Source organism: Gopherus flavomarginatus, chromosome 5, assembly GCF_025201925.1.
Source record: "Gopherus flavomarginatus isolate rGopFla2 chromosome 5, rGopFla2.mat.asm, whole genome shotgun sequence".
NCBI lineage: Eukaryota > Metazoa > Chordata > Testudines > Testudinidae > Gopherus > Gopherus flavomarginatus.
The window spans coordinates 2,108,391-2,243,047 of record NC_066621.1 but is presented as its reverse complement, the minus strand read 5'-3'; the positions used below and the strand labels follow the sequence as shown (position 1 = coordinate 2,243,047).

At 53.5% G+C, this 134,657-nt stretch overlaps 6 protein-coding genes across 6 annotated transcripts; 1 reads left to right on the top strand and 5 right to left on the bottom strand.

The window, feature by feature from the left end:
- Positions 1 to 17,120: 17,120 nt before the first annotated feature.
- MFAP4 (microfibril associated protein 4) lies at positions 17,121 to 23,239 on the bottom strand. The gene is made up of 6 exons (XM_050956983.1): positions 23,011 to 23,239; positions 20,267 to 20,351; positions 19,894 to 20,054; positions 19,454 to 19,550; positions 18,532 to 18,714; positions 17,121 to 17,632 (listed from the first exon to the last, which is right to left on the bottom strand). Exons 1-6 carry the CDS (start codon positions 23,014 to 23,016, stop codon positions 17,385 to 17,387), a joined length of 780 nt encoding a protein of 259 aa, XP_050812940.1. The 5' UTR covers positions 23,017 to 23,239; the 3' UTR covers positions 17,121 to 17,384.
- A 3,483-nt stretch (positions 23,240 to 26,722) lies between these two features.
- On the bottom strand, positions 26,723 to 35,443 carry LOC127052833 (serine protease 27-like). Its single transcript, XM_050956951.1, has 6 exons — positions 35,362 to 35,443; positions 31,159 to 31,185; positions 29,956 to 30,121; positions 28,839 to 29,110; positions 27,940 to 28,109; positions 26,723 to 27,031 (listed from the first exon to the last, which is right to left on the bottom strand). Exons 1-6 carry the CDS (start codon positions 35,441 to 35,443, stop codon positions 26,723 to 26,725), a joined length of 1,026 nt encoding a protein of 341 aa, XP_050812908.1.
- Positions 35,444 to 35,527: 84 nt separating this feature from the next.
- LOC127051190 (transmembrane protease serine 9-like) lies at positions 35,528 to 129,548 on the top strand. Its single transcript, XM_050953159.1, has 13 exons — positions 35,528 to 35,547; positions 35,671 to 35,767; positions 65,227 to 65,263; positions 92,300 to 92,462; positions 92,999 to 93,270; positions 94,070 to 94,224; positions 94,549 to 94,859; positions 121,616 to 121,719; positions 122,035 to 122,197; positions 122,553 to 122,818; positions 127,636 to 127,811; positions 128,104 to 128,271; positions 129,516 to 129,548. The coding sequence occupies exons 1-13, from the start codon at positions 35,528 to 35,530 to the stop codon at positions 129,546 to 129,548; spliced, it is 1,965 nt and encodes a 654-aa protein (XP_050809116.1).
- On the bottom strand, positions 65,421 to 69,130 carry LOC127052906 (serine protease 27-like). Its single transcript, XM_050957054.1, has 4 exons — positions 68,976 to 69,130; positions 68,549 to 68,820; positions 66,049 to 66,218; positions 65,421 to 65,702 (listed from the first exon to the last, which is right to left on the bottom strand). The coding sequence occupies exons 1-4, from the start codon at positions 69,086 to 69,088 to the stop codon at positions 65,421 to 65,423; spliced, it is 837 nt and encodes a 278-aa protein (XP_050813011.1). The 5' UTR covers positions 69,089 to 69,130.
- On the bottom strand, positions 95,275 to 97,232 carry LOC127052883 (prostasin-like). The gene is made up of 3 exons (XM_050957022.1): positions 97,120 to 97,232; positions 96,339 to 96,496; positions 95,275 to 95,902 (listed from the first exon to the last, which is right to left on the bottom strand). Exons 1-3 carry the CDS (start codon positions 97,193 to 97,195, stop codon positions 95,636 to 95,638), a joined length of 501 nt encoding a protein of 166 aa, XP_050812979.1. The 5' UTR covers positions 97,196 to 97,232; the 3' UTR covers positions 95,275 to 95,635.
- LOC127052849 (serine protease 33-like) lies at positions 106,950 to 111,356 on the bottom strand. Its single transcript, XM_050956970.1, has 6 exons — positions 111,290 to 111,356; positions 110,131 to 110,151; positions 109,625 to 109,787; positions 108,191 to 108,462; positions 107,422 to 107,591; positions 106,950 to 107,243 (listed from the first exon to the last, which is right to left on the bottom strand). The coding sequence occupies exons 1-6, from the start codon at positions 111,354 to 111,356 to the stop codon at positions 106,950 to 106,952; spliced, it is 987 nt and encodes a 328-aa protein (XP_050812927.1).
- Positions 129,549 to 134,657: the final 5,109 nt, after the last annotated feature.

The following is a 134,657-nucleotide window of genomic DNA, read 5'->3' as shown; positions in this document are numbered from 1 at the left end:
GGGGAATCCACATTTTAAGTGTAGATCTGGCTTGTGTGTCTGTGCAGAGCCTGGCACGAACTCGATCAGGGTCTGTGCAGGGCCTGGCACGAACTCGGTCAGGGTCTGTGCAGAGCCTGACATGTGCCCCACTCCACCTGCCCCCCCCTCCCCAGACTGGTCCCTGGCTCCCCACTTCAGCCAGCCTCTCACCCCCTTCCCGCTGGGCCCCTCGTCCCACCCAGCAATTCCTCCCCCCACTTCACCCTCCCCCTCCCAGCCAGGCCCCATGCTCCCCCACCTCCACTCTGCCCCGTCTCCTCCAGCCAGGCCCCCTCTCCCGGACCGCCCCCCCCATTCGCACTTGAATGCCAAGACAACACACTGATCTCAGCTAACGTGAGGGACCCTCTGTTGCAGGAGTGGGCAAAGTTTTTGGCTGAGGGCCACAGCGGGGTGTGCAGCTGTCTGGAGGGCCGGGTAGGAAGATGGTGTCTCCCCAAACAGCCTGGCCCTCACCCCCTATCCACCCCCTCCCATGTCCTGCCCCGCTCAGAACCTCCAACCCATCCAACCTGCCCTGCCTCTTGTCCCTGGACTGCCCCCTCCTGGGACCCCCCGCCCCTAACCACCCCCCAGGACTGCACCCCCTATCCAACCCCCCTGCTCCCTGTCCCCTGACTGCCCTGCCCCCATCCACACCCCTGCCCCCTGACAGCCCCCCTAGGACTCCCACCCCCATCCAACTGCCCTCTGCTCCTCATCCCCTGACTGCCCCCTCTCTGGATTCCCTGCCCCAACCACCCCCCCAGGACTCCACCCCCTATCCAACGCCCCTGCTCCCTGTCCCCTGACTGCCTCGCCCCCTTTCCACACCCCTGCCCCCTGTCAGCCCCCCGGGACTTCCACCCCTATCCAACCACCCTCTGTTCCTCGTTCCCTGACCACCCCCTCCCGGGACCCATGCCCCCTATCCAGCCCCCCTGCTCCCCTGACTCCCCATCCCCTGAGAGCCCCCCAGGACCCACCGCTCCCTGCCCCCTTACCAGCAGCAGGAGCTCACAGCTGAAACACCTGGCCAGAGCCAGCTGCTCTCCCCACACTGCCCAGCAGGAGCGGTGGGGCAGAGCGTGGCCCACGCAGCAGCGTGGCTGTGGGGAAGGGGGGACAGGCTGGGAACTAGGCTCCCTGACTGGGAGCTCAGGGGCCGGGCAGGACAGTCCCACAGGCCGTAGTTTGCCCACGTCTGCTCTAGTGGTTACCTATTTCTCATAGATTGCTGGAAAATGAGGTATAGGGTGTGCCACTGGAATAGAACCCAGGAGTCCTGGCTCCCAGCCCCCACTCCCGTCCCAGAGCTGGGGAGAGAACCAGGAGTCCTGGCTCCCAGATTCCCTCCCCACAAACCACTAGACGCCATAGCCTGACATTTTCCTTGCAGAAAAGCTTCCCCTGTTCTTCAGGATGTGGGTGAGGGATGGATGAGATGCAGCCACCTCTGGGGCGGGGCAGTTGGGAAACAGCTGCAAAGCGTCACTGCATGGGAACGGCTCGCTCGGCGCAGAAATGCAGCCACCTCTGGGGTGGGGCAGGGATATTGTATTGAAGCCACTTACCCCTGAGGTTCCAGCAGGCAGCGCCCAAGCCGCAGTGAAAAGCAGGAGGGCGACTTTCTCGGGGGACATCCTGGCATCCGAGCCCCGAATAATTCACTGAGGGGCTTCAGCTGAAAAAACTAGAATGACCAGGAGTCAGAATAGCCAGAAATGTAGGAACGTTCCCCTCTAGGGGCTGCCGGCTCCCATACAGCTCCTGGGGTCAAGATGGCTCAGAGGTGAGATGGGGAATGGGATATGGGGCTTTTTAAAGGGCGCCAGCTCCAATCCTCCCCGAGGGCAGGGGACTGGCTGGCTTAGGGGGCTGGGGAATGGGACATGGGACCTTTCCCCTCTAGGGGGCGCCGGCTCCCATCCTGTCCCAGGGCAGGGACTGGCTGGCTCTGGGGTATGGGGCATGGGGCTCTATCGGAGGGTTACAGCTTGGCCAACTCTCATGATTTTGTCATGAGTCTAATTCTTGTTTTCCTTAAAGCACCAGCTCCTGGAGTCAGGGGGATACGTGATGACACCAGCCTTCGTTCATAAAGGGAAAGTCCGTTTCCAGCCCTTGTGGCTGCAGAGAAAGTTTCCAAATGTGGCCCCCGTGAACCCTAGAGGCTCTGAAAGCAGAATGCAAATCAGAAGAACCCCAAATCTTCTTGTTTTCACAGAATCCCACGGTTTGAAAGCTAAACTCGTGAGTTCTGCTGAGCCGGACACCTGGTTTGGGGTTGGCAATTCTGGGGTGATCTCTTACCTGCCACACTCTGTCTGTGTCCTCCCAATGTCATTGGGCTGCAGGGTTTTAATGGCAGCTCTTGGGCTGGGGGAATGAGACACATGTTATCAAGATCTCCGTTATTGGCAAGAAACGTGGCCGTTACTGAAATACTCAAATTTGGCAACTTTGTGGTTAACGGGCTGATTTTATCCGACACCCCTTTACATCATTCTCCCGCCTCGGCTCTCAGGCTAAGCTCATTGCTCAGATGTGCAGATCTTGCAGGAGTTTGGGGTTGAAATAGCTCCCCCTCCAAAGGAGTCCCAGGAATCCTGGCTCCCAGCCCCCTCTGTCCTAATCTACTATATCCCACTCCCCTCCCAGAGCTGAGGAGAGAACCCAGGAGTCCTGGTTCCCAGCCTCCCCCTGCTCTAACCCACTAGACCCCGCTCCTCTCCCGGAGCTGGAGAGAGAACCCAGGAGTCCTGGTGTCCACATCTGACAAAGAGGCCCCTGTGCTGGGCAAGGTGCAGGGAGCTGCTGGGGCACCGGAGCATCGGCCTCACAAGAGGAGACTCAGGGAGCTGAGCTCCATTACCCTGACCCACGGGCTGGGGGGTGGCAGCTCGTTCTGAGCACACTGCGGTGGTGGGGGAGCCCTGGAGGTGGAAGGACAGCGCTGGCACAGAGGGGGCTGGCATTGAGGACAAGTTTCCAGAGGAGGCAAAGTCTGGAAGAGCCTCTCCATGGGAACCAACACCCTGACGAGGCCAAAGACGGACCGCAGCAGGTTTCTGAAGGGTGGATAGGACAGGGTGGCCGGTGATAGCAGAGGACTTGGTGACACAATCCAGGAGATCCCTTCCAGTCCTATGTAGCTGTGACTCCCAGCCCCTCTGCTCTGACCCACCAGTCCCCATTCCCCTCCCAGGGCCAGGGATAGAACCCAGGAGTCCTGGCTCCCAGCCCCCCCCTGCTCCAACCCACTAGAGCCCACTCCCCTCCCAGAGCCTGGAAGAGAACCCAGGAGTCCTGGCTCCCAGCCCCCCCCTGCTCTAACCACTAGACCCCACTGCCCTCCCAGAGCTGGGGATCAGAACCAGGTGGAGTCCTGCAACTACTAATTGTCTCCAGCCTCAAGCACGTCTCTGTTTCCCCCTGCGTGCCACACACTGTTCCTGACAATGCAGCCCCATGTCTCCGAGCCAGGAAGGCTTCCAGCCGCCTTTCCCCAGCTCCATCCAAAGCTTGTGCTGTGCTCCGCAAGTCGATATAGTGTGAGGGGGATCTTCTTCCAGCCCGAGCACCAGCTCCCTCCATCCACCCTTCAGTCGCCCCAGCCCGCACGGCACCACCCGCGCTCCGAGCAGAACTGAAAAGCTCCTTCCCGCTGCCCAGGTGTCCCGTGAACAGCTCCACCAGCCGGAGGAGCTGCCGGAGAAGCTGGTCTCCAGCTGGGCTTGGGAGCAAAAGGCCCTTTCCTTCCTGGGCTGTTTCGGAAGGTGTCCACATCACGGACCTTTGTTGACCACCTCAATATTGGGGAACCTACCATGGTGGTCAGCCAGGCCTCAGAGCGTCACGGGGATATACCCTCTTCTCTTGACAGCCCCTGAGGCCTGTTTGGGGGTGGGTGGATGGGTGGGGGCAGAGACTGGGTCCCATCATTGGCCCCAGTATAACAGGAGGACAGAAGATGTTCAGATCCATCAGTAACCTCCTGGGCTGTGCCACATTTCATGGTCCAGGCCATCAGCCCCCTCGCCACAGCAGAGCAGGCCTCTCACAGCAGACCTGGTGGTTGAGCCTCAGCACCCAGCTGGTTGGCTGACCGGTGACAATTGATGGGTAGCGCCACTCGCTTTTCCATGCTGAGGGCATCTGCCATGGAGGTGTTCGGCCGCTGCCGATCCCAGCTGGGTGCTGAACTGATCTAAGAGGAATCGTGGGGTGATTCGGTTTGACCCAAACCCCGCTACAATTCCCCTCCCGCAATGCGCAGCCCGAGAGAGCCCAGAATACAGACGGCTCCACAATACCCACCACAAGTGGCAAGGGTGGCCGTTGCCCTAAGAGAAGACTCACTTCTCATCATTTCCAACATCAGGTGAGTTCTAAAATAGACGCTCGTTGCTAACCCCTCGCTGGGCAAATCGCTCTACTGACATTAATCACAGGACTCTAGGCACCTCAGGCTGGAAGGGACCTCGGGAGGCCATCCAGTCCATCCCCTGTGTGGAGGCCGGACAAGTAACCTTAGACCATCCCTGACAGGTGTTTCTCTGTTCTTAAAAACCTCCAGTGATGGAGATTCTGCAACCTGCCTCAGTCGCCAGTTCCAGGGCTAAAGTAGCCACGAAGTTAGGAGTTTTCCCTAATATCTGAATCTCTCTTGCTGCCCTCTCCATGGACAACATTTGATCTCCATTCTCTTTGTACAACCTTTGACATCTTTGAAGCCTGTTCTCAGGTCCCCGCTCCGCCTTCTCTTCTCAATACGAAAACACGTCCAATCTTCGCAAACTTTCCTCACAGGTCAGGTTTCCTAAACCTCTGATCATTTTTGTTGCTCTCTCCAGACTCTCTCCAATTTGTCCTCATCTTTCTGAAAGGGCAGTGCCTAGACTTGGACACAGGATGTCAGCTGAGGCCTCACCAGTGACAAGAAGAGTTGTCTCCAGCACATGTCAAGAACGTATTGGCTATTTTGCGTTACATTTCCAGTGGCTGGCAGGGTGGCTCAAGGTCCTCATTACTATGGAGTCTTGTGTCTGGGATCTTTCGTGAGTTGTTCTAGAAATGCCTCTGATTCGGTGGTATACAGTAGACTCCTACCATGACCTTGTCACCTATTTCCACACTCCTCCACACCCAGAGGCTTTCAACAGGGATCCGTCTGGACCTCAGAACAAGTGTATACATTTCTGATATATAAGGCAACGCACTCTCCCTTTTTCTCTTGCCCATTCTTCCTCAACAAGATGTCCACTCTAGACCAATATTCTGACAATCTCCGTAGTCTTTTAAAAAAGAAATTCTCTGCTTAAAAGGATCTTTCTTCTAATGGCAAAACCTCCTGCTAAATGTACATCTCAAATGGACTTTGAGTGTAAAGATAAATAACTACATCCTAAGCATCACAAAGATTTCCTCTTGGAATTTCCTTTTATCTGCAGAAAGGCAGGGTCTTCTAACCAGAGACCTCTTCCTATCTATCAGTAGTGTCTTCAAGGATAAGCATGGGTAAAGGGAGTTCTCCTTTAGGGTATATGGCATTTACCCACATCTCAATTGGGGAATATTAAATCTACAGTGCCTTCTTCTTTTTTTTAACCCCTGCACCACGTCTGTAGATAAAGAATGATTGTATTCTTCAGTGGAAACCAAATGAGATGAAATAAAATCAGACCTCAGGGATTCAAAGTCTCTGGTTAACAATTTATTGACTTTATTTACCGTAACAAAGTTTTTTGGCTGAGAATTTCCTTAGTTTTTTTAAAAAAAAGTATAGTGTAAATCCCTCTGTCCAGGAGTAAAGCTGGACTTTGATTCTGCAGAGCAAGTAAAGCTAAGGGAAAAGCAAAGCAGACACCTGTTCTCGGACGTTGGCTGTTAAACGTTTACCGGATGTTTTATCTACTTCAGTGGCATAAAAACGTTTAAAACATTCACTCTTGGAAACAAATAGTGGAGCCGCAGGCGCTGACTCCGTGGGTGCTCTGGGGCTGGAGCACCCATGGAGGAAAATTGGTGCTCTGCACCCACCGGCAGCTCTCCGCCCTGCCTTGGCCCTCTGCTCCAGTTCACCTCCGCTCTGCCTCTGCCTCTTCCCCACGCACGCTGTGTGCCCACTTCCCCCCTCCCAGCACTTGCGCCGCAAAACAGCTGTTTCCTGCAGCAGGGATGGAGGGGGGAGGAGGGGGAACGCGGTGCACTCGGGGAAGAGACAGGGCCAGGGCGGGGATTTGGGGAAGGGCTCCAATAGGGGCAGGGAGGGGGCAGAGATGGGGCAGGGACTTTGGGGAAGGGGTGGAATGGACGTGGGGCAGGGGTGGGGAAAGGGTGGAGTCAGGGCAGGCCAGGGGCAGGGGGGCCCTGCAAACACCCACCAGAGCCGGGGAAAGTTGGTGCCTATGCGTGTAGCTGGGATGGAGGTTGGTCAGTGGGGACAGCTTGGGACTGGCATGAATGGTGGTTGCAGAGGGTCTGTAATGCTAGAGGGAAATTTTAAAGCCGGCTGAGTGTGACTCAGTTTCCCTCTTCACATTCTGTTGCTACCCGCCGGGTGTGAAGGGTTTAAGTTGTTCTTGGGGATGAGGGCGGGATGGCCAGCCTAGGTAGACCCCAGAGATTGATCCCAAAGCCCTGAGATGCAAGATCTGTAAGTCAGGGAATGAGCTGGCCAGCTGGCCAGTGAAGGTCTAACCCGGGGTGTGTTTGTGTATGACTGTCTCCCCCCCACCCCCCAGTTAGGGTGCCTGTATCAAAGACACACTTGAAATGGGGGTGCCAAGGAGGGGCCCAAAAAGGTCAGGTTGCATGATGGGAAATAATCTGGACACCAGCACCTGCCCCACGGGCCCAGTCCATCAAGCTGCTGCCTCTGGCTTGGCGGGGAGAAGTGCTCCCAGGGCAGACTTGAGTGGAGCTAGGGAAGAGGTGGCTTCCAAAAAAGGGAAAACTGAGGCACAGCTACTTGAGCTGGAGGCCCCAAAGCTGGGACTCCTGGCTTCAAATGCCTGCCCGCCCCCAGGGTGAGTGCCATGCTCAGCATGGGCTGTGTGTGTCTTAATTCTGAGCCACACACAGGTTGTGAACCATTTTTCACACAAACACACACACACACACAGACACACACACGATTCCCTCCAGCAGGGGGCAGCACCACACACGTGCAGAGCCCCCTCCCCGCGCACGCGTGCGCGCACACACACAAACACACACACACACACACACACACACACACACACTATAGAGCATGTCTTAGTTCCTTTCTGCCTTGGAAACAGTCACGACTGCAAAGCGTCGGCCTCCCCTGCCCGCAGCAAAGCAGGCGCGTGTTGTTGTTCCACAAGGGCTGGGGGGCTGATTAGCAACAACCCTCGTGTCTCCAGGTCCCACCTTTTCTCTCCTCCCCGCACGGCTCCATTTCCATTTGCCATGTGCCCGTAACTACACGCAGGGGGTCGCCAGGCCGCGGGGTGTTAGAAAGCATCAAACCCACCCAGGAGTGTGAAATAATTATATGAATTAGTAAATAACAGTTATTAAAAAACAACAAAAGAAGATGGAAGAGATTGTCCTTATTCCCTCCCCCGCAGCTCTGCCGGTGCCCCTCACTCCCAAACCGCAGCCCCTGTCCCCCAAGCTCTGCCGGTGCCCCTCATTCCCGATCCGCAGCCCAGCCCTGCCATGCCCACCAGCTCTGCCGCTGCCCCTCACTCCCGACCTGCAGGCCCTGCTAGCCCCCCCAGCTCCCCCTAGCTCTGCTGCTGCCCCTCACTCCCGACCCGCAACCCCTGCTAGCCCAGCCCTGCCCTGCCCCCCAGCTCTGCCGCTGCCCCTCACTCTCGACCCGCAGCCCCTGCTAGCCCAGCCCTGCCTTGCCCCCCAGCTCTGCTGGTGCCCCTCACTCCCAACCCGCAGCCCCTGTCCACCAAGCTCTGCTGCTGCCCCTCACTCCCAACCTGCAGCCCCTGCTAGTCCCCCCCGCTCCCCCAGCTCTGCCAGTGCCCCTCACTCCCAACCCGCAGCCCATGCTAGCCCCCCCACTCCCCCCAGCTCTGCCGCTGCCCCTTACTCCCGACCCACAGCCCCTGCTAGCCCCCCCCACTCCTCCCAGCTCTGCCGCTGCCCCTTACTCCCGACCCACAGCCCCCTGCTAGCCCAGCCCTGGGGTAACCCTGCAGCAGGGTGTCCCCCACTGGGCTTTCCACCTCATTCCCCACAGCCGGCAGCTGGCAGCAGCCAGAAGGGGCAGGGTGCTCGGGTTCGCCCTGCAGGGGGCTCTGGAGTCTCCGATCCCCAAGGCACCACTGGGCGCACATGGGATGTGCTCCCATACCCAGTGGCTGCAGGTGCTGACCCGGCTGTAGACTCCTGGGTGGTTGGGGGGGCCATGCATGTCTCCCCCCAGCTCACGACCCCTGCCAGGAGCCAGGCTTCCTGCCATGGAGAGACCAGAGGCCCCTGGAGTCACCCTGAAACAGAAAGGGGGGAGTTAGTTACCCAGAGAGGGATGTCACCCCTTTTCCTTCCCCCACCCAACTGGGGCCTCCCTTCTCCAATCATCTGGGAACCCCTTACCCTCAACCAGTCAGGGGGTTGTCACCCTTCCCCCCATCCAGCTGGGGTCCCCTCTGCCCCTCCCCCACCCAGCCAGGGGGCCTCCAATCACACTGATGCCACCCCTACCGGGGCATCCCTTCCCTCTGGGGTGCCCCATCCTCTGCTCAGCCATGGGTCTTCCATCACAGCCCCCACAGCTGGCAAGGGCTACTGGGCAATTTCTTCTGGTCCCGAGGAAATGCATTGTGGCTACAATGCCCAGGAAGGGCAGATGGCAGTCACAGCTATCGCCCCAGTGCATTATGGGAAGGCGGAGGCACTGCAGTAATGTCCCTGGAGCTGTGCAATGCATTGCGTGAAGGCTGAGGTTGCCATGCAGCAAGGGCTGTGGGGTAATTTCCCCCCAGAGACAGTGCAACGAATTGAACATGTGATACCTGTCAGCACTCCATACTCTGGCCTTCAGCCCTGGAACTAAAGGGTTCACTCCTGGGGCGGTGGGAGGGGATAGGGGGCGGGAAGTGAGCTGGGAGCAGGATGAGGCTGCAGTTACAGGGAGCAGCCACTAGAGGGTATGTGGGGGGGTCAGGAGCAGGAGGCTGCAGTTACAGGGAGCAGCCACTAGGCGGAGGGGTCAGGAGCAGGAGGCTGCAGTTACAGGGAGCAGCCACTAGAGGGAGGGGATAGGAGCAGGAGGCTGCAGTTACAGAGAGCAGCCACTAGAGGGAGGGAGTAGGAGCAGGAGGCTGCAGTTACAGAGAGCAGCCACTAGGGGGAGGGAGTAGGAGCAGGATGCTGCAGTTACAGGGAGCAGCCACTACGGGGAGGGGTCAGGAGCAGGAGGCTGCAGTTACAGGGAGCAGCCACTAGAGGGAGGGGGTCAGGAGCAGGAGGCTGCAGTTACAGGGAGCAGCCACTGGGGGAGGGGTCAGGAGCAGGAGGCTGCAGTTACAGGGAGCAGCCACTAGGGGGAGGGGTCAGGAGCAGGAGGCTGCAGTTACAGGGAGCAGCCACTAGAGGGAGGGGGCAGGCACAGGAGGCTGCAGTTACAGGGAGCAGCCACTGGGGAGGGGGTAGGAGCAAGAGGCTGCAGTTACAGGGAGCAGCCACTAGGGGGAGGGGTCAGGAGCAGGAGGCTGCAGTTACAGGGAGCAGCCACTAGAGGGAGGGAGTAGGAGCAGGAGGCTGCAGTTACAGGGAGCAGCCACTACGGGGAGGGGTCAGGAGCAGGAGGCTGCAGTTACAGGGAGCAGCCACTAGAGGGAGGGGGTAGGAGCAGGAGGCTGCAGTTACAGGGAGCAGCCACTAGGGGGAGGGGGTAGGAGCAGGAGGCTGCAGTTACAGGGAGCAGCCACTAGAGGGAGGGAGTAGGAGCAGGAGGCTGCAGTTACAGGGAGCAGCCACTAGGGGGAGGGGGTAGGAGCAGGAGGCTGCAGTTACAGAGAGCAGCCACTAGAGGGAGGGGGCAGGCACAGGAGGCTGCAGTTACAGGGAGCAGCCACTGGGGAGGGGGTAGGAGCAAGAGGCTGCAGTTACAGGGAGCAGCCACTAGGGGGAGGGGTCAGGAGCAGGAGGCTGCAGTTACAGGGAGCAGCCACTAGGGGGAGGGGGTAGGAGCAGGAGGCTGCAGTTACAGGGAGCAGCCACTAGAGGGAGGGAGTAGGAGCAGGAGGCTGCAGTTACAGGGAGCAGCCACTAGGGGGAGGGGGTAGGAGCAGGAGGCTGCAGTTACAGGGAGCAGCCACTAGAGGGAGGGAGTAGGAGCAGGAGGCTGCAGTTACAGGGAGCAGCCACTAGAGGGAGGGGATAGGAGCAGGAGGCTGCAGTTACAGAGAGCAGCCACTAGAGGGAGGGAGTAGGAGCAGGAGGCTGCAGTTACAGAGAGCAGCCACTAGGGGGAGGGAGTAGGAGCAGGATGCTGCAGTTACAGGGAGCAGCCACTACGGGGAGGGGTCAGGAGCAGGAGGCTGCAGTTACAGGGAGCAGCCACTAGAGGGAGGGGGTCAGGAGCAGGAGGCTGCAGTTACAGGGAGCAGCCACTGGGGGAGGGGTCAGGAGCAGGAGGCTGCAGTTACAGGGAGCAGCCACTAGGGGGAGGGGTCAGGAGCAGGAGGCTGCAGTTACAGGGAGCAGCCACTAGAGGGAGGGGGCAGGCACAGGAGGCTGCAGTTACAGGGAGCAGCCACTGGGGAGGGGGTAGGAGCAAGAGGCTGCAGTTACAGGGAGCAGCCACTAGGGGGAGGGGTCAGGAGCAGGAGGCTGCAGTTACAGGGAGCAGCCACTAGGGGGAGGGGGTAGGAGCAGGAGGCTGCAGTTACAGGGAGCAGCCACTAGGGGGAGGGGTCAGGAGCAGGAGGCTGCAGTTACAGGGAGCAGCCACTAGAGGGAGGGGTCAGGAGCAGGAGGCTGCAGTTACAGGGAGCAGCCACTAGGGGGAGGGGTCAGGAGCAGGAGGCTGCAGTTACAGGGAGCAGCCACTAGAGGGAGTGGTCAGGAGCAGGAGGCTGCAGTTGCAGGGAGCAGCCACTGGGGGGGGTGTTACCTGGCAGGCATCTTTCTGCCCCTCGGGGTACCAGCGCAGAGCATGTTGTCCTGGATCTACTGGGTCCTGGCGGGTCTGGAGGAGCCCAGGAGGCTGAGGGCCTCGCAGGTCGGGGTGTCCACCAGCGGGATGGACACCTCCTGCGCGGGCTCTGGGGTGGAAGAGGAGGATTGGAGTCAGGACATCTGGGTTCTATTCCTGGCTCTAACCACTAGACCCCCACACCGCTCGCAGAGCCAGAGATGGAACCCAGGAGCCCTGGCTCCCAGCCCCCCCACCCCAGCTCTAACCCTGAGACTCCACTGGCTTCCCAGAGAACCCAGGCGTCCGGGCTCACCTCCTTGGCAGATGTCCCCTCATCTGGTGACACAGCACCCGGTGCCCAGGGGGAATCGGACCCCGGCATCCAGGAGGCAGACGGGCCTGACATTGGGGGTGAGGTTGGCGGGGGTCTGGAGCTGCAGCAGCGCGTTGTCCCTGCTGGCTTGGATGACAGCGTGGCAGGGGTGGAGGATGAGCTGGCTCATGAGGATGGAGACGGCGCCAGGACAGGGGCTGACAGCATGCGGGCCCCCAGGAGGACCGTGTACAGGGCAGGGTCATAGAGGCTGCAGGGGGCGAGACCGGGATGAGGAATAGAACCCAGGCATCCGGGAGCGGGACCCACAGAGCTCCCAGAGTCCAGGGCAGTGAACGGGACCCAGAGATCCAGGATGTCATCACTCCAAGCCCCGCTGCCCCGGGTGTGATTGGATGAGACCATGGTGTCTGGGTCAGCAGTGCCCCCAGCTCTATGAGGAGAGGTTGGATGGGACCCAGGCATCCGGGACGCCTTGCTCCCCTAGCTGTATTTTAAAGAATCCTTATTGAGGTTGCAGGAACAAACCATCCTGATGTGTAGAAAGAACAGTAAATATGGCAGGTGACCAGCTTGGCTTAACAGTGAAATCCTTGCTGATCTTAAATGCAAAAAAGCAGCTTACAAGACGTGGAAGATTGGATTGGACAAATGACCAGGGCGGAGTATAAAAATATCGCCCAGGCATGCAGGAGTGAAATCAGGAAGGCCAAATCACACTTGGAGTTGCAGCTAGCAAGGGATGTTAAGGGTAACAAGAAGGGTTTCTTCAGGTGTGTTAGCAACAAGCTGAAGGTCAGGGGAAGTGTGGGCCCCTTGCTGAATGGGGGAGACAACCTAGTGACAGAGGATGTGGAAAAAGCTAATGGACTCAGTGATTTTTTCACCTCTGTCTTCACGAACAAGGGCAGCTCCCAGAGGGCTGCACTGGGCAGCACGGCATGGGGAGGAGGTGACCAGCCCTCTGTGGAGAAGGAAGTGGTTCAGGACTATTTAGAAAAGCTGGACGAGCACAAGTCCATGGGGCCGGATGTGCTGCATCCGAGGGTGCTAAAGGAGTTGGCGGATGTGATTGCAGAGCCATTGGCCATTATCTTTGAAAACTCATGGTGATCGGAGGAGGTCCCAGATGACTGGAAAAAGGCTACTGTAGTGCCCATCTTTAAAAAAGGGAAGAAGGAGGATCCAGGGAACTACAGGCCAGTCAGCCTCACCTCCGTCCCTGGAAAAAATCATGGAGCAGGTCCTCAAGGAATCAATTCTGAAGCACTTAGAGGAGAGGAAAGTGATCAGGACCAGTCAGCATGGATTCACCAAGGGCAAGTCATGCCTGACTAACCTAATTGCCTTCTATGAGGAGATAACTGGCTCTGTGGATGAGGGGAAAGCAGTGGACGTGTTATTCCTTGACTTTAGCAAAGCTTTTGACATGGTCTCCCACAGTATCTTGCCAGCAAGTTAAAGGAGTATGGGCTGGATGAATGGACTATGAGGTGGATAGGAAGCTGGCTAGATCGTCAGGCTCAACGGGTAGTGATGATCAATGGTTCCATGTCTAGTTGGCAGCTGGTATCAAGTGGAGTGCCCCAAGGGTCGGTCCTGGGGCCGGTTTTGTTCAATATCTTCATTAATGATCTGGAGGATGGCGTGGACTGCACTCTCAGCAAGTTCACAGATGACACTAAACTGAGAGGCATGGTAGATACGCTGGAGGGTAGGGATAGGATACACAGGGTCCTAGACAAATTAGAGGATTGGGCCAAAAGAAACCTGATGAGGTTCAACAAGGTTAAGTGCAGAGTCCTGCACTTAGGACGGAAGAATCCCATGCACTGTTACAGACTAGGGACCGAGTGGCTAAGCAGCAGTTCTGCAGAGAGGGACCTAGGGGTTACAGTGGACGAGAAGCTGGATATGAGTCAGCAGTGTGCCCTTGTTGCCAAGAAGGCTAACGGCATTTTGGGCTGTATAAGTAGGGGCACTGCCAGCAGATCGAGGGATGTGATCATTTCCCCTCTATTCGGCATTGGTGAGGCCTCATCTGGAGTACTGTGTCCAGTTTTGGGCCCCCCACTACAAGAAGGATGTGGAAAAATTGGAAAGAGTCCAGCGGAGGGCAACAAAAATGATTAGGGGGCTGGAGCACATGACTTATGAGGAGAGGCTGAGGGAACTGGGATTGTTTAGTCTGCAGAAGAGGAGTGAGGGGGGATTTGATAGCTGCTTTCAACTACCTGAAAGGGGGTTCCAAAGAGGATGGAGCTCGGCTGTTCTCAGTGGTGGCAGATGACAGAACAAGGAGCAATAGTCTCAAGTTGCAGTGGAGGAGGCCTAGGGTGGCTATTAGGAAAGACTATTTCACTAGAAGGGTGGTGAAGCACTGGAATGGGTTCCCTAGGGAGGTGGTGGAATCTCCTTCCTTAGAGGTTTTTAAGGCCCGGCTTGACAAAGCCCTGGCTGGGATGAGTTAGTTGGGGTTGGTCCTGCTTTGAGCAGGGGGTTGGACTAGATACCTCCTGAGGTCCCTTCCAACCCTATGATTCTATGGGACCCAGGCATCCGGGATGTCCCCCTCCCCCCATCACCTCTGGAAGCAGTGCCTGGCTGGCAGCACTCACTGGCGGGCGATGAGTGATCTCCTCCCCCTCCCTGTGCACATGGGAGTCCAGGAGGCGCAGGTTGACCTGCCACGGCCACGCTTCCTCCATGGCCACCCTGCCCCCCATGATCCGGCCTGAGGGGGAGGGGTGGGCACAGGCTGCGGGGAGACCAGAGACCGAGATGAGGGGCAGCCAGCCAGGGAGGTGAGAAAAGCCAGGTGTGTGTGTGTGTGTGTGTGTGTGTGTGTATGTGTGTGTGTATCGGGGGAGGGGTCAGATACTCACCTGGGACAGGCAACGGGAGCAGGAAACCCAGATTAAATAGAACAGGATTAGCAGGGACGCAGGTTGCCGGGCTAGATGGGCCCATTGCTGCTGTCCAGCCCCCGGCTCTGCCGGTGCCTCTCAGTCCCGACCCGCAGCCCACTGCTAGCCCAGCCCTGCCCCCCCAGTCTACTGGTGGCCCTCACTCCCGACCCATAGCCCCTGCCAGCCCAGCCCTGCCCCCCCAGCTCTGCCGGTGCCCCTCAGTCCCGACCCGCAGCCCCCCGCTGGCCCAGTCCTGCTTCCCCAGCTCTGCCGGTGCCCCTCAGTCCCGACCCACAGCCCCTGCCAGACCAGCCCTGCCCCCCCAGCTCTGCCGGTGCCCCTCAGTCCCGACCCGCAGCCCCTGCTAGCCCAGTCCTGCACCCCCCAGCTCTGCTGGTGCCCCTCATTCCTGACCCGCAGCCCGTGCCAGCTCAGCCCTGCCCCCCAGCTCTGCTGGTGCCCCTCACTCCCGACCCGCAGCCCCCTGGGGGACATAGGCCGGGCTCCCAGCTGAGGCTCGGCGGAGCTTGGCCGAGGCTCTGGGTCTCAAGGACCCGTGTGCAGTGAGCTCATCCCTCAAACGGTCGCTTTGGCTGCCTTGCCTGGGCGGGAGCCAAGTATACAGCGAGCCAGGGAACTGCAGCTGTCTAGACAGGTCTGGTGGGTCAGACCGGAGCGAGGGGAGGGGGAGTGGGCTAGGAGCCAGGACTCCTGGGTTCTCTCCTGGTTCTGGGACAGGCGTGGGGGCTGGTGGGTTAGAGCCAGGGTTCGGGGAGGTGGTGGGGCTGGGAGCCAGGACTCCTGGGTTCTCTCCTGGTTCTGGGAGGGGAGTGGGGTGTAGTGGATTAGAGCAGGGGGCTGGGAGCCAGGACTCCTGGGTTCTCTCCACAGCTCTGGGGCAGGAGTGGGGGCTGGTGGGTTAGCGCGGGGGCTGGAAGGGACTCTCTTACCAAGAAGAATAACAAAGAGGGGCTGGGCTCCCGTCCCAGGACCACGAAGCATCTTGCGGTCGGTCTCTCAGATTCCTGGCCCTGGGGCAGCAGCAGGTGTCGAGGCCAAAGGATCCGACACGACTAGCTGTTCTGAGCCCTGCCCAGCCCGAGCCCTGCCCAGCCCTGCTCTCCTGGGATTGTGCCTGGGGCCCCCACCCCTGCCTCGCCCTCCCCCCTGCAGTGAGGCTGGGAGCCAGGACGCCTGGGTTCTCTGCCCCTATGGACTCCTTCCCCCTCCTGTCACTCCTAGCACAGTGGCCGATATTCGGAGACCCTCTCGTGCGTGGCTGTTTCCCACCGGGACTCTGGGTCCGGTCAGGCCCGGTGGGGGGGGACGGGGGGCTGGTACATACGGTGGGATTAGCTGGGGCTTCTGGGGTCTAGAGTGTAAAGTCAGTGCCCAGGCGCCAAGCAAGGAACCTGGGATATGGCTCATGGGAGGGGGGGGAATCTAGCCCTGGTCTGGGGGGACTGGCTGGCTCTGGGGGGTGGGGAATGGGAGATGGGGGTTTTCCCCTCTAGGAGGCGCCGGCTCCAATCCAGCCCCAGGGCGGGGACTGGCTGGCTCCGGAGGGCAGGGTATGGGGCAGGGGCCTGTCCCCTCTAGCGGGCGCCGGCTCTGAGGGTCTCTCCTCTGTTTGTTTACTGTTGCTATTTGCATTTTGCGGGAGTAATTTCTACCCAGCTCCAGCCGGGCCCTTTCCCCTGCTCCGTCGGTGGCTCTTTGGTGCACAGGGAAATTGTGGGGTGTCCGATGGGTCAGCGAGCGTGTGTGCGGAGCAGTTCACGCTGCCCAGTCTCTGCCTGGGAAGCTGAGCCCCGTGCCGGTGCGAGGGACTTTCTCGTTCTTTTCTCTCTCCGCTCTAGCTTTGCCTGCTTTAGGGACGACCAGACGGGTGTTTGTGCAGCACCTAGCGCTGTGAGCTGGTGCCCCCTAGAGGGGAGAGGCCCCATGTCCCATTCCCTGCCCCCCTGGGCAGGTCAGTCACCTTCCCCCAGTTGGGGTGAGATTTTTTGCCTGGGGGCTGGCGGGAGGATGGCATGGGGGCGGGCAGGGCTCTGAGCCCCAGGACACCACTGGAGGTAGGGAAGAGAGCGGCGCCATGCAGTGCATTGTGGGACAAAGTCTATCCCAGGCCCCTCTGGGAACAAGGGGTTGGGATCCAGGCATCTGGGATGGCAGGGCCCCCAGGCTCCCCCACCCCAATGCAGGGCCTTTTGGTGCAAACTGAGCTGAGACCTGGTGTCACTCCAAGACCTGTTGGAGGAGGGGAGAGTGTCAGGGGATGAAATAAGGACTGGGGGACCCCACGTGTGCTGACAGGGATCGGGGTTGGGTCCCCCAGTATCCTCCCCCCACCCTCACCCTGCAAAGAGCCAGTGAGGAGCCTCAAGGAACCGAGTTTTATTAGGGGACAGAGAGTGGGGCACAAGGGGGAAGCAGCCAGCCTCTCGGGTGGGTGCCCCTCACTCCCGACCTGCAGCCCCTACCAGCCTAGCCTTGCGCTCCCCCCTTCCCACAGCTGGTGCCCCTCAGTACCGACCCGCAGCCCCCTGCCAGCCTAGCCCTGGGCTCCCCCCTTCCCGCAGCTGGTGCCCCTCAGTCCCGACCCGCAGCCCCCTGCCAGCCTAGTCCTGGGCTCCCCCCTTCCCGCAGCTGGTGCCCCTCAGTCCCGACCCGCAGCCCCCTGCCAGCCTAGCCCTGGGCTCCCCCCTTCCCACAGCTGGTGCCTCTCAGTCCCGACCCGCAGCCCCCTGCTGCCCCTCCTCCGAATCCTGAGTCCGGCCCGGTCTCGCGGCGCCAGGTCACCCAGGCCAGGATTAAAACTCACGTCCCCAGTCCGATATAATAAAAGCCCGTTGAGCCACAGGACTCTGCTCCTCAGGGCTCTATCTTGATGCCCCCCTGCCCCTTTTCTCCCCCCCCCCGATCCCTTCCCCCGAACTCCCCCGAGCTCTGGCCCCGATCCCGGGGGGAGGAGAGGGGCGCTCGCCGCTCAGATGCGCCGGATCTTCATCTCGCTCTTGCGGAGCGAGTAGTAGAAGCCTTTCCACTGGGCCCAGTTGAGGCCGTTGGCGTAGGAGAGGTGGGCCCCGCCCAGGTAGAAGCCGTTGAGGTTGGAGAAGTGGCAGCTTTTGAACCACCAGGCGCCGGAGGAGAGGGCGGCGCAGTTCTGCACGTACAGGTCTTGGTCGCGGTCGAAGGTGGAGAACTTCTGCCCAGTGTGGTAGGACAAGGAGTCGCCTGGAGAGGGTGGGGGGAGAGGGGATCGGTTAGATGAGGCGTCTCCGTCTTGGCCGGGGGACCACCCTGCCCCGGCCGGGGATGGGTCCCTTTGATTTCCACGGTGGCTTTTGGCTGGTGAGAGGGTAATTAAGGAGGGCCCCGGGGATGCCCCTGGAGCTCAGGGTTGCCGAGCAATCGAGCTCACAAGGTAGCAGAGATGGGGGTGGGTTGGAGCTGGGGGGGGGGCCTCAGGGCTCCGAGTGTCAGGATGACAAGCCCCAGCACTAAGATGCAGCCACCTCTGGGGCGGCGCAGCTGGGGAACAGTCGCACAGAGATGCTGCCCGGGGATGGCTCACTCGAGACTGAGATGCAGCCACCTCTGGGGCAGGGCAGGTGGGGGTTTGACTCAGAGGAGACTAACATTGACTCCCTCATCAGTGTCAGGACTCCTGGGTTCTCTCCCCAGCTCGGGGAGGGGAGGGGAGGGGAGTGGGTCAGAGCAAGAGGGGTCTGGGAACCAGGACTCCTGGTTTCTCTCCCCAGCTCTGGGAGGGGAGGGGAGGGGGGTCGAGTGGGTCAGAGCAGGGAGGGTAGGGGAACCAGGACTCCTGGGTTCTCTCCTGGCTCGGGGGGGGGGGGAGTGGGGGCTGGTGGGTGAGAGCAGGGGGGCTGGGAGCCAGGACTCCTGGGTTCTCTCCCCAGCTCGGGGAGGGGAGGGGAGGGGAGGGGGGGGTCGAGTGGGTCAGAGCAGGGTGGCTTTGGGAATCAGGACTCCTGGGTTCTCTCCTCAGCTCTGGGAGGGGAGGGAGGTCTGGGGGGTTAGACCAGGGAGGTGGGAATCAGGAACCCTGGCTCCAATCATTGCCTGCAGAAGGGGCATGGGGTTTGGTGGGCTGGATGCCTGGGTTCTCTCACCTGCCCCTCCATCGGTGAAGCCCCCCACGTGCAGGGTGTAGCCATCCTCCTCGGCGCTGATGGCGTGGGGTGACAGGGAGAAATCCGCATACTTGGCCCAGGCCGTGTTGTTCTCAAAGTCCTCCAGGTCCACCCGCAGCTCGTACTTCCGCTTCAGGGTCAGCAGGTGGATGTTCTGCAGGCCTGTGGGCAAGGGGGGAGCACGTGTGTGAGGATCCAGCAGGGAAAGAGTTAACTCGGAGGGTGGGGGTGGGGGAAGAGGGATGTGTGTGTGTTGGGGGGCTGCTATCCAGCAGAACATCTACCGGAGAGAAAGGGAATGGGGGTGAATAGATGGAGGGGTATGTGGGGGTGCAGGGATGGATGAAGGGGTGTGTAGGTGGGGATGGATGAATAGGGGGGATATGGGGGTTGGTGGATGGATAAGGGTGTGTAAGGATGGCTGGGTGGATGGTGTGTGTGGGGCGGATGGATGAGTGAGTAGGTGGAGATGGATGGATAGGGGACATGTGGGGGTGGATGGAGGATGAGTGTGTAGGTAGGGGTGGATGGATGGATAGAGGGGTGTGTGGGGGTGGATGTTTGGATGGGTGTGTGTGGGGGGCTGGCTGGAGGGATGGGTAGGTGGGAGTAGGTGGATGGATGGATGAAGAGATATATGGGGGTGGATGGTAGGTTAGATGAGGTGGGGATGGATGGGTGTGTGGGGCTGGCTGCCTGGAGGGGTATGTAGGTGGGGGTCGGTGGATGGATGAAGAGATATGTGGGGGTGGATGGTAGGATAGATGAGATGAGGGTGGACAGGACAGAGAGATGGACGAATGGAGGGGCAGCGTGGCAGAGGCTAGGACTGGTAGGATGAGCGGGTGGAGGGGAGGTTGCCCAGCTGGCTGCGGGGCCAGGGCCCCGTCCCATCACCTACCCAGCCAGTACTCGCTGTCGGCCCTGCCGAACCCGAACCGATAGTCGTTCCAGCCCCGGAAGAAGCTGACCGAGCCATTGAAGCGCTTCTGGAACACCTGGTGGCATGACGGAGGGAGAGCGGGGTCAGACACCCGGAGTAGGGGCTTTGGATTAGGTCCAGCAGGACGTCCCTTATGGCCTGAAACCTCTATGAATAATGGATCTATGGGCTGAGCCAGTCAGGGACAGATCTCTCCAGTGGGGAGCAGGGCAGGGGACCCACCCAGGACGTCTGGGTTCTCTCCCCAGCTCTGGGCAAGGAGTGGGGTTGAGTGGGTTAGAGCAGGGGCAGCTGTGCCAGGACTCCTGGGTTCTCTCCCCAGCTCTGGGAGGGGAGTGGGGTCTGGTGGTTAGAGCGAGGCGGGGGGCACACCCCTGGCTCTTAACAATGCTACGCACCGTCCACTTCCCGTCGTCCGTGGTCATGTCGCAGTAGACTGGCACGGGGATGTTGGGGCCAGACGGGTAGATCAGATAGACGCCGTCCGTCTCCGATCCCTGGTCGTAGACATCCTCACAGTCCAGGGGAAAGGAGTCGTCTGCACACAACTTCTGCTGAGCTGCCCAGTGGAGAGAGCATTAGCCAGACCCTGTCCCTGTTCCCCGACGTGTCCTGTGCTGGGATCGAATTCTCCACCTCTGCCTCTAGCAGCACTACATCGCTCCTCTAGGGGGCAGCAGTCACTTCCTGGCCCTTTATGCCCCGCCCAGCCACTAGTGGGTGACGGGGCAGGATACGCTCAGCTGGGAACGGGTTTGTTATGGGACTTACCTTGAGCATTGATGGCTTGGCCATCGGTCACGGGCGCCCACGCCAGGAGAAAGAGGAGCAGCGGGAAATGGACCAGCCAGGATGCCTGTAGCAGTCGGAGAGAGAGACACACCGAGTGAGGAAGGGACCTTCATCTAGAGTAAAAATGGGAGACCCTGGAGTCGGACCCTCTCCCGGCTCTGAGATCACGGGGTGAAGAGCCCCAGATTCCCCCCCCCCCCATCGAGATTTAATGCATAGTCCCACAAAGCTTTTGGCCTGGGAATTGGTGACATTTTGGGGCTCACCCAGACCAGTAAGACCCTTGGACTTTTCCTCTCTGGTTCATTCCCCCCAAAGGACTGAAACTTGCCCCTGGGTCTCAGTCTACTTGGGACACTCACTGCACCATGGGTATAGCTACAAGTTTTGTCACATATACTCCTGCATCCAGGCATTGCCATCACCCGGCTACCGAGCTCCGCATGCCCCTCTGGTTCAGAACGTGACACCCTCCCATAAAAGACCCACTGGGCGTCCATTGACGTTGTAGACAGCTGACTCAGTTGCTTATTCTGGGGTGGGGAGGGTCCTGTTCTCCCCTGGAGGCGGCTGGACCCCGGCTGTCACACAATGGCCTCACTTTAATTCACAGTTTCCAAATGTTCACTTCCCAGGGGTTAATTCCCCTCCCTGTGAAAAATGGATGCTTCATTTCCCGTCAGAATTTGTCTAGCTTCAACGTCTAGCCACTGGATCATGGTAGATGTTTCCCGGCTAGATTGAAGAGCCCATTAATAAATATCTGTGGACTGGGATCAAGTCACCCCTGGAACGTCTCTGTTAAGGTAAACAGACTGAGCTCCTGAAGTCTCTACTATTAAGGATGGTTTCTAATACGTTCATCATTCCCATGGCTCTTCTCTGACCCATCTTTCTTGGATTGTGGGCACCAGAACTGGATGCAGCTGTTGCACCAGGGCCAGATAGAGAGGTCAGATAACTAGGGCTGTCGATTAATGGCAGTGAACTCAAGCGATTAACTCAAAAAAATGTATCGCAATTAAAAAAATCATTCGGGATTAATCAGAGTTTTAATTGCACTGTTAGACAATAGACAACCAACTGAACTTTCTTGAATATTTTTGGATGTTTTTCTACATTTTCAAATATATTGATTTCAATTACAATACAGAGTACAAAGTGTACAGTGCTTGGTTTATAGTATTATTTTTCATGACAAATATTTGCCCTGTAAAAATGACAAACAAAAGAAATAGTATTTTTCAATTCACCTCATACAAGTACTGAAGGGCAATCTCTTTATCATGAAAGTGCAACTTATAAATGTATTTGATTTTTGTTATATAACGTCACTCAAAAACAAAACAATGTAAAAAATCACAGCCTACAAGTCCACTCAGTCCTACGTCTTGTTCAGCCAATCACGAAGACAAACAGGTTTGTTTACATTGACGGGAGATAATGCTGTCTGCTTATTATTTGCAATGGCACCTGGAAGTGAGATCACGCGTTCGCATGGCACTTTTGTAGCTGGCATTGCAAAGTATTTGTGTGCCAGATGCACTAAACATTCATATGCCCCTTCATGCTTCAGCCACTATTCCAGAGGACATGCTTCTATGCTGATTACCCTCGTTAAAAAAATAATGAATTCATTAAATTTGTGACTGAACTCCTTGGGGGAGAATTGTATGTCTCCTGTGCTGCATTTTACCCACATTCTGCCATATTTAATGTTAGAGCAGTCTCGCATGATGAACCAGCACGTTGTTTGATTTACAAACACTGTCACTGCAGATTTGATAGAACACAAAGAAGGCACCAATGTGAGATTTCTAAAGATCGCTACAGCACTTGACCCAAGGTTTAAGAATCTGAAGAGCCTTCCAAAATCTGATTGGGACGGGGTGCGGAACATGCTTTCAGAAGTGTTAAAAAAGTAACACTCTGATGCGGAAATTACAGAACCCAAATGACCAAAAAAGTCGGGGGGTATATGGGGATAGATAGATAGAAGGTGGTTATGGGATAGATAGAAAGGGATTATGGGTGTAGCTAGGTAGATAGATAAAAAGGGGGGTTATGTGATAAGTAGAGAGAAGGGGATTACGAGGCTAGACAGATAAAGAGAAGTGGGTTATGGGATAAGTAGATCAGGTTATGGGATATGGACATGGAAAGGGGTTATGGGATAGGCAGAGAGAAGGGGGTTATGGGATAGGTAGATGGAAGGGGCAATGGGATAGGTAGAGAGAAGGGGATTATGGGGCTAGACAGATAAAGAGAAGGGGGTTATGGGATAGGTAGAGAGAAGGAGATTATGGGGCTAGACAGATGAAGAGAAGGAGGTTATGGGCTAGGGAGATGGAAGGGGGTTATGGGATAGATAAAGAGAAGGGGGTTATGGGATAGGGAGATGGGAGGGGGTTATGGATAGATAAAAAGAAGGAGGTTATGAGATAGCTAGGCGGACAGACGGGTCTGAGTGGGGATGGCTAGACAGAAAGGAAGAGAAGTGGGGCTGGGTGGGGCTGAGGATCAGTAGCTGGCTCTGTAGAAGATGGTTGGCCAGATAAGGAGGGTTTCTAGCTGTTGCTACCAGCGAGAGCCGAGACAGACCCAGCAGCAGAGGCAGGGCGCTCATGCGATCCCACACGCGGCAGGGCCTGGCTCTGTTCACACTGAGCTCCGTCGGCCCCTACTTTCCAACCCGCTCACCCAGCGCCCCGGGTGCAAGTTACCTCCATGGTGCTGTGTGCTGCCCGTCGACTCCTGGCCTGCAGCCCCTGACTTGTGTGGCCGGAGCTGACCTGGATCACCGCTAGCTCTGCTCCCGTCTTCCCGTGCTTTCCGCTCGGCTCCCCGCCCCGCAGACACCCCCAAAGGCAGGGGATCAGCTTACAGGCTAGAAATCATGGCACAGGGGCTGTATGTAAACACAACATCTGGCAGGAAATGAAAGGGGGGGGAATCGCAGCCATGGCCTGAACTAGGACACCCACGCCCTCCAGGCGGCTTGGCGTGAACATATTGTTCACCGTTCGCAGGCTCACGTGTGAATGGGCCCGGGCCAGCAGTGGTGGGGGGCGGAGACAGAGGCGCCTGCTGGGGACTGCAAGGGTCAGCTGGGGCTCAGAACGCCTGGGTTCTCTCCCCAGCTCTGGGAGGGGGGGCTAGTAGTTACAGCAAGGGGGGCTAGGAGCCAGGATGTCTGGGTTCTCTCTCTGGTTCTGGGAGGGGAGGGGGTCTAGTGGGTTAGAGCAGGGAGGGGCTGGGAACCTGGATTCTCACTCAGCCCTGGGAGGGGAGGGGAGGGGAGTGGGGTTGGGGGAGGGGGACTGGGAGCCAGGACGCCTGGATTCTATTGGTCAAGAGAGGATCCTAAGCGTAGGCTCAACAGGGTTAAAATTCCTCTCTGGTTTTAATACAGCCTTCAGCTCAGCCGTGGGAGCAGGCAGCATCTGGCTTGAGCTTCAAGCTCACCCAGGGCTGGAAGTAACCCAGCGAGGTCCTGTCTGAACCCGCCCACCCCCGCCCTTTTGCCTCCCCTCCAGCACCTCCGGGCCTTGCAGGGAGAGCGGGGGGGAGGCACGTCTGTGGCGCACCTCCAGATGTGCACAGCTGCACGTGTTCACTTCTAGCCCGCTTTGCATCCCCCACCTGGATCAGCAGCAGGGAACTGGCTGGCATCCAGGGATCCTGAATTCTCTTCTCCATGAAGGGAACATCAGGTCAGCCCTAAACCGAGGCCAGGGCCCACCTCCCCCAGCCCCCATCCACACCCGGGGCAGGATCGTCCCCGGTCCGTCTGCTCCCCAACGGAGACGCCCCATCTCGGCAGCGTTGCATGTCCCGTCTCTGCTTGCTCTGAATTGCAGCTACTGTGCACATTGGACCAGTTTTAAGGGCAGCCCCCCCCAAAACAAAGCAGGAATCCCCCCCGCCCTTCTCCCAAATGTCTGGAACATAGGCCTCCCAGCTGCACTTTATTTCCGTTGCTTATTAGCTCCAAGAGGCCACATTTGGATTGAAAGGAGTTTATTGGCTTAGAAAGAAGAATCCAGGCCTGAGCATATCCAGAATGCATGTTGGGCACATTAAACAACATAAAAGGCCCGCGAGCCGCTGCTGGTGGCTCGGATGTGGGCTGCCAGAGTGGAGAAACAACCCGGCTCCTCTCTACAAACAATTCACTTGGTGGGAGGTGCCTATCACAGAAGCGGTGGGCCGGACGGGGTCATCTCGTTCAGTCCCACCACACTGAGGCAGGACCAAGTCAACCTAGACCCTCCCTGACAGGTGTTTGCCCAACCTGTTCTTAGACACCTCCAGCGATGGGGCCTCCCCAGGGAGCCCGTTCTGGCCCTGAACTAGTCTGAGATCTGGAAAGTTTTTTCCTGATATCCAACCCTTGCTGCAAACGGAGACAATTCCTTTGTCCACCCGTTAGTGGAGCTGGAGACTCAATCAATGGTGAGGAGCCATTGGCTTCTCTGGTGTTCGGCTCAGACTCCTAGGCCTGGATCCTGAAAAGGTATCTAGATGCCGAGCTCCCAGCGAAATTCAGCTCCCTGGAGGATCTGAGCCTTCGTCAGAGAAGCAGGGAGAAGGATCTGGAGCGGCACTCACAGAGAGGAGACTCATTTGTTCCCATTATCGCCTGCCACGTTTGGAACCTTCTGAGAACGTCAACCCAGGGCGCAGAGTTTATAAACTTCATTTAAGAATGCAAACTCCCTGATACTAATCTCTCTGGCCCAAGGGTCCCAGAAATTCTGCCCGCAGAGTCACAATGACCTGTCCAAGCAGCTAGATCAAAGGAGTCTAACAGCGGTTGAGAAGGTCACATTTCCCCTCTGGCGCAGCCGGCAGAGTTTGCAACCTACATCTGCTAATCAGCTCTGGACCAAAGAAGTCATACACTCCACTGGCAATATATCAGAACGCTGCATCATCTTGTGTGTGACTGAAACAAGCTACCGCATCTCCAATAGCGAAACAGACGCTCGATCAGACGGAAAATAATAACCAACGGCATCAAGGTTTTGTGGATTACAAAAACTAAGGAAATTCCCAGACAAAAACTTTGTTAAAGCCGTAATCAATTCACTTACAAAACATCGGCAAAGCCTGAAATATTTAAAGTCACAATAAAGTGAAATGGTTGAAAAACTGGAAAACTCGTACCATTTCCACAAATACCCGTAATTCTGGCATGTTTATCAACACACCTTTATTCATCCATCAATGTGGTGTCCAGCTACTGGACTACTCCTTTATATCAAAACATCTGAGCACTAGCTCATCCACAGTTTGCCGTCCAGAGAGGAAACACCATAAAGCTACATCAGATGATCTCAGTACTTAAATATCTGTGTTTTATGATTTTTAGATCTAGTTCATGTGAGAAATGCCATCAATTAATCCATTGTAAATATAATCCAAGAAATATCCTCTCAAATGTACATAGGGGGTCATTCAACCCAGGGAAAAAGACTTCCACTTCAAATGAGCAAACAAAAGCTTGTTCTTATGGTTTCTAACCCAGATTGCTGGTTAAAAGAGGGTGGTGGTGGAAGAGGAGAATTGACAACGTTTTTATTTATTTATGTCAGAATTTTTCCTATTATTTTCCTCATCTAAATTTGCAACTTTCAAATGTTCAAACGTTTGCAATTTTCAAATTTTCTACATTTACAAACTCAGTTCCCCTCTCAGTCTTGGTTTTTCTAGGTGAAAAAAGCCAACCTCTCTGAGTCACTTCTCAGAAGATCAGCTTTTCAATCCCCTCATCATCTTAGAAGACCTTTTCTGCACCTGTCCAACTCTGAGTCCCACTTTCTTTAACTTGGGTGCCCAGAACTGAGCACAGGAGTCCAGATGAGGTCTTCCTCGGGCCTTGTCTGATGGCATTAATACTCATCAATTGTTTCCTGGTCAAAATCAGAAATGTTGACATGTTGTTGTCAAAATTAGCAACATTCAAAACATTTTTGATTAGCTTCACCCTCAGCCAAAACCTCCGTGACTCCTCCCAAGTTATCTCACCCACCTGGCAAAAACAGACGCTGATTGCTGGGCCCCATGTATTTATGAAATGATCAGCAAAGGTTGTTTTGTTCCATCTTAAACTCCCTAGTCCTAAATATATACCTGAAGATAGAGATCTAGAACAAGTGGTTGACCCCCCTCCCCATGATTACAGCACCCTTGCTGTAGTTGCAGAGGAGTGTACACACGTTTAGAGTGTTTCACAAAGTTTTTTGGCTGGGAATTTCCTTAGTTTTTAAATGTTTAAAATACTTCCCCAAAGGGAATGCTAAAACCCAGGGCCTTTAGGTAGCCAACACTGAGGAGACTGGACCAGAAATATAGATTTCTTCTTCCTTTTCCTTCTAGCTTGACAGAGGAGTGGGGGAATTCTCTCTTTTTCTCTGTCCACTCGCCTTGGTTTTAAATCAGATACAGCAGGCAGGCCAAGAGCAGCAGGGTGTTGGCAATGACAGAGGCAGCCTGGCTGGGTGAGCCAGCGCCAGGGTGCTTTTGACCCTTGATGTCTGCCACAGCACGGGATTCCCAGCCTTTGGGCTCCTTGACAAACTCCAGGTTTGGGATATATTTGCGGATCCAGCTTTGGTAGGAAGTGAGGCGACTGTAGACTCCGGGGCGGTTTTTGATGGCGCAGCCTTCGCCCCAGCTGACGATTCCAGCCAGCACCCAGACATCACCCACAATGCACGCCATAGGGCCACCAGAGTCACCCTAAGGAGCCGAGAGAGAGAAGGGTTAGTGTACTGGGCTGGGAACCAGGGGGTTGGGGTCTATTCTGAGCTATGCCACAGACTTCCTTAATCACAATGGGGCCCTGATCTCGGTCGGGGTCTGTGCAGTGCATGGCACAATGGGGCCCCAGTCTCAGGAGGGTCTCTGCAGGTGGCAGCTCTGAAATGCAGCCACCTCTGGGGTGGGGCCACTGGATACACACAGCAGTGCTCCAAAGGGATGGCTCAACCAGTACTAAAATGCAGCCACCTCTGGGGTGGGGCTTGGCAGGTGGATAACAGTTGCCCTGTGATGCAGAAAAGGGATTGTCTAGTAGCTGTGACCTGCTCTGTGATGGGACCCTGGGCCTATAACCCACCCCAAGCCTGCTCCCTGGGCTGGGAGGCAGGACTCCTGGGTTCTCTACCCAGCTCTGGGAGGGGAGTTGGGTCAGGTGGGTTAGAATGGGGGAGCTGGGAGCCAGGACTCCTGGGTTCTCTTCTCAGCTCTGGGAGGGGAGTGGGGTCTAGGGAGTTGCAGAGATGGGGAGAGGCTGGGAGCCAGGACTCCTGGGTTCTCTCCCCGGCTCTGGGAGGGGAGTAGGGTCTAGGGAGTTGTGGAGATGGGGAGGGGCTAGGAGCCAGGACTCCTGGGTTCTATCCCCCAGCTCTGGGAGGGGAGAGGGGTCTGGTGGGTTAGAGCAGGGAGGGGCTGGAAGCCAGGACTCCTGGGTTCTCTCCCCAGCTCTGGGAGGGGAGTGGGGTCTAGTGGTTTGAGTGGGGGGCTGGGAGCCAGGACTCCTGGGTTCTCTCCCCAGCTCTGGGAGGGGAGCGGGGTCTAGGGAGTTGCGGAGATGAGGAGGGGCTGGGAGCCAGGACTCCTGGGTTCTCTGGCCAGGGGGCTCTCACATTGCAGGCGTCCCTCATGCCCTCGGCGTAACCGGCACAGATCATGTCATCCTGGATATTCCTGTGGGGCAGCCTGTTCTGCATGTTGGTGAGGTACAGGATCCTGCACGTCTTGGAGTCAATGATGGGGACTTTCAGCTTCTGCAGGGTCTGTGGGGAGGGCAGGTCCACTGCAAGGGGTAGCAAGAGCTGGTGGTGAGGCGCTGGGCTCAGCGCTGGACTGCCCTCCCCAGAGCACCCTGCCGTTCTGCCTTTGTCTGCTCCGGGGCTGCTTCTCCCGCGGCCCGGCCCTTGCATCCAAGGCTCTTCCACTCATTATTTCTAAGCCCCCTTTAACGCAGGAGTTTCTTTTTCTTTCTTTCTTTCTCCCCTGTTCCCCCATTCCCTTCCTTCCTACTCTACAGTTCATTTCTTTCTCTCCTTCATTTCCTGGTTCTTCCCTTCTCTCTCTATCCCTCCTGCAACCACGGGTTCGTTTGCTCTTTTTCCTGGCTTTTTCTCTTTCTTTTGTTCTCTCGCTGCCCTCCCCTTAAGTCCAAGGCTTTTTTCACTCTTCCATTCATTGTCTCATTCTCTCTTTCTCTGCCAGGCCCCCTGTCTTTAACTCAAGGGCTCATTCTTTCATTTTTACACTCTGTCCTTCCCTCAGCACGTCCCACCCCTTAATGTTAGGCCTCTTCCTTCCTTTTCATTTGTTTTAATGCGTCAATTCACTCTTTGTCCCCTCCTTTAACATTAGGGGTCAGACTTTCTTTTTCTTTCTTTCTTTCACTCATCACTGGTACTCCAGATCTCCTGACCCCTGCCAGATCTCACTCCTTCCCATCCTTCTGGGCCCGCATTCCCCCAGACCTACCCCAAGGACCTGTCCCCACCCCAGGCGTCCCATCCCGACCTACCCCAGGAGCGCACGTGGCCCCAGCCGGTCACCCAGCAGACTTTGCCCGAGGGGAAGTGGACGGAGGCATCTGGGAGGCAGATGGGCAGGATGTAGTCAGTGAAATTCAGCCGCCGGCCCAGCTGGACCAGGGCGATGTCTCCGCTCGTGGTCTGCCCGGCGTAGCGGGGGTTGGTGATAATGCGCTGGACTGGGCAGGCGCACGCGCTGGGGCCTGGCTTCAGCAGCTGGTGGGCCCCCAGCACCACCCGGTACTGGGTCAGGTTCTGGACCCTGGTTGGGAGCAGAGAAACACAACAGTGACAGGTCAGGAGTGAGGGGCACCGGCAGAGCTGGGGGGGCAGGGCTGGGCTGGCAGGGGCTGCAGGTTGGGAGTGAGGGGCACCAGCAGAGCTGGGGGGAGCAGGGCTGGGCTAGCAGGGGCTGCAGGTCAGGAGTGAGGGGCACTGGCAGAGCTGAGGGGGGCAGGGCTGGGCTAGCAGGGGCTGCAAGTCGGGAGTGAGGGGCACCAGCAGAGCTTGGGGGAGCAGGGCTGAGCTAGCAGGGGCTGGAGGTCAGGAGTGAAGGGCACCAGCAGAGCTGGGGGAGCCCAGGGCTGGGCTAGCAGGGGCTGCGGGTCGGGAGTGAGGGGCACCAGCAGAGCTGGGGGGGCAGGGCTGGGCTAGGCTAGCAGGGGGCTGCGGGTCGGGAGTGAGGGGCACCGGCAGGGCTGGGGGAGTCCAGGGCTGGGCTAGCAGGGGCTGCGGGTCGGGAGTGTGGGGCACCGGCAGAGCTGGGGGGACAGGGCTGGGCTAGCAGGGGCTGCGGGTCGGGAGTGAGGGGCACCAGCAGAGCTGGGGGGGCAGGGCTGGGCTAGGCTAGCAGGGGGCTGCGGGTCGGGAGTGAGGGGCACCGGCAGAGCTGGGGGGGCAGGGCTGGGCTAGGCTAGCAGGGGGCTGCAGGTCGGGAGTGAGGGGCACCGGCAGAGCTGGGGGGGGCAGGGCTGGGCTGGCAGGGGCTGCGAGTCAGGAGTGAGGGGCACCGGCAGGGCTGGGGGAGCCCAGGGCTGGGCTAGCAGGGGCTGCGGGTCGGGAGTGAGGGGCACTGGCAGAGCTGCGGCTGGAGAACCCCGTACTCACTGGAGGAAGCAATGAGTGGCCGTAACCACCCATTCGTCGTTGATCAGGGACCCCCCGCACATGTGGACTCCTCTCCACTGGATGCTGGCCTGCCAGGGAAACTCTCCCGGCACCGTGTCCTGCCCCTTCACCAGCTGGTTCAGGGTCAAGTGAGGCTGCCCGCAGACTGCGGAGAAAGGGGACAGAAGGTCGGATCCTGGCTCAGCCCTGGGGTCTGGTGGGTGGCGTTGCCACCTGTCTAATCGCACAAAACCATACACCTTAGCCCCGCCCCTCCCCAGAGGCCCCGCCCCTAACCCGAGGCCCCTCCCCTCCTCATTACATTCTCCCTCCCCCGGTGGCTTGCTCGCCCTGACCCTCACTCACTTTCACTGGGCTGGGGAAGGGGACTGGGGTGTGGGAGGGGGTGAGGTCTCTAACTGGGTGTGCGGGCTCCAGGGTGGGGCCAGAATTTAGGGGTTTAGGGTGTGAGAGGGAGTTGCGGGTTGAGGCAGGCGGGGCCGAGGGCTCTGGGTGCGGGCTCTGGGGTGGGGCTGGGGATGAGGGGTTTGGGGTGCTCCAGGCTGGGGGGTGGGGTCAAGGGATTTGGAGTGCAGAAGAGGGCTGTGGGTTGGGGTGCAGGAAGGGGTGCGGGCTCTGGGCTGGGGCTTAGGGGTTTGGGGTGCAGAAGGGGTCTCTAGGTTGGGGGGGGCTCAGGGCTGGGGCAGGGGGTTGGGACTCGGGGTTGAGGCACTGGCTTACCTCAGGCAGCTCCCGGTCAGCAGCCAGGGGGGCCAAAGCAGGCTAGTTCCTGCCTGTCCTGGCTTCGCGCTGCGCCCCAGAAGTGGCCTGCAGGTTCGGCTCCTAGTCGGGAGGCCAGCAGGCTCTGCGTGCTGCTCTTGCCCACAGACACCGCCCCCGCAGCTCCCATTGGCTGCAGTTCCCGGCCAATGGGAGTGTGGAGCTAGTGCTTGGGGCAGGGGCAGCGCATGGAGCCCCATGGCCCCCCAGCCTAGGAGCTGGACCTGCTGGCCACTTCCAAGGCGTAGTGCAGTGCCAGGACAGGTAGGGACTAGCCTGCCTTAGCCCCGCTGGGCCGCCAACCAGACTTTTAAGGGTCCCTTTTTGACCGGGAGTTCCAATCGAAAACCGGACACCTGGCACCCCTACTGCTGGGAGGCTGGCACCTGGGGTGGGCATTGCTGAGAGTGGGTCAAGACTCACCTCTGTTTGCCTCGCTCTGCTGGGCACCTGAAATGCAAAAAGACAGAATTGGAGGGAGAGCCACGGGGTCTGCCTAGATGCAGCAGCCTTAAGGGTCGTTTCTCCCATCCACCAGCAGGGGGAGCAGAGAGACCAGCTATGCTACCCAATTCCACCCCAGAGGTGGCTGCATCTCAGCACCAGGTGAGTCATCCCCCCTGTGGCACTGCTCTGTGGCTGTTCCTCAGCTGCCCCACCCCAGAAGTGTCTGCATCTCAGCACCAGGCAAGCCATTCCGGTGCAGTGTTGTGTGTGGCTGTTCTCCAGCTGCCCCACACCAGCAGTGGCTGCATCTCAGTGCCAGTCAAACCATCCATGTGTGGCTGTTCCCCAGCTACCCTACCCCAGAGGAGGAAAAAAATGGTCATTTGAGCCGGCCAAAAAGTTTGATTTGGACATGTTGGGACAGAAAAATTCCTGCCTCATACAGATTTTCAACTTTGAACTGTAAGGAAATGAGCAGGGGCGGGGGAGTGAGGAAGGGGAGGAGAGGGGAAGAAAAAAAGTTCAGAAAAAAGTGGAAATAAAAAAAACCCTTTTCGATAGACCTAATATGGGAAAAATATTTTTTTCATTCCTTAATATTATCAGGGTTTGGACGTTTGAGCCCAATTTCAGCTGGGAAAAAAGTTTGGAAAATATTTGAGTGGCAGGAAACTGTTTCCCACCCAGCTCTGATTTGGGCTTCTCAGAGCAATTGGTTCAGGCTCTCTGAAGACTCAGGCAGTGTTGGTTTCAGTCAGGGTGGTTTGAACCTCTCTGAGCAATCGGCTCAGGCTCCTGGCAGACTCAGCCAGCCCCACCATGTTGGTCACCCTCGGAGCAGCTCCCTGCCTCAGGTTCACCCTGCTTGGACGGGTCTGGGATTGAGGGTCTCAGACCCAGGGCTGTTCCCCGGCTGCTCCCAGAGGCAGATCCACATTCCAGGGCCGGGATGGGATCTGAGCAGGCGCATCACAACTGGTTTCATGTTCCCATGTTTAATTACGGGGTGGCAATTACCCGGGATTAGGGAGAAGGAAGTGAAGGATGGAGGCAGGGAGCTCCAGCATCATGGAATGTGGTTCTGCCTTCGTGTCGTAACAGATCTGACGACAGGCCTGGCCCAGCGTCTTTGGGCTAGTCACGGCCCGGCATCCACAATCCTTCCTGCTGCCCCTGATTAGCCCCACAAGCCTATCTACCCTGGTATTGTGCCCCCACCCCTGTCACCCCAGGTCAGACCCATGGGCCTATCTACCCTGGATCCCGCCCCCACCCCGTCACCCCGGATCAGACCCATGGGCCTATCTACCCTGGTATTGTGCCCCCACCCCTGTCACCCCAGGTCAGACCCATAGGCCCATCTACCCTGGATCCCGCCCCCACCCCTGTCACCCCAGGTCAGACCCATGGGCCTATCTACCCTGGATCCCGCCCCCACCCCATCACCCCGGATCAGACCCATGGGCCCATCTACCCTGGTATTGTGCCCCCACCCCTGTAACCCCAGGTCAGACCCATAGGCCCATCTACCTTGGATCCTGCCCCCACCCCATCACCCTGGATCAGACCCATAGGCCCATCTGCCCTGGATCCCGCCCCCATCTCTGCCATCCCAGGTCAGACACACAGGCCCATCTATGCAGGTATCCCTCTCCCATCGCTGCCCCCCATCTAGCATGGCATCATGTCTCCTCCTTCCCATTCCTTGGCGTTATGTACTCCATCCACACGACCCACATGAATGATGTTGCCTTTTGCCAGGCTTGCCTGGGCAGTGGCTCGTTAAGAATTACAGCAGTGCCTCATTAGCCAATTAAACAGCCCAGCTGTAGAACACCCCCGGAGGTGTGGAGTTCTGCCGGCTGGTTGCACCCGGGGCTGGGGGATGAGCTCTTGGAAAGACGGTGCCCACCTTATCTTCCAGGCCCGGCCTCACTGGGATCCCGGGGAGCAGAGCTGTTCGCCTGGCACGGCTCGGCTGGAGTGTATGGGCAAGTCGGGCATCGGCTGAGGGACACGGAGGAGAGACCAATGGGATAACTTTCTCCCCTCACATAATTCTGGAGCCCTTCAGGACAGGAGAAAGGCAGGACTCCTGGGTTCTATCCCCAGGTCTGGGAGGGGAGTGGGGTCTAGTGGGTTGGTGCACGGGGGAGCTGGGAGCCTGGACTCCTGGGTTCTCTCCCCAGCTCTGGGAGAGGAGTGGGGTCTGGTGCGTTAGAGCAGGGGGGTGGGAGCTAGGGCTTCTGGGTTCTATTCCCAGATTTGCTAAAGAGTCCCCATGGGTTAGTCCATGCTTTGCTCTGGGGCTCAGTTTCCCCCTGTATAAAATGGGGCACATGATTCTGTGTAGCTTGTAGCATGAACTGTCTCTTCCTGTGTGTCTGTGATGGGATTAAAAAGTTTGTGCCAGATGCTTCATTTGATTAGGAGAGAGGCTTAAAATATGTGGGGAGGGGTGTGCAGACACTGAGAAAAAGACAGCTGCATCTCAGGCAGGGCAGATGGGGAACAGGCCCACAAGCATGGCTTGCCCAGAGCTGCAATGCAGCCACCTCTGGGGCAGAGCAGCTGGGGAACAGCTGCACAGAATTTGCATTTAATCAGAGTCTGACTTAAATTTGTAGGTGATTCTAACTAGGGAGGTGTTGCAAAGACAAAGGTGGACTTGAAACTCAATATAAAGGTTGCTAGCAAAAGGTGAAACAGGCCAGAGAAATAACTAAATGATTTCTATTGCCTATGTAATGAACCACACTGGCGCATGCTTGATATGGATACAGATTTAGGACAGTTCTTACAATTTAACCCATTTTTGTGCCAATATAGATATATACTTTTTTTTTTTTGCATTATTTTAACCAAAATCATGTTGCATGTTTGCACAAAACCTTGTTTTTCAGCCCAGGTTATGGCATTTTTGGATCCAGTTACATTTTCAACTCAAACATTTGACCCAAAGTTTAGTATTTTTTGACAAATCTTGGCTTCCTTTCCCCACTAAATGTCTTTGATTTTGTGCATTTTTGGACCGGGTCCTCTTTCAACCACAATTTTTGTGTATTTGACCCCAAAATCTTTAACCAAGATTTTAGTAGGTTTAAGACAAATTACTGCTTTTTCCCCAAACCACCAATTTTTGACCAGTTCCCCTTTCAATCCCAATTGTTGGTATCCAAATTTTAGTGTTTCTGAGCAAATGTTTACCCCACTGAAAATATCTTTCAGCCCAGCTTTTTTGCATTTTTAAATATTTTTTACACTGATTTTTCTGGTTTTTTTTCTCTTCAGAAATATTTTTTTTTCTGCCCAGAATTTGGCATTTTTTAACCCAGACCGTGGCAATTTTGGGATCACAAGTTTTTTTTAAGCATGGATGTTTCCATCACAAATTACCTGACCCAGAATTTTGCAGTTTTTTGACCAAAACCTTTGAACACCTCAGATACTGCAAATTGATGGCAATTTTGCAACCAGTGACTGATGCTGACACAAAGCCAGAACAAGGAGAACAGGCTTGCCAGGACCCTGTCTCTAGCCCTCAGCCAAGACAGTAAGTTCGTTAGACCAACTCCACCAGCAACATCAATTAACAGGAAGCTGCAGATTTGCCACAGTGCAGAGAATACTTTAGGACACAGCCCACCCTTGACTCAGGGAACTATGAATGGAACCAGGAGTCCTGGCTCCCAGCCCCGCCTCCCTGGCCTGCTCTAACCACTAGACCTCTCTCCCCTTCCCAGAGCCAGGGATAGAACCCAGGAGTCCTGGCTCCCAGCCTCCCTGCTCTAACCACTAGATCCCACTCCCCTTCCCAGAGACAGGGATAGAACCCAGGAATCCTGGCTCCGAGCACCCCCTGCTCTAGCCCTTGAGACTCCCCTCCCAGAGCTAGGGGTAGAACCCAGAAGTTCTGACTCCCCAGCTCCAGCCCACTAGACCCTAGTCTACTCCCCTCCCAGAGTGGCAGACAGAACCCAGGAGTCCTGCCTCTCCCCTCCCCACTCCCTCTCTGTAAGCAGATCACTCAGACAGTGGACGAAGTGGGTATTCACCCACGAAAGCTCATGCTCCAATACATCGGTTAGTCTATAAGGTGCCACAGGACTCTCTGCTGCTTTTACAGATCCAGTCTAACACGGCTCCCCTTCTGATAATCAGACAGACTGACTCTCTCACCCATCAGCACAATGTGCAGGACCAGGGACCCCATTCTTCTTGCCCAGCTCAGCCCGCTGGCCTTGGTTCGCTGCTCCTCCATACTGCTCATTAGCAGCACCAATCACTGAACCCAAAGGGGATTCCAAAGCTCCCCGAGAGAGAGAGGCAGCCAGGCCACCGGGCGATGCACCCAGCCAGGAGAGGGTGTGCACCCCAATGCGGTTTATATCCAGCCAGTTAGTCTGCCTAGAATGTTAACCAACAGGTTCAGCAGAGGTCGGGACATGTCCTTCCTTCTGCCCAAGCATCCCTGTTGCCGCTTGCCAGATGTGCACCAATTGTTCCCTCAATTCTCCTCTCCTGCTCCTCCTCCTTCCTCTGGAGCTTCCCTGGCCTCCCTCCTTTGCTGCTGCTGGCACCCCAGGTGACCCCAGATTGTGGGCTGAGGTGACAGAGGCAATGCCTTGCCAATAGTAACACGGCCCTCCGGTGCAGGATTAATAAATGGAGCTGCCAAAAGGTGCTGAGGTTCTTCACAGTAATACTCCAGTAAGAATACAAGTACTGTGATAGTGTTAATAACGATTTATTATTACTTATTATTTTATTTTATTTTATTAAAGGTGGTGTTCTGGTATAGCACAGTAATGCTCCTGCAAGCTCAGTGGTGTGGTGATATGCGATGGAGCTGCAAAAGGTACTCTGGTATTTTTACAGTAGTACTCCAGCAAGAATATTAGTACTGTGGTATTAAGATTACAAAAAGGTATTTGGGTATTTTACAGTACTATTCCGGTAAGAATACTACTACTGTGGTATTCTAATTATGACTCCCAAAGGTGCTCTGGTATGTTGGAGCAATAGTCTAGCAAGCTCACTGATAACATAAATGCTCTTAATAGAGATACCAAGAATTCCCTGCTATTCTGCTGTAATACTCCAGTAAGAGAACCAGAACTGTGGCACTCTTAGGAGAACTACAGTTGGTATTCTGGTGTTTTACAGTAACACTCTAGTTAGATCACCCATATTATTGTAGCCTTAAAAGGACTATTAAAAAGTACTCTGGTATTCTGTGGCAATACTCCAGCAAGCTCACTGATACAGTAATATTCAGCAGAGGGGCAAACTGTACTCTTGTATTCTATGGGAATATTCCAGTAAGATCACTCATATTTTCACGCTTTATAGGTCTCTACAAAGTACATTGGTATTTTAAGTAATAAGTTTACCAGGAGTTTGGTACTCTTAACACAGCCATGAAAGATACTTTGGTATATTATGCTGCTAGTCCAGAAATCTCACAGAGCTGCAAAAGGTATTCTGGTATTCTACAGTAACATTCCAGCAATATCGCCAGGACTGTGGTACTTCTCACAAAGGGTACTCAAGTATTTTACAGTAATACCCAGCAAGTTCACTGGTACAATAATACTCAATGGAGCAACAAAAGGCACACTAATATTTTACAGTATTACTCCAGCAGGCTCACTGGTACTGAAATACTCTTAGATCTTTAAAATGTACTCTGGTATGCTTCAGTCTGGTATTATAATCAGGCTGAGAAAAGGTACAGTAATCTGATATTTTAAAGTAATCCTCCAGTAAGATGACTAGCATGGTAGCAATCTTAATAGGACTATGAAATATACTTCAGTATTCCTGAGTAATAATGCAGTTATTGTAGTACCATGCACAAGTACTCTTGTAATACCCCAGTTGGATTACTGGTACCATACAAAATCTCACTAGTATTGTAGTATTCTTTATAGGTTTTCTAAAGACAATCTGGTACCTAGAGCAGTACTCCAATTACTTTATTATAGTACTGAACAATAATACTCTGGTATTCCACATTAATACTCCAGTAAGTTCACTATCAGCATGGGGCACTTAATAGGGCATAAAATATTTTGGCATTCTATAAGAAATAGTCTAGTTACATTACTAGAATGCATCCTAATGCCATACATATTAATCACGCTGGTATGCTGTGACAATGCTCAGCTAAACACCGTAGTCCTCTTAATACAGCTATAAAATATACCTGAGTATTCTACCATAACGGCCCAATAAAATGATTGATACTGCACAAATATATGCAGGCAATACTTCCAGAAAACTCACTCTTTCGTGTAGTACTCATACAAGGAGAGTCACAAGTGCTGTAGTACTTATCCCAGAGACAAAAGACTCAGGTGTTTTATAACCAAACTCCATTAAGTCCACAGGTGCTGGATTTCTCTTAACAGGGTTACAGATAATCCGCTGGTATTTTGAGGTAATATTCCAATTGCATTATTATAAGTACTGTTAGATTACAGTAATACTCCAGGTAAAGCACTAGTGCTGTAAAACTCTGCTCTGCTACTTTACAGCAGTAAACTCACTCTTACTTTAATACTCTTAACAGGGCTACAAAAGTCCTTTAGTATTTTACAGTTAGTCTCCAGTGAGAGTATTTTTATGCAATACCAGCACTATTTATTATTATTGGAGAATACCGGAGTACCTTTGTGCAGTACTAATAGTCTCTCTGTATTATTACTGGAAAACACCAGAGTATCGTTGTGCAGGACTAATAGTCTAATGATATTACTTCTGGACAATACCAGAGTACTTTCATGTAGTAATAAATCATTATTACTATTATTACTGCAAAATACCTGAGTACTTTCTTGCAGCACTAATGCTCTAATTGTATTATTGTTATTGTTATTACTGTAGAAGAGCATAATATTTTTTGCATGCAGTATAATACTCTGATACGCTGCAGTAACAATAATCCAGGATGACTCTTGCAGGTTTCTGGAAGTGTCTGTGAAAAACAGGAAACCTGTCAGGGTTGCAATCTTGCAGGAACAAAGGGTATGAAACCCAGTTAAGTTAGAGGAGAACTGATTTTTTTCCAGACTGTTTAAAATGCCCAGTTGTTTTTATTAACAGGTATTTAACTAAACACACAAGTATCACATGATGGAAAGAGCTCTTCCAATCACTCCTGAGAAATATCTCAATGTACATCCCTAAGACATCTAAGCAGCTATCCAGCAAACAACAGAAGAGAGAGTTTTTAAGCAATTCCCCAGCTCCTGGAGGGGAGTGGGGTCTAGTGGGTTAGAGCAGGAGGAGCTGGGAGCCAGGACTCCTAGGTTCTCTCCCCAGCCCCTGGACGGGAGTGGGGTCTAGTGGGTTAGAGCAGGGGGAGCTTTGAGCCAAGACAACTGGGTTCTTTCCCTGGATGCGGGAGGGGAATGGGGTCTGGTGGGTCAGGGCTGGGGGAGCTGGGAGCCAGGACTCTTGGGCTCTATTCCTACTTCCTGGCTGGATTGCGTGAGACCCAGAGGAGACAAACCCAGCTAATTTTCCCTGACCCCACCTTTCAGAGATGCTGCAAACCCTGCCATTTCCTGCCAGGGATTACAGTGAACCCCACCATCCGCTAGGCCAAAACCCCATTCATGGCAGTTGGGGTCAGCTGGGTAGGAAAAGAGCTAGGGGATGCTATGGGGGTGGTGGATCTGTTGGGGAAGGCCTCACTGGAGGATTGGAAGGGAGCCAGGGTGCTGGAACTCTGCCTGGCTGGCCTTGTTTGCCCAACAGCTTCCTGGAAAGGCTGTAATTATCAGGGCGAGGCACCCAATTAGAGGGATAAACTCCCCATCCAGGGGCCCTTCTTTTGGGGCAAGCTTCCAGCAGAAGTCCTGGCTCCCCTTCCAAAGCCAGAATAGAACCCAGGAGTCCTGGCTCCCAACCCTCCCCCCTTTAATTGTCTAGACCCCACTCTTCTCACAGAGCCAGGGAGAGAACCCAGGAGTCCTGTCTCCCAGCCCCCCCTGCACTAACTCATCAGACCTCACTCCCCTCCCAGAGCCAGGGAGAGAACCCAGGAGCCCTGGCTTCCAGCCCCCCGTTCCCCCGCTCTAACCCACTAGTTCCCATTTCCCTCCCAGGATTTCTGACGCCTAGCTCCCCCACTGCTCTAACCCACCAAAGTCCATTCCCCTATCCATCGATCCATCCCCAGTACCCCCATCTATCCCTATATACATTTTTCCATTCAGCCTTATCCCCACTGTGACCCCCTGACCCCCCCAATATTCACCACTGTCATGTAATTAGGATATGTTTTGTACAAAGGCTGCCTTGTAAGGTATCATTCTAAAAGTCTTGATCTACTAGACCAGGGGTATGCAACCTTTCAGAAGTGCTGTGCTGAGTCTTCATTCATTCACTCTAAGTGAAGGTTTCGCGTGCCAGTCATACATTTGACCGTTTTTAGAAGGTCTCTTTCTATAAATCTATAATATATAACTTAACTATTGTTTTATGTAAAGTAAATAAGGTTTTTAAAATGCTTAGGAAGCTTCATTTAAAATTAAATTAAAATGCAGAGCCCCCCCCCCCCCCCCCCCCGGCCTGTGGCCAGGAGCCGGGCAGTGTGAGTGCCACTGAAAATTAGCTCGCGTGCCACCTTCGGCACCCGTGCCATAGGTTGCCTACCCCTGAGCTAGACAGTAATTCCTCATTGGATTGTATGTGCTATTTTGGTCGGTGAAGGTATGAAGTTTGGCTAGGTAGGTGTTACTGAAACATGCTGTGAGGCTGAAAACACCCACAAGCAGCCTTTTCAGGTACAACAGTAAAAAGGCCAGACAAGGTTAATGGGTTATTGAGGAAATGTGCACAGGCACAAGGATTACCCCAGGAACTGTATACAACAGAAACTTCTCAGAGAGAGCACTGAACAGTGGGAACTGCTTGACCCAGGTCACAGCCAAAGAGCTTTCCAGCGAGTGGGAAGAAGATACAAAAGGGGGTAAATGACATCATGGGGGGACCTCACTCTCCCTGCAACACCACACCTGGAAATGCCTGAGGAACAAAGACTGAACAGGGGGGAAGTGATGCGCCGAGGCTAAAGGAATTCTAGCCTGTGTTTGAAAACTTGAGAAACCCAAAGCTGCAAAGCCAAGGCAGCTTGTGCTTTAAGAATCTGCTGGCCCGTTTATCACTCGGGGTGAGAATTTGCTAATTCATATCCTACCTACCTAGTGTGTTAAGCTCAGTCTCCGGTTTTGTTTAGTAGGCAATCTGCTTTGATCTGTTTGCTCTCACTTATCATCACTTACCATCTATCCTTTTGTGGTTAATAACCTTATTTGATGTTTTAATCCAAACCAGGGTATGTTTGGCTAAAGTGTCTGGGGAAGATCTCAGCTTGGTTACCACAGGTGTGCATGGTCCTCTTCACACTGAGGGAGAGGCAGACCGGGTGTTAAACCATATCCTGGCCACACCCACCATCTGTTGGTCTATCTACCCCGGCATCCCTGTCCATCTACCATCCACCTCCATACACACCCCTCTATCCATCCATCCATGTAATGCCCCCAGTCAGTGCGCGTGGTGGAAAAGTAAACGCACTCCCAAGGGAAGCGGAGTATTCTCCAGCTTTCGATGGCATCAAGACCAGCTGCCTTTCTGGAAGACGCTTCAGGCCACCACAAGTGACGAGGCTCCACAAAGGTGTCTCAGGATCAAATTTAATGGTTTGCGTTTTACAGGAAGTCCAACTACGGGATGTGTTGGTCCCTTCTGGGTTTAAAATCCATGGATCGATGACTGGGAGAGAAGGAGGAGGAAGAGGAGAAGGTGGCACCATCCCATAGACTTGAATTCCAGCATTTGCCTGCACACACTCCAGTCACATTCACGGCGTGAGGCGTTGCTGCGCTGAGTGACGGCAGGATCAGCTGGCTCTGCGCTATGAAGCGAGGTGCACGTGGGCCTTGAGAGATCCATCACACCCCGGGTCAGCGCCAAGTCCTGGAGGGTGGCCCAGGTATCTTCTTGCTCGTTGGTGTTTGGTTGCCTCCATGACTAATCTCCAGGGCTCAGGGCCAGGTGAGGGAGGGCAACTTCCCAGAAGGAAACCTCAAGGCAGGGGCTGGGGGTAGCTGGGAACACAGGATGTTACGCTGTAGGGAATAGAGGTGACCGTTTATAAAGTTACGGATACCAATGTTACAAAGATATGTCATGTCAGGTATCTGTGGGACAGTTATAATTAAGTCACAGACGTCATGGATTCTGTGACTTTCTGTGGCCTCCGTGACTTCTGCAGCAGCTGGTGTGCCTGGCCCGGGAGCCGCCCAAGCATGGCCAGGTGCACTGGCTGCTGCTGGGGCAGTCTCAGCCCCCCCACCCCCTGGAATCAGGAATTGGGTGTGTGCGGGGCCCCAGAGCTGGGATTGGGGTGTGGGCGGTACTTACCTGATGGGGGAGCTCCCCGGAAGCCAATGGGAGCTGCAGAACTGGGGCTGGGGCCTAGTGGAGGCAGCACATGGGGCTCGCAGCTGGAGGTCGCTGCTTCCCAGGAGCCAGGTAGAACCTGCCCCAATCCTGATACCGCCCCCCCGCAAGCATCCGCTGCACCCCCCAGGCCTTGCCCCTCTGAGCACCTGTGGCATCCCCCGGGCCATGCCCCTTGAGTACCCGTGGCATCCCCCGGGCCGTGCCCCTCTGAGTACCCCCAGCATCCCCCTGGGCGATGCCCCCCTTGAATATCCATGGCACCCTCCAGACTGTCCCCCCAGCACCTTTGGTGCCCCCAGGGCTGCCCCCCAGCCTCTCCCCCCAAGTTTTAGTCTGGGGTATATAGTAAAAGTCATGGGTCATGAGCTGTGCATTTTTGCTTACTGCCTGTCACCTATCTGTGACTTTTACTTACAATCCCCGTGACTAAAATGTAGCCTTAGCTATACCTGCTAAACGGGATGATTGTGTGTATATGTATGTATCCCATATGCATTATGCGTGGTATATTTGTATATCAAACCTGTACTGTGTGGCTGGGTGACACCCACAGACCGATCGGCATCTGCACTGTCTCGCCTGCGAGACGGCCCACCAAGCGCAATCAGCTGTACAATGGACCCACTGAGAGAAGTCAGGGGCGACGCCTGTGAGTCAGCGCGACATGCAGGGACAGGCCCGTGGACAGGAGACTCCAAGAGCTTTTCTGTGCCCCTGTGCTGGGAGCTTGTGTTTGGGACAGAGGATGAACAGGCCACATGGCAAAAGATATAGAAGGCAGCTGCATCTTCTCTGTTTTGTCTTCAGTCCTGCTTCTCACCTCTGCAGCAACCTCTCTGAAAACCGAAGCTTTCAGCTGAGGACTGATAGACCTATCCAAGCTGCGGATGCATTCCAGAGGGACTTTCCAGCCTGCTAAGAACTGATACATGCAGCTGAGTGCTTTGACTATTTAATATCTCTCCTCCTGTTCTTGTCTTTTTGTTTATAATAAAACCTTTCGTTTTAGATGCTAAAGGATTGGCCGGCCGTGTGGTGTTTTGGGTAAGACCCAGACGAGTACGGATCTGGTAATGTAGCTGGTCCTTTGCAGTCAGAAGAACATTTTGTAAAGCGAATAGAATTTTAAGTAACTTCTCACTGTACTGGACCGAGGTGCTGATCGGGAGCCAGAGAAGCAACGCAAGGAAGGGGGCTGTGGGATTGCTTTTTTCTAGGTTCTTGGTAACCAGCGTGGGGGATCAGGAGCCCAGTTGGCAACTGGCTGGTGAGTCTAACTTTGATGTTAACCACCAGTTTGGGGAGAATCTGCTCTCCTTTTTGCAGCCTGGCATGACCTTGGCGTTTGTACTGCGGGTTACCCTAGGCAACTCGGGTCACGCAGGACGCAGGGCATTGCAGCCTTTAGACTGATTTAGAATGCAAATTGCACAAGTCATTAGTAACAGGTTCTTTCCTCGGGTGGCTTTGTGACCTTCTGTAACGAGTGGGACTGGAGGGTTACAGATCTAAAGGCAGGAAGCCTTCATTGCAAATCCGAACGGCAACAGCGGCCTATACCCATATGGTAGCAGAGAGAGAGCCTGGAGCATGGGGCCTGGTGGCCGAAACCAGAGGCTGTGAATGAAAGTCAGGCCATGTATTAAAGCAGCTGCTCACAAGTTCACTGTCCGGTACATGAACTTGGCAAAGTTGTTGCTAGTGTACAGGGCCATCCTTACCCATATGCAGAGTGCGCAGCCGCGTCGGGCACCAGGGGATTTGGGGCACCACATTGCCTGGTGTCCTGCGCAGCAGCGCTGCTCCAGCCCCTGCTCCGCCTCTTCCGCAGGGCCCCCGCCCCTGCTCCGCTGGCCCCCTGTCGCTTTCCTGCCCCCACTCCCCTGAGCTCTGCAGCAGGGCTGGGCCTGCACTCGCCGGCGGCGGGAGTGCAGTGACCTGGCCCCAGCCGTGCCACTGGTGAGTGCTGGGGGGTGGTTTCCCCTGCCCCACAAGCCAGCCCCGCCCATCCCGTGGAGCCTGGGGCCAGCTCCTTGCCTGCGGATGCCTGGGGCCAGCCCCCTGCCCCCCCCCCGCAGAGACCTGGAGCTCCACCCCCCTTGGGGGGGGCTGCGTAGGGCCCCAGAGTAGCTAGGGAGAGCCCTGCTGGTGTTCTAGGTATTAGGTATTCACTTAAACATCTGTTTCTGTTACACCCCAATCTAGTAGAAGTCCAGCTGGTTTGACGGGTTTGTTCAAGACATCAGGAACAAGGGGAGGTCACAAACAAATCTCATGTCACGCGTAAGGTGGTATGTAAGTTGGGTATCCTAGTTATCTGCCTCCGTCTATAAATGTCACCGTAACCCTCTGCCCTGCCTCGGGGGCAGCGAAGAGTCCTGCTGCATCCGTTGTAACGACCATAGATGTGCAGACATTGATCCAGGGAGCTAAAACCGTGCTTCGCTGGCAATAAATCTGCCCAAGCACCTGCGCCACCCAGCCAGGTCCGTGGCCTTTCTGGGTAGTGCTATAGAGGCCTGCTGGGTCAGCTATCTGCACCAAGCTGGGACAGCCCATGGAAAAAAACCACACATGCGAGTCAACTGACACCACCTACAAGAAAGAGATCCATATCAGAGAGCAGTTTCCAAGGTTCATGAAGATGGGTGAGAACAAAGAGAGAAGAAAGCAGCCAGTGGTGAGCGCTGGCAGCGGGATGTGACAAGTCAGTTTATGCCATCCTCTCAACTGGCTGTACCCAACTAGGAGCTGGGCAGAGACCTCTTCTAGACACTTTTTCCTTACATCCATATATGTCCAGAGAGGGCAAAGAAAGCACCTCAAAGCAAACCGCGAGAAGTCCAACATCCTCATAAACTTATGGGAGACCCAAGCCCTTGACCGTTCAGTGGAGAAGGACCTTGTGGCAAAGATCCCACTGTTTCAAGACCCAATGAAGACCACAGGAAATGGAGAAATGGGACAGGAGGTGAGAATGCACCATAGCTTGATTCAACAACCCAGATCGGCCCCTTCCACTGGGAAACATCTGCCACATCTGTCATAAGATCTGTGGATCCCAGGTTGGCCTCATTAGAGGAATCCACCAGCGATAACTGGCTATCATTTCTTGGAAGACAAACCCTCAAACGCTGAGAGATTGCCAACTGTTACATATGCGGGACCATATTTCATTAGGTCTCAGGCCCCTGCCAGCATGTGGCATTCCAGACATGAACTGGATGCAATGGAGTGGAAGAGACAAAATCCTCCACCTGCTAGCTCTATTTCCCCAAAAATCCACAAAAGGGAACGATTATGCCCGCAACATGATGAATCCAGTGATATTGCCAATTATTTCATCACCTTTGAGCGACTGTGCACTCTCCATGCAATTTCTGAAGATCAAAAAACGACCACTTTGGTTGCAAACTTGACTGGGAGAGCTCTGGACATATTCAATAAGATGCCTATTGATGCTGCTGCAAACTATGGTAAATTTAAGGATCTGGATTTAAAACAGTTCCAGATTACACCTGAAACCTACAGGGTAAAATTCAGGAGTCTTAAGAGGGGATCTGGATTGAGAAATGTGGCTTATGTAGATGAAATGAGAGATTTGTTAGATAAGTGGGTGAGGGGAAAAGGCATTACAAACTTGGAAGAAATGTGTGATTTGGTTACTCAGGAACAATTCCTGAATATGTGCAGTGATGACGTAAAACAGTATTTGTGGCACAAAAAGGTGGATGCAGTGGGTGGATTAGCTGGGTTTGCAGACTCTTTCGAGCAACCACAAGCAGCAATTAAACGTAAACCACTGGCAGAGGGGTACAGGGTTGGGGGAAAGCAGAAAATTGGTCAGGAAATTGGGTCCAGAAGGCCGGGAACATGAGGCCTTGATGCCACAATTGATATCAGGACCACCCCCACATCGTGCTGGGCACTGCACAGATCCCCCCTCCCCCTTGAGGCGAGATAGGGTTCCCTGTTGTACCAGGTGCTGCACAGACCCAGGGTGGGTCTGGTCCCCCTACTGTGGAGGGCACTGCCCAGACCCACACTGATATCAGGTCCCCATTGACTTCTTTCCCCAGCTCTGGGAGGGGAGTGGTGTCTAGTGGTTAGAGCAAGGGGGCTGGGAGTGAGGACTCCTGGGTTCTATCGCTGGTTCGGGGAGTGGGGTCTAGGGGTTAGAGGAGGGGCAGGGCCTGGAGTCAGGACTCCTGGGTTCTATCCCCAGCTCTGGGAGGGGAGTGGGTCTAGTGGTTAGAGCAGGGGGGCTGGGAGTGAGGACTCCTGGGTTCTATCACTGGCTTGGGGAGTGGGGTCTAGGGGTTAGAGGAGGGGCAGGGCTGGGAGTCAGGACTCCTGGATTCCATCCCTTGCTGTGACCTCAGGCAAATCAATATCTCCTTTTCCTTCCTGCTAATGAGCTCATTCTACCTCCCCCGGGGTGGTGCGAGGCCAAAGTTGTTAACCTCTGCCAAGTGTTGGGTGCCAGCAGGTGGGCAGTGGCTGTAATTAACACACATTATCCACCCTCCCTCGGCAGGGTCAGGAGAGGAGCCTGTGCATTACTGGGCGAGACAAGGGCGTGCCACAGGGGAAGATGTTTATCAGCTTGTTTTGCTCCGTGAAGCGCTCACCGTGGCTCTGTCACGCTGGAATGGGCCGGCCGCTCGGTCCTTGATCCAAAGCCCTGCTTGAAGCCTAAGGCTATGCCAAGCACCCGGGGAAGGAGAAATCAGCCCCGCTTACAGAGTCGCAGGGCTGGAAGGGACCTCAGCAGGTCTAGTCAAGGGCCCTGCGGTGAGGCAGGACCAAGTAACCCTTAACCATCCCCGACAGGGGTTTGTCCCACCTGTTCTTAAAACCCTCCAGTGACAAGGATTCCTCAACTTCCCTTGGAAGCTTGGCCCAGTGATGCACTACCCTTAGATTTTTCCCCCTAATCTCTAACCCAAATCTTCCTTTCTACAAACTAAGTGGATTCCTTCTTGTGCCACCCTCAATGGATGTGGAGAACAATTGATCCCCATCCTCTTTCTAACAGCCCTGAACATCTCCCATGACTGCTGTCAGCTTCCTCCTCAGCCTTCTCTGCTCTAGACTAAATGTGCCCATTCTCTCAACCTCTCCTCACAGCTCGTGTGTTTCACAACTCCGGCTTGGCAGAGCCAGGAGTCAGATAACCAAGAGACAGGTCCACCACTACCACTGGCAGGAGAGTTGACCTTGTCTCACAGCTGCTTCCTGGAAGTCTCCCTGGGCTTAAATAAGGGGCCTGGACCAATCAGGGGCCATGAGGGAAGCTGTCAGTCTGGCCTGGAGGTGGAACTTCCTGTGGTATTTATCTCCATAGAGTTTATTAGGTGCTAATGCAGCAAAACTTTTTACAGCTGATGCATAGTGGTGTGGTGGTGGCATTGGCCAGACCCTACCTTGTAGGCCCAGGTTCAAGGCCTGTTGTTGTGGTGTTTTCTAAACCTTTTCTCATTTTTGTGGCTCTCTTCTGGACTCTCTCCAATTTGGCCACATCTCTCCTAAAGAATTGAACACAATTCTCCAGCTGAGGCCTCCTCAGCGAAACAGTCACCTCCTGTGTCTTATAGACAATGCTCTTGTTAGCACAACAGTGATCCTGAGAAAGCTCCCAGCACGATGCTCCTAGAGTATGAATTCAACCTAGCTGGCTCTCGGCAAATGCAATTAGTAACAGGGAGTCATCGCTGAGCAGGGGTGCGCTGGATGGCCACCACCAAGGGTTGGACTGGGGATCTCCAGGATTAAGAGCGTGTGATACTGCAACTTGAGTGACAGGGTCAAGGCTCTGTAGCCGGGTGCTTTGTCCTCTGTGGGCTGGAGACAGGATGGGGACCTATAACACACACTTACCGGGGGCATGTAGCTGTGTTTACAGGGTGGGGTGTCCCACAGGAATCAGTTCTTGGTCCTATGTTTTTCTCAGTGACCTGGAAGAAGGTGTAGAGCCATCACTGATTATGTCTGCAGATGACACACAAATCAAGCAGAGTGGGAAATAATGAAGAGGCCAGGTCACTGGCTCGGAGTGAGCTGGATTGCTTGGTAATCTGGGTGCAAACAAACAACATGCATTTAAATAGGCTAAAAATGTCCACCTAGGAATAAAGAACGCAGGCCATACTTACAGCATGGGGTGGCGCTCTCCTGGGAAGCAGTGACTTTGGAAAAGATTTGGGGGTCATGGTGGATAATTAGCAGAACATGAGTGCCCAGTGCGACGCTGTAGCCAAAAGAGCTAATGCGATCCTGGGAGGCATCAACAGGGGAATCTCAAATAGGGGTAGAGAGACTATTTGACCTCTGTATTCATGACTGTATTCACAACCGCAGCTGGAATGCTGTGTCCAGTTCTGGTGCCCAAAATTCAAGGAGGTGGATTAATTGGAGGAGGGTCAGAGAAGAGATAGGAGAATGATTAAAGGATTGGAAACCTGAGTGAGATCTGACTTCAATGAACAGTGGCCAACTGACACCAGCTGGGGACCCAACCCCATTGGCCCCAGTGAAGCTATGGACAATTGACACCATTGACTCTACTTAAGCACAGCTTCTCATGGTGCTTCTGGGAGCAGAGGGCTAGTTTAATATAATATGGAGATGCACCTATCTCATAGAGCTGGAAGGGACCTTGAAAGGTCATTGAGTCCAACCCCCTGCCTTCACTAGCAGCACCAAGTACTGACTTTGCCCCAGATCCCTAAGTTGCCCCCTCAAGGATTGAGCTCACAACCCTGGGTTTAGCAGGCCAATGCTCCAACCACTGAGCTATCCCTCCCCTAGCACAAGGGGGGCACTATGTTCTGTCTTGACAAGAGGCTCCAAGCGAGGTGGGCACACAAAGTTCAGGCCTGGCCAGGGCCTGACCCTCTTCTAGCGCTGCCTCCCCGTTCCTCAGTTACACTTGCTTGCCATGGGTTTGTTGGAGGTTCCTGTCGGTGTGAGCTGCTGGTGTTTCTAATTTAGTGCCAATGAAACTGAAGCTACTATGCAAATAGGCGCATGCAATGAACTGTAACGTTCATTTAAAATTAGGCTTTGGAGCAAGCCTGAGGCCTAGTATTCAGCTGAGTCCTAGTAGTAGTAGCAGCGTGAGTAAATAATCTTGGATTAGAAGATTTAGCTACAGATACATTGTGGTAGAGACTATTAGCTTTATTCAGCCAGACCTTCCTAACCCCACTTTATAGAGGCCCAGCTCTTTGCACAAATGATTGCGACAGTAGTTGGGACCCCTCATAATAAACAGCAGGAATGGCCAATGGGGCAGGAGACCAACACTTAATCAACTACGCTCTTGGAAATAAGTGGGTGGAAGGAACAAGAGGATAAAAAGGGAATCAAACCTGACCTTCAGCGGGACAGCAGGGCAAGTGGCAGCAGCCTTAATGTTTGTCTTGCCTTCAGGGGAATTGGCAGATCTGGGAGGGGGATTCTCTTATCTTGGGTTTTTTTGTTCTCTGATGTAGCTTATGTTGACGGTGGTACTAATAGAACTCAGAAAGAAGGAGGAATATTTGAGGCACCTTAGAGACTAACACATTTATTTGTTACTCTCTAAGGTGCCACAAGTACTCGTTCTTTTTGCTGACACAGACTAAGGAAGGATAAAAGGGAAGGTGCTTTCATGGACTGGTAACTGGTTAAAAGATAAGAAACAACGGGTAGGTATAAATGGTCAGTTCAGAATGGGGAGAGGTAAATAGTGGTGTTCCCTAGGGATCTGTACTGGGACCAGTCCCATTCAACAAATTCATAAATGATCTGGAAAAGGGGGTAAACAGTGAGGTGGCAAAGTTTGCAGATGATACAAAACTATTCAAGATAATTAAACCCAGAGCTGATTGCGAAGAGCTGCAAAGGGATCTTCAACACTAGGGGGCTGGGCAACAAAATGGCAGATGAAATTCACTGTTGATAAATGCAAAGTAATGCACACTGGAAAACATAATCCCAACTATACATATAAAATGATGGGGTCTAAATGAGCTGTTACCACTCAAGGAAGAGATTGTGGAGTCACTGTGGATAGTTCTCTGAAAACATCCACTCAATGTGCAGCGGCTGTCAAAGAAGCAAACAGAATGCTGGGAATCATTAAGAAAGGGATAGAGAATAAGACAGAAAATATCATCTTGCCTCTATATAAATCCCTGGTACACCTACCTTTTGAACACTGCATGCGTATGTGGTCGCCCCATTTCAAAAAAGATATTTTGGTATCAGAGAAGGTACAGAGAAGGGCAACAAAAATGATTAGGGTTTGGAACGGCTGCCGTATGAGGAAAGACTAATAAGCCTGGGATTTTTTGGCTTGGAAAAGTGATGACTAAGGGGGAATATGGTAGAGGACTATAAAATCATGACTGGTGTGGAGAAAGTAAATAAGGAAGTGTTATTTATTCCTTCTCAAAACACAAGGGCTAGGGGTCACCTGATGAAATTAATAAGCAGCAGGTTTAAAACAAACAAAAGGAAATAGTTCTTCACGCAACACATGTTCAGCTGAGCCCTTTGCCAGGGGATAGTGTAAAAGCCAAGACTATAACGGGGTTCAAAAAAGATCTAGCTAAGTTCATGGAGGAGAGGTCCATCAATGGCTATTAGCCAGGATCATGTCCCTATCTTCCGTTTTCCAGAAGCTGGGAATGTGCGACAGGGGATGGATCACTTGATGATTCCTTGTTCTGTTCATTCCCTCTGGGGCACCTGACATTGGCCACTGTTGGAAGACAGGACACTGGGCTAGATGGACCTTTGGCCTGACCCAGGATGGCTGTTCTTATATTCTTATGTGGCTGGAAGGACCATGTCTCCTGGGACCCTGGCTGGAAGGACAGTCTCCTGGACCTGTGGTGGACTGTGCAAACCGCACACTGGGAACAGAGGGTTAAGGAGCAGCTCTGTGCATTCACATGTGATAAGAGAGCTTGATCTTCTGGTTGGCAGAGCCTGGTAGCTTGAACGATGGCACACCCAACACCTGGCCAACTGATACGCCTACGCCGGGAGGAGATACCAGTAAAACATAATACCGCCCACCTCCAGTCTGACTGGTGTCTCTGGCCCAGGATGCCTAGAAGGATGAGTGTTAAGGGGGGGAACAGCTGGCGAGGAAATTGTTCTTGGCTCTGTAATTGGAGTGGGAGGACAGCGAAACCTAGAAATGTTGCAGGGAAATAAGGAACAGTGGGAAGCGTGGGCAGATCACTCTTTGCCATGTGTAGCCACCTAGGATAATCGTGGTGGGTGGCAGCTTTGTGTGCTCAAGTCTTGGCATGATTGGCAAAGGAGGTCGAGGTGGTATTATAGCTATTTGAAAAAGGGGGAAACTGAGGCAGGGGAGAGACTTCACAGATCTGGGAATACCTGTCAAGAGTCCTAGCTCCTCTGCTCTAACCACTTCTCTCCCAGAGCCAGGGAGAGAACCCAGGAGTCCTGGCTCCTAGTCCCCTCTGCTCTAACCCACTCGCAGAGCCGGTGATAGAACTTACAAATCCATAGGAGGCCCTTTCCCTCAAAATTTTATTTTATTTTTTATAAAAACATTTAAAATGGTCTAAAAATAAACAAAAATATTTTGATTTTGTTGAAACAAACTGTTTGATTTAACTTGAAACAATTCCCTTTCCTCCCCCTCCTCCCTGATTTGTTGAAAGTTTAAAAAAAAAAATTTTGGTGCCACCTTAAACTCTCCCCCCCACCCCCCCGAGGTTGCCAAAAAAATCCATCATGCCTCATAACGTTCAATTATATTGAACTGTTGGGAAATGTGAACGTGATAAAAGGAGATTGTTTCCCAGCCATCGTCTGATTAGTCAGCAGGATTCCCTGCCACTGGAAGTTGCTGAGAACAAGAAACAAGCAAGAGATCTTGGAGTCACCATGGATAGTTCTCTGAAAACTTCAGCTCCGCGTGAAGCCGTGGTGAAAAAGCGAACAGAATGTTAGGAGCGATTAGGAAAGGAAGGGACAACAAGACAGAACATATAATGCCACTATCTAAAGCCATGGTGCGCCCACACCTTGAATATTGGGTCCAGTTCTGATTGCCCCATCTCAAGGAGGATATAGTGGAAGTGGAGAAGGTTCAGAGAAGGGCAGCAGAGGTGATCAGAAGTACGGAACAACTTCCACACCAGGGGAGACAAAAAAGATGAGGGCTGTTCAGCTTAGAAAACAGATGACCAAGGCTACATTTACACTACAGGATAAATTCGAATTAGCTTAAACCGATTTTATGAAACAGATATTATAAAGTCGATTGTGCACGTCCACACTAGGCACATTAATTCAGTGGTGTGCATCCATGGTCCAAGCTAACGTCAATTTCTGGAGCGGTGCACTGTGACTAGCTACTGTAAAATAATGAGGCCAATAACGTCGATTTGCGTCCACACTAACCCTAATCTGATACAGTAATATCGATTTTAGCGTTACTCCTCTCGTTTTGTAGGAGTACAGAAATCGATTTAAAGAGCCCTTTAAATCGATATAAAGAGCAGTGTAGTGTGGACGGGTGCAGCGTTAAATCGGTTTAACAGCGTAGTGTAGACCAGGCCTAAGAGGAGATGTGACTGAGGGCTATACAATCATGAGTAGTGTGGAGAACGTGACTAGGGAAGTGTTATTTACCCCTTCACATAACACAAGAACCAGGGGCCACCCAATGAAATTGACAGGCCGCAGGATTAATTGAAAAAATAAATTAAAAAAGAGAAGTTGTGACGTTGCATTTCATAATGTTTCATGGAAATATGCTTAGGAGTGTAAATATCATGTAACTGTAATCTGCTTTATTCAAAAGGTCTCTTGTAAGGTGTCATTACAAAGCTTATAATCTACAGCGTGGTCATCCTGTTTGTATGCATGTATCACTCTTGTATCTGAAACTAGGAATATGAGCTATAACTCTGAGGTCCTATTCTAATTATGCAAAGTGTGGACCATTAATGGTGGCCTGGAATCTCGATGGCTCCCATTGACAAGGACAATTGGTTGTAAATGGCTCTGTTGCAAACTTTCCTGGGTGCCAGCCCTGGAAGAATGGAAGCTAGGGTCTTACAGTGACATGTGATCATGTCGCCTGAACTGGAATCCATTGTAAACCTGGTGCTTTTCCATTGAGAAGGAGGGTTGGGGACCCAGAAAGACAAAAGATTCCTGCCTTGTGCCAAACATAACAAAGGGGGTGGAAGAGAAAAAAGGGGGTCGCAGGCATGAGAACACCCCTGCTTTCCACCTAAGATGTCTGCTGGAACTAACTATGTCTGTACCAGGGGAAAGAATTAGGCCCAGACAAGGAAGGAGTCTAGTCTGTGAAAGAAGCTCATTGGAACATCTCTGAGGGTGAGATTAGGCTTAGATTTGCATGTTTTTACTTTATTTTGCTTGGTAACTTACTTTGTTCTGTCTGTTATTACTTGAAACCACTTAAATCCTACTTTTTATTTTATACTTAATAAAATCACTTTTGTTTATTAATGAACCAAGAGTAAGTGATTAATACCTGGCAGAGCAAACAGCTGTGCATCTCTCTCTATCAGTGTTATAGGGGATGGACAATTTATGAGTTTACCCTGTATAAGCTGTATACAGAGTAAAACAGATTTATTTGGGGGTTTGGATCCCATTGGGAGCTGGGTGTCTGGGTGCTGGAGATAGGTGACCTGCTGAGCAGTTTTTTGGTTAAAGTCTGCAGCTTTGGGGTGTGGACCAGACCTGGGTCTGTGTTGCATCAGGCGAGTGTGTCTGGTTCAACAAGGGGAATCCCAAGCTGGCAGGGAAAATGGGCTCAGAAGTAAATTTAGCATGTCAGGTGATAGTCCCAATGTGACGGAGCAGGGCTGATTTGACCCAGGAATGTTGCCGGGGAGTTACATTGGGGATGAGAAGGAAGCTATCTGAGCTGTAACCTGAGCCAGGAGAGGAGTGGGGAGAAGTGACACCTTCTGCCTGAGAGACTGAACAAAGGAGAGGAGGAGCAGAGGGGAGGGGGACAAGAGCTGCTGGAGGGATTTTTTAGGGTCAGTTTGGGCTGAGTGGTGCAATGCAGGGAACCCCAAGCTGGGGTCTAAGCTCCCTGAACCCCTAGAAGGACTTGATTGAGGGGTTCTGGTTGTACCTACATGCTCTGCTTGGGACTGTGTTCCTGTCATCTAATAAACCGTCTGTTTTACTGGCTGGCTGAGAGTCACAGTGAGTCCCAGGAAGAGGGGAGCCGGGCATTGACTCCCCCACACTCCGTGACACCCAGCCAGTCACAGAAGTATTTCTTCACACATTGCTAGGGTCCTACCAAATTCACAGTCCATTTTGGTCAATTTCACCGTCATAGGATTTAAAAAATCATAAATTTCATGATTTCAGCTATTTAATTCTGAAATTTCACAGTGTTGTAATTGTAGGGGCCCTGAACCAAAAAGGAGTTGGTTATTGTAGGCAGGGGCAGCTCTAGGAATTTTGCTGCCCCAAGCACGGTAGGCAGGCTGCCTTCCGTGGCGTGCCTGTGGGAGGTCCTCCGAAGCTGCGGGACCAGCGAACCCTCCGCAGGCAAGCCGCCGAGGGCAGCCTGCCTGCCGCCCTCGCGGTGCCGGCAGAGCGCTTCCCACGGCTTGTCGCCCCAAGCACACTCTTGGTGTGCTGGGGCCTGGAGCCGCCCCTGATCGTACAAGGGGGTTGCGGTACTGCTACCCTTACTTCTGTCCTCAGAGCTGGGCAGCTGGAAAGCGGCGGCTGCTGGCCGGGATCCCAGCTCTAAAGGCAGACCCACCTCCAGCAGAAGCGCATACGTAAGGATGGCCTGGTATGGTATTGCCTCCTTTATGTCTTCTCCAGATGAACCATGGTCCAGCAGCTCTTAGGCTTACCAAAGGGATTGACCATTTCCACTGAGACCAAGAATGTCTAGAGTGATGAGAACGGATGAGACAATTTGGGAAGGGATATTGAAACACCTGTTTCGGGGCTATTGTCCGCCTAGAGAGCAAGCTGAGATGGTCATCTTGAGAGGGCAGATTCTCCCACACCTGTTTATTGAGAGGGTCTCGACTTTCCTCCGGAGGAACATCTGGATCTGAAACATCTTGTACTGCCCACTGCTGGAGATTGACTGAGATGGCCCATGGTCTGACCGAACCTGGCAATTCCTGTGCTTCTAAAATATCTGTACGGTCCTTTGGGACAGGCCCAAGTCATTTCTGCAAGACAGCGTCCCCTTGGGAGTGATATCAGCTGCACTGAGTGTGTGTGGAAGACCTACCTACAGTAGAGCTGGTCGGGAAAGTTTCACTGCAACTTTTTTTTTGGTTGGAAAATGCCGATTTGGCAAAACTTTTCAGATCAACATCTTGACTTGGATGGAATTTTTGTCAGGAAAGTTTCCCAGGTCCAAGATGGACTTTCTAGAGCAGTGGTTTTCAACCTGTGGTCTGCAGACTGTCTAAGGCTTGCAAAGGGGGCTCCTCCATTCAACATTGTTTAGGGGTCTGCAAATGAAAGAAGATTGAAACCACTGTCCTAGGCCAAGAGCAAGGCCCCAGAAGCACCAATGGCAGTGTGAGCAGAGCACTCCTTTGGGAGGTGAGGCAGAAGACCCGGCAGCGTGGCCCTTCACTGTGAGAACTGGAAGCTGGGTCTGAGTTTCATGATGACGGGGATTGAAAAAAGTAACCTCTTCATCTTTTCAAAATGGAATTCTTGTTTTCCAAGGACCTGTACGGCAAAGCACCTTGCATATTATCCCAGCGCGAATGAGCTTGTACAGAAGACATCACCTGCAGCCAAGGCCCGTGTCTCCTGGGGCCCTGGCTGGAGGACCATGTCTCCTGGAGCCCTGGCTGGAAGGACCATGTCTCCTGGGGCCCTGGCTGGAAGGACCATGTCTCCTGGGGCCCTGGCTGGAAGGACCATGTCTCCTGGAGCCCTGGCTGGAAGGACCATGTCTCCTGGAGCCCTGGCTGGAAGGACCATGTCTCCTGGAGCCCTGGCTGGAAGGACCATGTCTCCTGGGGCCCTGGCTGGAAGGACCATGTCTCCTGGAGCCCTGGCTGGAAGGACCATGTCTCCTGGAGCCCTGGCTGGAAGGACCATGTCTCCTGGGGCCCTGGCTGGAGGACCATGTCTCCTGGAGCCCTGGCTGGAAGGACCATTTCTCCTGGGGCCCTGGCTGGAAGGACCATGTCTCTTGGAGCCCTGGCTGGAAAGGCCATGTCTCCTGGGGCCGTGGCTGGAAGGGCCGTCTCCTGGACCTGTGATGGGCTGTACAAACGTCACACTGGGAAACAGATGGTTAAAGAGCATCTCTGGGCCCGGAGGCCTCACCCAGTCACACCTGCCTGGCAGGCTCTCAGCGGAGGTGCAGCGAAGCTCAGTCGGGGAGGCCTGTGAACAGGAGCTGATCTCCACTGGTAGGTTCTGCAGGAGCACAGCTGGAGCCCCATGCCACCTGGAGCAGACCACGGAGACCCTGTGAGTGAGGGGGAAGAACCCCTGGAGAGGCAAGGCGGGGTGGCACTGGGCAGTAGGCGGTGACCCACGGAGCAGGCTAGCTGATACCCTTCCCCAAGTGATGTGCGAGTTCCCCTGCTGCGAGCCCCACAGACTTGAGGCACTAGGGGGACAGGAAAATAGTGTTCTGATCACTAGGGGACACACACACCTCTGCCCCATCTCCTAGGTCCCTGCCTAGAAGGGTCTGCTGGGTTAGAGCAGGGGGGAGGTACTGGGAGCCAGGACTCCTGGGTTCTATCCCCAGTTCTGGGAGGGGAGTGGGGTCTAGTGATTAGAGTGGGGGGAACTGGAAGCCAGGACTCCTGGGTTCTCTCCCCAGCTCTGGGAGGTGAGTGGGGGCTGGTAGGCAAGGGCTGGGAGTCAGGACTCCTGGGTTCTGTCTGTATCTCTGGGGGAGGTGGATTGAGTTGTGGGCTGAGAGCTAGGACTCCTGGGATCTCTCCCTCCTGTGGGAGGAGTCTGAGGGCTAGTAGATTACATCACTAGTGTTAATTTTGGCTACTGAGATCAGCACAAAACGCTGCCAAGCTAATCCCTGCCAGGCTGGGATGACTGAGCATGTCAAACAGGAGGAAGGGGGTGCAGCAGCCAGGCTGAGTGGTTACAACAGCCCTTCCCAGGGTGGCTCCCAGAAATCATAGGCCTGTCACCATGCCAAGCTGGCCAGCAAGGCTGCCATTACTGGGGAGTGCCTGCCTGTCTCCGCCAAGAGGCCTTGACTTCTTGACCTTTCACTGTGAGAGGCAAAGGAAACCATGGTCTGGGGCAGTGCAGGGAGCTGGGGGCCAGGACTCCTGGGTTCTATCTTTAGGGCTGGGAGGGTCGTGGGGTCTAGTGTCTAGAATGCTCTATGCATCATGCTGCCACTTACAGGTATGCAAATCAGCTCTCAAAATGCTCCTCTGCCCGGAAATCTCCCTGGCCCGTATATAAAGAGGAAACCATAAAGCCGAGGCCTTCCTCAAATGACGCATACTCCCCCAATCAATGGCAGCCGTGTGCTGTTGCTCCCCACCTCTCGCCGCCCATAGGATTTATTCCCACCCCGGCTATGCAAGGTCCCAGCTGATTTCCCCATCGCTGTTTCACGCCTACTTCCTGCTTTGAGTTCTGGGAAGGATTTGGGCAGCGGATCTCAGAGGTGGGCCCACTGCTTTGATTTCTAGGGCACAGCTATTCTTGCAGCCCCTGCTTTCTGGGCAAGAGATAAGTGCCTGATCTTTAGCTGCTGTACACTGAGATCGGGGTGTGTGTCACCGAGATCATATTCCTACCTCTATTAAATGTGGTGTCATCAAACAGCTCCCGGGAAGCGGTATTAAACACTTTCCCATGCTGGTGCAAGCACAGAACAGAAGGACAGCCCCTGAAGAACGTATAACCCGAGCACGGCGTCTGCTCACTTTCTTCCTCCTTCGGCTCGACGACTGGCGCCTCGGGCTCTTTGGAGACCAAGTGGCCACCAGTTTGGACAACATAGCTCAGAGATTTCACTCAGAAGCCTGTCCATTGAGTCAATACAACATTGCTTCTCAATACTGACCTCTAGGGCCGGCTGGTGCAATGGGACAACCCGCCCCACAGGGAAGCATCGGTGTGATGAATTTGCTAGGGCAGCCAGAATGCTGGTCGGAGGACCAAATCACAGGGAGAAAGCTGAATCCTCGCTAGTTAAGGCCAGAAGGGGCTGTTCAATCACCTAGTCCGGCCGCCCATATTTCACAGGCTTGAAAATTTCTCCTGCGTCCTCCTCTATTGAATCGTGTAACTTGCATTGGGCTAATGCATTTTGCAGATAGGTGCCCAGGCTGGCTAGGAAGCCGTAAAGGGATGGGCCGTCAGCTGCTGTACATCAGGGTCTGTTCTAATGGTTAATCGCCTGTGTGCCCGCCAGCCACCAGCTGGCAAAGGGCATGGAGTGCAGAGCCCCTGGCCGTCACAATCCTTGCAAGCTGGGTGCATGGAGAATATCAAAGGAGTTGTGTATCGACACTGCAAATTCTGTTCTTCAGGCCAGAAAGTTAAGGCAGGAGGTGCCCAGGCCTCGGACGAGTTTCTCTCGGGCAGGGGGGTAACGCTATCTGCCTGCTTGCTTGTGTGAAGAGTATTGTCCGTCTCGCCCTGTCCGCAGGAGCGCCTCCTCCTGGCCAGGCGTGGTGTGGCGGCTTCCTTCGCACGCGGAGCCCTCTGCTGGCGGCCACTCCGCCGCGGTGATGTGCTCTGTTCCTGTGTGTCACAGCGCCTCCTATTCCCGACTCAGCCCTCCGGCTGGCTCACTACATCGTCCCCCCACCTCTGCGGTATCAAGGTCTCCCTGGATCAGCTGTCCCCGTGGGGCCTCTGATGGTCCTGTGCCCGTGGCTGGCAGAGAAATCCTGTACCCGGGGTTGCAGTCCAGGACCCTTTAATCGCCAGCCAAGGTCTGCACAGTCCCCTTCCTGGCTGCTGTTTCTCTGGGCGTCAACTCATGCCTCCTTTCCCTACATCTCCCCTGGGGTTTTCTCCTGTCTTCTATCAGAGTCAGAGAGTGACGGAAGCCTCTCCCCCGGCTGCTGCAAACTTCCTCTCTTTCTAACCCAGGCTATGAACTGCCAGACCAGAGGTGCCGAGGATCTGAACTGTCCGGTCCAGAGGTTCCAGGGCTCTGAACGGCCGAGCCCAGAGGTGCCAGGCCCTGAACTGCTCGGCCTGGAGGTGCCGGGGCTCTGAATGGCCGAGCCCAGAGGTGCTGGGGGGCTCTGAACTGCCAGGCCCGGAGGTGCTGGGGCTCTGAACGGCCGAGCCCAGGGGTGCTGGGGGGCTCTGAACTGCCCGGCCTGGAGGTGCCGGGGCTCTGAGCTGTCAGGCCCGGAGATGCCGGGGCTCTGAACTGCCAGACCCAGAGGAGCTGGGGCTCTGAGCTGCCAGACCCAGAGGAGCCGGGGCTCAGCCCTGGCACAAATTAAGCAGTGGGTGCTGGGTTTTGGAATAAGGACAACGAGTTGTTCTGGGGCAAAGGGACTGGCAGGATAATTCGCCTAGGAAGCAAGTTGATCCTGTGTTTGCCTGGTGGCCAGAGGATCACAGCCAAACCTGGCTGTAAATCGCCGTGAGGGCAATCACTGAGCAGTCTTTAGCTAGACAGGAGAGCATATTTTCAGCTAAGTTGAGGCTCTACACTGCGAGTTTGGGCGTCATTTTCCACGCAGGCAGCTGGTGGTTTCCAAGGCTTCTCCGTGCTGTCACTCTCCTCTCTCTGCCGTGTGACACGCTCACCGACCAGCTGTCGCTAGCAGCCTCTCTAAGGGCTGCGTGCTAAGCTGGAACTGGTAAGCAGGGGTGTCCGCCGTCCTCAGACGCAGATATCTGTAACTTCTCTGCATTCTTAATGGAACAGGGAGATGGTCAAGGCTGGGAACTTGTCTGCAGCTAATCCATAGCGTGAAGGTGGTGAGTTCAATCCTTGAGGGGGCCACTTAGGGATCTGGGGCAAAATCAGTACTTGGTCCTGCTAGTGAAGGCAGGGGACTGGACATAATGACCTTCCAGCTCTGTGAGATGGGTATATCCCCATATTTTATTCTATGAGATAGGAGAGCGGGGGTCTGCGAAGGCCTCGAGGGCAGGGCTTGTATTGCCTGTGGCTGATGGCACCAGAATGGGGGGCAGGACATGGGCCTGCCACTTTTTATCTGCCTTAAGGGCGAGTGATGGAGGAGGGGATGGAGAGGAGTGAGTGGGGGCGGGGCCTCAGGGAAGAGGTGGAGTGAGGGCGGGGCCTCAGGAGAAGATGGGGAGCAGGGGCGGGGCATCCAGGGAGAGGCAGAGCAGGAGCAGGGTCTCGGGGGGAGAGCCGGAGTGACAGTAGGGCCTCAGGGTGAGGGGTGGACCGGGCCATGGCTTGGGCCCTGGTGGCCCCCCATGTCTAGGTAGCTTCCGGTACTCCTGGGCTGAACCCCCGTTGGCAGATGGTGAAGAGGTAGCCCTGGGTACCCCAAGAAGTGTGTGTGTGGGGATACAAATGTCCCCCAAATGTGTCACCCTGTTTTCTTGTCCCTTGGCTGCCATAAAAGCCAGCCGGCTAGCAAACTCGGCCGTAGCCACCACCACGTTTGCCCGAGCTCAGCGGCCCAGAAGCACCAGAAGCAAAGTGGTGATTGAGGTGAATTTATAGGCGCCGACCACGCTGCATGGATGCTGAGATGTGTGTGTGTGTTTCTTTGCTCCATCCAAATCAAGGCACCGCCCCAGCGAGTTAAACAGGCCAAGTTCTGTAAGCTTCCCATGATTTTCTCTAGCCCTCGGATCGTTTTTGTGGATCCTCTCTGATTCTTTGAACGGCCGTTTTAACATTTGCGTGCCAGAAGTGGACGCAGTGTTCCAGTATCCGTCTCACCGGTACAGAGGTAAAATCACCGCGTAAGCCCTTTGAGGTACAGCGTCATGCTGGGAGCTCACATTGAGTTCTTTGTCCATCATGACCTCTTAAATCTTTCCACCTGGGATTCTCCTTAAGGGGATGGAAATTTTGGCTCCAATTTTAAGGCCAGCTCGAAGATGGGAGCAGCGTGAAAAAGAAGAAGCTGGCAACTGGGATTCTCATCCGACCGGTATGGCCAGATCCCAAGTTATCTCCCATCCCAATAGGCACAGGTTGCAACTGAGTCTTAGCGACGCCTCACCCATTATCACAACTGTCAACAACACCTCCTGTGTCACCTAATTGTTGCTGAGCTTTGGAGGTTTATATAAGATCCTTTGCGTCACAAAAGCTGGGCGTGGGCAGCCAGTGGTTTTGCAAATGCACGAGGTTGAAAAAATAGGGACTGCATATCTGTGGGCTGGTAGCCCCCAGAGTCACCAATCGTGTCAGGTGCTGCACAGACCCCGACCAACATCAGGTCTTCTGTTGTGTTTGGTGCTATACAGACCTACCCCATCAGGGCTCCTCAGACCCGATGATCATAATTTTTCTGTAATGATCATTATAGAACAGTGTGTAACCAATGCGGTGCCATCTGTCTGAATCTGCAGGCAGCCTGAACAAATGGTTGACTGACAGATGGAATGTAATGGGCTCAGTGGAGCATGAACTCTGAAACCTAATGATAATAATGTCACAATCGGGCATGGGTTTGAACTGACATGGGGGCATCTGCCTGAGTCTGCAGAGAGCCTGGCATGATAGCCCCAAGAGGCATGTGTCCTGCTAGCCCTATATTGTGAACGTTTGTTAATTCTGAAGTCTACCTATTAACACAATTGGAACTGAGGGAAATTTTTGCAACCAAAATTGTTAAGCCAGAAAAAAAAAAGCAGGGGTGGTGACCCCCAAAAATATTTTGTGAATTTGCGTCGGTTTTGCTAAATTTCTTTTATCAAAACAAAGTCAGAAAAAATCCAATATTTTCTAAACAAAATGTTTTTATTTTTCATTTTGAGATTTCCTTTTGTTTTATTAGGAAAACCATTAAAAAGGTTGAAAAACATCTAAGAGGGTTGGTTTCTTTTGGTTCAAAAAGACTCTTTGTTTAATTTAATTTAAAGAAACATCAGCAGTGTTTCAAAGTGGTTGCAAGATTTGGGTGTTTTGCTTCAGAACAACGTGGCATTTCGAGAGTTCCTTCTACTGAAATGTAAAAATATTAAAAATGTTTCAAAGCGGTTGAAACATTTTGATTTTTTTCAGTTTGCAATGACTTCTTTGTTCAAGCTTCTTTGTAATTTAACTTTAACTCTTCCCAAAATGATTTAAAAAAACAGCTGAAATGTTTCCATTTTTTAAATGAAACATTTCATTTGATGGATTTTTTTTGTTTGCATTTTCGAGTCACTAAAAATTTCTAAAACCTAATTTTTCAGTTCAACCCATCCCCTCCGCCCCGATTTTCAAAAAATCAATTATTTGCGAGCACTAGATGTGCCTTTTCATGGCTGATTGGAACAAAAAAAGGAGGATTGTATTGTACAGGGACCTATCTGCTTTGAAATCCCAAGTGGGTGGGGCTTATCTTGTGGGAGGAGCTACTAGGAGCCACACCCCTTATTTCCCTTATTCCCCCCACCTCTGGATTGTGAATAGACACAGCTTCCATTCATTTTTGCATCAAAAGCTTTTTATTAACAATAGATGTGTAAAGCTACATCGTATTTAGAGCAGAATTGACCCCCCTCCACATACAACTGTGTGTATGTCTGAAATGGGGGAGAGGGGTAATTCCTTAGCCCTAGACTGACCACAACCCCTCCTTTTGTGGCTTCTCACAGCATTCCCCTGTGATGTAGGAAAGTTTTACAAGCTCCTTTTGGCAGATGGATGGGAGGGAATGGAGGGAAGCCAGTTGACGCCCGAGGTCACACCGTAAACTGATGGCAGAGCTGGGAGCAGAATGCACCTGCCCATTAGGTCCCCTTGCTGAGCTAGGAATCGAACCCAGGGATCCTGATTCCCATCCTACCACATCTAACCACTACACCCCTCTAAAAGGCAGACATAGAACCCAGAAGTCCTGGCTCTCAAGTCCCCTGCTTGGCTCCCCTGCCCTCCCAAAGCTGGGAACAAAACATAGGAGTCCTGTTTCCCAGCCCTAGGATAGAACCCAAGAATCCTGGCTCGCAGCCTGCCCTCCACTAAGTACTGGATCCCTCTGCCTTTCCAGAGCTGGAAAATGAACCCAGGTGCCCTGGCTCCAGACTCTGTGCTGTAACCACTAGATGCTGTGGTCCTGCCACCCACTTCTGTGAACATCAAATGAGAACAAAAGCATAAACTATATTGCAAGGTAAAGTCAGTGAGTATTTTAACTAGAGAAAAGATCCAAAAATTCAGTGGTCCCCTTAAATCTGCCCCTGGTGGAATTTAATAGTTGGATGTAAAGGAAGTTCCTTCCAGTTAAAGCTGTTCCAGATCTGGAAATCCTTAATCCTAAATCCTTTCCAGTTCAGAATGAATCCATCCCAACATTTTAAGTTTCCATAAAACAAACATTTTTGAAAAAATTCAAGTTTTGAATTTGATTTTTTTGAAATTTCAGTTGATGTTCTTGCTCTTTTCATATTATGCTTTTCTTTCCTGTAATGTGTCATATGAAATAAATTTCAAACTGAAAAGTCTTTTCAACATTTTTAAAAAATGGAATGTATTGTTCTGATCCAAAGACTTTTGTTTTGATTTCCACGTTTCTGTATGTGATTAGTCTTTTTATTTTATAATTTATGAGTGAAAATATATTTTCAAATGAAAAGTCAGAACTTTTCAATCTGATCAAAATGTTTCATTCTGATGTCAACTTTTCTTTTCATTTCTTTATTTGAAAATAAAATACAAGATCAAGAGGAACAGTGTGTGTGTGTTTGTGATATCGTCTCTTATATACTCTCCTATGTAGACTATAAAGCATGATACATTTCAAAGTATCATAAAGTTTAATTTCAATTTCAACTTCACTTTTCTTGTCATTTCTTCATCCTGTATTATTTTGTATTGTTTCATTTATATCTATCTATCTATCTATCTATTCTAGTCTACTCAATTTATAATAGAATATAAAATAAAATACATTTTGAAAGGAAAAAATGCAATATTTAATTTCAATATCAATTTGCTTTTCTTGATCTTGCATTTCATTTTATATTTTTATTTTATGTTATAGTCGACTATCTTATTAATATATTTAATTTCTTGATCTTACGTTTTATTTTGCAGTTGGGGATGGATAGATAGATAGGGTGTATAGAGATAGATAGATAGATAGACAGATAGGGTGTATGGGGATAGATAGATGGATAGATAGGGTGTATGGGAATAGATAGATAGATAGATGAGGGGATGTATAGAGATAGCTAGATAGATAGAGTGTATGGGGATAGATAGATGGATAGAGGGGCTGTATGGGGATGGATAGATAAATAGATAGATAAGGTGTATGGGGATAGATAGATGGATAGATAGGGTGTATGGGAATAGACAGATAGATAGATGAGGGGATGTATAGAGATAGCTAGATAGATAGAGTGTATGGGGATAGATAGATAGATAGATAGATAGATAGAGGGGCTGTATGGGGATAGATGGATAGATAGATGGATGGGGTGGACTAGTCCTAAAGTCCCCTGCTGGAGGCTTCAGGGTCCTGCCACAACCATCCCAGGAAAGGAGCAGTGGAGGGGTCCTCCAAGCAGCCTCAAATGGTTGTGAGGAAGAAACCAATCAGAGGGGCTGCTAGAATGGCTAATCAGGGGCCGGGGGGGGAGGGGCATATAAAAGGAGCTGCAGACTAGAGGAGCACCAGCAGTCAGTGGCTGCTTGGAGCTGGAGAAGAAAGGACGCATGCCTGGCGGAAGAGCAGCAGGACCACAGACAGCTAAGTGGGAGCAAGGACCAGGGGAGGGTGAGGCTCCTGGCTGGCTGCTAGGACTGAGCCAAAGCCAGTTTGCTAGCAGGGACCAGGGGAGAAATGAAGGAGCTCCTGGCTGGCTGCTGGGACTGAGTAAGGACTGAGCCCAGCTGGAGGCCACAGGAAGATAGTGTCTCCAGGGAGGAACCTTGGGGATATGGCCCCATACCAGGGCCAGGGCTACTTAAAGATTGAGCCCAGGGAGAGCTAAAGAGACACCACCAGAGGGGACTGAGATTGGCCCTGGTGGACTGTATGCCCCGGAAGGGGTCTGTTCTGGTTCACATGCAGACAGTGTGTGTGGCTCAGTCAGAGGGCTGAGTCATTAAAAAAACACCTGAGAACCGCCAAAGGGGGTCACCAGAATTGAAAGAATGCAGACACGCCCCACCAGAGGGGGCGCTCGCCAGAGGCGGTTGCAGACCCTGTTACAGATAGACAGATAGGTTAGATTCAATTAGATGGGGTATATGGAGATTAGGGATGGCTGGCTGGAGGCATGTGCATGGGGATATGCAGACAGAGCAGGGAGTAGAGAGGCCAACAGACAGAAATTCAGTGACTCTGGAGACAGATAGATCAATAAATAAGGCTTGGATCAGAGAGGTGAGAGAGTTGGGCCGTGGACGGCTGCGGAAGGACAGGCAGACAGATGCTGAGTTTGCTCATGCTGCCTAGTCCCCTCATGGGTAGGAGTGAGCGAGATGGGGGTGCATGCCGTCCCCGGGAGGTCTGTGCATGGGGTGGTGCCCTCTGGGCAGGTGGCAATGACAGATCCCACCCTCCCTTCCAGCCTGGGGACAGGAGGGGAGATGACCCAGCCGCCCCTCCCCCCAGTAGCCCTTTCTAGCCCTCGATGAGGAGCAGCCCCATAAGCAACAGCAGCCAGGTGGTCTTGCTGGTCCTTGCAGCCCAGCCAGCCCCAGCGTTCCCGAATATGTTCCTCCCCTTCTCTTCTGGCACAAACTCGATGTCAGGGACGTGGCTGTGGATCCAGGCCTCATAGGAGGTGAGGCGGATGTAGACCCCGGGGCGGTTCTTGATGGCGCAGCCTTCTCCCCAGCTGACGATCCCAGCCAGCAGCCACTCCTTGGAGGCCTTGCAGACCAGTGGGCCGCCGGAGTCCCCCTGTGGGGTGGAGGCAGAGACAGGGGTGTGGGAAGGGGCGTGAGAGTGGCGCTGGGGATCGGGGCCTTGTGTGCATGTGAGCAGCACTGCCTCCTGCTGGAGGGAATCAGGATAAATGGAACACCCAGCTAGATGGGCTGGTCCCGGGTAGCAGAGAAGGGGCAGGATACTGGGCTAGATGGGCCCATGGATCTGAGCTGGGACAGGAGGGAGGGGGCAGGATACTGGGCTAAATAGGCCCATAATCTGACCGGGGCAAGAGGCAGGATACCAGGCTAGATGGGCCCATGGGTCTGACCCAGGGAGGGTGTCAGGACTCCGCCTTCCCTTGCTGGGGGGCGCTTACCTTGCATGTATCCTTCATGCCCTCAGCATACCCGGCACACATCATGTCATCCTGGATGGACTTGGGTGGGAACTTCTCCCCCAGTGCCATGTTGTAGAAATACTTGCAGGTCCTCTGGTCTATAATGGGCACCTGAAGCTTCTGAAGGGTCTGCGGGGCTGGCAGGTCCTCTGGGAAGGAGAGCCAGAGACAACGGTGAGGGGCCCAGATGGTTTTGAAGCAGAGCCAAAGAGTCCAAAGAGAGTGGAGGATGAGGAGAGATCAGAGAATTTCCCCTCTCATCCAGAGCAATTGTCCATGTTGAGTGCCATCACACAATCCCCATGGGAACATCTGTGATGGGCCTTGTTCAGTCAAGGGGAATCTCTCTGGACTTAATGGTGGCCATTCATTGTTTGAATTCCTGTTTAACCGGTTTAAGTTTTCATCACCCAAGATTTGTTTAACCTTCTTTTGGTGGGGAGGGAGGTCAGTTTCAAGTGATCAGGCTCTGTTTTGGGAGGTTTGGTTTTCATTGGCTGTTGCCTTTTGTTTACTGGCTATCGTTTCTTTGGTTGGGTTTCACTGATTAGGTTTTCAGTTTGTCTTACTGGTTTTCCTCTCTTGAGCAGTGGGTTTCATTTGCTGAGTTTCTGGTTTCATTGATCTGTTCCTGTGTTTTGCTTGTCGAGTTTGCTGTATTGGGGTTTGGGTTTCATACCTGACATTTCATTAAGGGATTTTGTTTCTCAAGGTTTGGGTTGTTTCATGTATTATTTAGTGGGTATTGTTTTTTGGGTTTTATGTTGCCATGATCGGATATTATTTGTCAGGTTGCACATTTCTATGATCAGTTATTGGTTATTGGTTTCCATTATTGGTGTCAGTTATCGGGTTTCACGTTGCGTTTATCGGGTATTGCTCATTGGGTTTCATGTTTCCGTTATTGGGTATTGTTCATTGGGTTTTTTATTTCAATTATCGATATCATTTCTCGGGTTTCATGTTACATTTATCAGGTATTATTCATTGGGTTTTGCATTTCCGTTATCGGGTTTTGTTATCGGTTTCTATTATCTGGTATTATTCATCAGGTTTCACGTTGCCATTATTGGAGATTGTTCATTGGGTTTCATGTTACATTTATTGAGTCCTGTTGATCAGGCTGCATGTTTCTACTGTCAGTAGACTTCGAAGGATTCGATTTTTATCAGTAAATGTTGGTAAACATCAGGTTTCACCGTACACACACCCGCACACAAACTGATGAAAAAATATTTCCATTGATGGTAACAGAATGTACATATCGCCAAAGTAAGAAAAATGTTGCTTGAGAACTTATAAGAGTTTGATTTAAGGATATTTACTTTGTATCTTTTGCCATGTGATTTTGACAATTTGTGTTTAGCGGTTATAAAGCTTTCACTTTTTGAAATCAATGTCTACGGTCATTAAATAATTATCGTCTGATGCACTCTATTGTCTGATGGCTCCCCATAATTTCCCACAACTGAAAATTTAGATTGATGAAACTAAAAAGATGCTTAAAACTCATAATTTTGTGCAATTTACATGGATAAAAATAGGAAAAAGTGCATGAAAACAAATCTGTTGAAATTATAAAAAAATAGAAATCAAATTTACCAAGTTATCAGCTATTTTTTATCGGGTTTTGTTTTTACGTTATAAGTTTTCATGTTTCGTTTATTGGGCATTGTTTATTGGGGTTGGTGTTTTGTTTATGAAGTTTCACTTACTGGCCTTGCATTTTTGTTTCTTTGTTCTTTATGTTTCATTTATTCTTGAACATGTTTCATTTATTTTATTTCATTTGTCCTTTATCTTGTTACTTTTGTAGTTTACTGTGGTTGGTTTAATCTTATTTCTTTTATTGTTTATTGTATTTCACATATTGTTGGTTGTTTCTCATTTATCGCAAGCCACTTATCGCTAACTGGGTTTTGCTTATTGGGTTTCCTTCTATCACCTTCCACTTTTATCATGTTTTGTTTCTTGTGTTTCATTTATTGTTGATGGTGTTTTACTGATCAGGTTTTGTTTACTGGGTTTGCTTTGTCCTGTTCCATTGATCATTTCTCAGGTTTGTTTAGCAGTTTCATTTATCACGTTCTGTTTATCGTTTATTGGGTTTTGTTTATCAGTTGTACCCCTTTGATTGATTGTTGGGTTTTGTTTCTAAGTTGTTTGTTTATTGTCTTTCATTGGTAGGTTTTCTTTATCAATTGCATTCATTGGTTTCTGTTTTGTTTCTGGGGATCTGATTTTGTTTACGGGTTCCCTGGTTTTCCCCTTTTCAAATCCCCCCACAAACTTTTTCGTAGACCATTTCCCATCATGAATCGTCTGGGGAAAAGAAATCCCAAATCCCAAACCTGCTAAATAACCTCCCCTTCCTCTGCATCCATCACCCCAACTGCTGACTCCCACCCACCTTTTGAACCCACCCTTTTCCTAGTTTCTCTGCCCCAATGCCATGATCCCAGCTCCCAAAGACACCTACCACCTTCCTGGATGTTGCCCCAGCCTGTTACCCAGCATTTCATGCCTGCTGGGAACTGGACAGAGGCAGCTGGGAGGCAGATAGGGAGGATATAATCGGTGAATTGGATGGGTCTCTCCAGCTCCACCAAGGCTATGTCTCCGCTGGAAGATTCCCCTAAGTATTTCGGGTGGCGGATGATGCGTTTCACACCCAAGGACAGCTTGTGAGGTTGACTGTTGGCCAACTTGTTGACTCCCAGCAGAACCATATAGTTGTAGGTGTTTGTACTCCTGAGAGCAGAGAGAGGAGTCAGAAAAGAGGGCTGGGACGGCGGGGGGGGGCTGTGGGCTGGGATTGAGGGGCACCGGCAGCACCAGAGGTGAAGGAGCCCAGGACTGGGACAATAGGGGGCTGCGGGTCAGGATCAAGGGACGTTGACACTCACCCTTGGAAGCAATGAGCCGCCGTCACCACCCACTGGTTGGAGATGAGGGATCCCCCGCACAGGTGTTTGTTGTTCCAGAGCAGACTCGCCTGCCAGGGCCACTCACCTTCCATCGAATCCTCACCCCCTACGTTCCGGTACTGAGCTCTGGGGCGGCCACAGACTGGGGAGAAGGAAGCGGGTGGGTGATGCTCAGACAGCCTGGGGGATTGTCAAAGCCAGCAGAAAACAGCTGGGTACATCTGGGGTGCATGCCCCACCCCACCCCGCCCCGGGCAGGTCTCAAACTAGCCACATGTTGGGCCCTGGCTGGATCCGTCCCCCATCACAGAACCAGACAGAGCCCCACTCTAATTGGCTGTCGGGAGCCAGTTGCCTGGGTAACCCCAGCTGTGTGTTACCAGTGGGGAGGGAGGGACCAGAAACTCACCTCTGTTGGACCGGGTCATGTGATTGCTGGGAACTGAAAGAGATCAGAGAGAAGGTAAGAGAGATCAGACCCATGAGCCCATCTAGCCCAGTATCCTGCCCCCTCCCTGCCAACTGAGATCAGACCATGGGCAAAATTTCTCCCCAGCCTTCCCAAGTTTGACTCAGGCTTCTCCTCTGAGGCATGAAGTCTGTAGCCCAATCTATATGTGGGTTCTAGGTCGGGAGTTCTCAAACTTTTTTTCCTGGGCCCCCCTTTGAAAATATTTCAAGTTGTGATGGACAGCCGCCCTCCCCCATCACACTCTTGGTACTGGACATAGTTTTCACGGCATCAGTGCAGATCCCTGCAGAGTGAAGTAATTATACGAGGCCACCTTTAGTTCTGCGCTGCTGCTGGCAGCATCGCTGCTTCAGAGCTGGGCTCCCGGCCAGCAGCCGCCGCTCTCCGGCCACCCAGCTCTGAAGGCAAGGGAAAAGGATGAGCAAGGACCCCAAAAAGAGGGCATGTCCGGGGAAACCTGTACCTATGGAAACTCTATAACATTTTTGTGATCTTGCAACACCCTCTACAATAGCCTTGCAACCCCCATTTTGGTCAGGACCCCCAGTCTGAGAAATATTGTCCTAGACCCTTTAAGTGTGTAGGAAATTTCTGTCCTTCCTCCAGATATTCTGCATTTTGGTGAGAATCCTTTGAAAACGTGTGACCCCTGTTGCATCCCGCAGCAGGGCAATCTGCAGGTTAATTGAGTTCTACATTAAGCTTAATCGCCATTGGTCAGTCCCAGCCATAGTCACCTCCCTTCACCCTTTGTTTTTCACTACCCAGAATCTACCTCGTGCCACACGTGAAATTAGTTTCACTGTAGCAGATAGATCAGGTCCCCGTCATGCCACGCACTACACAGACCCCCCCGCAACCAAGATCGGGTCCTGCATTGTGCCGGGCGCCTTCACAGACCCCAGAGATCGCTGCATAGACCCCGTGACCGAGATCAGGGCTCCCTTTGTGCCAGGCCTTGCCCAGACACGCAGAGAAAAACAGTTCCTGCCCCAAAGAGTGAGACAGTCCCTCCCCCAAAGACCTTCCGGTCTGAATAAAGAAGAGAGACAAAGGGCAGGAGGGGAAGCTGAGGCACAGAGTGGCCTGAATCATACTGGCTTTCTGATCAGAAGCCGTTGAGAGCTGCAAGAACAGCCGCCTTTGTAAGGCTGGGCGTGACACAATCATTGGCTAATGTGGGTGTGAAGTAAGCTCCCGAGGGTGACCAGACAGCAAATGTGAAAAATCGGGACAGGGGGTGGGGGGTAACAGGAGCCTATATAAGAAAACAACCCAAAAATCAGGACTGTCCCTATAAAATCAGGACATCTGGTCACCCTAAAACTCCCCCTTGGGGCAGAGTGACCCACGGCGGCCTCCTGCAGGGACCGTGGCACTTTCCAGCAGGGGTGGAGGAGCTGCAGACAGGATACCGGACTAGAAGGCCCGTGAGGCTGATCTGGGGGTGGCAGGATACAAAGCTACGTGGATCCATTAGTTTAATCTACTACAGACCCTCCCAGGGGACAGGTCCAGGATTTCCCAACGTGGGTCCAAGCTGAACTGGAGGGTTCCTGGTCTGAACTTCCACAGGAGCGAATTCGGCAGGCTGGGGGCCCAGGGCAGCTGCAACTGGCTGAGGCCCCACCTACCCACTCCCCTGCCCTCAGGCACCTAATGAGTAGGAAGGGGGAGGCAGATTGTGAGGCTAAGGAGGTGGGGAGGGGGTTCAGCTGGACTCTGTGACTGACCCCCTTCGGGGCCCCTCGGCTTGCCCAGCCCCACAAGCACCTTCTCCCTGCTCGGAGCTGACGCCCAGGCCCCGAGGAGGAGAGGCGACGGGCATACACCCACACGCTGAGGGCAGATGGTGGTGAGTCACTGTCAGGGCTGGGGAAAGAACCCAGGAGTCCTGGCTTCCAGCCCCCGCTCTGACCACTAAACCCCACTCCTCTGCCAGAGCCAGGGTGAGAACCCAAGAGTCCTGGCTCCCAGCCCCCCTGCTCTAACCCATTAAAATGCCCTCCCCTCCCCGAGTCCCGGCTCTCACCTCTGGAGAGGGATTCCGTCTCGTCGCAGCCTTTCCCGTAGAAATCCAGTATGCTGGCAGCTGGCCCCATCAGTCCGGCCAGGACCAGGAGCTGCAGCCCCCACCAGCCCATCACCCATCCCCTCTGGGCAGCTCCTCGCCTCTCCCTCATGCCACTCCTGAAGGGTACAAGCACAGCTTCTCCTGCGAGAGAGCCAACAAACAGCTGCCAGGTGCCCTCTGGGGTTCAGGGCTCCTATATACCCAGGCGAGCAGGGCGGGGAACAAAGCGGCCCAACTCGTTCCAGGTGAGGATCCCAAGCTTTGCTCCAACCTGTGTGTGGTAGAACTCAAGAGTCCTGGCTCCTAGCACCACCCCCACCCTGCTCTAACCCACTCGCCCCCACTCCCCTCCCACAGCCAGGATAGAACCCAGGAGTCCTGGCTCCCAGGCCCCATGCTCTAACCCACTACACCCCACTCCCCTTCCAGAGCTGGGGAGAAAACCCAGGAGTCCTGGCTCCCAGGCCCCCCCCCGCTCTAACCACTAGACACCACTCCCCTCCCATTGTGCAGGGCATCGTGCAGACCCTGCCCATGACTGGGGCTCCTGATGGACACCCATGAATGACCCCGGCAGGGATTTTATAACAGTAATAGGGTTACTTTAGTAATAGCTGTCTGGGTGGTGGGGCCAGCTGACCTGCCATCTGTCTTCTAGCCATCACCTCTCATTGCTCCCACAAAACCCCGCTATCCCCCAGTTGGCTCCAGTAGTGATAGCTCTGGATTTACCCTGGGCACACGGGGCTCAGAATACGGCCCTGACGGCCTTGGCCTGAGTGGGTCACTCCCAGCATAGGCCAGAGTCTTTGCAATCGACAGCTATGGAATCAGCCACCAGCTGGAGTTCGTCCCTCCGGGACAGACAGTGAAAGGTTTTTCTTGGTTAAAGAACCATGACCCCCTGCCCTTAAACCAGCTGGGAGACTGGGCTAGATGGGCTTGTGGGTCTGAGCTGGGGGTGGAGGGGGACCCCCCAATCTCTGCATGTTGTTATTTCTCACCAGATTCTGTAACTCTCTCCCTGGCGGTTTTGAAGCGAAGATCGCTGAGTCATTGCTTGTGACCTGCTTTGTAGACCACTGAAGATAACCTGCGCTAGAGATGTTTCTGGTATTATTAATGAGCTGGTACTGACCTATAATCAGGGTGATTACTATTATTTAACTCAAATGACCAAAATGTACTTGGGAGGAACACATTTTGAGTTAAATTTCAGCAGCTCGGGCCTTCCTATCTTACTCTCTGCGTTGTGGTATCACCTCCAATGCCTGGAGCTAGAGTGCTACCCCATGGGGCTAGGCCCTGGACAAAACCCTTTCATTCTGAAACCTCTCTTGCTCCTCCCAGAAGACCTCCAGCTGCCATGGGAGCAGAGCAGAGTGGATTGGAAATGGCACGGTCCCATTCGATTTTCAAGGCCCAGTGTTCCCATTGCTTCAGCAGTGCTGAGACTAGTCCCAGCTCTTGTTGTTTACTCCACCCACATGCCCTCCCATGCCAGGCAAACCACCCTCCTCCCGCCCATGCTGGTCTGCGTGCTGCTTCTCCGAGATGCCCTGGATGCCTGAGGAGGGTAACTCAAGCCTCCCCAGGTGAGTTTTGTGTCAGTGACAACGGCTGCTGGTGACCCACCGCCTCCCATCTGCCTGCCAATCTCCTAACCTAATCTAATTTAATCTGTCTGCCCTAATCTCTATGCCCGTCACTCTGATTACCTGACCTTTCCCTCCTAAATCTGATTTTTCCTTATCTTGTCCCTCCTAATATGAACTTTCTACTCCAAAACGTCTCTGCTAATCTAATCTAATTTTATCTTATCTAATAATACCCCCATGGATACCTAATCTATACTAACTCTAATCTAATCTAATCTAATCTAATCTAATCTGATGCCTTGATAACCTAATTTGAGCCTATACTAATCTAATCTGATGCCCTGATAACCTAATAGCTTCTAATTTGAGCCTGTCCTAATCTAATCTAATCTAACCTAATCTAATCTGACTGTCTGAAAATCTTATCAAATATGATGCTTTCTTAATGTATTATAATCTGAGTTTAAAAAAAATCTGATGTAAACCTCCGAAAATCAAATCTAAACAAGCCAGAACTCATCTGACTATTTACTAATCTCATATCTATCCCACTATCACAGTGCTTCACTCACCTAGCCCCTGTCCTGTTGGATTTCCTATCCAAACAGTCCATCAATTTCTCTTCTAATTGAGTTTAATCTAATTTCTAACTAAAATTATCTTCCACTTGCTACTTCTCTCGTAAACTAAAGTCTCCTTGATTCTGTCTTTCCCGATCTAATCTGCATTCTACCATTTCTACCTCCATGATTTAATTTGATCTATTCTAAACGACCCAAATTTAATCTTATCTCCTCTATTCTAAAATATTCCTGTTCTAATCCAAACCAATTTAATCTGTTACTCCATAATCTAAAATACCCTAATTATCTCTGTTAATACTAACATCTGGGCACCTCATAAATTCATCTAATCGCTCTATTAATTTAGGGCCTGTTTTTAAAAGTAATTATTGTCATCACCTTGATTTGGACTTTAGATCCACTGACTACAATGATTTATTCCCAGTTCGGAGAAGGGAGTGGTGCCTAGTGGTTAGAGCGGGAGAGGGCTGGGAGCCAGGACTCCTGGGTTCTGTCCCTGGCTCTGGGAGGGGAGTAAGGTCTAGTGCGCTAGAGCAGTGGGGCTGGAAGCCAGGACTCCTGGGTTCTGTCCCTGGCAGCCTCTGGGAGGGGAGTGGGACTGGAAGCCAGGACTCCTGGGTTCTGTCCCTGGCTCTGGGAGGGGAGTAAGGTCTAGTGGGCTAGAGCAGTGGGGCTGGGAGCCAGGACTCCTGGGTTCTTTCCCAGCTGGGGCAGGAATAGAAGTTCAATAGTTAATACAGCTGGGTCTGGGAGACTAGGCTCCTGCATTCCAATCCACACCCTACCATTCACTCACCACGTGCCCCTGGCAAGGCAGCCTTCCCTCAGTGCCTTAATTTACCCATCTGTCCCATCCTCCGCTCCTGGGGTGTGGCTGTGGCTGGATGAGTGCCCATCTCTGCAACACCTTTCAGGGGTTAGCGACATACTTCAATCAATGTCACACTCAGGGCCGGTGCTACCATTAAGGCAAACTAGGCTGTTGCATAGGGCGCCAAGATTTGGGGGTGCCAAAAAGCGGTGCCCCCAACTTTTTTTTAGAGCAGTTTCTCCCCGAACACGTGGTCACTGCTTCACTTCTCTGGCCTCCCAGGCTTCTGGCACCAATCAGCTGTTTGGCGCCGCAAGCCTGGGTGGAGAATTAGAGCGGGGGCGGCGTGCTCGTGGAGGACGCGGAGCAGAGGTGAGCTGGGGTGGGGAGGTGCTGCACGGCTCCCCAGGGCGGGGCGCTGCCTCGAGGAGTGGGGGAGGGCGTCTCAGGGCAGGAGGGAGAGCTGCTGCGGGGGTGGCAACCTCAGGGCGGAGTGGGGGTGGGGAGTTGCCGCAGGGTGGTGGGGGGCGCAAGGTGGAAGTTTCGCCTAGGGCGCGAAACTTCCTTGCACCGGCAGGGCCGGCTTTAGGCCGATTCAGCCGATTCCCTGGAATCGGGCCCCCTGCCTAAGAGGGCCCCGCGACTTAAGTGCCTTTTAAATTTTCTTTACTTACCCCAGCTGCGGTCTGCTCCGGGGTCTTCCATGGCCCCGCTCCCCTGACCAAAGGGCCGGTGGGAGCGCGGCTGCCCCACAGCCCGGCTCTCCCAGCTGGAGCCCCGGCCGGAGCGCGGCAAGCTGCCCCGGGGTCCCAGCTGGAGCCCCGGCCGGAGCGCGGCAAGCCGCCCCGGGGTCCCTGCTGGAGCCCCGGCCGGAGCGCGGCAAGCCGCCCCGGGGTCCCTGCTGGAGCCCCGGCCGGAGCGCGGCAAGCCGCCCCGGGGTCCCTGCTGGAGCCCCGGCCGGAGCGCGGCAAGCCGCCCCGGGGTCCCTGTTGGAGCCCCGGCCGGAGCGCGGCAAGCCGCCCCGGGGTCCCTGCTGGAGCCCCGGCCAGAGCGCAAGACCTACCTTGCAGCCCTGCTCACCCAGCTGGAGCTCTGGGCCCTTTAAATAGCCCCCAAAGCCCGGGGATAGCGGGGGCTCTGAGGGCTATTTAAAGGATCAGGGATCCAGCTGCCTCTGCCACCCCATCCTTTAAATAGCCACTGGAGCCCCCCTGCGCCCATGTATTCTCCAGGGCTCCTGCGGCTATTTAAAAGGTCTGGCGGGGTAGAAGCAGGGGAGCCCCAGGCCCTTTAAATAACCACCAGAGCTCTGGGATAGCGGGGGGCTTGGGGGCTATTTAAAGGGTGGGGGCTCCAGCTGCCTTTGCTGCACCCCCTGCCCTGCCCACACCAGCCCTGCCCCCCCGCCTGCAGCCAGCTCTGCACCCCGTGCCCACAACCAGCCCCTGCCAAACCCCCTGCCCTGTCTCCAGCCAACCCCTGCCACACACCTCTATGGCCCTGCTCAAAGCCAGACAGCCCCACACACAGCCCTGCCCACACCAGCCCTGCACACCCTGCCTGCACCCAGCCTCGCACCCCCTGCCCTGTCTCCAGCCAATCCCTGCTGCACCCCCTGCCTGAAGCCAGCCAGTTCCGCACTCCTCTGTCTCCAGCCCTCTCAACCCCTGCTGCATCCCCCCGCGGCCCTGCCTGAAGCCAGCCCACCCCACACACCCCCGTCTCCAGCCAGCCCTGCACCCCTTGCCCTGCGTGCAGCTAGACCCTACCTCCAATCAGCCCCTGCCCTACCTCCAACCAGCCTCATGTCCACTGCAGCCCTGCAGTTCCCAGAGCAGTAACCCTGCACACCTGCTTCAATGAGGAGGGCAGGGAGCAGCTGGGACCCACACATGTGCACACCCGCAGGGAGTGGCAGGGACCCACACATGTGAAATGGTGGTCATTAATAAGTAATCAACAGCATATATGATGCAATGTACATAATATATAATTGTATTATTTATATAGTTATGGAAAGTAAATAATACATGGAAGAAATAAAAGGCTTTTTTTTTTTTTTTTTTTTAGTAATCCCTGCCAGGGCCCTGCCAAAAATGTTCGAATTGGCCCCCGCACTTCCTAAAGCCGGCCCTGTGCACCGGCCCTGGTCACACTTCCAGGTCAGCTTGGTCCAGCCGTACCAGGAATTGTTGGAGAAGCGACTGGATTCCGTGGCTTTTACTTTCATTACGATTTCAACAAAGCGAAGTATTTAACAGCCGCTTACGGGCAGTGCCGGCAGGGCCCTGGGAGTCAGGCAAAGCCCTGGCCCTGGGAGGGGAGAGGGGGCTCGTTGAGCCGGTGCTGGGACTGGGGTCCTATGGCTCCTGCTGCAGTAACAGCGGGAACAGGTAAAATGTACTTTGTTGCCTGCGGGACTGACCCGACCCGCCCCAGACGGCAGGAATTGGTGGGAAATCTCTTGTCAGTTTGTCACAAACAGAATTTCAGCCCCGTAAAGCCCGTTTTTCCTTTTTTAAATAAAAGGTTCAATCCTTAACTGGAAGCCAGGGGTAGAAAGAGATTTGTCTATTTTCAGAACAGGAGTGGAAGTGGTTTATTTTCAAGCAAGAGTGGTTTTATTCTTTCAGTGGTGAACAATGTGTCTGAATTCCGTTTATGTCTATAAAATACGAGCGTGGGGGAATCTGTCCCTCTTGCGGGATTTGTGGGCTCTAAGGTTTGCACGAGTGAGATTAAAACAAGACTCATGCAGGGCTCTAGGATCTAGTAGGGGGCTGGGAGCCAGGACTCTTGGGTTCTCTCCCCAGCTCTGGGTGGGGAGTGGGGTCTAGTGGTTAGGGGGGGGCTGGGAGCCAAGAATGCAAACTTTACTGATTTAATGGTGAAATGTGGCAGCTGACTAGAATCCAAGCATCCTGCCTCCCAGCTCCCCTTCCCCGCCCAGTAACCTCATTGACGCCTCAGAGAAACAGACACAATTTGTCGCAAGGATGCTCCCACTTATTTTCTGTTGCTGATTGTTTTATTACTGAGGTTTTATGGCTGTGCCCCGGGCAGGCTCGCAGGTTTAGACGAACACACGAATAACTCTGTAAATGCATTTTGATAGCCCTAATTGTGTGGGACAGAAGCCATTTAAGGTGAGGGTGTGAACCCAGGAGTCCTAGCTGGAATTCAGATTGGAATGCAGAGGTGGCTGCATCTCAGCGCAAGGGGAGCGCTCCCCGTGCAGTGTTATGTGCAGCTGTTCCCCAGCTGCTCTTCCCCAGAGGTGGCTGCATCTCAGCGCCAGGGAAGTTCTAGGGAGCCCCTCCAGTTCAGCCAACCGGGTGTCACTTGTTCCCATTGCTGGGCCTTGTCTGCCCCCTTGTGGCTCAGCACCCGCACTGCATCGGTTGGGAATAGGTCCCGCACTGGGGAACAGAGAGAATTAACCTTGGTACCCAGCCCCCGGGCTGGAGTGCTAAGTCAGCTGATCTCCCTCTCTTGGCCAGGGATGGAACCCAGGAGTCCTGGCTCCCAGCCCCCCCTGCTCTAACCACTAGACCCTGCTCCCCTCCCAGTGCTGGGGATGGAACCCAGGAGTCCTGGCTCCCAGCCCCCCCTGCTTTAACCCAGCAGACCCCACTCCCCTCCCAGAGCTGGAAGAGAACCCAGAAGTCCTGGTCCCTGCTCTAACCCACTAGATCCCACTCCCCTCCCAGAGCTGGGGAGAGAACCCAGGAGTCCTGGCTCCCAGCCCTCCTGCTCTAACCCATCAACTCTCACTCCCCTCCCAGAGCTGGAGACGGACCCCAGGAGTCCTGGCCCCCATCCCGCCTGCTCTAACCCATAGCCCCCATTCCTCTCCCAGACCTGGAGCTAGTCCCATCTCTCTTTCACACCCTGCAGCTGACACCTCAGCAGTCCCGTCGGTCAGAGGGTCTGTGCGGTGCCTGTGGCAGTGGTCTCCAGGCAGCGCTATAATGAACGCGAGTGTGATCTCTCATACTAATCCTCAGGGGAATTTAAAAGCTCTGTTCGATGAGTCAGCCGGGCTGCACGCCTGGGAGGGGGTAAGTCACCGGGGAAGAACTGGGGCTGTCCATTTTAATACACCTCATGTTTCCTTGGTGTTATTAGTGACTATTGCTTTTCTTTCTGGCTGACACAAATCACCTCTTACCCTGACCTCAGTACCGAGTCTATTGGAGTAAGATGAAAAGAGACTGGCTGATGTCAAGCTGTGGTAGCCAGTGGTTAGAGTTGGGAGCCAGGACTCCTGGGTTCTCTCCCCAGCACTGGGAGTGGAGTGGGGTCTAGTGGTTAGAGCAGGGGGGAGCCAGGACTCCTGGGTTTTAGCCCCAGCTCCAGGAGAGGAATGGTGTCTAGTGATAACAGCACTGGGGCCTGGGAGCCAGGACTCCTGGGTTCTATTGCCTGCTCTGGGAGGGGAGTGGGGTCCAGTGGTTAGAGGGAGTGCTGGGAGCCAGGACTCCTGGGTTCTCTCCCCAGGTCTGGGAGGGCAGTGGGCTCTGGTGGGTGGGTTAGAGCAGGGAGGCTGGGAGCCAGTCTCCTAGGTTCTATCTCAGCTCTGAGAGGGGAGTGGTGGCTGGTGTGTTACAGCGGGGTCTGGGAGCCAGGACTCCAGCCTGGGTTCTCATCCCAGTTCTGAGAGGAGAGTGGAGTCTGGTGGGTTAGAGCAGGGGGCTAGGAGCCAGGACTCCTGGGTTCTCTGCCCAGCTCTGGGAGGAGGGGGTCTGGTGGGTTAGAGCAGGAGGCCTGGGAGCCAGGACTCCTGGGTTCTATTGAAGGCCAGCAGGGGGCAATGCTGCTCCCACTGCTTTAAACCTATCCACATTCAGCAGAGGGAAATACTCATCTCTACATAACTCCCCCAGTCCAATCATACAAACATCGTTGCCCTTCGTGCCTCAGCTCATGCCCTGCTTGCGGTCCGGCGTGTGCCAGTCTGCCTGGTTACCGCACCCCCCAGCAGTGTTTTCCGGGCACGGAGCCCTGGAGGCACTAAACTTCCCTGTAATCATCCCTCTGACGGTGCCCTGAGCAAGCCGGGCAAGTCAGCCCCCGGCAGGAAGCTATTGCAAGGCTGAGATGCTTTGGAAGTGAAATCAGGCAGGGCCTTGCGACAGGCCCACGGGTCCACGCACACCCGTTTGCAGTGTCGCCATTTGCTTTTCTTGCATATGTCTTGACTTTTATTTGTTCACCTGTTTCCAGCGGTGCTTAGCTTTGTGGTTTGGCTTTGTTTGTTTATAATTCAATATTCCACCTCACACACTTTAATAATCAACTCGAATTTCCAGTTCGTTGTCGCGTGTGACTTTGGTATCTTGTTTTTCTTTTCGTGCATTTCTCAGTTTTTAGTTCGACGATAGTGTTAGAACTTAAATATAGAGACGGGGTTGATACATTAAAGCCCCTTGCTCTTTGCTGTGTGTTTGTTTTCCCTTTCAGGCACTAGTTCTTCTTTTATAACTGATTATCATACACCTCTACCCCGACAGAACGCTGGCCTTGGGAGCCAAAAAATCTTACTGCGTTGTAGGCGAAACCGCGTTATATCGAACTTGCTTTGCTCCGCCGGAGCGTGCAGCCCCGCCCCCCAGAGTGCTGCTTTACTGCGTTATAGCCGAATTCGTGTTAGATCGGGTGCGTTATATCGAGGTAGCGCTGTATCTTAAACCTATATCCACTCTACTCAAATCGTAATTGAAGATGCCTCGATGAGTGGTTTTCATTTTTCGTGGGTCTCCTACCCTGCATCTCGTTTCTTTGCTATTTCTCTGCTGCAGTTCATGTGTGATCTATTGTTTCTTCCTTCTCTCTGTAATAAAGAAGAGGAACTAGATAATACGTTAATTGTGGCAAATAAATAATGAAAAATAATGTATTTCTTATTAGCAGTTCATTACCTGCTTTGTTAATTGCCTCTGATTTGGTTGTTGCCGGTGACACAGTCTGCATCGTTTGTAGCCCGCTTGTGGGTGTTTCCATCTTTGCTGGACTCCTGCTGTAGTCCTGGCCTCTTCCCACACAATGGCTGGAGCGCCCATGAACAGACACACACCTGCCCCGATCTCCGCCTCCAAATCCCTCTTCAAAACTCACCTGTGTGCAAGGCTGGTGGTGACCACAGCTCACACTTGACCATGGTTTCCTTGTGGCCCTCTGTCCGTCTGCCTCCATCTGGTGTCTCTTGTCATGTACACAGGCTGGGGCAGGGATGGTGTGTGTGTACAGCCCCTGGCACAATGGGCTTGCGGCCTAGGTGCTACTATAATACACTAATAAATACTGTACAGCGCCTGGCACAATGGGGCCATGGTCTGTGACTGCTGCTTTTAGGTGCAACCATAATAACCTAATACATAATGCTCCACGCCTGACACAAGGGGGTCCTGCCTCCATGGTTGGTATTACCGGAATACACCTAATGAGGAATAAGATTGTTCTAGATTATTGATGTACAACATGGTGATTACTTACACACCTCCAGTCAAGCCACCTCTGGAGGTCTCAGTTGCCAATGTTTATTTGCTAGTTATTTGGTGCTGTTACCTCTCTCGTTGTTATATTTGAAGATATGATTTTATTTAATAAAATGTGCTTTGAGATCTACTGATGAATCCTTGGCTTGTATCTACAAGATAAGAATGAAATATTTATTTTTATTAGCTACATACTTACTTCTTAGTTTGTCTGTTTTTACTTCTTAGGTATTTATAAGTTTGCTATGTGTATATTTTTGATTAATTTTTTCTTTCTAGTAACGTATTACTTAATTTTTTCCCATGATTGCTCTTTGAAGGGTATTTTTTGTTGTTTATTTATCAGTTGGTCTTTCTTTATTAGCCCTATCGATTTTTGTTATTTATTTGTTACTGTGAAATGTATTTAATAGTTAATCGTTATTTGCGGTTTTCTAGGTTTTGTTTTAATGTCTAGTTAGTTATGGCTTGGCGTTCTTGTCTGGTTTTGCCATTCGGGATTTAAAATTGCATTTATTTATTAGATGGTCATTCTTTGTTAAGAAAGCCTATTGGTTTTCTTATTTATTTACCCTTGTGAAAGTTATTGATTTGTCAATAGCTTGACCCATGTGTTTCCTATTGATTTATTTGTTTTTGTGTGTGACATTAATTTATTAGCCACTGTTCTGTAAACGTATCGGTTACTTTTGGGACATGGAGACACATTAGCTCTTGTCTTCTACACTTGCCCCTTGTCGGTTAGCTTACATCAAGTTATCATTTCCATTTCTTCTTTGTTTTTTGTTATTTTGTATTTTTATTAATTATTATCTGGAGCGCCAGCAGCCTTTGGGGTGCCCTAGGCAGTGGAAGGTCCTGCCCTAGAAATGGCGCCCCCGACAGAGGTGGTGGAAGGTCCTGCCCCCAAAATGGCACCCCCGACAGAGGCGGTGGAAGGTCCCGCCCCCAAAATGGTGCCCTTGACAGAGGCGGTGGAAGGTCCTGTCCCCGAAATACTGCCGACGACTGGGGCGGCTGGATGTTTGGCTGCCACAGTCACTGCCCCCCAAATGTCAGCGCTCTGGACGACCACCTAGGTCGCCAAAATGACTTGCGACGGCCCTGATTATTATTTGCTGGTTACTGTATTTCCTTTTTTGACAATTTCTTTTTGTTTTTGGTTATCTAGTTGTTTGTCTATATTTGCTATTTGTTGGTGATTTTTTTGTTTGTTATCTTTCTTAGCACATCGATGGCATTGTTTGTCTGAGAGTTATTTCTTTTTCTTTACTAGTGGTTCCTTCTTTATCAGCACTAGCTAGGGTTTTTGTTATGTGACGGTTAGTTTATTTTACTTCTTAGCTGTTCATTCTTTATTCGCACTTTGTTTCTCTGCTGAGCTTTCCTAGTAAGAGCTCGCTATGGATTTTTCTGTTTTGTGGCATTTGTATTTCTTAGCCGATATTTTGTCAATAGCACTGCATATTGTTGTTGCAATGTTTGATTTCTTAGTGCTTCTAACGAAAGACAAGCTAGCTGTTGTTTTTTTTCGATTTGATAGCTATTTCTCAGCCGATCTTTCTTTAGTAGCACTCTCTATTCTTTTTGCACCTTTGTTTTGTAGCTCTCTGTTGGGGTCCCACCACTCTGGCTTATTTTGTGCTCAGACATCAAGCGTGTGGCTGAGATACCAGTAATTAGATAACTACATCCCTGGTTGGACATAATGCATTTCCCCAGGCACTATACGAATGCTGTGTGGCGTATGATTATCTAGGAACATGGAAATGATTTCAGCCCATCATCCGCAGACTCCTTGGGGTCTGCAGACTATGTCTAAGGGGTCTGCGAAAAGTTGTCATTCCACAGAGTAGTGGTTTTCAACCTGTGATCTGCAGACCCCTGGGAGTCCGCTGATTCTGTCTACGATTCCCAAAGACATGTCCTTTTGAAATTGTGTAGGGAGCTGCAAATAAAAAAAGATTGAAAGCCACTGTATTCGATTCTAGCTCGATGTGTATTAGCTAGTGCTTTGTCTGTGAAATGTATTTCTTAGTAAAGAACTAGTTATCGGTTTGTAATTCATTCAGCAATTGTCATTTATTAATTTAGTCTATTATTTGCGTTGATTATTTCCTAGCGATGTATTATTTTGTAATGTCTTTATTAGTTGGACTGTATTAGTTTATGATTATTTATTATTTATATTTGATTTTTTAATAATGTATGAATTGGTTATCAGTTATTAGGTAATATTTAACAATTATTTATTTCCTAGTTATTTATTATTTGGTAATATATTTATTAGCTCTCATTTATTTGTTTACATTTATCTATCATTTGTTTTTTTAAATTTCCAAGCTATTTATCATTTTGTAATATATCTATTAGTTGTCAGTTATTCATTTACATTTATTTATTATTTGCACTGATCATTTCCTAGTTATTTTTGTAGCAGACTAAGCTGTCATTTACTGGTTTCTGTTTATCTGTCATCTGGGTTTCTTATATCCAAGCTGTTGATTGTTTTTAATATATTGATTAGCTGTCAGTTATAATTTTTTATTTATCTGGTGTTCATATTTCTTAGTTCATAGTTTTTTATGGTCTGTAACAGATTTATTCAATATTATGGATTGGTTCCTAGTTCTCTAACTTGTATTGGTTACTAACTCTTCACAGGGCTGGGGGTAGCTCAGTGGTTTGAGCTCTGGCCTGCTAAACTCAGGGTTGTGAGCTCAATCCTTGAGGGGGCCACTTTGGGGTCTGGAGACAGACAAACCTAGGACTGGATTCAATGACTTCTCAAGGTTTCTTCCAGCTCTATGAGATGAGTATGTATCTCTATATCTTACCTACATGTATTTATTAGTTTGAATGTACCTCTAACTTCTATGGGTTATTTCCTAATTATGTATTGCATTCACATGAATTAGTTGTCAGTTATTAGTAGATTCTGGGCTATGGTTTGGATTGGTTATTTTCCAGCTATTGGCTGGTTTGTAAGATCATCAAAGACCATTGGAAAGAGAGAGATTCTTGCCGCATCCAAAATTCTAAGCAGAGCAAACCCCTGTGAAGTATCAGACAGAGCAAGAAGAAGGTAGTGGGTATATTGAGGACCATCAACCCCATTTCCATGGCAAGGGCTAATCTGGACACCCCCGGAAACAGAAAAAGAGGGCGATCAGTAGAGGAAAAACCCAAATCCATCCACACGATGCTCAGATGCTTGAGCAGACCAGAGCAAGACTGGAAGAATAGGTGGAAACTGGCGGATGCTCCAATCACCTGCAGGTGTAGAAGCATAAAGACAAAGTTTATTAGTTGTCGGTTATTGGTTTATATTTTTCTATTATTTGTATTTCCCAGTTATTTATTACATTGTAAGTTACGCGTTAGTTGCCCATTATTAGCATCTGTTGTTCCATGATTTGCATAGTTTATTTCCCAATTATTTATTGCTTCATAGGTTATTTGCCGTCATTACTGGTTTATATTTATCTAGCCTTTTCTATTTCTTTTTACAATTCTTGTCACATTCCTTAAAGAGTCAACATGGGAACAAGCCATTTCGATGGACTTGAAACAAATACCATCGACAATATTTCCAAATGAAATGAAAAAAACAAAAGAAAAACTTCCCTCTGAAATCTCGTACGTGGCAGATTCTGAGCTTGTTCGCTGCCTTTTGATGTGCCGTTCAAAGCAAAACGTTATGGAAATGGGGACAACCCATGGTCGGCTGCAACAAAATGGTGTTTTCCAACAGACAACAAAAATGTCATGTTGGAAGATTTTCAACCAGATCTATTCATTCCTAGTTGCGGTTATTTATTAATTATTATTATTATTATTATTATTATATTATTGTTATATTATTAAATAATTAATGAATGTCTATTTGATAATTGTTCTGGCCTCCTTTGTAATGTACTTTGAGACCGACTGATGGAAAGCGCTAGATAAAATTGACAGAAATGATTATTAATGGTTATATTAATTGTTATGTATTTGTTATGCTTGTTACGTGCTAGGGCAGGGGTCAGCAACCTTTCAGAAGTGCTGTGCTGAGTCTTCATTTATTCACTCTGGTTTAAGGTTTTGCGTGCGGTAATACATTTTAATGTTTTTAGAAGGTCTCTTTTTATAAGTCTATAATATAGATGAGTATCATAGATTATTAATGTTGGAAGGGACCTCAGAAGATCATCTAGTTCCCTGCAGAACTAAACTATTGTTGTATGTAAAGTAAATAAGGTTTTAAAAATATTTAAGAAGCTTCATTTAGAATTAAATTAAAATGCAGAGCCCCCTAGACCGGTGGCCAGGAGCTGGGCAGTGTGAGAGCCACTGAAAAGCAGCTCACGTGCCGGCCTCAGCACCTGTGCCATAGGTTGCCTGCCCCTGTGCTAGTGATTTGCTAGTTGCCATTTAGATTCTCAGTGGTTGAAATTCCCTCTGGGCTACCGCTTCCATCCTTTCGTGTTTCTGGGCGGGGGGTCTTGTTCTCTGCAGCGAATTGTCCTAGCTGCTCTGTGGATCATATGTTTCCACCGACGGATGAGTCACAGATTCTAAGGGCAAGAAGTCACCATTAGACCATCCTGTGGAGCCCAGGGCATCACATTTCACCCACTTCCTCTTGTACTTCGCCCCGTAACTTGTGTTTGGTTAAAGTGTCTTCTAGGAAGGTCTCCTGTCTTCATTGGAAGCTAACCAGAAATGGTGAAACCTTCCCTTCCCTCTTCCCTTCGGAGTTTGTTCCAAGGCTTAATCACCTGAGCTGTTTAGAATCAAAGGTGGGAATTTACCTGGCTTTAACATCAGGCCGTTGGTTCTTACTCTGCCGTTCTCTTCCTGATCCAAAAGCCCGTTAGTGCTCAGGATTGTCTCGTATTAACTGGCTTCCAGGCAGCTTTGGAAGCCACCCAAAGATGGAGACTCCAGATGGTGAATGTGGTGGTGTTTTTTTAACCTGACTCCAGATTCCTCCCGTTTCCTGCGACTCAAACTTCTTGTACTGACGATCCCGTTCAGACAGCGCGCCTCGGGGTGCAAACCTCTGTATAAATGACAAACATTTTATATATTTAACGCTATTTTCTGTGCTAAAACTTATACCCCTATTGTTTAAAATGAATTTTCCTTTTCTCATGGCTTTTAAATTAAGATGATAAAACTCAGTTTTATCAAAGGATTCTTATGAGCAGAACAGTTCGTTTTTAAAATAGTTGCTCTTTAATCCTGAGGTCGGGGGGAGGGCGTGAAGAAACATTGTCAATATCACCTTGAGCAGCAGATTCAGCATCCTGTGGCCAATTTGCCACCCTTACTTCTGCACTGCTGCTGGCAGCAACCCTGCCGTCAGAGCTGGGCAGTGATAACACTGGATGTATTTTGCTTAGGGACAATGATCGCTGTGTTATACGTTTACGAAACTTTCTGATGTAAATATACTACATTGCGATGGAAAGGTGTGTGTGACTTTCTAAAAGGCTAGATTTAAATGATATATTTTAGAGCCGTTTCTCTCTGTTTCCTGCATGTACTCATGACCCCACGTAATTACCTTGTGATACCTCTGAGGGGTTCTGACCCCCAGTTTGAGAACACCTGATCTCGGGCGATTCAAACCAGCATGAGGCATTGTTATGGTTGCCATCTGGCCAGCTTTGAAACAGCCTGGCTGGTTTTTCACAGTGCCCCATCACAGGGTGCCCCGGATGCACAGGATCGGTGCTATGCCCCCGCTTTGCAACAGCCATTCAGAGGCCCCATCTTACCCCCGGACTCAAAGTCTCCAAGACTGAGGCTCTGGGCTCCAGCCCTTCAACCCCACAAGCTATGCCCAATGAATCCAGCTGAGATAGAGGCCTGCCCGGGCCGTAGGGACCAATCCCCCTCAGCTGGGATTTGCAGTGACGCCCGGCAGCCTGTTGTAGGAGAGTAAATTTGATTTATCAGCCGGACCACAGCACAGGAGTCCTTAGTGTTGTCAGACGCCACTGGTGTGGTGCTCTGCTCTGTCCAATGTTGATATCAGTCGACTGCGTGCGTGTTCCCTCTGTGTGCTGCGCAGATTGCTGACACAGCAGATCCCAAAAGACCCCGAATGATCACAGACTCTGATAAGGTACAAAGGCACCCGGCCAGGTTTATTGTCACACGAAACACAGTAGGGTGACCAGACAACAAATGTGAAAAATCAGGACAGGGGGTGGGGGGTAATAGGATCCTATATAAGAAAAAGGCCCCAAAATCGGGACTGTCCCTATAAAATTGAGACATCTGGTCAATCTAAAACACAGTCTCTAGCTCCCCAGATCAGATGTCTGCCGTTCTGCTAGTACATATGTGCTCCCTGACAATGGACGCAGCTCGGTGGCGGGACTCTCCATTGCCCCCTCGGCTGGACAAAGACACTGCCCCAGGGGTGCATTCTTATACACAGGTACAAACAGGTTACACATCACTCCTGACTCCCCCACGCAGCAAGGTACAACCCCTCTACGCAGTACGGTGCCGCCTCTCACCTTGTACACGTGGGTTCGGAGAAAACAACTCTATCCATCATGTTACCCTTTTGCCTCTGTCTTTGGATGGGCCAGCCTGTTCCTTGTTACCTGTGTGCAATGTGCAAGTATCGAGTGCTCTGGTACCATCCTCGCACATGTTTATATCTCTGGGGTCCAGTACCTTTTAGGTGTGTCTCTTTGTGGAGTATCAGCTCTTTCCTTGCTAGCTCCTGTGAGCAGGGCCTGCCTCTGGCTCACAGCTTCACTTTGCTCTATGTTAGCAAAGTCGTGACCATTACTTTAGCTCAGGCCTCAGGCAGGGTGACCGGACAGCAAATGTGAAAAATCGGGACAGGGCGTGGGGGGTAATAGGAGCCTATATAAGAAAAAGACCCCAAAATCAGGACTGTCCCTATAAACTCAGGACACCTGGTCACCCTAGCCTCAGGCCTCATACCAGGCCTCTGATACAAGGTTTGTGTTTCAAGGCTTCATCTTACTACCCTTAGGTTAGCCCACAGAAGGAAAGGTGAGGACGGACTCGACCCAGCCAAACTGCTACGGACTCTCTCGCCGTCTCTCTGCCAGTCCCAGCCAGGGGTGCCAGAAAGTGGTGGTGGAGGGGGGGGAAAGGAGGAGGACATGGCCCCATCAGTTTTAAATACAGCCCTCCCACTTTTAACAGGCCGTAAGGGCGCACAATGGGGGGGTGGGGGTGGAGAGGAGCGATTGGGGGACAGGGTTTGGGGGAAAGAGGTCATGCAGGAACGGGGCCTCGGGGGAAGGGGTGGTGTGGGGGCAGCCTCGTGGGGGCAGGGCAGGTGTTCAGGGAGAAGGGGCAGCATGAGGGCAGGGCCTCAGGGGGAAGGGGTGATGCAGGGGGTGGAGCCTTGGGGGAAGAGGAGGCACAGGGGGCAGGGCCACGGTTTGGGATGGTGGCTCCCCCACTTTTAGGGAGGCTCCAGGTCCTGGCTGCTGTCTGCTCTGTCGCGTCAGCAGCCCGTTGGTCTCCCCTGTTGCTCTGACCGCACGGGTCAAAGAGCGAAAGGGGTTACTCTAACCGCGTCGCGGTCCGCCAATGAACGGCGTTGACCCAGGCCCGGGGGGTGGCACCCGGGGACCTCCACCTGCTTCCCTCCTGAGGCCAACACCCCCAGAAAAATCCTTTCCTTCTAGGCCTGGAAAAGAAGGGAAAAACTGGCAAAAGCCTTGAAGTGTAACGCAGGAACCAAGGCTTTCATTTCCTCCCCGGTGCTTGGTCCCCGGCCCGTGAGCGGGAGAGAGGTTTTAGCAGGAAAAGCCCCCTTCTTTGACTGTCTCTTCGGTGGTATCCAAGATGTGGTAACTGGAGGAGAAGGCAGCTGAGATGGGCAGGAGCTGCTGTTAATGTTTGATCCTTTTTCATCCCTGGCGGTGGTTGGGATTCCCCTGGGGCCGGTGGCGATGTTGTCTGGGTCCCTCTCTCCAGACCTGAGTTCCCAGGCGAGAATGGCGGTGGCACCGAGATGGTGAAGTCAATTCCCCCTCAAGATCTTTCTCTTTATGTGATGGGTGGAGCAGCCCACCTGTGAGGTCTACTTTCCGACTCACCAATTTTCACTTGTCTCTTGTTTACCAGGGTTCATGGTAACACGGTCCTTGAGTTATATCGGTAGGTCTTTTCGTTTGGACTAATTCAGGCTTTCAGGCCCTACATTACTGGGACATCCCATGAACGGTCCTGGATTTCTTACAGCTGAGCTCAGAATTTGAACCAATCTGCAGGCTCCCACGAGCCGCCCACCGGAGATCCCTGTGGATCTCAGCCCACCACTGATACGGGTCAGCCAGTCCCGTAACGACTCAGTCATCTCACCCCAGGCAGCGGCGTCACCCACACAGGCCCCATTTCCTGATCTGACCCAAGAGCAACTTTCTTAATCCTTCCCCTCCCCTGGGTAGCGATGCGCATCACAGAGGGAAACTGAGGCAGGCACCGGTGTCCCAAAAATAGAACTGAAAATTCCCGCTTTGTCACAGCAAGGTCAGGCAGGTCTGGACTTTCTGCTTCTTGGAGGTGGCTGCCCATGGGGCTGGCTGGCCAGGTTGGGGCCAGCATCACACCCCTGGTGGGAATCCCTAGCCAAGGGGAATTTGGCTAACAACTTCAACGGAGCAAAGATGTCCCCTAACTTCCCCCACTCCTCGTTAGTCACCCAGCAGCCAATGCCCAAGACACCTCGAGTGAACCTTTCTGCCCTTGGCTTCCGCCCAGGACCGTGGCTTATCATGCGCGAGGCAGGGGTGGGGTAATGCCCCTGAGTCACCCGGCGCCCTGTTTCCTTGAGTGTCCTCATCCCCGGGTCTTTCCTAACAGACGTTTCCTTTGGGTCTTTTACAAACTTGCCCCTCCCAGGCCAAGCTGGGGCCTCTCCCCTGTTTCCCAACGGGTTGGTGGCATGGGGGTCTCGCCAGCTAAGCAGGCTTGGGACGGGACGGCTGGTGGAGGGAAGATGGGTAGAAGGGGGATGGAATTTGGGAAGAGGAGAGAGGTGCGCAGAGTGGACATACTGGGGAGGGATCCTGGCAGCAGGGGAGGTGGGTGGCGAGGGGGTGGATGGAGGGCGAGGGGGGCAGTGGACAGAGTGCAGGCCGGGATGCGGGAGGGGAGCAGCTCCCGAGATGGCCTGCCCCGGGCAGAGACAGGGAAGGGAGCTTGCTAGGAAGGAAGGAAGTAGAGAGGCGTTTGCCAACGTTGGCCCAACAAGTCGGGTGACATTCCCAGCCCCACACCCTGCCAGGGCTGAGTATATAGGAACCAGCTGTGCCACAGGGCCCCCTCACATTCTGCTTGTATCCCAGGATGAGTGGCATGGGGGAGCGGCAATGGGGAGCCCAGAGGAGATGGGTGATGGGCAGAGGGACTCTGCTGGTGCTGCTGATCCTGGCAGGGCTCCTAGGGGATGGACCCCAGGCAGGGAGTTGCCTGGCACAATCTGGTGAGAAAAATTGGCCAGCTGAGTGGGTGGGTGAAAGCCAATATCCAGTGCGAATGGAACTGGGAGGCGTCTTTCTACAGCCTTATAATCTAATCTATTTATCTGTTGCTCTGTGCATAGACACCCATCTCTCTTTCGTTCTGCATCTTATCTCTCTATCTCTCTATCCCCATACATCCAATCTATCCATCTATCTATCTGTCTATCCCTTAATGTTTTTAGTGTTTTTAAGATTATAGCTATCATTCTAATAACATGGCTTTTATTAACTCTTGAGTGGTGAGATTCTACTAATTATTAGAAACTGTTGTACTGTTGTTAGTTAATTAGCAATGAATCGTTTGATCAAGTCTCTTGCATGGTATCGCTGTGTGATCATGTTACTGCAAGAAGTAGAACTGCTTTATTGACGGATAAGCAGTGAAATATGAATCTATGAAATGGAATCGATTTTACAGCTGATTAGCAGGGAATTAGGGTTATTACTGATAACCCCCTTTCCTTCCAGCAGCAGATCGCAAAGCACTTTACAAAGGGGGGCAGGATTATTATCATCCTTTGGAAACTTAGGCACGGGAGCTTGCCCAATGTCACCCTGCTCTAACCACTAGACCCCACTCCCCTCCCAGAGCTGGGGAGAGAACCCAAGAGTCCTGGCTACCAGTGCCCCCTGCTCTAACCACTAGACCCCACTCCCCTCCCAGAGCTGGGGAGAGAATCCAGAAGTCCTGGCTTCCAGTGCCCCCTGCTCTAACCACTAGACCCCCTCAGAGCTTGGGATAGAACCCAGGAGTCCTGGCTCCCAGGCCCCACTGCTCTAACCACCAGCCTTGGTTAATAGAATTGCTTTGTTAGGTGATTAACTGAATTTTCAATTATTGGTTTATTAATGTCCTGTTCGCAGTGTTGTACTTACCTGGGATTCTTAGTACAACAAGGTCTGACTTCTCCTGCCTCGTTACAATTCTGGGCTTTTCACTGGACTCTAAGATTCGCTTTGGTGATTATATTTACTTGTGTTGGGATGAAGTCTATGGCATCAGGGCTGCATTATGAGCTCTGCAACCCCCAGTGTAAATCCGGAGTGACCCCACTGGTGCCAGTGGAGCCAGGGCTGGGTCCTGGCTCAGTGACCCCTGGTGTAAATCTGGAGTGACCCCACTGACACCAATGGAACCAGGGCTGGGTCCTGGCTCAGTGACCCCTGGTGTAAATCTGGAGTGACACCACTGACACCAATGGGGTCAGGGCTGGGTCCTGGCTCGGTGACCCCTGGTGTAAATCTGGAGTGACACCACTGACACCAATGGGGTCAGGGCTGGGTCCTGGCTCAGTGACCCCTGGTGTAAATCTGGAGTGACACCACTGACACCAGTGGGGTCAGGGCTGGGTCCTGGCTCGGTGAGTTCTGGTGTAAATCCGGAGTGCCCCACTGACGCCAGTGGGGTCAGGGCTGGGTCCTGGCTCGGTGAGTTCTGGTGTAAATCCGGAGTGCCCCACTGACGCCAGTGGGGTCAGGGCTGGGTCCTGGCTCGGTGAGCTCTGGTGTAAATCCGGAGTGCCCCACTGACGCCAGTGGGGTCAGGGCTGGGTCCTGGCTCGGTGAGCTCTGGTGTAAATCCGGAGTGCCCCACTGACGCCAGTGGGGTCAGGGCTGGGGCCTGAGCTCTCTGTGTCTGGCAGCCGGCCCAGCGCGTTGCTGGAGGTGAGAGGCTGGTCCATACAGCCCATAACAGCTCCCCCACCCCCCATCCCAGCCGGTTCCAACTCCCCCCTGTTCTCTCCACAGTCTGCGGGCGCCAGGGCCCTACGAAGCGAATCGTTGGGGGCTCGGAGGTGCAGGATGGGGAGTGGCCCTGGCAGGTCAGCCTGCGACTCAATGGCACCCACCACTGCGGGGGGTCCCTCGTCGCCCCACAGTGGGTGCTGACGGCAGCTCATTGCTTCAGAAAGTGAGTATCAGGGTGCCCCTCACTCCCGACCCACAGCCCCTGCTAGCCCAGTCCTGGGCCCCCCCCCCAACTCTGCCTGTGCCCCTCACTCCCGACCCGCAGCCCCTGCTAGCCCAGTCCTGGGCCCCCCCCAACTCTGCCGGTGCCCCTCACTCCCGACCCGCAGCCCCTGCTAGTCCAGTCCTGGAGTCCCCCCCAGCTCTGCCGGTGCCCTTCACTCAAGACCCACAGCCCCTGCTAGCCCAGCTCCAGGTTCCCCCCTACCAGCCCTGCCGGTGCACCTCACTCCCAACCTGCAGCCCCTGCCAGCCCAGCCCTGCCCCCCCAGCTCTGCCAGTGCCCCTCATTCCCGACCCGCAGCCCCTGCTAGCCCAGCCCTGCTCCCCCCCAGCTCTGCCTGTGCCCCTCACTCCCAACCCGCAGCCCCTGCTAACGCAACCCGGCCCCCCCAACTCTGCCAGTGCCCCTCACTCCCAACCCGCAGCCCCCGGCTAGCCCAGCCCCAGGCTCCTCTCACTGCTGTTCTCTGTCTCTAGGACCAGGAACCCTTCCCAGTTCTCAGTGCTACTTGGGACCCACAAGCAGCTGCACCCCAGCCCGCCTGCTGTCACAGCCTCCGTGGGGCAGATTGTCCCCAACCCCCGCTACGGGGGCAAAGTCTCCAGTGGGGATATCGCCCTGGTCCAGCTAGAGAGGCCTGTGAACCTCACCAACCGCATCGTCCCCATCTGCCTCCCGGACGCCCAGGTCCAGTTCCTGCCAGAGACCAAGTGCTGGGTCACTGGCTGGGGGGAAGTCAATGATAGAGGTGAGTGAAGAGTGTGGCTGGGGTTGGGGGAGCGAGGAGACAGGGCCCTGATCCTGCAGTGGGGAGGGAGGACATAGAAAATCTAGGGCATGGGTGTCCTGGAAAGAAAGAAAGAAAGAAAGAAATGGAATAAGAAAGAAAGAGTGAATGGAAGAAAAGCAAGAAAGAAAGGAATGTAATAAGAAAGAAAGAAAATGAACGAATAGAATAAGAAAGAAAGAAATGGAAAAAGAAAGAAAGAAATTAGTGACTAGAATAAGAAGGAAAGAAATGAATGAATGGCATAAGAACGAAAGAAAGAGAAAGAAGAACGAATAGGAAAGACGGAAAAGCGAGAGATGGAGGGAAGAGGAAAGGAAGGAAGGTGGTGGGTAGATGTGACCAGGAGGAGGCAATGCAGCATGCAGGGCAGACAGGAGCAGGAGATACAAGTTGGCAGGGGCGGCTCCAGGCCCCAGCATGCCAAGCGTGTGCTTGGGGCGACATGCCGCGGGGGGCGCTCTGCCAGTGCCTGCGGAGGGCCCGCTGGTCCCGCGGCTCCGGTGGATGCCTGTGGAAGGTCCATCAAAGCCGCGGGACCAGCGGACCCTCTGCAGGCACCGGCAGAGCGCCCCCCGCGGCATGCTGCCCTGCTTGGGGCGGCCAAATGTCTAGAGCCGCCCCTGCAAGTTGGTGTGGGTAGGGGAAGGGATTGTGCCCCCCCTCAGTCCATGCTGCCCCATTTGGGGTGGCCCCTCACCCTGCCGGGCAGGGAGAGGGGCGGTAGGTGTGGCTCTCACCCTGCCCCCTCCCACAACAGAGGACGGCAAAGCCCTAGAGATGCTGCAGAAGCTGGAGGTGCCCATCATCGCCCAGGCAACGTGCGATGCCCTCTACCGCAGGGGCAAAAGGCAGAACATCCAGGAGGACATGCTGTGCGCCGGGTACACCGAAGGGGGCAAGGACGCCTGTCAGGTGAGAGCCCTGCCCCAGAGCCATCTGCGTCTCGGTGCTGGGTGGGGGGGTTCCCAGATAAACAGCTCCCACATCCCACCCCAGAGGTGGCTGCATCTCAGCGCCGGGCAAGGTGTCCACACATAACCAGCCCCCACCCCCCACCCAGAGGGGCCATGTCTCAGCACTGGGTGAGGGGTCCATCTGTTAACTTCCCCTGTGCCCCAACTCAGAGGGCCCGCATCTTGGTGCTGAGCAAGGGGGTCCCTGTATAACCAGCTGCCACGTCTCACCCCAGAGGTGGCTGCATCTCAGTAACCCCTTGTCTGTCTCTTTGACCACTAGGGTGACTCCGGTGGGCCGCTGGTGTGTAAAATGGGACAGAGCTGGGTCCAGGCAGGAGTGGTGAGCTGGGGAGAAGGCTGTGCTCAGAAAAACCGCCCCGGCGTTTACGTCCGAGTCACCAGTTACCACGGCTGGCTCCAAGAGACCGTCCCAGGCCTGGCGTTTGTCCAGGGCACCACGAATGGAACAGTCCACAGATCTGCGGCTAACAGGAATCGCGGGGAAAAAATCAAAGATGGCAGCTTCAGTCATGCGCCCATGGTGCTAGCCAACACCCTGCTTCTTGTGGCTTGTGCCCTGCACCTCATCTGAGAGCCAGGACTCCTGGGTTCTATGTCTGGGAGGGCAGTGGGGTCAGTGAGTTAGAGCATGGGATGCTGGGAGGCAGGACTCCTGGGTTCTATGTCTGGGAGGGCAGTGGGGTCAGTGAGTTAGAGCACGGGATGTTGGGAGGCAGGACTCCTGGGTTCTGTCCCCAGTTCTGTTCTTTCCTCACTTGGTGCCTCAGTTTCCCCATGTACAATAGCAGTCCAATTCCCCCCATCCACCCTCCCTGGAATTATTCTAAGGTTTCTTTTATTCCTGTTTGTAAAGCACTTTTGTGGCCTGCATTATTTATTAATTATTATTCTATTCTTTTGTGTTTAAATTAAAACATTGCACAAAGGACCTGGCTGGATCAGACCCATGGGCCCATCTAGCCCGATCTCCCGTCTCCTCCCCGTTGCCCCGGCTCAGCCCCATGCTTGGTCCCATGGAGGAGAATATTTCTGGCAGGCCGAAGCCTGGTGGCTGTGACCACCCATGTCACGGGGAAGCCACAGTCCTTTTCCACCACAGGGGCAGGGCTTGTGCCTGGGTGGGTGTGGCCAGAAGGGGGCGGAGTCACTTGACATGGGATAGGCAGGACGCACCCATTGGCCACAAGGGAGAGTCCACGGGGCGGAGGGGATTCCATGGCACAGTCGTGGCTCGGTGGGTGTGGCTGGAAGGGGGCGGAGTCACTGGAGAGCTGTTCCATGGCCCTCTCCCCTTGGGGCCTAGCCTATCCGGGTGGGCGTGGCTTTAGCTGAAAAGGGGCGGGGCTTCAGAGAATGCTGAGCAGCCAGGTGGCTAGAAGGAGGACAGTGGGGGCAGGGCTGGGGGGCACGCCCCCGGGCAGGCTGTAGGAGGTGATATTGACCACCCCGAAGGTGGCGTTGGGCACGTGCTGCCCAATCCAGTCCAGGTAGGCGCTGACCCGGATGTAGACCCCAGGGCGGTTGGGGAGGGCGCAGCCCTCGCCCCAGCTGATGACGCCGGTCACAAACCACAGCCCAGCCTTCTGGCAGACGAGGGGGCCCCCTGAATCGCCCTGGGGAGAGAGAATTGGTGACACCGGCCTCAGTCCTGACCCGCAGCCCCTGCCAGCCCAGCCCTGGGCTCCCCCCTGCTCTGCCAGTGCCCCTCACTCCTGACCTGCAGCCCCTGCTAGCCCAGCCCGGGGCTCCCCCCAGCTCTGCCGGTGCCCCTCACTCCCAACCCGCAGCCCCTGCCAGTGCAGCCCTGCCCCCCCAGCTCTGCCGGTGCCCCTCACTCCCAACCCGCAGCCCCTGCTAGCCCAGCCCGGGGCTCCCCCCAGCTCTGCCGGTGCCCCTCACTCCCAACCCGCAGCCCCTGCCAGCCCAGCCCTGCCCCCCCAGCTCTGCCGGTGCCCCTCACTCCCAACCCGCAGCCCCTGCTAGCCCAGCCCTGAGATCCCCAACTCTGCCGGTGCCCCTCACTCCCAGCCCGCAGCCCCCTGCTCTCACCTGGCAGGCGTCTCTCTGTCCCTCGGCATAGCCGGCACACACCATGTCGTCCTGGATCTCCCGCATGGAGCTCCGGTGCCGATAAAGGGCGTCACAGGGCAGTGGGTCGATCAGGGGCACCTGCAGCTGCTGCAGCGTCATGGGGGCTGGGAGCAGGGCTGGCGGGGGGAAGGAAGGGTTAACACTGCCTGGGTGGGAGATGGGAGCCTGAGTGGGGGAGGAGAACACAATGCCCCCCTCTCTGCCCGCTCCAATGCTCCCCTCTGTTCCCCCCTCCTTGCCCCTCCTCCTCTGCGTTCCCCTCCCCTTTCCTCCCCTCCCCCTTTCCTCCTGCCCCCTCCTTCCTCCTCACCTCCCTCTTGTGGCGACCCCCAGCCAGTAACCCAACAGAGGGTCCCGGCGGGGAAGTGGACCCCGGCGTCTGGGAGGCAGGCGGGCAGCACCTGCCAGGTGAAGGTGACGGGGCGGCCCAGCTGGACCAGGGCGATGTCTCCGCTGGAGCCTTCCCCAGAGTAGAGCGCGTGGCCCACAGTGCGGGACAGGGGCAGCTGCAGGGAGCCGGGCTCTGGGATCGACAGCTGGTGGGAGCCCAGGACGGCTCGGTACCGAGACAGCTCCATGTGCCTGGGGCGAGAGAGGGGTCAGCGCCCAGAGACCCACAGCGGTGCCCCTCACTCCCGACCCGCAGCCCCTTACTGGCCCAGCGTTGCACCCCGCAGCTCTGCTGCTGCCCCTCACTCACGACCCACAGCCCCCTCCTGGCCCCGCCCCGGTCACTCACTTGGGAAAGCAATGTGCAGCGCTGAGCACCCACTCCGAGTTGATGAGGGTCGCCCCGCAGACGTGGCGGTTCTCATACTGCAGACTGACCTGCCAGGGCCAGGCCCCCAGTGGGGCGTCCTCCCCTGCCACGATCCGGTCCCGGGGGCCCCCCTGGCCACACACTGCGGGCAGAGGGAGAGAACCGTGACAGAATGGAGGACACGCGGTGCTCCCTGGTGGAGGGGACTGGAGCTGTGCCGAGCTGCAATGCAGCCTCCTGTGGGGTGCTTGGTGCCACACAGCGCCCCCTAGTGCCGCCCTGGGGCATCGGCACCAGCTTTCATTGCCTGGGGAGGGCGCCCCCTCTCCCAGCAGCACAGCGCCCCCTAGTGCCGCCCTGGGGCATCGGCCCCAGCTTTCATTGCCTGGGGTGGGCGCCCTCTCTCCCTGCAGCACAGCGCCCCCTAGTGCCGCCCTGGGGCATCGGCACCAGCTTTCATTGCCTGGGGAGGGCGCCCCCTCTCCCTGCAGCACAGCGCCCCCTAGCGCCGCCCTGGGGCATCGGCACCAGCTTTCATTGCCTGGGGAGTGCGCCCCCTCTCCCTGCAGCACAGCGCCCCCTAGTGCTGCCCTGGGGCATCGGCACCAGCTTTCATTGCCTGGGGAGGGCGCCCCCTCTCCCAGCAGCACAGCGCCCCCTAGTGCCGCCCTGGGGCATTGGCACCAGCTTTCATTGCCTGGGGAGGGCACCCCCTCTCCCTTCAGCACAGCGCCCCCTAGTGCCGCCCTGGGGCATCGGCACCAGCTTTCATTGCCTGGGGAGGGCGCCCCCTCTCCCTGCAGCACAGCGCCCCCTAGCGCCGCCCTGGGGCATCGGCACCAGCTTTCATTGCCTGGGGAGTGCGCCCCCTCTCCCTGCAGCACAGCGCCCCCTAGTGCTGCCCTGGGGCATCGGCACCAGCTTTCATTGCCTGGAGAGGGCGCCCCCCTCTCCCTGCAGCACAGCGCCCCCTAGTGCCGCCCTGGGGCATCGGCACCAGCTTTCATTGCCTGGGGAGGGCAACCCCTCTCCCTTCAGCACAGCGCCCCCTAGTGCCGCCCTGGGGCATCGGCCCCAGCTTTCATTGCCTGGGGTGGGCGCCCTCTCTCCCTGCAGCACAGCGCCCCCTAGTGCCGCCCTGGGGCATCGGCACCAGTTTTCATTGCCTGGGGAGGGTGCCCCCTCTCCCTGCAGCACAGCGCCCCTTAGCGCCGCCCTGGGGCATCGGCCCCAGCTTTCATTGCCTGGGGTGGGCGCCCTCTCTCCCTGCAGCACAGCACCCCCTAGTGCCGCCCTGGGGCATTGGCACCAGCTTTCATTGCCTGGGGAGGGCACCCCCTCTCCCTTCAGCACAGCGCCCCCTAGCGCCGCCCTGGGGCATCGGCCCCAGCTTTCATTGCCTGGGGTGGGCGCCCTCTCTCCCTGCAGCACAGCGCCCCCTAGTGCCGCCCTGGGGCATCGGCCCCAGCTTTCATTGCCTGGGGTGGGCGCCCTCTCTCCCTGCAGCACAGCGCCCCCTAGTGCCGCCCTGGGGCATCGGCACCAGCTTTCATTGCCTGGGGAGGGCGCCCCCTCTCCCAGCAGCACAGCGCCCCCTAGTGCCGCCCTGGGGCATCGGCCCCAGCTTTCATTGCCTGGGGTGGGCGCCCTCTCTCCCTGCAGCACAGCGCCCCCTAGTGCCGCCCTGGGGCATCGGCACCAGCTTTCATTGCCTGGGGAGGGCGCCCCCTCTCCCTGCAGCACAGCGCCCCCTAGCGCCGCCCTGGGGCATCGGCACCAGCTTTCATTGCCTGGGGAGTGCGCCCCCTCTCCCTGCAGCACAGCGCCCCCTAGTGCTGCCCTGGGGCATCGGCACCAGCTTTCATTGCCTGGGGAGGGCGCCCCCTCTCCCAGCAGCACAGCGCCCCCTAGTGCCGCCCTGGGGCATTGGCACCAGCTTTCATTGCCTGGGGAGGGCACCCCCTCTCCCTTCAGCACAGCGCCCCCTAGTGCCGCCCTGGGGCATCGGCACCAGCTTTCATTGCCTGGGGAGGGCGCCCCCTCTCCCTGCAGCACAGCGCCCCCTAGCGCCGCCCTGGGGCATCGGCACCAGCTTTCATTGCCTGGGGAGTGCGCCCCCTCTCCCTGCAGCACAGCGCCCCCTAGTGCTGCCCTGGGGCATCGGCACCAGCTTTCATTGCCTGGAGAGGGCGCCCCCTCTCCCTGCAGCACAGCGCCCCCTAGTGCCGCCCTGGGGCATCGGCACCAGCTTTCATTGCCTGGGGAGGGCAACCCCTCTCCCTTCAGCACAGCGCCCCCTAGTGCCGCCCTGGGGCATCGGCCCCAGCTTTCATTGCCTGGGGTGGGCGCCCTCTCTCCCTGCAGCACAGCGCCCCCTAGTGCCGCCCTGGGGCATCGGCACCAGTTTTCATTGCCTGGGGAGGGTGCCCCCTCTCCCTGCAGCACAGCGCCCCTTAGCGCCGCCCTGGGGCATCGGCCCCAGCTTTCATTGCCTGGGGTGGGCGCCCTCTCTCCCTGCAGCACAGCACCCCCTAGTGCCGCCCTGGGGCATTGGCACCAGCTTTCATTGCCTGGGGAGGGCACCCCCTCTCCCTTCAGCACAGCGCCCCCTAGCGCCGCCCTGGGGCATCGGCCCCAGCTTTCATTGCCTGGGGTGGGCGCCCTCTCTCCCTGCAGCACAGCGCCCCCTAGTGCCGCCCTGGGGCATCGGCCCCAGCTTTCATTGCCTGGGGTGGGCGCCCCCTCTCCCTGCAGCACAGCGCCCCCTAGTGCCGCCCTGGGGCATCGGCACCAGCTTTCATTGCCTGGGGAGGGCGCCCCCTCTCCCTGCAGCACAGCGCCCCCTAGCGCCGCCCTGGGGCATCGGCACCAGCTTTCATTGCCTGGGGAGTGCGCCCCCTCTCCCTGCAGCACAGCGCCCCCTAGTGCCGCCCTGGGGCATCGGCACCAGCTTTCATTGCCTGGGGAGGGCAACCCCTCTCCCTTCAGCACAGCGCCCCCTAGTGCCGCCCTGGGGCATCGGCACCAGCTGTCATTGCCTGGGGAGGGCAACCCCTCTCCCTTCAGCACAGCGCCCCCTAGTGCCGCCCTGGGGCATCGGCCCCAGCTTTCATTGCCTGGGGAGTGCGCCCCCTCTCCCTGCAGCACAGCGCCCCCTAGCGCCGCCCTGGGGCATCGGCACCAGCTGTCATTGCCTGGGGAGGGCGCCCCCTCTCCCTGCAGCACAGCGCCCCCTAGTGCCGCCCTGGGGCATCGGCACCAGCTTTCATTGCCTGGGGTGGGCGCCCTCTCTCCCTGCAGCACAGCGCCCCCTAGTGCCGCCCTGGGGCATCGGCACCAGCTTTCATTGCCTGGGGAGGGTGCCCCCTCTCCCTGCAGCACAGCGCCCCTAGCGCCACCCTGCGGCATTGTGATTCATATGTAAGAACATGAAAATGGCCATATTGGGTCAGATCAAAGGTCCATCGAGCCCAGTGTCCTGTCTGCCGACCGCGGCCAGTGCCAGGTGCCCCAGAGGGAACGAACAGACCAGGGAATCATCAAGTGATCCTTCCCCTGCGCCCATTCCCAGCTTCTGGCGAACAGAGGTTTTGGGACACTCAGAGCCTGGGGTTATGTCCCTGCCCATCTTGGCTAATAACCAAAGATGGACCTGCCCTCCATGAATTTACCTAACTGTTTTTTTTTAGCCCAGTTATAATTTTGGCCTTTACAACATCCCCTGGCAACAAGTTCCAAAGGTTGACTCTGCACTGTGTGAAAAAATACTTCCTTTTGTTTGTTTTAAACCTGCCGCCTCTTAATCTAATTAGGTGACCCCTGGTTCTTCTATTATGAAAAGGAGTAAACAACACTTTCTTATCCACTTTCTCCAACCATTTATTATTTTATAGACCTCAATCATATCCCCCCTTAGCCATGTCTTTTCCAACATGAAAAATCCCTGTCTTATTAATCTCTCCTCATACAGAAGTTGTTCCAAACCCCTAATCATTTTTTTGGCCATTTGTACTTTTCCCAATTCTAATATATCTTTTTTGAGATGGGGCGACCACAGCTGCACTCATTATTCAAGATGTGGGCGTACCGTGGATTTATATAGAGGCAATATGATATTTTCTGTCTTATTCTCTATCCCTTTCCTAATGATTCCCAACATGCTGTTGACTTTTTTGGCTGCCGCTGCACGTTGCGTGGATGTTTTCAGAGAACTACCCACAATGAATCCAAGATCTCGTTCTTGAGTGGTCACAGCTAATTTAGACCCCATCGTTTTATATGTATAGTTGGGATTATGTTGTCCAAGGTGCATTACTTTGCATTTATCAACAATGAATTTCATCTGCCATTTTATTGCCCAGTCACCCAGTTTTGTGAGATCCTTTTGTAACTCTTCACTGTTTGCCTGGGACTTAACTAACAAGGTATTTTGTAACATCTGCCAATTTTGCCAACTCGCTTTTTCCGGATGATTTATGAGTGTGTTGAACTGCAGTAATCCCAGTACAGGCCCCTGGGAGACACCACTATTCACCTCTCTCCATTGCGAAAACTGACCATTTATTCCTACCCTTTGTTTCCTGACTTTTAACCAGATGCTGACTCATGAAGAGACTTTCCCTCTTATCCCATGACTGCTTACATTGCTTCAGAGCCTTTGGGGAGGGACCCTGTCAAAGACTGTCTGAAAGTCCAAGTCCACTTTATCCACTGGATCACCCTTGCGCACATGGTTGTTGACACACTCAGAGCCATCTAGTAGATTGGTGAGGCATGATTTCCCTTTACAAAAAACATGTTGACTCTTCTCCAACAAATCGTGTTCATCTACGTGTCTGACAATTCTGTTCTTTACTATAGTTTCAAGCACTTTGCTCAATACAGAAGTTAGGCTTATCAGCCTGTAATTGCCGGGATTGCCTCTGGAGCTTTTTAAAAAAATCGGTATCACATTAGCTACCCTCCAGTCACCTGGTGCAGAGGCTGATTGAAGCGATAGGTGATATGATTTCAGCAATAGGTTACATACCTGTCTGGATTCCATTGTCCCGTGCAGCTGAGGGAGACAGGAGAAGGAGTCACAGATGGCGCAAAGCGGGGGAACCGGTTTCAGAAATGACCAGGAATCAGGAAGACAGCAGAAGAAAGACAGAAAGACACACTCACTAAAAGTAAAGTGTGCAAAGTAACACAAAGCTCTCAGGACACCTGGTCCCTCTCCCCAGCCAGGGGAGGTCAAGGGAGGGTAGTTTAGTGGTAAGAGCAGTGGGGGCTGGGAGCCAGGACTCCTGGGTTCCTCCTTGACTCTGGGACAACAGCTGAGTCTTTCTCATCCTGCCCCGCCCACGGGACACAAACACAGTTGCACTTCCTATCTTGTTAACCACTTCCCTGCTGAAGCCTCCTCCCTGAGTTATTAGAATATTTAGAGCATCTTCAAGAGCGCTACAGTACATTTTTGGTGCTGGCTCAGAGGGTGGGGATGAGAGAAGGTGTCTGTGGCTGAGAATGAGAATCGAACCCAGGAGTCCTGGCTCCCAGTGCCCCCTGCTGTAACCCACTAGCCCTTACTCCTCTCCAATAGGACCCAGGCGTCCTGGTTCCCAGCCCCCACTCACCCTGCAGCATGGGCAGCAGGAGAAGGATGGTTATTGGGGTGCAGGGCGCTCCCATGGCCCGTCGGCTCCCAGCTTGGTTTCCACAGGTGACTAGGAGGTCGGTGAGCTGCCCCAGTGACCCCACTGCTCCGTGTCAGCTGTCTGCCTGGCCGGGGAATGTGGCCCAGCCAGTCCCTGCATCGGCTGTTTCTTCTCACCCTTCCAGGAAAACTGCATTATGTGCCACCAACCCCCACCCCGCATGTTCACCCTCCCCCCTGTCCCAGCTGCTCTGGCCTCCTGCTCCATCCCCAGGTCCCGTGCGGCTGAGAACTCCCCCACCCGTGTTTCTGTGACATGGGGCCGCTGGCCTACGTGGATGGGGGGATGTGTTCCGAAATGGCCAGGGAGCTTTCCCAGGTTCTTCTGGGTGTGTGTGTGTTTTTGCAGCTAAACTCCACAGTGTGTGTGGATCTATAGCTAGACTCCGGGGCTGGGTGCATCTGTGTGTGTATTTGTGAGTGTGCGTGCGAACCTCAGGGTTGTATGGGACACTGGTATGGCCTTTGCTGGGTAAATGGCCAAGGACAGAACCGCCCAAGGAAATTCACAGCATTCTCGGGGTTATTTATTTTGCATCATTGTGGGTAATGAGCGATGGACCCATCCTAGACAGACAGACACAATATAGACAGATGGTGACAGGACAGACAGACACAATCTAGATAGACACAATCTAAACAGCCAGCCAGACACAATAGAGACAGGTGGTCAGATGTAATACATTAAGAGGCAGACAGCCTGGACAGAATTTAGAGAGACGGCAGACACAATCTAGGCTGAGGGGCATATACAATGTAGACAGTCAGTTGCAGTTGAGACAGACAGACATGTTTTGTTACTAGTATTCTCTGTATTATTATAGGACCTATGATGCCCCAACATGGGCCGGGAGTCCTTTGTGCCAGGGGCTGCTCAGACTCCAGCCGAGATCAGGACTCTGTGGTGCCAGATGCTACCCAGACCCACCATGGGAGCCAACCCGTACCCTGAAGGGCTCATAGTCTAACCGGACAAAGGCAGGAACATTCTCCCCCTTTTCCATCTATGGAAAGTGAGACTCAGCGAGACCTGGGACTTGCTCAACGTCAGACAGGCAGTCTGTGGCAGAACCAGGGATAGAACCCAGGCGTCCTGGCTCCCAGCTCCCCTCGACGCTAACCCACTAGCCCTCACTGCCCTCCCAGAGCCAGGGATAGAACCCAGGTGTCCTGGCTCCCAGCCCCCACTTACCTTGCAGCATGCGCAGCAGGAGAAGGATGGTTATTGGGGTGCAGGGCGCTCCCATGGCCCAGCAGCTCCCAGCTTGGCTTCCACAGGTGACTAGGAGGTCGGTGAGCTGCCCCAGTGACCCCACTGCCTGGTGTCAGCTGTCTGCCTGGTCGGGAAATGTGGCCCAGCCGGTCTCTGTGGCTGCCTCTTCTCACCCTTCCAGGGAATCCGCTTTATGTGCCACCAACCCCCCGCCCTGCAAGATTCACCCTCCCCCTTCTCAACCTCCCTCCCACCCCAGGCACATTGGCCCCTCACTCCGTCCCCAGGTCCCGTGTGACTGAGAACTCCCCCAGTCGTGTTTCTGTGTCATATGCCAAATGGGGGGATGTGTCCCGAAATGGCCGGGGAGCTTTCCCAAGGGGACTCACTAGGTTCTGCTGTGTGTTGGTGTGTATTTGTACCTCCAGGTTTTGTGGGGTCCCTTGGGTTGTCTTTGTTGGGCAAATGGCCAAGGACAGAACCGTCCAAGGAGTTTCACGGTATTCTTGGGGTTATTTATTTTGAATCGCTGTGGGTAATGAGAGATGGACCCGTCCCAGACAGACAGATGCACAGATGTTCGTATTCAACACGGAAAGAGACAGCCTAGATGGCAGAATTTACACAGAGGGGAAGACACAATCTAGACAGACAAGGCAAACTACACAGATAGGCATATACGATGCAGACAGTCAGATGCAGTTGAGACAGATAGACATATTTTTGGTTACTAATATTCCCCGTATTATTGTAGGTCCTACAATACCCTAACACAAGGCAGGAATCCTTTGTGCCAGGTGCTGCCTAGACTCCAGCCGAGATCAGGGCCCCGTAGTGCCGGGTGCTGCTCAGATCCACCATGGGAGCCAGTCCTTGCCCCGAAGGACTCACAGTCTTAACAGACAAAGGCAGGAACATTCTCCCCCTTTTCCACTCAGGGAAACTGAGACTCAGAGAGATCCATGACTTGCTGAAGGTCACACAAGGAGTCTGTGGCAGAATCTGGGATAGAACCCAGGAGTCCTGGCTCTTGGCCACCCCTCTGTGCTAACCCACTAGCCCCCACTCCCCTCCCGTAGGACCCAGGCGTCCTGGATCCCAGCCCCCACTCACCCTACAGCATGGGCAGCAGGAGAAGGATGGTTATTGGGGTGCAGGGTGCTCCCATGGCCTGGCGGCTCCCAGCTCGGTTTCCACAGGTGACTAGGAGGTCGGTGAGCTGCCCCAGTGACCCCACTGCCCCATGTCAGCTGTCTGCCTGGCCGGGGAATGTGGCCCAGCCAGTCCGCGCATCACTTACCTCTTCTCACCCTTCCAAGGAATCTGTTTTATGTGCCACCAACCCCACCTCCCCACCTGTTCACCCTCCACATTCCCAGCCTGCCCCTCACTCCATCCCCGGGTCCTGTGTGGCTGAGGCTGAATGAAGACTGGGAGTGGATGGATCATTACACAAAGTAGAACTGTTCCCCCTACTGTTACTCACACCTTCTTGTCAATTTCTGTGACACGGGGCTGCAGTCATATGCAGAATGGGGGGATGTGTCCCGAAATGGCCGGGGAGCTTTCCCAAGGGGACTCAGCGGGTTCCACTGTGTGTTTGTGTGTGTGCGTTTGTGTGTGCAGCTCAACTCCACGGTGCGTGTGTGTCTATAGCTAAACCCCAGGGTGTTTGTGTGTATATAGCTGGACTCTGGGGTGTGTGTGTGTGTGTGTGACTTCAGGGGTGCGTGGGGTCCCTTGTGTTGTCTTTGTTGTGTAAATGGCCAAGGACAGAACTGCCCAAGGAATTTCACAGTATTCTTGGGGTTATTTATTTTGTATCATTGTGCGTAATGAGTGATAGACCCATCCCAAACAGACAGACACAATATAGACAGATGGAGACAGTACAGACAGACACAATCTAGATAGACACAATCTTAGCAGCCAGCCAGACACAACAGAGACAGATAGTTGGATCGCACCCATTAAGAGATCGCCAGCCTAGACAGGCAGAATTTAGACAGAGGGGCAGACACCATCTTGACAGCCAGACGCAATCTCGACAAGTGGGCGTATATAATCGACACAGACCGATGCAGCTGAGGCAAACATATATTTTGTTACTAGTATTCTCTGTATTATTGTGGGACATGCGACACCCCAACACGGGCCAGGTGTCCATTGTACCAGGTGCTGCCCAGACTCCAGCCAAGATCAAGGCCTTGTGGTGCCAGGCGCTGCCCAGACCCACCGTGGGAGCCAGTCCCTGCCCCGAAGGGCTCACAGCTCAAACCAGCATTTCTCAAATGTGGCCGCCGTGGCTGCATATGGCCACCAGCAACCTGGGAGGAGATGGGGGGGGGGCGCGGTGGGAAGAAGAGACATCTCTACATTAATTTTATTATTGAGTCTGCAAAAAAAACCCAAAACCCACTAACAACCACAAAACAACTCCTACGTAAATAAATGACAATGATTTGGACATGGATCTGTGCAGATTTATTTGTTTTTCTTAAAATAAATTAAGTATTTTAGGAAAAAATGTCAGAGCAGCCACTAGCAAGAGTTGGTGGGCGCACTCTGAGGCCACCAAAAAAATTGATGTCAGGACACCTGGTTCAAACAAACGCAGGTTCATTCTCCTGCTTTTACACCTAAGGAACAGGAGACTCTGAGAGACGCTCAAGGTCACACAGGGAATCTGTTGAGCCAGAGATCGAAATCAGGAGTCCTGGCTCCCAGCCCCCCCCGCGCTCCAACCCAGACCCCACTCCCCTCCCAGAGCTGGGAAGAGAACCCAGGAGTCCGGGCTCCCAGCTCCCCCTGTGCTATCCCATTAGACCCCACTCCCCTCCTAGCCCCATCATCACGCCTTGTCTCCTCCATGGCAGGGCTGGTTGTTAAATTAGCAGCTCAGAAACCAAGCAGTGGCCCCATCCCAGGGGCAGCGCTGGCCAGCAGGAGGGTGCCGAGAAGCAGAAGGGTGGGCACTGGAGTGTAGCTGGTGTTGGGATGACACCTAATGGTGACATTCACCACCCCGGATTCCACACTGGGGAGCTGCTGCTGGATCCAGTCGGAGTAGGCCGAGACCTGAGTATAGACCCCAGGACGGTAGGGGAGGGCACAGCCGTCTCCCCAGCTCACGATGCCGATTAGGAACCAGGAGCCAGCCTGCGAGCAAACGAGGGGTCCCCCAGAATCCCCCTAGAGAGAGAAGAAGAACCAGTTAGACCAGGGCCCTGCAATCCCTATCTGCAGCCCCAAGGGACTACATACCTGACTCCCACCAGCCCTGCCCATGTCCCTCAAGCCCGACCCGCAGTCCCCTCCAATCGCAGCCCTGGGCTCCTGGATCTCCTGGGATGTCTCTGAATCCATTCACCTGGCAGGAGTCCTTCCCTCCTTCGGGGTAGCCAGCACACACCATGCCGTCTTTGATGGGACGCAACCCCGGGGACCCTGTGATGGGTTTGCTATAGAGGTCATTGCACGTCTTGACATCTATGAGTGAGACCTGAACCTCCTGCAGAGTGCGGGGAGCAGGGAGACTTTCTGTGGAGAAAAAATACACCTCATCAGGGCCCACCTCAGCCATCTCCACCCGGGGCAGGATCATCCCTGACTGTCTGTTCACCTGCAGAGATGGAGATGCCCCATCTGGGCCCACCTAGGCAGGTCAGGTGAGAATAGGAGTTTTTAAGCATTTGAGGTGTCCTGGCTCCCAGCCAACCCGCTCTAACCCAGCACACCCCACTTCCCTCCCCAAACTGGAGATAGAACCCAGGAGTCCTGGCTCCCAGCCCCCCCAGCTCTAACCATTAGACCCCACTCCCCTCCCAGCCTCATCCTGTCTCCCATTGGATGATCTCGTCTCTTCAGCAGCCTTTGGGCTTTGCTTTGCCTGTTTGGGCTGTGGCTGCTAGATGGTGACAAGACTCATGCTGCAGATACAGCCCTGGCGCAAGGGTTCTCCCATGTCACCTTTGGGGGACCCCCACCCCAGCAGCAGACACAGCCCTGGTGCACGGGTTCTCCCATGTCTCCTTTGGGGGTTCCCCACCCCAGCAGCAGACACAGCCCTGGTGCAAGGGTTCTCCCATGTCACCTTTGGGGGACCCCTCCACCCAACGCAGGCCCTCCAGGCGTCTTACCACCCGTCCGGATGTCCCCCCAGCCGGTGACCCAGCATAGGGTGCCATTCGCGATGGAATCATTGTGGTCCGGAAGGCAGACGGGGAGGATGTAGGCTGTGTACAGAACAGGGGTGCATAGGCGCACCAGGGCTATGTCTGAGGCAAAGCTGCTGGGGTTGTAGTCACTGTGGATTATGACTTGTGACACAGCAGAGGTGAAGGTGTTTGCATTCTGGATATTCAGCTGGAATCTCCCAAGGGAAAAAGAGTAACCAGTGAGGGGCAGACTCCTAGAAAAGGGGGAGACATTGGGCAGAAGTTTGTTATGATAGTTGCCATCACAGAGCAGAAATGCAGCCACCTCTGGGGTGGAGCATCTGGGGAACAGTTGCACAAAACACCACACAGAATAGCTTGCCTAGGGCTGAGATGCAGCCACCGCTGGGGTGGGGCAGCTGGGGAACAGCCTGTGGTGAAGTGGGACTTTTCTGTAATATTTTTATTAAGCCTCTACGTGCCTCAGTTTCCCTATTGGGTGCAAAACTGTTAAGTCTCTCAGTGGGGCAGCACAGGGAACTGGGCAGAGGGGTTATGTTACATTGCTCTCTGGTGTGGACTGAAGAGGTCCTTACAGGGCCGCCTGAGGCCGACCACATACCACTGGGGAAGATGAGAAGAGAATGAAAAGCGCAGTGGCCAGAACATTGAGACCCAGCAGCCAAAGGCCTGGAGGAAGTTGGATTCCTTCCGCGTCTCCACAGGGAAGCTGAGCAGAAGGTAGTCGAGAAGAAAGGACTGAGAGCTGACAGCTGGAGGATAAGGTTTGAGAGAGGCACAATGGATACGTCTACACTGCACTAAAAAACCCTGCGGTGCCAGACTTGAAGCCCAGGCTAGCTGCCCTAGGCCAACTGCGGCCGTGCCACGGGGCTCTCATTGCAGGGTAAACGCACCCCGAGAGACAGCGGCTGAAATGGAGCCCAGAGCAGGCTGGAGAGCGCTGGCTTGGCCAGATGGGCTCTATCTCCACTGTGGTTTCTCTATGCCAACCTAAGGATTTCCCGGAGTCGTGGTCCAGTTGATTAATTAACCAGAGCCTGGTCTGACAACGCTGCCTGACGTCACTGCAAATCCTGGCTGAGGTGCACTGGCCCCTGCAGAGCAGACAAGCCTCCACCAGTGCTCTGTCTCCCCTGGACTCGCTGGGCAGAGCTCATGAATTGAAGCAGGAGGCCTGGAGCCCAGAGGCTCAGTCATGGAGCGGGTGGGGCCACGGGGCCGAGCCCGAAGGCAGAGTGGGACCCCCCAGGGGCCTGGCACACTGAAGGTTTCCTCCAGGGGATTGTTTAAAACCTGGGCTATAGCTGCATGGTGATGCCTCCCCCTCCTCCCGCTCTGAGATGCAACCACCTCTGGGGTGGGACAACTAGGGAACAGACTGGGGGCACTCACAGACTGAAGCAATGAGCCGCAGACACCACCCATTCCCCTGTGATGAGGGACCCTCCGCAGATGTGGACTCCTTTGTAGCGGATGCTGGCCTGCCAAGGCCAAGCCCCGTTCTGGGCATCCTGCCCTCCTACAATGCGGCCGGATGCCATCGGCTGCCCGCAGGCTGGGGAGAAAAGTGGGGAGGGGTGTGAATAGAACCCAGGAGTCCTGGCTCCCAGCCCTCCCTCTTATAACCCACCAGACCCCAGTCCCCTCCCAGAGCCAGAGATGGAACCCAGGAGTCCTGGCTCCCAGCCCCCACCCTCCTCCCAGAGCTAATGATAGAACCCAGGAGTCCTGTATCCCAGCGCCCCCTGCTCTAACCCACTAGACCCCCGTCCCCTCCCAGAGCTGGGGAGAGAACCCAGGAGTCCTGACTCACAATCCCCCCACACCAAGCTCTATCCATTAGACGCCACTTCCCTCCCCTCCAAAAGCTGGGGACAGAAAGTGTCCAGATTCCTTACTTGACTGGTACTCCTCAGCACCTAGAAGAGAAGGAGAGGGATGAGTGAGGTGTGAAAAACCCATGGCCCAGACCCCTCCAGCAGGGGGCAGCGCTGCAGCCACGTGCACACACATGATTTCCACAAGCAGATCCCAGAAATTTCTCCTCGCACAACCCTTCCTGGCCCCTTTTCCCCCATGGCCTGCCCTGACCCTGTCCCATGGGGTGGGAGCGGTTCTCTGGCCTGGGGTGTGACCCCCACCCCAGGAAGTGAGGTATGTAGACATAGTCTGGGGACATAGTCTGATACAGGCTTTCCCCCTCTGGCTGAGATTCTCCACAGACAGCCCAGAACCTAGATCCAGGGTCTCTGCCCTATAACTTCCCCCTGTGGATGCCGGGGGAAGGGCCCATTCTCTCAGCCAGGTTGTGCATCCCCTGCTCAACCTGGATGAGCTATTCCCTGCCCCACACATCCACCCCAGCCCCACTTATCCATCCCCTCTCTGCTCCCTAAGCCCTACATCTCTCTCCCCTTCCTTTGCCACCTACAACCTACCCTTCCCACAGGCCCTCAACCTGCCCCCCCGCCCCAAACCTTCTCCCCTTTCCCATACTCATCCTGCCCAGTGCTGAGACTCCACCCCTGGCCTTTTCCTCTTGAAACCTACAGAGGGCAGAGTCCTTCTGCAGGGAGTGCCAAAAGTTTGGCAGAGGGAGTAATTCCTCATGGACAGTTCCAGTCCAGTTGTACTTGAAGGCATGAGAGACAGAAACCCACTCCCCTCCCAGAGCTGGGATAGAACCCAGGAGTCCTGGCTCCCAGCCCCCCTCTGCTCTAATTCACCAGACCCCACTCGCCTCCCAGAGCTGGGGACAGAACCCAGGAGTCCTGGCTCCCAGCCCCCCCTGCTCTAACCCACTAGACCCCATTCCCCTCCCAGAGCTGGAGACAGAGCCCAAGAGTCCTGGTTTCCATCCCCTCCCTCCTGCTCTAACCCACTAGACCCCACTCCCCTCTCAGAGCTGGGATAGAACCCAGGTGCCCTGGCTCCCAGCACCACCTTCTCTAACCCACTAGCCCCCACTCTCCATCCCCACAGTCCCTGTTCTGTCCCTTTCCAATCCTCATCCCAGCAGATTCCCAAGGTCAGGACCTCAGCAGACCCCTCACTGACCCTCCAGCAGTTGCAGCAGCAGCTGGAGCAGAAGCAGGGTGGACAGCGGGCAGCTGAGAACACCCATGATACCGTCTCCCGCAACTCCAGCTGGCTCCTCCAAGGGCTGGGACCAAAACCCAGACAGGGAAGGGAAAGTCACTGGCTGCAATTTACAAGCTACACGTCACATTCACAAACAGAGCTATAAAACCACAAGGCAGGTAAGTTCATGAGAGGTGCCGATGGCAGCTCCCTCTGCCCAGAGTTGGGATAGAACCCAGGTGTCCTGACTCCCAGCCCCACTCCCGCTCTCTAACCTAGTAGACCACACTCTTCTTGCAAGTGAGCCCAGGAATGCAACCTGCTAGCCTCTACTCCTCTCCCATAGGACCCAGGCGTCCTGGCTCCCAGCCCCCCACTTTGCCGCATGAGTCGTAGGAAAAGGATGGTTACGGGTTCACAGGGTGCTCTCATGTGTAATGGTTCTGCCAGCTGGAGCCAGCAGCAACCGGGGCCAGGTTCAGTATGTAGGGTTCCTTTTCAACAATACAACACCGAAACGGCTCGAGCCACCAGCCAGTGACCTGGGACATTTACACTCCACTCCTGGGCGCCTCTGAGAGGCAACACTCCCTCACTCACAAGCACCCAGTCTGGGTGTAGAAAAGAAACTTCTAATGAAAGGAGAGAAGTCTCCTGACATTAATTAGGGAAAATGCCACAAGCAGGATTCATAATCATAAAGGCGTGAGCAGGATGCCCACCTCAGACTGCATGGGGCAGTGCCTTCTGCCTCACGTTCTTCAACCAAAAGTTCCTTTACTGAGCCCCGCTTTGCTCCCTCACCACATCCCACTCACCGTGGTTGTCCTTGGTCAGAGAGGATCCAGGATTCAGAGGTGCATCTGTGGGAGTTCACCTCCCACCCGGGGAAGAAGGTACCGAGCTTGCTGTACCATCTGAGTCCTCTCTCTAGCTGGCTGCCCTGCCAGCTGCTGTCCCTCTCCTTCGGCCACCCCGCCAGTCACTCGCCCCCCAGCTGACTGTCAGTCACCTTCTGCTGCCACCTGCCTCTCGGCTGTGACCTCTGCAGGTCAATCTCTTAGGGATTGCAGCTCTTTGCAGGCTGGACAAACACACTGCCCCGCTGCCCGTGATTTCAGCTCTCATTTGAGCACTTTAAAATAACAAAAGGCTCTTAATGAACTTTGAACAGTAAGGAGGAACAGGTTAAGCTAGACTGAGAACAGGGAGGGAGAAACTGCACCTCCTAGCGGGGACACCTGTCCCTACCCCTTTTACTTTCACAGGGCTCTGGCATTCGAGCCCCTGGCTTAATGAGGTCCTTTCAGCGGAGGGTGGTCCCCTCATCTGGGACAGGTTAAGCATGGTTCTGCTCCCCTTTATTCATACAATAAGGGCAACAACATTGATAACATGTCAATTCCCCTGCATTCAGTACTTACTAAAGTGATTTCCATCCCAACAGCGGCCAAAGTTGGCCACTTTGAGCAGCACAGCTCCTGTCTGCTGGATACCTTGGCAGAGTGGGTGTAGCCATGTAAATACAATTTGCTCCTGACGTCTCTCCCCCTCCTAGCTGTCAGGGGAGAGCCCATTCAGACCCTGCTTGTACATGGCACTGCAGCTCCCAGCTCTGCTTCCACAGGGGACTAGGCGATCAGTGAGCTGCTCCAGTGACCCCAATCCCTGGTATCAGCTGTCTGCCTGGCCGGGAAATGTCACCCGCCAGTCGCCCCATCGCCTGCCTCTTCTCACCCTTCTAGGGAAACTGCTTCTTGGGCCTCTACCCCGACCACTGTTTGCACTCTCCCTGTATCCAGCCTGCCTCCATCCTAGCTGTACTGGCCCCTCATGTCTTTTCTGGGTCCCATGCATCTGACACCTCCCCCTTGTGTTTCCACAATTTGATGCTGCTGGCAGGTGCAGAATGGGGGGATGTCTCCAGAAATGACAAGGAAGCCTCCCCAAGGGGACTTGCCTGGTTCTGCTGCTGTGTGCGTCTGCATGTGTGTGTGTGTGGCTAAACTCCAGAGTGTCTGTGTGTGTACCTCAGGGGTGTGTGGGTATCATAGACTCATAGACTTTAAGGTCAGAAGGGACCATTATGATCATCTAGTCTGACCTCCTGCACAATGCAGGCCACAGAATCTCACCCACCCACTCCTGCAACAAACCCCTAACCTATGTCTGATTTACTGAAGTCCTCAAATTGTGATTTGAAGATTTCAAGCTGCAGAGAATCCTCCAGCAAGTGACCCGTGCCCCATGCTGCAGAGGAAGGCGAAAAGTCTCCAGGGCCTCTGCCAATCTGCCCTGGAGGAAAATGCCTTCCCGACCCCAAATATGGTGATCAGTTAAACCCTGAGCATGTGGGTAAGACTCACCAGTCAGCACCCAGGAAAGAATTCTCTGTAGTATCTCAGATCCCATCCCATCCAACATCCCATCACAGATCACTGGGCATACTTACCTGCTGATAATCAAAGATCAATTGCCAAATTAATTGCCAAAATTAGGCTATCCCATCATACCATCCCCTCCATAAACTTATCAAGCTTAGTCTTAAAGCCAGATATGTCTTTTGCCCCCACTACTCCCCTTGGAAGGCTGTTCCAGAACTTCACTCCTCTAATGGTTAGAGACCTTCGTCTAATTTCAAGTCTAAACTTCCTAGCGTCCAGTTTATACCCATTTGTTCTTGTGTCTACGTTGGTACTAAGCTTAAATAATTCCTCTCCCTCCCTGATATTAATCCCTCTGATATATTTATAAAGAGCAATCATATCCCCCCTCAACCTTCTTTTGGTTAGGCTAAACAAGCCAAGCTCTTTGAGTCTCCTTTCATAAGACAGGTTTTCCATTCCTCGGATCATCCTAGTAGTCCGTCTCTGTACCTGTTCCAGTTTGAATTCATCCTTCTTAAACATGGGAGACCAGAACTGCACACAGGGTCCTTTGTGTTATCGTTGTTGTGTAAATCACAAAGGATAGAACAGCCCAAGGAAATTCACAGTATACTTGGGGTTATTTATTTTGTATCATTGTGAGTAATGAGAGATGGACCCATCCTAGACAGACAGACACAATATAGACAGATGGTGATGGTACAGACAGACAGACTAGACATGCATCCAACCAAGTGGGTATTCACCCACAAAAGCTCATGCTCCAATACGTTTGTTAGTCTATAGGGTGCCATAGGATTCTTTGCTGCTTTTACAGATCCAGACTAACACGGCTACCCCTCTGATATTAAGAGACAGACAGCCTAGACAGGCAGAATTTAGACAGAGGGGCAGTAACAATTTTGACAGACAGACAAGGCAAACTAGACAGCCAGGCATATACAGTCTAGACAGACAGATGCAGTCGAGACAGATAGACATTTTGTTTATTACTAGTATTCTCTGTGTTACTGTAGGACCTACGACACCTGAACATGGGCCAGGAATCCTTTGTACCAGGTGTTGCAAAGACTACAACTGAGATCAGTGCCCCATTGTGCTGGCACTGCCCAGACCCACAGTGGGTGCCAGTCCCTGCCCCGAAGGGCTCACTTTCTAAACAGACCAAGGCAAGTTTATTCTCCCCGTCTCACATCTACTGGAACTGAGACTCAGAGAGACCTGGGACTTGCTGAAGGTCACACAGGGAGTCTGTGGCAGAGCCAAGGAAAGAACCCAGGAGTCCTGCTCCCAACCCCTGCTCTAACCCACCAGATTTCAATTCCCTCCCAAAGCCAGTGATAGAACCCAGGAGTCCTGACACCCAGTCCCCTCCCCCAGTCACTAACGCACTAGATCCCACTCCCCTCCCAGCCCTATAATCATGGGTTGTAATTCTGGTGGCTTGTCTTTTCCATGGCAAGGTTGATTGTTAAATTAGCAGCTTAGAAAGTGGTGGCCCCATCCCTAGGGCAGCGCTGGCCAGCAGGAGGGTGCCGAGAAGCAGTGGGGTGGGTGCTGGATCATAGCCGGCATTAGGCTGAGGGCTAATGGTGACATTAACCACCCCAAATTCCACACTGGGGAGCTGCTGCTGGATCCAGTCAGAGTAGGCTGAGACCTGGGTATAGACCCCAGGACGGTAGGGGAGGCCACACTCAATTCCCCAGCTCACGATGCCGATCAGGAACCAAGAGCCAGCCTGCGAGCAAACGAGGGGTCCCCCAGAATCCCCCTAGAGAGAGAAGGATAATTAGTTAGACTGGTTCCCCTCAGTCCTGACCTGCAGTCCCAAAGGACTACATACCAGTCCCCCACGAGCTCTGCCCATGTCCCTCAAGCCCGACCCGTAGCCCCCTCCAATCGCAGCCCTGGATCTCCTGGGATGTCCCTGAATCCATTCACCTGGCAGGAGTCCTTCCCTCCTTCGGGGTAGCCAGCACACACCATGCCGTCTTTGATGGGACGCGACCCCGGGAACCCTGTGATGGGTTTGCTATAGAGGTCATTGCACGTCTCGACATCTATAAGTGAGACCTGAACCTCCTGCAGAGTGCGGGGAGCAGGGAGACTTTCTGTGGAGAAAAAATACACCTCATCAGGGCCCACCTCAGCCATCTCCACCCGGGGCAGGATCATCCCTGACTGTCTGTTCCCCTGCAGAGATGGAGATGCCCCATCTGGACCCACCTAGGCAGGTCAGGTGAGAATAGGAGTTTTTAAGCATTTGAGGGGTCCTGGCTCCCAGCCAACCCACTCTAACCCAGCACACCCCACTTCCCTCCTCAAGCTGGAGATAGAACCCAGGAGTCCTGGCTCTCAGCCCCCCAGCTCTAACCATTAGACCCCACCCCCCTCCCAGCACCTCATCCTGTCTCCCATTGGACGATCTCGTCTCTTCAGCAGCCGCTGGGCTTTGCTTTGCCTGTTTGGGCTGTGGCCGCTAGATGGTGACATGACTCATGCAGAGATACAGCCCTGGAGCAAGGGTTCTCCCATGTCACATTTGGGGGTTCCACACCCCAGCAGCAGACACAGCCCTGGCTCAAGGGTTCTCCCATGTCTCCTTTGGATGACCCCCACCCCAGCAGTAGACACAGCCCTGGCTCAAGGGTTTCTCCTGTGTCTCCTTTGGAGGACCACCCATCCCAGCAGCAGACACAGCCCTGGTGCAAGGGTTCTCCCATGTCTCCTTGAAGGGACCCCCACCCCAGCAGCAGACACAGCCCTGGCACAAGGGTTCTCCCATGTCTCCTTTGGGGGTTCCCCACCCCAGCAGCAGACACAGTCCTGGCGCAAGGGTTCTCCCATGTCACCTTTGGGGGACCCCACACCCCACGCAGGCCCTCCAGGCATCTTACCACTCGTCCGGACAGCCCCCCAGCCGGTGACCCAGCATAGGGTGCCATTCGCGATGGAATCATTGTGGTCCGGAAGGCAGACGGGGAGGATGTAGGCGGTGTACAGAACAGGGGTGCATAGGCGCACCAGGGCTATGTCTGAGGCAAAGCTGCTAGGGTTGTAGTCACTGTGGATTATGACTTGAGACACAGCAGAGGTGAAGGTGTTTGCATTCTGGATATTCAGCTGGAATCTCCCAAGGGAAACAGAGTAACCAGTGAGGGGCAGACTCCTAGAAGAGGGGGAGACATTGGGCAGAAGTTTGTTATGATAGTTGCTATCACAGAGCAGAAATGCAGCCACCTCTGGGGTGGAGCATCTGGGGACCAGTTGCACAAAACACCACATAGAATAACTTGCCTAGGACTGAGATGCAGCCACCCCTCGGGTGGGGCAGCTGGGGAACAGTCTGTGGTGAAGTGAGACCTGGGAGCCCAGGGGCTCAGGGGCCATTTAAAGGGCCTGGGGCTCTGGCTGCCGCTACCACAGTGGAGCTCTGGGCCATTTAAATCTCCGATGGAGCCCTGCCACTGCTACCCCGGGGCTCCGGCACCTGGGCTAAGGTGGTGATTTACCTGGTCCTTTAAAGTGCCTCCCGAATCCCACTGCCAGAGCCTCGGGGTAGCAGCAGCAGGGCTCTGCGGTGATTTAAAGGGCTGGGGCTCTGGCTGCTAAGGGAGCCCCAGGCCCTTTAAATCACCAGCCTGGTGAAGCCGGTCCAGTCCGGCACGGCACACTGGCTCTTGCCAGTACACCGGACTGGACTTGACCGGCTTACTTTCACCTCTGGGAGAGGCACAATGGATATGTCTACACTGCACTAAAAAACCCTGCAGTGCCGGGTCTTGAAGCCTGGGCTAGCTGCCCCAGGCCAACTGTGGCCGTGCCACGGGTCTCACATTGCAGGGTAAACGTGCCCCGAGAGACAGTGGCTGAAATGGAGCCCAGAGCAGGCTGGGGAGCGCTGGCTTGGCCAGATGGGCTCTATCTCCACCGTGGTTTCTCTAGGCCAACCTAAGGATTTCCTGGAGTCGTGGTCCAGTTGATTAATTAACCAGAGCCTGGTCTGACAACGCTGCCTGACGTCACTGCAAATCCTGGCTGAGGTGCACTGGCTCCTGCAGAGCAGACAAGCCTCCACCAGGGCTGTCTCCCCTGGACTCGCTGGGCAGAGCTCATGAATTGAAGCAGGAGGCCTGGAGCCCAGAGGCTCAGTCATGGAGCGGGTGGGGCCATGGGGCTGAGCCTGAAGGCAGAGTGGTACCCCCCAGGGGTCTGGCACACTGAAGGGTTCCTCCAGGAGTTTGTTTAAAAGCTGGGCTATAGCTGAACAGTGAGACCACACAGGGATGCCTCCCCTCCGCCCGCTCTGAGATGCAGCCACCTCTGGGGTGGGACAGCTAAGAAAAAGCCTGGCGAACTCACTGATTGAAGCAATGAGCTGCAGACACCACCCATTCCCCTGTGATGAGGGACCCTCCGCAGATGTGGACTCCGTTGTAGCGGATGCTGGCTTGCCAGGGCCAAGCCCCGTTCTGGGCATCCTGCCCTCCTACAATGCGGCTGGAGGCCACCGACTGCCCGCAGACTGGGGAGAAAAGTGGGGAGGGGTGTGAATAGAACTCAGGAGTCCTGGCTCCCAGCACCCCCTCCTCTGACCCACCAGCCCCCACTCCCCTCCCAGAGCCAGAGATGGAATCCAAGAGTCCTGGCTCCCAGTCCCTCCTGCTCTAACCCACCAGACCCCACTCCCCTCCCAGAGCTGGGGACAGAAATTGCCCAGATTTCTTACTTGACTGGAACTCCGCAGCACCTAGAAGAGAAAGAGAGGGATGAGTGAGGTGTGAAAACTGCACATGGCCCAGACCCCTCCAGCAGGGGGCAGTGCTGCACCCATGTACATACACACACAGACACACACATGATTTTCACAGGCAGATCCCAGAAATTCCTCTTTTTACTGTAAGCAGAGTCAGGATGAGCTTTATCCTAACATCTGGTGTTGAATTTTGGTGAGTTGTGGAAAAGAACTTCAAGGGCTGGTCTTGTTTGCATAGGCACACCCACCCCATCTAGCGTGAGCCCACAGCAGCCCAAATGGTCACTTTGGCTGCTGTGGGGTCCCCAGTTTCTCTGTTGTTGGGGCAGGAAGAATAAAGTATTGTTAACCTGATTATGTGAATCAAGGCCAGTGGAACTGTTTTATGACAGAGGGACTCGCCATCAACTAAGTAGCATCTCCGGACATGGGTTCCAAAACCCAGTGAATTGAGATTAGGTTGGGGGCAGCTATTTGTTTCTGATGATATGGGCCCTGCTTGAGAGCGTGATGCACCAATTGTACTCTCTTCTTCTCTCTCTGCTGTTGAATAGCAGAGCTAATTTTGCTTCCATTAAAGGTCTAGCTAGAAGCTGCTGAGCTGAATTCACTTTGGGCCAATGGTGCACGGGCACTGGGGCTTTTCTACTACAAGCAGAAATCACTAAAAGTTGCGATCACTGAGTGTGTGTTAACTAGTGGAGGAGTCTGAAGCAGCTGGCAGAGCAGAGCAATTTGTGGGATGGTTGGAGCAGCCCATGGGATGGTGAGTGGAGCAAAGTGGGGCAGAATGGAGAAGTTTGTGGGACGGCAGGAGCAGCTCATGGGACGGTTGGTGGAGTGGAGCGGCTTGTGGTGAAGGCGGCAGCAGAACCCCACAGAGAGGCGGGGCAGTGGGCATTGGACCACGTAAGGTGCCCCTTAACACCCCGTGTGCCCCTTTCTCCCCCTGCTCCATTTCCACCCAGTTGGGGGTGGGGTGTAGAACTTGGCAGATAAACTTTTGAACTCTGGGACAGCACTGACCAAGGACAGAGACTTTTGGGTTGTTGGACTTTGGGGTGATCGGGCTTAAGAACCTGAGGGGAAAAGGACACTACCAAACTAGCTTGGGGGTGGGTCTTTTGCTTATGGTTTGTGTTATGAATCCTGTTTGTGGTGTTTTCTCAATGTGATGCCACATTGTTTCCCTCCTTTATTAAAAGGATTTTGCTACACTCAGACTCTGTGCTTGCGAAAGGAGAGTTATTGCTTCCTAGAGGTGCCCGGGGAAGGGGTGGTATGTAATTGTCCCAGGTCACTGGGTGGGGGCTCGAGCCGGTTTTGCATTGTGTTATTGAAATGGAACCCCTGGATACTGAACCTGGCCCTTGTTGCTACCAACTCAGAGAGGCAGAAGAGTTACATCACAACTCCACCAGGTTCCCTGGCAGCCACAGCCTGCCCCCATGTCTCCCATGGGTCCCCAACCTCCTCCCACGGGGGTAGGAGTGGTTCTCTGGCCTCGGATTTCACCACCCCAGGAAGTGGGGCAAGTAGGGGGACATAGTCTGATACAGGCTATTCCCCTCTGACTGAGATTCTTCACAGACAGCCTGGACCCTAAATCCAGGGTCTCTGCCCCATAACTTCCCCCCAATGGCTGATGGGGGAAGGGCCCATTCTCTCAGTCATGGTTGTGCATCCCCTGCTCAACCTCAATGAGCTATTCCCTGCCCCATGCCCCACACATCCACTCCAGCCCCATTTATCCATCCCCTCTCTGCCCCCTAAGTCCTACATCTCTCTGCCCTTCCTTTGCCATCTACCACCTAACCTTCCTGCAGGCCCTCATTCAGCCCATCCAAAACCATCTCCCTTTTCCTCTACCCCTCACTTCCATCCTCCCCTGCCAAGTGTAAATGCTGAGAACCCCACCCTTGGCCTTTTCCTCTCTAAACCCACAGAGGACAGAGTCCTCCAGCAGGGAGTGCCACAAGTTACTACAGAGCAAATCATTCCTTATGGGCTTGAAGGCATGAGGGACAGAAACCCACTCCCTTTCCAGAGCTGGGGAGAGAATCCAGGAGTCCTGGCTCCCAGCCCCCACTCCTCTAACCCACTAGACCCGCGTCCCCTCCCAGAGCTGGGGAGAGAACCCAGGAGTCCTGGCTCCCAGTCCCCCCCCCCCATCCCTGTTCTAGTCCTTTCCAATCCTCATCCTTCATGCCTGCACACTCCCACAGGTGTCAAATGCCAGGATCCCCACAGAGTCCGCACTCACCCTCCAGCAGGGGCAGCATGAGGACCAGAATCAGAGCAGGCAGCGGGCAGCTGAGAACACCCATGATACCGGCTCCCGCAACTCCAGCCAACTCCTCTGAGGGCTGGGACCAAAGCCCAGACCGGGAAGGCAAAGTCACTGGCTGCAATTTACAGGCTACGTGTCACGTTAATAAAGAGAGCAATAAAACCATGAGGCAGGTAAGTTCTGAGAGGTGCAGATGGCAGCCCCTCCTCAAGCTGGGATAGAACCCAGGAGTCCTGAATTCCAGCACCCCCCTCTCCAACCCACTAGGCCCCACTTCTGTCCTATAGGATTAACAGTATTGAACAGGTGAGCACAGACACACAGTGGATGGCTTTCTGGCTGTGGGGGAAGAACCAACCAAAGCGAGGAGACCAGATAGAAGTAGCAAAGGGTCATTGAATAGATCCAGCCGGAGATCACATGACTGGAAGCCCCGGGCTGGGATAGCAGGGGGCTGCGGGACAGGACTGAGCAGAGCTTGTGGCTAACATACATATTCAACTCCATCTGGGTTTAAATATTAAACCTTGTATCTGCTTTGAACAGGAAACTGTTTCAGGCTTAATGGCATGAGAATGAAACCAGGAAATACCCCAATGAATGACCTCTGTGAGGTCTGGTGGATTAGAACAGGGGGGAAGCCAGGACTTTTGGGTTCTCTGCCCATCTCTGTGAGGGGAATGAAGTCTAGTGGGCTAGAGGAGGGGACGCTGGGAGCCAGGACACCTGGGTTCTCTCCCCAGCTCTCGGAAGGGGCGTTCCCTTTGTCACCTTTCACCACCTGCTCTTTATTTTTATAACTCTGTTTACGAAACTGCCGAGGTATCTGTATTTTCTCCCCCCTCAGCTTTCCCTTTCACATTCAGGATTCTGTCCCAGACACCACTGGAGCCAGGTGCCTCTGGAGAAATGTGGGGCATCAGAGGTCTAAGCTGTCTGCTGGCCATTCGACTGCTGCCCTTGCTGGAAGGTGAGTGGTTGGCTGGACATCTGGGAAACAGCCCTTAGAATTGAGACCTCATGGGTGGGGAGACAGAGGTTGGGGAGAGAAGACAGGATAGAGGTTATGTGCCAGGCCACCAGGAGCCCGGACTCCTGGGTTCTAACCCTGGGTGTGGGAGAGCAGTGGCATCTAATGGGTTAGAGCAGGGGGGCTGGGAGCCAAGACTCCTGGATTCTCTCTCCAACTCTGGGAGGGGAGTGGGATCTAGTGGGTTAGAGCAGCAGTGGCTGGGAGTCAGGACTCCTGGGTTCTATTCACTCTGCTCCCCACTTTTCTCCTCAGCTTGTGAGCAGCCAAAGGGATCTCCCCGCATTGTGGGAGGTAATGATGCCAAGAATGGGTCCTGGCCCTGGCAGGTCAGCATCCGTGAAGGCAGCAGCCACGTCTGTGGAGGGTCCCTCATTGCTGAGAGCTGGGTGGTATCAGCAGCTCATTGCTTCGATGGGTGAGTAACCCAGGTGGGAGTCATCACTGTGCGGCTGTTCCCCAACTGCCACGTCCCAGAGGCAGCTGCTTCTCTGTGCCAGGTGAACCATCCCTTGCAGAGTCACTGTACAGACATTACCGAGCTGTTCCACCCCAGAGATGGCTGCATCTCATTGCCAGGTGAGCCATCCCTGTGTGGTGTTATGGGCTGCTGTTCCCCAGCTGCCCTGCCCCAGAGGCAGCTGCATCTCAGCCTCAGGCTAGCCATCCCCATCAGTTGTCATTATGCAGCTGGTACCCAATGGCCCCACCCCAGAGTTGGCTGCATCTAATTGCTGGGTGAACCACCTTTATATTCCTCTTGTATCTTGCAGGGACAAGTCTGCCTATCATGTGAACCTAGGGGAATATCAGCTCCTGAACCCCTCTGAAAGTCTGGTATCTTTTCCCATCAAGGAGATTTACCGCCACCCCAGCTACACTGATATCGGGTCCAGCGGTGACATCGCGCTGGTGGAGCTGGAAACCCCTGTGAACTTCAACAGTGTTATTTGTCCCATCTGCCTTCCGGCCTCCTCTGTGGAGTTCCCTGCGGGCATGGAATGCTGGGTGACCGGCTGGGGTGACACTCAGTATGGAGGTGAGAGGGTGAATGGGAGGCTGTTGGGAAATGGTAGGACTTTGGGGGTTAATGGGCGAGGAGGTTCTAGGGGTCCCCCGGATGGTGACTGGAAAACAGCTATGGGGCATAATTCTACCATAATCTTAACCTTAACCCCTAACCCTTAACCCTACCCCAACACTAAACCTACCCCTCTCCTTTTCCCTTGCCAATAACCCTTATCCTTAAAATTCATATTAACAGATATGATCACCCTACACTTAAAGATAACACCATAATCTAACTCCCACCCCAACCCTTACTTTTATGGTCCCTGATCTAATCTTTAAATTTAACCTTAACCCTTAATTCTAATCTAACACCACCTTATCTCCAACATAATCCTTAAACCTAACTATTAATCCTTAGCTATTAACCAGAAAACTTAACTCTTGACCTTAACCCTAAATCAAAATCTATCACTATACCCCTGCTATACCCTTAACCCTAACCATAACCCTACTATTGACTTCAATGCTAACACCAAATCAAACTAACATTTTACCACAGATACACGCTTAACCCTAACCCATAACCCTATCCCTACTGTTAACAGCAATGTTAGCCCTAAATCAAAATCTAGCTCTGTACCCCTGCTATAACATCAATCATAACCATAAACCTAACCTTGCTGTAAATGGCATTGCTAACCGTAAGTCAAAATCTAGCGCTATACCCTGTTATACCCCATCCCTAACATTTTAACGGCAACACTAAATCAAAATCTGTAAATCAAAATCTAGCATTATACCCCTGCCATACTCTTAATCCTTCCTAACCCTACTTTAACTGCAATGCTAATCTAAATAAAAATCTAGCTCTCTACCCCGATATACCCTTAACCCTAAACATATCCCTGACACCAGCCCCAACCCTAAAAATTAACCCTAAATTTAATGTAAATGCTCACCCTACTGCTAAAGCTAAAACTATACACTAACCCTTACTCCTAACCTTTAGCCTCGATCTTAACCCCAGCCCTTAAATTTAACCCTCACCCTAACCACTAATCTTAACTTTTGACACTGACTCTAACCCTTAAACTCAACCCTACCGCTGAATTCTCACCCTAACACAACCTTAATCTCAAACAAGTGTTAGGATAATCCTAACACTTACCCTAACCTTACCCCCTACCAATAACCCTCTTTCTTAAACTTCAGGTTAACAGGTTTCAGAGTGGTAGCCGTGTTAGTCTGCATCACCAAAAGCAACAAGGAGTCCTTGTGGCACCTTAGAGCAGGGGTAGGTAACCTATATCAAGGGTGCCAAAGGCGGCACGCGAGCTGATTTTCAGTGGCACTCACAGTGCCCGGGTTCTGGCCACTGGTCCGAGGGGCTCTTCATTTTAATTTAATTTTAAATGAAGCTTCTTAAAACATTTTAAAACCCTTATTTACTTTACATACAACAATAGTTTGGTTCAGGGGTCGGCAACCTTTCAGAAGCACTGTGCTGAGTCTTCATTTATTCACTCTGATGTAAGGTTTTGTGTGCCAGTAATACATTTTAACCTTTTTAGAAGGTCTCTTTCTAGAATTTGATAATATATAACTAAATTATTGTTGTATGTAAAGTAAATAAGGCTTTTAAAATGTTTAAGAAGCTTAATTTAAAATTAAATTAAAATGCAGAGCCCCCTGGATTGGTGGCCAGGACCCGGGCAGTGTGAGTGCCGCTGAAAATCAGCTCGCATACTGACTTCAGCACCCATGCCATAAGTGCCTACCCCTGGTTTAGTTCTATATTACAGACTTCTAGAAAGAGACCTTCTAAAAATGTTAAAATGTATTACTGTTATGCGAAACCTTAAATCAGAGTGAATAAATGAAGATTTGGCACAGCACTTCTGAAAAGTTGCCGACCCCTGATTTAAATTATCAAAAAAAAATCAAATTCTCCCAAGCCTAAACGATCAGGAACCATAAAGTTACTGGGGTTAGGGTTAGGGCATAGTGTTATCTTTAGGTGTAGGGTGAGCGTAACTGTTAACCTGAAAAAACAACAAGGAGTCCTTGTGGCACTTGTGAGTTCTTGTCAACTGTTTGAAATGGGCCACCTTGATTCCATTGAACTCATTAGCACTACAAAAGTGATTTTTAACCCCTCCCTTATTGTCAGCTGTTGAAAATAGCCCACTTCCACCTTAATTGAATTGGCTTGTTAGCACTGAGCCCCCACTTGGTAAGGCATCTTCCATCTTTTCATATGCTGTGTATTTATACCTCTCTACTGTATTTTAAACTCCATGCATCTGATGAAGTGAGTTTTAGCCCACGAAAGCTTATGCCCAGATAAATGTGTTAGTCTCTAAGGCAGATGTCGGCAATCTTTCAGAAGTGATGTGCCAAGTCTTCATTTATTCACTCTAATTTAAGGTTTTGCGTAACAGTCATACATTTTAACATTTTTAGAAGGTCTCTTTCTAGAAGTCTATAATATATAACTAAACAAGGTTTTTAAAATGTTTAAGAAGCTTCATTTAAAATTAAATTAAAATGCAGAGCCCCCTGGACCGGTGGCCAGGACCTGGGCAGTGTGAGTGCCACTGAAAATCAGTTCGCGTGCCACCTTGTCTACCCCTGCCTTAATCCTAACACAAACACTAAATCTTGCTGTACCCCCACCAATAACCCTCATCCTTGGCCTTCAACTTAACAGTTATGCTCTACACCTGAAGATAACCTATACTTTACCCCCAACGCTAACCTGAACCCTAACCTTAAAGTCCCTAATCTTCCATTGGGTGAGAGATTGTTTTAGTTTTGTACATCTTCCTGTGGCTGGATAACCTGTTAGCGTGTCTGTTCTGTGCATCGATCCATAGCAGGTGAGCCAACTGCTAGCCAATTTCCACCATCATTCCTCTTCAGGCTTTGGATTCTCCTTTCACCCGTCCAGTTCCCACCCCTGCTTTATCCCTGTCATGCATCCAGTGTGACCCTGCGGTATCTTGGCAGGTCCTGCTGTGGTGCTGCTCGCATGATCGTTGTATGGATGGATTTGCAGCCATCTAGTGTGCTGCTGGCGTATGCCTCCGGTATTTCTACCTTTTGGATCTTACCTCCACTGATTCTGCGTTTGGAGAAAGCCTGCTTTTGCTTTGCAAATTTCACTCTGCATGCATACCCTGGAGCTGTAGTGGTCTAGTGCAGGGGTTTTTAATTTTTTTTCTGGTGACCTAGTTCAAGAAAATTGTTGATGTCCACTACCCAACGGAGCTGGGATGAGGGGTTTGGGGTGTGGGAGTGGCTGAGGGCTGGGACAGAGGGTTGGAGTGCAGGGGTGAGGGCAGTGGGGTGGGGCCAGGAACGAGGGGTTCAGAGTGTGGGAGGTGGCTTTGGGCAGGGCCAGGGGGTTGGTGTGTGGGAGGGGGTCAGGTCTCTGGGCTGGGTGTCCAGGCTCTGAGGTGGGTCCAGGGATGAGGGATTTGGGGTGCAGGAGGGGGCTCTAGGTTTGGGGGGAGCTCAGGGCTGGGACAGGAGGTTGGGGTGTAGGAGGAGGTCAGGGCTCTGGGCTGGGTGTCCAGGCTCTGAGGTGGGTCCAGGGATGAGGGATTTGGGGTGCAGGAGGGGGCTCTAGGTTTGGGGGGAGCTCAGGGTTGGGACAGAGGCTTGGGGTGCAGGAAGGGGTCAGGGCTCTGGGGTAGGGGTGCGGGCTCTGAGGTGCAGCTGGGGATGAGGGGTTTGGGATGGCTCAGGGCTGAGACAGGGGATTGGCACACAGGGTTGGGGTGCAGGTTTACCTTGGGCAGCTCCTGGTCAGCGGTGCAGGGGGGTGCTAAGGCAGGCTTCCTGCCTGTCCTGGCACCGGGGACCACGCTGCTCCCCAGAAGCGGCCAGCAGCAGGTCCAGGTGGAGGCACGCAAGCAGCTCTCACTCACAGGCACCCCCCCATCTCCCAATGGCCAGAGTGTGGAGCCGGTGATCAGGGTGGAGTGGCACATGGAGCCCCGTGGCCCCCCCGCGTAGGATCCCGACCCACTGCTGGCCGCCTCCGGGGCACAGTGGGGTGTCAGAACAGGTAGGGACTTGCCTGCCTTAGCCGGGCAGCACCCCAATGGGACTTTTAACGGCCCGGTCAGCGGTGCTGACCAGAGCCGCCGCGACCCAGTGCCTTCCATTCCGCCACCCAGTACTGGGTCATGACCTGCACTTTGAAAACCATTGATCTAGAGAGTTTAGTGCCGTCTCCACTGCCATCCTTCATTGTTTTTGCACCCTCCAATTTCCACCCCTAGTTTACGGTCCTTGATTTTGCACTGGGTGAGAGTCTGTGGCCGCTTTGCGCATCCTGCTGTGGCCTGGGATTTTGCTGGTGCCAGGGCTCCATGCATGGATCTCTAGTGATGCCAGCATCCGGCAGTTTCATGCCCGAAGCGGGAAGTGGAAGCAACTGAGGCTGTGGCTTTGATCTTTTAGTAATAACAAATCGGGGGCTCATACCGAGTTCTGTCCATCCCATAGCTCTCCAAGCACTTTACAAAGGAGGTCAGGATTGTTATCCCCATTTTACAGCTGTGGAAACTGAGGCAGGGAGAGACCTTTTCCATTCCATGATCGCTCTGTGGGAATGTGGGATGTTGGACTGACCCACAACTTGCCCCCTGGGAACCTGTGGAAGTGTGAGGGTCAAGGGCTCCCCCTGCTGGTCAGCACAGAGCAGTGCTGGTGCCACAGTCCCATCAGTGCCTGGGGATGAGCTGTCCAGCAATGCTCTGTGGATCGATCTCTGCAGCTGTGCACCGGCTTGTCTCCATGGGGGTGACTCGGCCCTGTTCGTCTGTCTGTCCTCAGGGAGCCTGACAGCCCCCAAAACCCTGCAAGAGGTGCAGGTTCCCCTGATAGACAGAAACACCTGCAACAGCCTCTTCAACACCGGCTCATACCCAGACGACCCTCAGGGGATCGATCCCATCAAGCAGGATATGATCTGTGCAGGGTATCCACAAGGGGAGAAAGATGCGTGTCAGGTGAGATCCTGTATCCTACTCCCTGACTCCCTCCCCCACACCAGGTCATCCCAGATCAGAGCCAGTGCCCCCCAGAAGGGAACAGGCTCCGTGTCCCATTCCCAGCTCACCCTGAGCCCGCCAGTTCCCCACCCTGGGGATGGATCAGAGTTGGTGCCCCCTAGAAGAGAAAGGCCCCACGCCCCATTCCCTGCCCCCCTGAGCCAGCCAGTCCCTGGCACTGGGGCTGGATCAGAGCTGGTGCCCCCAGGGGACATACTAGGAATTGACTCCATGGTTCTGCTGTCTGCAGGGTGACTCTGGGGGACCCTTGGTCTGCGAATGGGACAGCGCTTGGCTCTTGGCTGGGGTGGTGAGCTGGGGTGTGGAATGCGCACGCCCCAACCGCCCGGGGGTCTACATCCTGCTGCCCCCCTACGCTGACTGGATCCAGGGCTACATCCCCACCATACCCTTCATCGTGCGTAGCATGTCCATCATGCAGCCCAACAGTGCCGGTGCTAGCCCGTTGGGGGCCCTAAGGAATATTTTGGGGGCCTCCCCCACCCACACTACACTAAAACAGGCAAAGCGGGTAGGGGGCCCCCTTGAGCTGCTCGGGGCCCTAAGTCATTGCCTAGTCTGCTTGTGCCTAGTGCCGGCTCTGCCTGCCATGCTTCTCCTAGCTGCAGCTGTCCCCATGATCCTGTGAGATGCACCCCCCATGCCCCAGCGCATCCCTCCAGGCCCCCATCAAAGCCCCCTCCAGATGGGGGTTCAGTTCATCACTGCTTCTGAGGGGTGCACAGCCCGGATCCTAACTGGGCCTGTGCAACCACTGCTGATGGTAACGAGGGTGAAAAGGGCCCTGATTTCCTCCAGCAGGGGGAGCAGGGACACACACACGTGTGCACACATAGACAGAGCAGGGTCCATCCCTCCAGCAAGAGGGGCAGGGACACGCACACACACACGTGTGCACACATAGACAGAGCAGGGTCCATCCCTCCAGCAGGGGGGGCAGGGACACACACACACACGCCATAGCCTCCCTCTCCCACCTGTTTCAATGCCCAATTGTGTCCCTCTACCCTTCCATTCTCTGGCCCCCCAATCCATCTCTTGGGCTTTTTGCCAGCTACCCCATGGCCTCCTTCAAAGCCTCTTTACCCTCCTCTTCTGGGTGCCAAAATCTCTCTGCTTTCAGGAAGGGGCTGTTATTTCCTTTTCCTTCACTCCCTTTAATTATCTCTCCTGGCCTGTTACCCCTGAAGCTCCACTTCTCTGTACTGTTTTTCCCTTTCCACCTTCTCTGCCTCAGTTTCCCCACCATAAACCTGGACACTCTCCAAGACACCAGCACTGCATTGGCTTGCAAAGGCCTCCATCCTCAGAGCCTCACTACCATGTGTGCTGCTGCATCAGCTGCTGCCCCATTGCCCCATCAAGCCTCTGATGCAATAGGCTTGTGCCTGGGAGAATAGGGGGTGATGGCAGAGCTAGCACATGACTCTTAGAAAGGGTGTCATAAATATAGAGAGAAGAGTAGCATAAACCCCTTCTTGGCAGCTGTTCTGAACTGCCTTACCTGTAAGGGGTTAAGTAGGTCAATTAACCTAATTGACACCTGACCAGAAGGACCAATGAGGAAAGAAAATACTTTCAAAGCTGGGTGGGGGAAAGGTTTTGTTTGTGTTTTCTCTGTGTTGTTCCCTCTCTGGGCAGAGGGAGAACCCAAGCAGGTACAACATCTCCTGAAACATATACCTGGAATAATCCATCTAAAATCACAGCAATTGTAAGTAAGGCAAGGAAATGCGTTAAGTTATCTTTTGGTTTAGCTTGTGAATTTTCCTATGCTACAGAGGTTGTTTTATTCCTATTTCTGTAACTGTGAAGCTGAGCCAGAGGGGAATCCCCTGTGCCTTAAATCTTTTTATTTACCCTGTAAAGTTACTCTCCATCCTGATTTTGTAGGTGTGATTCTTTTACTTTTTCTTTATAAATAAAGTTCTTCTTTTAAGAACCTGATTGATTTTCAGTGTCCAGAAGACAAAGGGTCTGGTCTGTGCTCACATTGCTAACCAATTCATTGGTATATTATTCTCAAGCCTGCCCAGGAAAGAGGGTGTAGAGGCTTGAGGGGATATTTTTGGAGGGTGGGGGGATTAGGGCTCCAACTTACCCTTCCCTGAATGTTTGTTTAAATCACTTGGTGGTGGCAGCAATACCATCCAAGGACAAGGAAAGGAATTTGTGCCTTGGGGAAGTTTTTAACCTAAGCTGGTAGAATATAAGTTTAGGGGGTCTGTAGCGAAGTGAGACTCACTGGAACGGTGCCTCTTGCTGTTGTCCTGGGAATTAGCTCCATTCCAGCTCAGAGCATCCTCTGCTGGCGGATGGTTCATCTGCCTCTGGCCCCCTGTGTCCCTCCCCAGTCCCAATGCCTGCTTCCAGCAGCAACCTCATCATGCTCTGGGTCTCCCCTCGCAGGGGACCCTCAACCCTCCTTGTCTCAGTGGCTACTGCCAGTCATCATCTAGCCCCCCGCTCACTGGGATAAACTGCAGACTGTAAAGGCCACTCATCATTAGCAAGGGAGTAGGACCAGCTGCCTCAGTCTAAGACTGGGCTGCAGCATCTGCAACCCCAGTGCCTGTTTTGGCCCGTTCAGCAAGGCCCACAGCCTGGAGCTCCCCAGCCCTGCTCCATTCCCTGAGCTCACTAGCAGCCAGGTCCTTCTCCCTCCAAGGCTGGAGAGAGAGTCCTCTGTCTCCTGGCCCCACAGCCCTTTTATCAGGGCCAGCTGGGCCTCTGATTGGCATGGCTCCAGCTGTGGCGGCTTCTCCTATTGGCTCCCCAGCGCTGTGTTAACCCCTTCAGGGCCGGAGCAGGGTGACCACACTGCTACAGGGTCTTTCATGCAGGTCCTCACGTTTGTACCCCAGAGTTCAGAGTTGGGGGATCCTGACAAAGGGAATCCTCCATCTAAGCCCTACCTGCTAGCTGAGCTAGTGTCTGTCTATTACAAAGGGAACATACCGCCCCATATCTGGTAACTGTCAGGTCATAGGGGTCTTGAACCCTAGTCCGCCGAGGACCTAGGAACAGTCACACTCCAGTCTTCCAGCAAGTAGCTTGCAGCGAGCGCTAGGACTGGGGGCCATGAACCCCGACGGGGGTACAAGCTCCGCCCCTGCTCTCTCTCAGCGAGATCGCTACGGCGCCTGATTTGGCTGCGGCTCTCTGAACCTGACCTCCTGGTGTTCTTGGTAACAGACCCTTGATCCCTGCCATTGCTTTCTCTCTAGATTTTCTGGCCTGGTTCCTCTGGCCCATGGCCAGTGCTAACCCCTAGGCTGCCCACAGCAGCTGGGCTAGCATGGGTCACTTACAAAGAGAATCAAGGGGTTCCCCATCCAGCCCATATCTGATAGTTGAGCTGGCATGTGGTTTAGAAGGGGAATTGACTCTTCATTTCAATACTCCAAGCGACAGAGGATCAATGCACTTCCCCCACATAGGAATTTCCCCCAGAGATTAATGCTCCTAAGGTGTTAATCGAAATGGAAAGATTAAAAAGTGTGGAATGAAAAGCTCTCTGCCCGCACAATTTATCTGATGTGTGTATTGGGCTTCTCTGGTACTGATGGAGATGGGGAACCCCCCGTCGGGCTGGGCACTGCAGAGACACGTAGGGAGAAACAATCCCTGGGTACCTGGGGAAAGAGAAGAGCCCAGGGGAGGAGGAGGTGTGAGGGGCAGAAGGGTGTGTGGGGATACACCCCTCAGAAATGTCCACCATCTGTACAGAGATCCCCATCTGGCACCAAGAAGAAGCCACCTCTGGGGCGAGCAGCTGGAGAACAGTTACACAGCAAGGCCTCACGGGAATGGCTCACCCAGCACTGGGATGGAGCAAGGGACTCAAAGTGGGGATGAGTGAATCGCAGTTTGGCCCGGACACTGGGTTTCAAGCCCTGGCTCCTGGGAAAAGGGTCAGGGGATTTACAGCTATTTTATATCTTGAGAACAGGTTTTAAAAAACCAAAGACTGAAAAGGAAAGACCGTGCAGAAAGACAGAGGTTTTTATACACAGATTTGGCAGCTTCAACAATGTTGGTTCAGAAACAGATCTGGTGGAATTGGTAGAGTCCCCCTACCCTGAAAGTATTTATAATGCCACAATGGTGTTCTGGGAGTGGGAGTGAGATCTAGTGGTTAGAGTGAGAGAGGTCTGCTGGGAGTCAGGACTCCTGGGTTCTATCCCCAGCTCAGGGAAGAGAGGTTTCCCACATGTTTGGAAGAGAAACTGAAAAAGAGACTTTTCCATCCCATTGAAATACAGGGGAGGCAGAGAAGTTGTTTTATCTCTGTATTTGACACTGGTGCGACCACTGCTGAACTACTGTGTCCAGTTCTGGTGCCCACAATTCAAGAATTATGTTGATACATTGGACAGGGGTCAGAGAAGAGGCATGGCAATGACAGAAGGATTAGAAAACCTGCCTGAGAGTGATGGACTCGGAGAGCTCCATCGATGTAGCTTAAGAAAGAGAAGGTTATGGGGTCTCCTGATCACCGTCTTTAAATACCTACACGGGGAACAAATATTTAATAATGGGCTCTTCAGTCGAGCAGCTCCAATGGCTGCAAGTTAAAGGGAGACTACTGCCGACTGGAAAGAAAGTATAAATTTTTCACAGTGAGAGTAATTAACCATTGGAACAATTCATCGAGGGTCGTGGTGGATTCTCCACCCCACTGACAAGTTTTGCATCAAGACTGGCAGTTGTTCTGAAAGCTCTGCTCTGGGAGTTATTTGGGGGCAGGTCTCTGGCCTGTGTAATACCAGGGGTCAGATTAGCTGATCACAGGGGTGCCTTCTGACCTCAGAATCTATGAACCCCCCAGGATAACCGTACCCCCATTGCAACCTGAGCTCTGCTGGGGCACTGTCCTTGGCCATTCAGCTGCTAACAAAAGAGGGAAATGAAAATCACTCTGGGCTTCCCCCCAGTAACCTGGGAGGTTGCACTTCTTTTTTATTTGGTTTTATAGGATGCCTGCGCTGGGGCAATTACAGGTGCAGCAGAATGAGAACGGTCACGCCCTACTCGCGTGTTGAATTTGGAAGCAGAGCCGTAACTAGGCATTGCAGCGCCTGGGGTGAGCAAGCATATTTACACTCCCTAGAGGCGACAAATGGAGGGGACCAAATTTCTGCCTTCCATCGAGCACAGAGGTTTTCAAATTTTTGCCAGCAGATCAGAGGCTGGTGGGAGCTGCCCGGCCCACTCGGGCCCCACTCTCTCCATGCTGTGGAAGTTCTGGTGCTGGTTGGCTGCCTTGATGAGTCTTGCCTCTGCCCTGACGGAGGCCGTCACTGGCTGGCGATGCCTTCTGGAGCCGACCCTGTCTGTCATGCGATGCTCCCCGAGGTGCTCCCTGTTGTGCTCATCCCCGCTTGGGCATCTGCCTCTCAGCAGCTCGCCACCCAGGGACCTGCAGCAGCAGAGCCTGGAGCACATCAGGGGTGCAGCTCAGAGCTGTGCCACCCGCCCTGCCTGGGGAGCACCCAGACTTTGTAGAGGTGGCCCGGCTCGAGGAGCAGGGCAGGGAGGGCTGCTGGGTAGCCAGCTGGTGCCCCGGCTCCCACATCACAGAGAGGCATTTGCCAGAGTAGGCTGGGTGGCTCCCACCAGCTTCCGATCCGCCAGCTCCTGGGACGTGGTGATGGTGTCTCTAAAAGCCTCCACTCAGGGTTCAGTCAGTGCAATGGAGACAGCTGGGGTTGGCCAAGACGGGATGAGGTGAGGCTGGATCATGGGTTGTCTCCACTGCCCACTGCCCTTATCATTTCTGGTGATGACTCTGGTGAGTGAGGGTGAAGTGGGGATGTAGGAACGGGCCCCTACCTTCCATGCGGAGGGGAAAGAGATACGGTCTGATGTGGGGAGGGAATTGGGCTAGTGAATACTGGGGCTTTCAACCCTTTTGCCCTTCTTTGATCCCCCTGCCCATGTAGCCTGGATTTCTGCATTCAATCCTGAGCCACCTCCATTCAGGTCAGTGGGGATTGTTAACTCTGGAACCTACAGATGACAACTTGAATAGCAACAGTTCTAATATTTTTAACTGTTGCTGAGGATAGCAGGGCTGTTTCAGGAGAGTGGGTGGAGCTTGGGAACTGTGGGTGGAGCTACTAGCAGCCATTCCCCCAGATACACAGTGAAATATCTGTGTAGAACCCACACCTCCCCCGCCTCCACACAGAGTAATATCCTTCCCTTCTCTTCCTAGGTGCCCAGGGAAGTTGGAATCAGGCAGGTAAGACAACCACAGAGAAACTCCAGCCTTATCTGCCCTAGGCATGTGGAATGAGAATGAGGTTGGGAACCAGGACTCCTGGGTCCTATACCCAGCTGTGGGAAGGAAGTGGGATCTAGCAGGTTAGAGCACAGGAAGAAGGTGGTATTATTGGGGTTAGGGATAAGGGTTAAGGTTATCATTTGATTAGGGTTAAGAGTATCATTGGGTGAAGGTTATCATTGGGTTAGGGTTAAGAGTATCATGGGGTTATGACAAAGTTTGTCATGAGGATTAGGGTGAGGGTTGAAATATAGATTTCTTTCTTTCTTTTCTTTCTTTCGACAGAACCAAGATAGGATAAGTTAAAGTTTTACCAAGATGGTTTGTGTTAATTTAATTGGCCAGTGTAAATAATACTCTCTCCCAAACTAAGGTATATATGTTTCTCTCTATTTCCATAGAAGCAGCACACAGACCCATTGACCTAACTAGGGGCGGAGGCAAACCTCACACTGACAAGTCAGGGAGAAGACACCTGGTGTCTACACCCAACA

Coding starts and splice junctions, on each gene's coding strand:
- LOC127052906 (XM_050957054.1), bottom strand. CDS start 69,088: ATGGAAGGTGAGTGGCCCTGGCAGGCGAGTCTGCTCTGGAACAACAAA. Junction 68,821..68,975: donor GCGGCTCATTGCTTCCAAGG/GTGAGTGTCAAC, acceptor CTCTGCTCTCAG/GAGTACAAACACCTACAACT. Junction 65,703..66,048: donor GCATGAAGGATACATGCAAG/GTAAGCGCCCCC, acceptor TCCACCCCACAG/GGGGACTCCGGCGGCCCACT.
- LOC127052849 (XM_050956970.1), bottom strand. CDS start 111,356: ATGGGTGTTCTCAGCTGCCCGCTGTCCACCCTGCTTCTGCTCCAGCTG. Junction 109,788..110,130: donor TGCTGAGGAGTACCAGTCAA/GTAAGGAATCTG, acceptor TTTTCTCCCCAG/CCTGCGGGCAGCCGATGGCA. Junction 107,592..108,190: donor GGGGGACATCCGGACGGGTG/GTAAGACGCCTG, acceptor TTTTCTCCACAG/AAAGTCTCCCTGCTCCCCGC.
- LOC127052883 (XM_050957022.1), bottom strand. CDS start 97,195: ATGAGAACCGCCACGTCTGCGGGGCGACCCTCATCAACTCGGAGTGGG. Junction 96,497..97,119: donor GCTGCACATTGCTTTCCCAA/GTGAGTGACCGG, acceptor TCCCCCCGCCAG/CCCTGCTCCCAGCCCCCATG. Junction 95,903..96,338: donor GACAGAGAGACGCCTGCCAG/GTGAGAGCAGGG, acceptor CTCTCTCCCCAG/GGCGATTCAGGGGGCCCCCT.
- MFAP4 (XM_050956983.1), bottom strand. Junction 20,055..20,266: donor CCAAGCCATCAATGCTCAAG/GTAAGTCCCATA, acceptor TCCACTGGGCAG/CTCAGCAGAAGTTGTGTGCA. Junction 19,551..19,893: donor CGGACGACGGGAAGTGGACG/GTGCGTAGCATT, acceptor TCATGCCACCAG/GTGTTCCAGAAGCGCTTCAA.
- LOC127052833 (XM_050956951.1), bottom strand. CDS start 35,443: ATGGAGGAGCAGCGAACCAAGGCCAGCGGGCTGAGCTGGGCAAGAAGA. Junction 29,111..29,955: donor GCCACTCATTGCTTCCTCCA/GTGAGTACGGGG, acceptor GCTCCCAACCAG/GGTCCAGAACCTGACCCAGT. Junction 28,110..28,838: donor GGGCCACGTGCGCTCCTGGG/GTAGGTCGGGAT, acceptor TACCCCTTGCAG/TGGACCTGCCCTCCCCACAG.
- LOC127051190 (XM_050953159.1), top strand. CDS start 35,528: ATGCACCCAGCCAGGAGAGG. Junction 93,271..94,069: donor GGGGGAAGTCAATGATAGAG/GTGAGTGAAGAG, acceptor CTCCCACAACAG/AGGACGGCAAAGCCCTAGAG. Junction 127,812..128,103: donor GGGAGAAAGATGCGTGTCAG/GTGAGATCCTGT, acceptor TGCTGTCTGCAG/GGTGACTCTGGGGGACCCTT.